General features: G+C 43.5%; 1 protein-coding gene across 1 annotated transcript; it reads right to left on the minus strand.

Moving 5' to 3' along the window:
• Positions 1-21,281: 21,281 nt before the first annotated feature.
• On the minus strand, positions 21,282-105,211 carry KCNJ1 (potassium inwardly rectifying channel subfamily J member 1). The gene is made up of 4 exons (XM_049856771.1): positions 105,142-105,211; positions 61,260-61,358; positions 56,107-56,275; positions 21,282-23,634 (listed from the first exon to the last, which is right to left on the minus strand). Exon 4 carries the CDS (start codon positions 23,615-23,617, stop codon positions 22,499-22,501), a length of 1,119 nt encoding a protein of 372 aa, XP_049712728.1. The 5' UTR covers positions 23,618-23,634; positions 56,107-56,275; positions 61,260-61,358; positions 105,142-105,211; the 3' UTR covers positions 21,282-22,498.
• Positions 105,212-119,255: the final 14,044 nt, after the last annotated feature.

Consider the following 119,255-nt stretch of genomic DNA (forward strand, 5'->3'; position numbering starts at 1 on the left):
CCTGTGATGATGAATGTAAGACATCCATGACAATGAATGTAAGATACCCATGACAAGGAGTGTAAGATGCCCATGACCATGAGTGTAAGATACCCATGACAAGGAATGTAAGATACCGATGACAGGGAATGTAAGATGCCCATGACAATGAGTGTAAGATGCCCACAACAAGGAGTGTAAGGTGCCTCTGACAATGAGTGTAAGATGCCCATGACAATGAGTGTAAGATGCCCATGACAAGGAATGTAAGATGCCCATGACAAGGAGTGTAAGATGCCCATGACCATGAGTGTAAGATGACCATGAGTGTAAGATGCCCATGACAAGGAGTGTAAGATGCCCACGACAATGAATGTAAGATGCTCATGACAAGGAATATAAGATACCCATGACCATGAGTGTAAGATGCCCATGACCATGAGTGTAAGATACCCATGACAAGGAAAGTAAGATGCCCATGACAATGAGTGTAAGATGCCCATGACAAGGAATGTAAGATGCCCATGACAATGAGTGTAAGATGCCCATGACAAGGAATGTAAGATACCCATGACAAGGAATGTAAGATGCCCATGACAATGAGTGTAAGATGCCCATGACAAGGAATGTAAGATACCCACGACCATGAGTGTAAGATGCCCACGATAAGGAATGTAAGATGCCCACGACAAGGAATGTAAGATACCCATGACCATGAGTGTAAGATGCCCACGATAATGAATGTAAGATGCCCATGACAAGGAATGTAAGATACCCATGACCATGAGTGTAAGATGCCCATGACCATGAGTGTAAGATGCCCATGACAATGAGTGTAAGATGTCCATGACAATGAATGTAAGATGCCCATGACAAGGAATGTAAGATACCCATGACAATGAGTGTAAGATGCCCATGACAAGGAATGTAAGATGCCCATGACAATGAGTGTAAGATGCCCATGATAATGAATGTAAGATGCCCATGACAAGGAATGTAAGATACCCATGACCATGAGTGTAAGATGCCCACGATAATGAATGTAACATGCCCATGACAAGGAATGTAAGATACCCATGGCCATGAGTGTAAGATGCCCATGACCATGAGTGTAAGATACCCATGACAAGGAATGTAAGATGCCCATGACAATGAGTGTAAGATGCCCATGACAAGGAATGTAAGATGCCCATGACAAGGAATGTAAGATACCCATGACAATGAGTGTAAGATGCCCATGACGAGGAATGTAAGATGCCCATGACCATGAGTGTAGGATGCCCACGATAATGAATGTAAGATGCCCATGACAAGGAATGTAAGATACCCATGACCATGAGTGTAAGATACCCATGACAAGGAATGTAAGATGCCCATGACAAGGAAAGTAAGATGCCCCTGACAAGGAATGTAAGATGCCCATGACAATGAGTGTAAGATGCCCACGACAATGAATGTAAGATGCCCATGACAAGGAAAGTAAGATGCCCCTGACAAGGAATGTAAGATGCCCATGACAATGAGTGTAAGATGCCCACGACAATGAATGTAAGATGCCCATGACAAGGAATGTAAGATACCTATGACCATGAGTGTAAGATGCCCAAGACCATGAGTGTAAGATACCCATGACAAGGAAAGTAAGATGCCCATGAAAATGAGTGTAAGATGCCCATGACAAGGAATGTAGGATGCTCATTACCATGAGTGTAAGATACCCTTGACAACAAATGTAAGATACCCATGACAATGAGTGTAAGCTACCCATGTACCCATGACCATGAGTGTAAGATGCCCATGACAATAAAGGAGACAGGGACCTTGACAGAATAGGAACACTTACAAGGACAGGCCTGGTGGGGTCTGGAACAAAGAAACTACCCAGGCTCTAAGGGAATTTGAGGGATGGTGCTTCTACATTCCTATGACTAAAATACTCTCTTCGTATTTTCTCACTTGTCCTCCCACTACCACCTACCTCAGTCAGTTCACATGTCCCAGTTAAAACTTTAGAGGTGGAAGGTGTGATCTGCCTAGCTAATTACTGTCACCCTTGTTTAAACAAAAAGCCTGACTCTGGGCACTTCATGCTTCACTTGAAATTTAAGGTTTGGCTGTTTGGGGGCCAGGGCCCATGGCGGAGTCCAGGAAGGTTACATGGTACAGAACAGCCTGGTTTCTCCCTTAGTGGGGCTGTGGGAGTGGCAGGCATCCTAACTGACCAGGCTAGGCCACCCCTAATGCCAGAGTCAGAACGCCATAAAGTGAGGACTGTCTTCAGTGTGTGAACCACCCAGTGCATCATCTCCTATGGAAGGAATCCCAAGCCCCAGCCTTGAGGACTTATTTGATCTTTATGCTTAACCTGGAGATCTTAAATTATGGTATGGAAAGACTACAGATGTTATAGTACAAAAGGAAATTATGTCACCACTAAACCTAGACTAAAATGTGGCATCTTGGGGAGGAAGGAACTAACATTGAGTGTGATGTGCTGTCATTTTTCATTTAAGTTTACAACACCTCAACAAGGTAGGCATTATCAATCCCAATTCATAGAGGAGAATTTCGAGGTTCTAAAACTACACCCATAGGTGAACTTGAACCCAGGCCAGCTGGTTCCACCACCTGGGGTGTTATAGGCCTGGCAGCACCTTCTGACTCTATTTGGGGTTTTGCACCTGTGTGAACACATCTCCTTGGCACCTGCTCCAGGGAAGACAAGAGAGGTTTCCATCTGGAGCTGAGACATGTAGCGCCCCAGTTTTCTAAGTGTCTTCACATGTGTGCTTTCTTCCTGTAACACATATCACCGTCTATTTACCTATTCATTTGCTTATTGTCTGTCTCCCCGTTCCCCCCTCCCCGTCCCCCCACCTCCAATATGAGTTCCAAGAGGACAGGGGCTTTTGTCTGTGTGGTTCTACATCCAGCCCCTGGAACAATGCCTGGACCACAGAGGTTCTCAATATTCCCTTCTTGAATGAATGGAGACCCTCTAAGATGGGCATTGTCTGATCCCCACTTCACAAATAAGGGATAGGCCAGGTCCTGGGAGCCACTGAGGAACTTCAGGGCTCAGTGCCCTAGGCCTCAGGTTCACCCCCAGTCCTGATTTGATGAGGCAGCTGCTCTTTGGGATGGAGGAGGAAACTGCTCTAAGGAGTTTCTGAAGTTAACTATTGCAGCAAAGAAAGGTTTTGTTTTTAACCTGTTTTGTTTTGAGGATGGATCCTGGAGCACCCCCGCTCCCATCAAGCACCCTCATCCAGGATGGAGAGAGCCAGGTCTGAATGAGACAGTCCATCCGGCAGCACCCTGGCCCAGCTCGGGTCTGACCACCCAGGTCTGCGGCTCCCCTTCCCTCCTCCTTCGACCCCCCAGAGGCGCCCCCTCCAGCGCTCTGTGAATCCAGCCCAGTAAAAGTCCCTTTGAAAAGGGTTCTGTTTGGGGGACTTCCGTGGGCTCGGTCTGGAGAGCAGCAGAATATCTGAAAATAGGTGTTATTGATTACAACCAGGTGGTCTTTATGGAAAGGGGTCCACTTGAACCAAAATAAATATTTGCCCGCCCAAAGAACAAGCCAGGCCCTTGTGGCGGGCCGATGCCGAGGCGCTCGCCTCCGCGGGGGCGGGCTTGCGGGCCAGGCGGGCCTCGGGGGCTCAGGGGCGTCGCCGCGCGAACCCCCGGGTTGAGTTTCTTCAATTAAAGCAGCGGGTGGGGACGGGGAGCACAAAGGCCCCGCGGGTTCACAGACCAGAGGGTGGCCGCCCGGGCCCGGCTGCAGGCTCGGAGCTGCTCCGGCCTCGGAATGGTATTTTCTTTGGCTTTCTGCGCGCTCCTTATTATTTATTTCTTTTCCCTCTGTTTTATTTGTATTTTCAAGTTGCCGGCCGAGCTGGAGGCCGTCCATTCCTCCCGCTGCCTTGGAGCCCCGCGCGCAGACAGCCGGAGCCGCCGGCTCGCCGCCCCCGCCGGGCCGCCCGCCGTCGTCCGGCTCCCGGGGAGGGCGCGGCGCGGCCCCCGGGCAGCGCGGAGGGCAGGGTGCCCGCTGCGTCCCCGTGGCCTGGACTCCAACCCGGCCGCCGCTGGGCCTCTCCCCCTCTCGTGGACCTGGCTGTCTTTAAAAAATAATAGCCCATATGTACACCAATGTTAGGAGTCCCTGGGTAGCACAAGCCGTTAAGCGAGCCAGCGACCAGTAGCTGAAAGACTGGCTGTTAGAATCCACCTAGAGGCACCGTGGAAGACAGGCCTGGCAACTGCTTTCTAAGGAGCAGTTCTGCTCTGCACATGTGGGGTCTCCATGAGTCGGGATGGCCTAGATGGCAACTAATAACACCACCAACGTTCACTGCAGTACAAGAGCCAAAATGTGGAAATAAATAAGACGTCCATCAAAGGATGAACGGATAAACAAAATATGGTACACACATATAATGGAATATTAAACAAACAAACAGAACTTTGCAGTGCAGTCGATTCAGACTCATAGTGGCTCTACAAGACAGAGTGGAGCTGCCCCCATAGGATTTCCAAGGAGCGGCTGGTGGATTTGAACTGCTGACCTTTTGGTTAGCCGCTGAGCTCTTAACCACTGTGCCACCAGGGCTCCAATGGAATATTACTCAGCCATAAGGAGAAATGAAGTCCTGATACATGCTACAACAAGGATGAATCTTAAAAATATTATTCTGAATGAATAAGTCAATCACAAAAGGATAAATACTGTATGCCCTCATTTATATGAAATACCTAGAAAAGGCAAAGGTATAGAGACTGCAGCTTATTAGGGGTTGCCAGGGGAGGGAGGAGGGACAGAGGGGGAGCCATGGTTTGGGACCAGTACATTTCCGTTTATGGTGATGGGAAATTTGGCAGTGATTAAGGGTAGTGGTTGTACGACGTGATTACTGTAATTGCTATCGCTAAGCTGTGCACCTGAAAGGGGTGAACTGGTAAATGTTGTGTTACAACATATAAAAAAATGGTAGCAATTTTGGGTGACATTTTAGGGTCAGTTCAGGAAGAAACTGCCACTAACTCTCACTTAAGTCTGTCCCTTTCTCATTCCATGTACAGACTCTCTCCCCGCCTCCCATGGGGGTGGTGGGCCCAGAATTCCCCTCATAGCAGACATGTATTTTCCTCTTTTCCTTTCCAGCCTCTCCGGGGCTTTCCCACTCCCTCCCCAGGCTCTGAAAAGAATTCCCCTATTGCCTCACCAGATCCCAGACCTCTTCTCTCAAGGGCCAGTAGTGAGTAGGTGGCCTGAGGGAGACCAGTGGAGAGAAAGGAGGATGGATGCCACTTCCCATTTAGTGTAGGGAGACCAGAGTATGGCACCATAGCTACCACCTTGAAAAGGCTTTGGGGAGGCACTCTGGCAGCCAGGGGGTTGCCCAACACCAAGGGAGGAGGGCTGAAGGGTGAAAAAGGCATTAGGACATACCCCTGATCCGTTGCCAGTGAGTTAATTCAGACTTATAGCTACCCTATAGGACAGAGTAGAACTGCCCCATAGGGTTTCCAAGGCTGTAATCTTTACAGAAGCAGACCACCACATCTTTCTCCTGAGGAGTGGCTGGTGGGTTCAAATTGCCAACCTTTTGCTTAGCAGCTGAGCGCTTAATCACTGTGCCACCAGGACTCCTTGCATGGGACATAGGGAGTAGGAAAGACCTAATTCAGAGTGATTCTGGAAGGTAGCTAGGAAACTACCTAAGAAGAGAGACAGAAAGATGGAGTAAAACTTTTCTGTGGAGGTCACATCATAGAAGAGCCTAGTAGCGGTGCTGATGGAGGCTGGAGAATGATCAAGAAAGAGTTCCACAGCTCTTACAGCCTGCATTATAGACCTGGTGATTTCTCCGGCTCATTCACAAATTACAGACTCCTCCTTGACCCAGGCATCCTCTTACGGGGTTGAACATTCCTGGTGTCTGCCATTGAGCTAGTGGGGTCTGCTTGCTGGCAGTACGTGAAGCATTGTAAAGTAAAATTCAGGACAATGATTTCTCCTTAAAAACATCTCTGCTCTGTCTCTCTTTGGCAGCTATTTCCTCTCCTCCCCAAATCACTGCAAGAGCTACCATTAGATCTGGCAAGGCAAGTAGGCCGTGTGTAGAGCTAGGAAGCTTTCCAAGATCCAGAGGGGAACCCAGGGAGTAGAAGGACACTGATGACTCTTCATTCTGTCTTGTGCTGTTCAACTTTCCCCTTTCTGTAAGGAACACCTTGCTGCCTTGTCTCTGTTCCCTCCAAGCCACAGCATCGCTAATGAGGAATGGCTGTTACAGAGGTCTCCCAGCCCAGGCTGAGGCTGACTCAAGATTCAGGGAAATAGGAAGTGCCTTGATTCAGGGGCCAGGTAGATTAGGGCCGGAAAGAGGGGGCAGTTAAGGTGGAAACGTGTCAGCAGGCTCAGCCATGAGCAAAGGAGGCACCAGGAGATGGCACAGTAGTAAGTGACTCCTGCTTCTAGCCCTTTGCAACCACGGTTATGGTAGTCATTAGCACCAACCTACGGACATATTTGGAGGTGACTAGAAGCAGGTATTTTTAGAGCTCGAGATGGCCTTCAAGGACATGTAGTCCATTGGTTCCCACCTCTTGTTAGAAAATCAGTGTCCAATGTACTGGAACTGCCTAGGGCACCTGAAGCTCCTGATTCCAGAGGTCTGTGGGGAGGCCCAGGGATGCTATACTTATGATGGGTGCTCTCAGGTAATGGTGGACACAGCTAGGACTGGGAGATGTCTGCAGTGCTGTGCTGCACATGTTAAACATGTGGCTCTTGAGGGGTTCTGCACTCCACCCTGGTTTGTAGCGTTTACTGCTTTTCGTGGTGTAAATGTTTCCAGGATGGCCAGTTTCAAGCTACCAACTTGATGACGTTGAACATGGACTTGGGAAGATATGCACACAGTCGGCCTTGTGCACCTTGTGCACTGCGAGATTCTCCTTCGAGGTGATACAGCTTCTTGGGGACAGACCCAGGGGAGGAGCCTGGATTCAGGGCTCTGCCCCCCACACCACACTGTTTCCTGTTAGTTCTTGTCCTCTTGTTTAGCAAGAATCATGATTACACAGTCCAGGGATGAATCCCACACACCGGTGCCTTTGACCAGCCCAAATGAAATCAGGAAGCAGAACAAGAAACAAAAACTTACTCTGTCTTTCCTTCATTTTGTGTGTCTGAGTCCTCAAGAATGTGTGTGGTGGCATGATGAGGGAAGAACCTCAGTGTCTATCTCCTGGTGCCTGTCTTCTTTAAGTGAAAAGTGGAAGAGCCAAGAGAGAGATTCTGAGAAATGTGAGTAGAGTCTTGGCAAATTTTAGAAGCCAGGCAGAAGGCATTCTTGCCGTCTGGCCTTGGCCAATTCTAATTAGGGTCTCAAAGATACCATACCAGAATTGTGATCAGAGGTGCATAACAGAGTGGGGTCAAGCTGAGAGAAATGGGATATTAGCATGAGTGTAAAAATGGCATGGAGGTGGTATCTGACTTCCTCTAACTTCACAAGAGGGACAGAGAATTAAGGTCAACAGCCCACCCAGACCTTCTGTTGGCCCAGGACAGGAGCCATTCCTAAAGCCAACTCTTCAGATTGGACTGGACAATGGGATGGAGAAGGATGCCGGTGAGGAGTGAGCTTCTTGGATCAGGTGGACACTTGAGACTATGTTGGCATCTCCTGCTTGGAGGGGAGATGAGAGGGTGGTGGTGGGGGGGTGGTTAGAAGCTGGCAAAATGGACACGAAAAGAGAGAGTGGGGGGAAGGAGCAGATTGTCTCATTAGGGGGAGAGCAATTGGGAGTATGTAGCAAAGTGTATATAAGTTTTTGTGTAAGAGACTAACTTGATTTGTAAACTTTTGCTTAAAGCGCAAAAAAAAAAAAAAGATCAACAGCCCAAGACTGATTCCTATGGGATGGAGGTCAGACATGCCTCCTTTCTCCACCATATTTACCAATACTGACACCAACCATCCTTCCCGTGGCACTCTCTACTTCTCTGCTGCGTTCGATAATTCATTGCGGTGGCCACGTGGAACTCACGGACAATACTCACAATTATGGCATTTATTATGGAAGCAACAGCTTACAATTCAGGTTTTGGAATGTTCAGGGTACAGTTCTTCCATCAGGTCAGCTTCTTTTCAGCCATACCATTAGGCATGCCTCTCTGACCTCTTGGCCTCTGCCCTGCTCTGGCAAATATTACAAAGCTTTTTTTAGCTCCTCTGATAAGTGCCCCAAGGCACCCCATTCTGCCAGCAAGCCTCAGCCCAAAGACGCTCAGCTCTAACTCCATGGTAAGGCAAACCTAGCTCCACCAAGTGCTGGAGGCACCTCACTCTGCTAGCAAGCTTCCTGCTCGAAGGTGCTCAGCTTTCTCGCTCCATGCCTGCTGGTCTCTCCTGCCAGCACTTCTCTACCACCTCTTCTCGCCGTCTTCAGTGTTACGGCTCTCTCTCTCAGTCCCCTGGTTCCAGGAGCTTCTCAGTGCAGGGATCCTGGGTCCAAAGGACATGCTCTGTTCTTGGCTCTTCCTCACTGGTAGTGGTGAGACGCTCTCTTTCCTGCCTCTGGGATGGTTCATTTTAAGCCAATCCCTTTGTTACGGCTCCATAGAACTTATTTATAAGTGATTGGGTGGGAGTTACAAGACCATGACAAGAAAAGTGACATACAGAATATTGCCTTATTCATAGCTCCAGTTAATGGAATCACAGGATTACGAGTTCATTTTAGAGATGAGAAAAACTTGAGGCCCAGAGAGGTAACTTAATTTGCCTGCGATCGCAGTGCTGATTCTTAGCTCAGCATTGCCCAGAATTCAAATTTTCTAGATCCAGTCAGGCCTAGATCTTAAACTGGATCCCTAAAGACTAAACATACTGTCTCTAAGTTATCTTGTGTTCAAAATTATTTGAAAGAAATGCATGGCCTCTGTAGAAAATATGGAATATTATAAAATGATAGTAAAAATGACCCTTATGCTGTCACCCAAAGATCACTGGATGATCACTATGAATCACAATTGCTTCTGCCTAGGGCAGTGGTTTTCAGCCTTGATTGTACATTAGGATGACCAGGAGAGCTTTAAAATATCCCTATGAAACTTCCAATGCTGGGAGTACCCCCAAAGTACTGTATTTTATGCAAATAACATGTGCCTTCTAAGTTTGTCTGCCAAGTGTGCCCTCTTCCTGCGATGTATTTTTGTAAACTATGACAATTTTTTTTAAGTTGCTGTAAAAAAAAAAAAACAGGCATAGTGGTGCTTACGAAAATACCTCATGGAGGGGCAGGGAGGGGGCAGTTGGCAAGCAAACGAAGAAAGGGCACGTTATTTGAGTTAAAATACGGTAATTTAGTCAGAAAGTGAGCAGGGAGAAACACATCAGTCTTTTTTAAAGCTTCCCAGATGTCACCAGTGCGCAGCTGGCCAAGTTTGAGAAGTCCTGGCCTCGCTTCTTACCCTCCCATATCTCTGCAGAGCAGCCTCTTCCTCTGGGTCATTCTTGGTGTCACCCCCTCTGAGAGCCTTCCCTCACTGCCAATTTTAAAGCAGCTCCCTCCCTTCAGCTTGTTCTCTATCTCCTTCTAATTTTTTATCCTCTAACCTGTTTCATTTTCTTTATGGCATATATCACTATTTGAAATTATCTTAAATGTGTGCAAGTGTTTGTTTATTTTCCGGTCTTCCCCACTAGAAAGAAAGTCCATGAAGGCAGGGGCCCTGACTGTCTTGTTCACAGCTTTATCCCCACTGCTTTTAGCAGTCCCTATTTTTTTTTAGAATACTCTCCACCACTGCCGTCGAGTTGATTCCGACTCATAGCGACCCTATAGGACAGAGTAGAAGCTCTCAAAAAGCATTTGATGAGAGAACAGTGTGGCACTCCCTCAAAAAGTTGAACATAGAGCTACCACATGACCCAGCAAACCAACTCCTAGCTTCATACCCAAGAGACTTGAAAGCAGACACTTGTACACCAGTGTTCCTTGCAGTACTATTCACAGTACCTCAAAGGTGGAAACAACCCAATTGTCCCTCAGATGAATGGATAAACAAAAGGTGGTATATTCATAACCAAAAAATCAAACCCGATGCCGTTGAGTCAATTCCAACTGGTGGCGATCCCATGTGCAAATAGACTAGAACTGCTCCATAGGGTTTTCTTGGCCATAACCTCTACTGAAGCAGATCTGGCTTTTCTTCTGAAGCCCTGCTGGGTGTGTTCCAACTGCCAACCTTTGGGTTAGTAGTCAAACTCAAGCCTTTTGCACCACCCAGGGACCTGGTATACAGTGGAATGTTCTTTAGCCTTTAATAGAAGCGAAGTTCTAGTTTACACTTCAAAACATTATGCCGAGTAAAATAAGACAGACACAAAAGGGCAAATAGTGAATAATCCCACCTAGGTGGACTATCTAGAGGAGGCAGATGCATAGAGAACATAATTTATTAGTGGTTACTAAGGGTAGGTGAAGGAGCCCTGGTGGCACAGTGCTTAAGTGCTCAGCTGCTAACCAATAGATCACCGACTTGAACTCACCAGCCACTCTGTGGGAGAAAGATGTGGCAGTCTGCTTGCATAAAGATTACAGCCTTGGAAACCCTATGGGACCATTCTACTCTGTCCTGTGGGGCCCCTAGGAATTGGAATTGACTCGACGGCGATGGGTTAGGGGTAGGTGAGGGGGGAAACAGGAAGATTTTGCTTAAGGATGATGAAAATATTTGGGAACAGTAGTGATGGTTACCCAATACGGCGATTGTAATGAATGTCGCTGATGTGTACCCACAAAAAGGGTTGACGTGACAAATGTTTTGTTTTGTTCTATATATATTTCACCACTATAAGATTTTTTTTAATTTGATGAATGAATGAATTTATTTGTAGTTATTTCTTCCCAGCTTTTGTGTGTGCATGTGTGTGTGTGTGTGTGTGTGTGTAACAAAATTGAAATAGTAGTGCCTGTAATTTTTGATTCACATTCTTCGCATTTGGCATTTTAAGAATGTTGTCTAAAATCATTGCCTGCTCTCTAAAATGTGATTGTTGTGTCCGTGCTCTCACGTCCTGGACGTTGAACATATGTTTCCTCTTCCTGAAACAGCCCCTCCCTCCATCCTTAGGCCTCCCCATTTGACTCACTCTTCTTAATATTTCTGGTTCACCTGGAGTCCTTTCTTTAGGGAGGCACTCCGTGACGCCCCAGACTAGGCTAGGACCCCATTGCACTCTGTGCTTCCCACTTTGATAGCTGTGTTTCCTGTCAGCAGCCCCTAGAATATAAGCTCTGTGACCTAGTCTATTTTTCTCTCCAGTGTGTCTCCAGGACTTCACTTAACGCCAAAACGTTTGTTAAAAGAGCATCACGTTTCACCTTATTGGGACCCACACTGCCTTAAACCATTTCCCTGTTGTGGTGCACGTGAGCCTTTCATCACTCCAAATAATCCTGTGGCAAACATCTACATCTTTAAGTAAATTAAGCTATTAGGCATCAACCAAAAAGTAACCTCTTAATATAGAATTTTGTTTTATATTTAACACTGCGTTTTCACATACGTTTTCCCAATTGATCTCTCAACAACCTTGTATGGCTGGTTTTATTATCCCCATCTTACAGATGAGAAAGCTGAGGCTCAGAGAGGTTAAGTGACTCGCCAAATTCATAGGAAAGCAACCGGCAGGGTTAGGACTTGAACCAAGGCGCTCTGAGTTGGAATTGACTCAATGGCAACAGGTTTTGTTTTTTTTTAAGGAGCAGGACTTAGCAGCAGCCTGACCTATGCTTCCATGGGTGTGTTGTTCTGACTCCCGATACGGTGGTTTTGGGAGTTAAATGAGTCGATATTTGTAAAGCACTTAAAATAGTGCCTTGCCACAGTAAACCCTAAACATGTTTAGTATACAGATGCATACCACTGCCCTCTCTAGCCATGTATGGACTTTGGGCAAGTACCTTATTTTCTCAGAGCCTCAGTCTTCTTATCTGTAAGATGGGGTAGTAATATGATTTCAGTTTTATTGTAAAGGAAAATGTAAAGCACTTTGAATCTAGTAGACACTTGACAAATGGTAATGACTTTCTTCTGCCTCTCCGATCTCTCTAGAGTTATAAACCTCTGCATTTGTAACACAATTTAGTTTTTCAAAGTCTTCCACAGTCATTTTATCAGCCCAGAAATGATTGGATTAGCCAGATATTTTATGTTTCTCTGTTAAATATCCTAAACGTTATAATGGCTGTTAAAGAACGTTCAGGGCATGGCAAAATCCTCTCCCCACCCACTCTTGCAGGCAGACAACTTTCAGGTCAGTTTCACTTTTGTGATCTGGTAGTGTATGGCGCCATCTCCTGGCCAGATGCACACCACACTACCAGGAAGCATGAGTTTGCTTGGTGTTTGGCCTTCCCCACTTTGTGTAGTGATGTTACCTGTCTCTACTCAACACGTCATCCAGAGGATGGTCTGACGCACAAGATGGGTCAGCAATCTGACGCTTTCCAAAGAGTTTGCCTTGAACAAGCCACCTTCCTTCTTGCAAAATAACAAGGTTGGATCAGTGGTCACCTGGGTCCCTTAGACCCCTAAGCTCCTAGCAGTCTGTGCACCCCAGTAGAAGCAGCAGCAGTGATGACAGGAAGGTGAGCTGTTCTGTCCCGGCTTAAAATCAAGGCTGGGGACAGAAAGCCAGGGGAGGAATCCAGGCAAGAGACATGGTGAGGCTCAGGGCAGGGGTAATAAGAGCACACGCGACAAACCTCATAGGTCAGGATCCCCTACCTTGTCCTTACCCGTCATTATCATCATCTCCGCTTCCTCTTTATCACTCAAGCTACCTGTACAGGTACTGTGCCAGGAATTCCCATATTAACCCATTATCCGTGGTCCTTACAGTAACTTTTAAACAAACACCTTAGTCACAACTGGAAATGAAAAGATCCAGAAAGGTTAGGTAGAGATAATACAGACAGTAAGTGAGAAAGCTGGGGTTTTCCCCAAGTCTGTCCGTCTGTCTTCAGAGCCCCTGAACCCCACACGGCACTTCCTGCCCTCGTCTCTCCTCTGTCATCCCCCACCTGTCTTCTGTCAGGCTTTCATTAGGATATGACCTTAGAAGTCCCAGGTTCAGATTGTGCCTGGCCATGGCTGGTGAGGTAGTGAACTGAGATGGCCGTCTGGATAATTATGGTCTCTAGACCCCATATTCAGTTCAACTAAAAGACAAACAAACAAAAAAAACCTTTGCCAGTGGCCTGAACAGCCCACTAACTAGTGAATCGCTGTCTTTTCACTTCATCTGTAGACGAATCGCCTCTCTGACCACTGAGGCAAACCTCTCACCTTCCTTGGAGAGGGTTCCCAGGCTCCCCTGATGCCAAGTGCAAAGGTAATGCACATGGCCGCTGTGTCCCCAAGAAATGGCTCAGGCATGGTTCTCCTCTATTCCGCAAACACTGGCCTCTGGTCCTGGTGAGCCCCTGACTTTGAAGCTGCTCATCATTGGTCCCACCTTCCAGGTGACCTTCCCTTCAGGCGCGAAGTTTGGAGGCACCCCGGGAAGGGGAAGGTAATAGCCTGGACTCTGACCCCCACTTTCCCACTCCACCACTATGTGACCTGAGCGAGCCATATGGTCTCTGAGCCTTGGTGTCCCCTTCTGAAGTACAGAAATGGTAATAGTGCTCCCTAAAGAGCTAGTTTCTGCCTCTAATTTCTTCTCCAATCCATCCTACATGCCAACACCAGAGATGTATTCCTAAAATGTACATTTAACCATGTCATTGCCCCTGCAAAGAATCTAGAGGTTGATAGATAGAGTCAGGATACGAACTCAGGTCTGCCTGGCACCAACACTCCCACTCTTACAACCGGTTAGTGCTGCTTCCCTCCACATGTCCATGCTCTGGCCGAGTAAACCAGCACCTCATTTCCCAGAAACCCCGTGCAAATCTGTGCTCCTTTTGTTCCACTTTTCTAGAACTAACAGGCATGCCCACCTGGTTGACCACCTCTACCCTTCCACCAGTAACCAGCTGCCATTGAGTCAACTCTGACCCCTGGAGACCCCATGTATGTTAGAGCAGAGCTATTCTCCATAGGGTTTTTAATGGCTGACTTTTTAGAAGTAGATCACCAAACCTTTCTTTTGAGGTGACTCGGGGTGAACTTGAACCTCCAACCTTGCAGTTAGCAATCAAGTGTGTTAACCCTCACCCTTTCCTATTTTGAATCTTAAACCTAGATCCGATGCCTTCACTTCCAAGAAGCCTTCCCCTACCTCTGTCTCCCTCAGCACTTTTTTCGTCTCTTGTTTGTAGCATTTTTAAAAATTAATTTAACTTATTTTCATTTATTTTATTTAATATAAGGCACTTAAAAAAAAAACCCACTGCGGTCGAATTGGTTCCAACTCATAGCAACCTATAGAACAGAGAAAGGTTTCCAAGGCTATAAATCTGCACAGAAGCAGACTGCCACGTCTTTCTCCCTTGGTGTGGCTGGTGGGTTCAAACCGCCAACCTTTTGGTGAGCAGCCAAGTGCTTTAACCACTGTGGCACCTGAGCTCCTTATAAAGCACTTAGTATGCCCTATGTTATAGTTTTTAATACTTTACTTTTCAGCTCTTAGATGTTAAGTTTTCTGTTTCAGAACGAATGAATGAGTTCCCATATATGAGAGTGATCTGTAAATTGTAATCTGACTCAAGAGCCAGACATTTTCTATTACTGCGTGTTTCCAGGGCAAATGGATGATGATGAGAAAACCTGATGTTTGAACCAGGGACTGTGATGTGATCGGACACACAAAATACGAAGTAAGCGTTAACTGTATGTCTTAGGCTCTGGAGGTGTACACGGCAGTAACTGCCATAGTTTCTGCCCACTTGGAGGGCAGAACGGGAAGTTTAGAAGGGACACATAAGCAAATGGCCCTAAGGACATTCCAGCAGGTCCTGGGCAGTGGGAGCTCACACATTAGAGAGGACACTGGAGGCTGGGTAGTCAGGGAAGTGTTCAGGAGGAGGAGGAACTAGACCTGAGTACAGGGGCAGGGAAGGAGGGTGGGCAGACTCCGTGGATAGGAACCATGGCTAGTGGCGAGAAGGCGCAGGACAAGTCTGGGGCCGGCGAGTTGGAAGGGCCTGGTTCTGATGGTGGGGCAGTGGACATGCAGGCTGGGAAACAGGAGAGCGACATCGTAATTCCAGTCGCTCACAGCAGCAGTAGTGCCTTACGTGTGCATAGCGCGGTGTACGTTCTGTTTGCGTTTGATGTAACCAGTTGCCATGGAGTTGATTTTGACTCACGGTGACCCGATGTGTGACAGAGCGGAACTGAGCCCCATAGGGTTTTCAATGGCTGATTTATTACATTGCCAGGCCTTTCTTCTGAGGTGCAACTAGGTGTATTCAAACCTCCAACCTTTCAGTTAGCAGTCAAGCACATCAACTATTTGCACCACCCAGGGCCTTTGGGTTTGATACAGTAAAGGCTAAAACTTAGGGTGATGAAGGCTTAGAGGGGATGTGCTGGGCAGCCTGGCAGGAGAGACACTGCAGGCAGAGGGCTCTATGGGCCTAAAGAAAGCCTATGTGAGAAGGAGATCTAGTGGCCCCTCCCAAGAAACCTCCAAGGGTGTCATCCACAGCGAGCGAGATGCCTGCGGCCCCCCCTGGGTTTCTGACTATAGTGGCCCACAGAGGAGCTTTTTCCAGTGGTCTCAGACCTCCTCGCCCGTCCCTTACAGAAGAACAAATAGAGGCCCAGAGAGACCCAGCAGCATACCAGAGCTGTGAAGCAAGGCTAGAATCGTGGCCCTCTGATCCTGGGTCTCTGCGTTTTCCTCTTTGAAATGTTTATGAATTCCTTGGACTCTTCGTCCAGAAAAAAAATGATATACGTAATATGTGCACAAAATTTTACATGCAGTGGTGGGCTTCATGACCCCCCAAACCACAAAGGGTCTGTGGACCTTAATCAAATCGTGGTTACCCGAATGCCAGGGAGGTGGAGTTTACCTCTCCCTAGCTGAGACTCCAGACCATGTTCTGAAGTAGGGACGTTTCACAAATGAACACACCTGCTCTGACTTTCTAACCAGCCAAAATTCCAGGGACGTTTGACCCTTAAGGAGCTGTTCTACTGCTGAGAGCCCTAGTCCTGAGAACCCCGCTCATTCCTAGGCCTTCCTAGACCGGGAGGCAGAGCAGGGGCCTGCAGACACCGTGAAGAGTGGCAGGCTTTCAGGAATGCAAAACAGACATATTCGAAATCTCTCAGGCTCAAACCAGCAGGATAGGGCCTCTGGAGCAAGGTTCCAACAGCTCCTGCCATAGCAGTGGTGAAGGAAGGGGGCAGGGGTGGGGTGGGGTGGGCAGGGCTGTTGGTTCTATCAGGAATTACCCCTACCTGGTGATCTGCAGGCTGTTCTGTTAAGAGAAGAAACACTGCAGGATGGTGTTTATAGAATGCCACCTCCTGTGTAGGAATGGAGGATGTAAATATATGTGTACCACTTCTATTTTTCAGAAACAAACAACGGAAGGATCAAAGTGATAAGAATGGTCACTTTTATACAGGAGGAGGGAGGGGCGGCGTGCAGGGCACAGGAACGGAAGTGAGGGCTCTGAACCCTGTTATATGGTTTTGAAACCATGTAAATTCTTTGCATAATTGATAAAAGGAAACAGTTAAATCCAAAAAAGGAGAAGATAAACCAGTTTTTTAACAATTGGAAATAAACTAAAGCACACAAACCTAATTCCATCAAGTTGGTACACAATCGCACAGAGGAAAGAACTCCCTCTTGTGACATTAGAAGTTTCTTGACTATACAGCCCTAGAAGGATAGATTACATATGTATTTTAAAACTTCAAATTATTTTAAAACTGTAATCAGTAGTCTTACTGTTATCAAAAATATTGATATTATTATTCTGAAGCTATTATAAGCATGCTGCATAAAGAAAAACAAAAACTACTTTCTTCATCATCAGTGTTCCCCAGTTTGGCTCTGGCTGAGCACACTGGTAGAATTCTTGCCTTCGATGTAGGAGACCTGGGTTTGATTCTCAGCCAAGGTATCTCAAGTGCAGCCACCGCCCATCTGTCAGCGGAGGCTTGTGTGTAGCTATGATGCAGAACAGGTTTCAGTGGAGCTTCCAGACTAAGACTAGGAAGAAAGGCCTGGCGATTTGCTTCTGAAAATTGGCCAGTGAAAACCCTATGGATCCCAATGGTCCGATCCCCTTGTGCATGGGGTCCTCAAGAGTTGGGGGCCGCCTTGACAGCAGTTAATAACAACAGCACCACCCACACCAGATTGGTCTAAGCCTCTCAATCCCTGACGGATGTGGGTAGGATCCTTGCTGCTAACACTCCCAGTGGCTGGCTCACAGCAGGCCCTCAATGAACACCTGTTTATTGAAATGAAATTCAAGGCACCAGGAGTGTAGTCAAATCCCCCCAACTCATAGTCTATCCTGTATCAGATAGGCGTCCAGAGACACTATCATTTGCTCTTGATGGCTCTTCTCATCTTTGTCATGGCTCTGCCCAGCACTCTGCATCTCTGTCATTGAAGCATCAGGCAGCAGAGCTGTCCTTTGGACAAGCGATCTCTTCGGGCGCTCTGCCTCAAGCCCACTGCCCTTGCCCTGTTTGCCATTCCACTGCCACTTACTTTTACAAAGGAATTCTTACTTCTGCTATTTCATTGAATCCTCCCCGACCTCTACTTCACAGCTCTACTTTACAGGTAAGGAAATTGAGGCTCAGTGAGGTTAAGTCTTTGCCAAGGACCCTCACTGGGCAGATAGTTGTTCAAATTCACTATTAGTCATGTTGACCTTGGGCAAATCATTCATTCCTTCATTTACTCATTCAAACCAACATTTATTGAAAGTAAGAGACACTGTGCTGGTGCTGGGAACATGAGGTGAGTAGAGAGCACAGACCTTCTTCTCCAGGGCTTGCTGAAGCTCCGTTTCCCGTTTGTCAAAATGGGGCTCATATCTGTCTCTACCTCAGAGAATTACTTGGAGATTGAAATAAAACATGTATTATATTATAAGTGTATGTGTGAGTGTGTGTGTGTATATATATATATATACATATACATATATACACACTATTAGTAATAGAGGGTTGCTATGAGTTGGAATTGACTCGATAGCAATGGGTTTAGTGTAATTTCCACCAAGAGCCTAGATGAATCTTCAGGACCCCCAGGGTACTTCTTGATATTGCCTGAGCAGTTTATCCAGAGCTCCTGGTAAGACATTGCTTCTTCCTCAAACAAGTGGGTCAAGAGGTGTTTATAAAGCACTGGCAAAGAGTCCCCTAAGTGTGAGACATTGCCAGGAATGTGTGCCAGTCATCCATGGGCTCCAGGGAAAAGTCCTGCAACCCCAGCGAGTCCTCTCAGAGAGTCATCCACCTTACGATGTATCTGAAACCACTGGTCTGGAGTGATTTCAAGTGCGTGGGCTTTCAAGACAGCTCTGACTAGCCAGAGACTCTGAGCAAGCTACTGAAGTAAAGAATAAGTATAATAACAGGACTGACTTCACAGGATTGGGAAAATTAAAAGAAGTGATGTATATAAAATGCTTAAAACAGAACCTAAGTCATAGCAAAGGGTTAGCAAGTGGACCCTATAATAACCAGAGGCTGTGAGGCTTCTCACTCTCCTGAGAGGTAAGTATGCCTTGTAGAACATCCTACACGGCCAACAGTGCAGGGGACGGAGACGCAGATGTGGGTTCACACCAGTTCTTAGCCCTCGAAGCTTTGGTGCAAATCTCCCTCTGCAGAGCTCGGCTCCAAGGAGTCCAGCTGGGTGCATCTGGCTGGGGAGATTAAATTATTTTTGAATTCCTAACTGAATGTTCTTTTAATGGAAACTTAATGACAGGCATTGAAATAGATTTCCTCTATAAGCCCTCCTCCCGCCTGCGTCCCCCCACAGGGCTCTTTGTTGCCGCGGTTCCTGATAACCTTTATTCCCGACCCCTGGACTTTTATCTCCCCAGTGACAAACAGCCCTGGCTGGACAGAAAGAGGAAATTCCAGTCATTGTTCTCAAACTTCTGGCTTCCAAAATAAAATGCTCTATCTCCCCTGTCAAGCTTTGATTGACAGGAACTTCCTGTAATGGCAGACAACAACGGCCAAGGGGTGGGGCCAGGGCCTCATTTGCATTCTTTCCATCAGACAGGCGGAGATGCCCCATGCTATTCACAAACACAGAGTTGAGGAACCATCTCCCGTTTTATGAAAGATCTCTAAGAAAAGTGCCTCCACCACAGACTCTTCAACCTTCCATAGACGCACTCAGACTTCCTCTTTACCGTGTGACACACCCGTTAGCGATGGATGGAAACAAACATCTCACTTGTTATGTCCGGCCACTTAGAAAAGATCTTTTCCTTCTAGGCTTCCTGTCTTTAGGAATAAATGATTTTTAGACGTTTAGCCCCGTTTCTTAAAGACAGTCTCCCAAATCTTAAATCTAAATATTGGAGCTTGAGCCAACCTGAGTTGTGGAATGTGAAACCAGGGCCAGACTCTCCAGGTCCAAACCCCCATCCAGAGAAGCAGAGATAAACGGGGCAACTCAAGGGGAGTCAGCAACAAAGACAGCATTGGATGCAGTAATGCCTCATGGGTTGTAGTTTTCCTTGAAAGGAATCAGAAATATTGAACTGCGTTTAAAATAGCAATAGCAATAATGAGGTGGTCAGATCCTGCTGGCAAAAGTGATAACTCCATTGGAATAAAAAAGCCCACCTTCAAAATAGTTTGAAAAGCCCCTGAAGCACCCAAAGTCTACTTAGTCCACACAATTAGCACTAGCATTAACCTATAGGTACGTTGGCCTTCTGGAACCTTCTATTTCCCATTTCTTCTCTTTATCCGCTGTGCTTCTATGCATTTCATGACCCCCTCTCTCCAAATGTCCGGGTTTCTTATGATGCTTCTGGATTCCAGCCACTTGTTCCCTACAAAAAAGCAAATTGCCCTGGAGTCGATTCTGACTCATGGTGACCCCACATGTGTCAGGGTAGAGCTGTGCTGCATAGGGTTTTCATCCTTGTGACCTTTCAGAAGCAGATCACCGGGCTTTTCTTCAGAGGTACTTCTGGATGGGTTCAAACCACTGACCTTTCAGTTAGTAGCCGATCACTTAGCCATTTGCACCACCCAGAGGCTAGCCACCCCTTAGGACTTTCAAGTTACCTGTCCTGGGTCTTGTTTCCTTGAGCTTTATTAATATGAGTTAGTTAATGGTTGCTAAAGGCTCAATGGGAATTTGCGTTGAAAAGGAGACTCCAAGTGTCAGAGTGCCTTGATCCTAATAAATGAATATATGGAAATAAATAGGCTTTCACTGAATAACCCAAAAGGAAATACCAGTCAGAACGGTTCTAGTTGTTCAGCTCTCTTAACAATCAAAAGGAATGGATTATTTATGATCATTTCAGTTCCAGCCACTACTAAGCATTCTGCCAATGAGCCGGAAAACAGACCAGAAGGAGTCTGTTCAGATGTGAATGACCTGAATCAATACATTTTCCCTCCAATTTTTAAAGAGGACCTCAGAGTAATAAAAAAGCTCATGTAAATGGTTCAGCAAAGAATTCCAGGCAGGCTTTTTATTCCAATGCAATATCATAACCACATATTTACTTAACATCTTAATCCCTCAAGCTTGCATACTGCCTGATTTCCTTTAGTGTTGTCAGGAGATTAAAGTGTGGTGCCACCATCCATAAGGGCACAGAGTGACCTCTGATGTGGACTGTTCTGGTTCCCTGATCCTGGACACTGACAAAGTACGTGTCCCCAAATCCCTCAGAATTCCCACAGGACTTGGTCAGGAGGACTGGAGTGTGTATGTATGGATCCCTACAAGTTCAATGCCAGGTCTAGGAAACAAAGCCATCCCTACCAACAGTTGTCCACAGCTGCTACCATAGTGTCAAGACTCACCCTGGAGTGATTTGACAGGGCTGTACAGGAAAGGGTGTGTCTGCAGTCAAGGTCATTTTCTCCTGGGGAAGCTGCACTAAAGATACCAAATGTGTCCCATCTGCCATCTTCTCACACCTCCACCCCCTTCCAGGACAAGGTCCACCCTCAGAGAGAGGATCTCCACCAGCCAGTCTGTCACAGCAAATGCACAATAACTGACACTTTTTAGAAAGAGCATGTACAGTTGCAGAGATTTAATATCTTAATCAACACACTGAAAACATTTGATTCCTAAGCAGCTTTGAGTACCATCCTCCCCAGGATACATTCAAAATAATGTAGGTGGGGAGTTGAACAAGACATTCACAGTAAAGCCTTCCCCTAAAAGAACACCCTCGTTTCACATGGGCCCCTTTTAGGAAGATGTGGTGCTGGCCTTCAAACAGAGAGAGGGAGAAAGTACGTTTCCTCAACTGTGGGGTCACATCCTGTTCTTTTTCCTTTCACACTTCGCCTTTAGGAAGAGCATTTCAATACACACCCTCGGCGGAGAAACACAAGAAACATTTTTTCTCAGACTTATTCACGGCACTTTCCTTTCTAGACTGACTTGGCACCTTCAGCCTCTTCATTGCTTTCTTGGAATAGCAGGAGACACTCTTTTAACAGATTTGTAGCTCCTAATCTCTTCTAGTACAGCACCATTTTTAATATCCACCACCTTTTTCAAGTCCAAGAGTCTGTCTTGCAGGGCTTCGTGCCTTGAGAGTCTGGAGCGCTGAGTTAGCTTCTGTCTAAACATACCACGTGAGACAATTTGGAACAAACATGAGTCTGAGTATCTGGATTTGCATAAAGCTGGTGTAGTCTTCAGTGCTTTCTACAAGGCTCATGGGCTTTGCCCCTCTTGCTCTTCCTAAAACCGTGACTAAGATAAAGGCTCCAACCACCAGAGCTTGAGAAGGTTAGAGCCACACAATTGTTCTTGGGGAGTTTATTCTTTTTTTCTTATTTTCTTCGATTGGTTAGTTCAGCACCCCCAAGTCAGGACACAACATTCCCCCTGACAAAAGTAATGTTAAAATGGAAGCAGCTTCTTTGTTATCAGTAGAATCAAGTGGAAAATTTTTTTTTTTCCTGTTCCTATCTGAAGTTCATAACTTCTTCAAGGAGATTTTAAAAGGTTTTGTTTGGCCTGTACATAAGACTTTTGATGATTTTGTCTGTTCCTGCCAACATTGCATGATCTCAAATAATCATATTCAAGATTTCAGGTGAGCTCCTGTGGCTTCCATATTCCAGCCTCACATAAATATCTAGCTTGTTCTAATATAAGTGCCTCATAGAGCAATGTCTCATAAGATCACAGTTATGAGGTTCAGAGGGTCATCGTACTGGTAGACTTTGAAGGCTTCTGTCCTACTTTCATACACCCAAATTGTTGATGGCTTTATGTTTCTAATTCACTAGGTCTCTTAGAGATTTTTCTTTATTCATGACGAAAAGTCACAGTTACATTTTGGTGTCATCTGTTTCATTGACTTCTGACAAGGTAAAGTTGGGGTTATCATAGCCTCTCTTCATCCTGGCTCTATCATCTTTCTCATTATAGAGGCACATGGCACAGTGAGGGGTCTCCACTTCTACTGTCTTGCTAAAATTATGGAAGTCTACTCGGTATTTCCCCTCCTTGGTCTTGGACACTATGGGAGCAAAACGGTAGCCCCAAAGCACCTCCTCTGGGACATAGGATGTCCGGACCTGGCAGGTAGCACTGGTTGATTCCACTGTTCCATCTAAAAACACCACTAATTCAAAGTCCTGCTGGGAAAGGTTTTCTGCTGCCATGTGGAAAAAAGGGCTGTTGTGATCAATGATATGGTAAATTGTCAGTGGGGAGATGAAGAATAAATTTTCATTACCAGCATCTACCACAAAATTGATATTGGTCTGGTCCAAAATAATAGTCTCTCCCTCAGGAGTGACTGTGGTCTTCAGAAGCTTTCCATATATGTGGCTGCCAATAAGGAGGCTCTTTCTAAGATTAGCCACTCGGATTAGGAGACAGAGCTTCCCACCCCGCTTGCTGATCACTGCATTCTTGCTGAAGGTAATGGTCTTTGCACGTTTCTTGGGTCTGGAGATCTTGGCTAAAATGGCACCACACATGAAAGAATTGATAATGACTCCAAGGATAGACTGGAAAATAAGTAGAAAAATGGCAGGACCACATTTTTCTGTCACACACCTGAATCCATATCCAATGGTCACTTGAGTTTCCAGAGAAAAGAGAAAAGCTGAAGTCAAGCCATTTATGTTCTCCACACATGGTGTATGATTGACAGAAGGATGAAACTCTGGGAGATCTTTGTGAATGTAGGCTACTGCATACCACAGAAGACCAAAGAGGAACCAGCTCCCCAAGAAGACAGAGATGAAAAAGGTCATCTTGTATCTCCATTTGAGGTCAAGCACAGTTGTCCATATATCCACAAAGAATATAAACCGCCATTGTGCCTCCACATTGCCAAACTCTATGTTGCACCTTCCATCTTTGGAGACCAGCCTTGCTCTCTGCCGGGTATGCCCGAAGAAGCGAGTGACAAACCATTTCCGAAGATATTTGAACATTCTGTCAACACTCTAATCTGAAAACACATCAAAAGACAAGAAACATGTTTATAAAGCAGCAGTGAACTAGGTGACTCACATAAATATCTAACTCCATATGAAAAGATAATTTTAAAACAGATGGATTGCTGATACTTTTGGCAAAATGACAAGTCTATCTGGATCCCCAAATGCTATTTCCAACAGAAACTTCCCACTGGAAGTTTATATCGTTTAAGTATAAAGAGGTAAAATAATTACAGAGATAGAAATGGAAGGAACCTGAAAAATCACATAGTCAAGTGTTTCTTGACCTCAGTCAGACTCACACAACCTTAAAAATGTTTGTGGTAACTGTTTACAGCATATACTATTATTTACTTGATATTATTCTTTAAATCACCTCCTCTTTTTTTTTTTTGTAAATAAATTTAGGTTTATGCTAAGCAATAATACCTGTGAGAGCACAAGCTTGATGCACTATTCACATTTTTGGTAATATATAATAAAATAAACAACTGTGGAAAAAAGAAATGCAAATCAATATACCACCTAAATCACTTGTGTACTCCTTTTGGTCCTCATGTACTAAGGGAAATTTCAATCTCATTCAATTCTTTCATTTACCAGGTGGGAAAAACAAGACTTGGAAAATACAAAAGCCTATCCAAAATCAGGTATCTAACCAGTGGCAGAGGAGCCCTGGCGGTGCAGTAGTTAAAGCGCTCAGTTGCGAACCAAAAAATCAGTATTTCAAACCCACCAGCAGCTCCCTGGGAGAAAGATGTGGCAGTCTGCTCCGGTAAACATCCCAGCCTTGGAAATCCTATGGGTCAGTTCTACTTTGTCTTGTAGGGTCGCTATTAGTCAGAATCAACTTGATGCCAACAGGTGCTGGTTTTGTGTAACCGCAGACTGGATGGCAATTAGAGCATAAGGCGCCCCGCTTCTAGTCCAGTGGAATCTCTGTCACGCTGCATCTTACCCATCAACTTTTATATCTTAAAGGTCCCATAGAGTTTCCACGGACTACCTGCTGGATTCGAAATGCCGACCTTTCTATTAGCAGCCTTAGTCCTTAACCACTATGCCACTGGGGTTTCCATTTTAAAGGTAGATTCACCTAAAACATTTTAAGACAATTATTGGCCAAATTTGTTTTTTTAATGCCTGATACTATTTAGAACAAAGTTCCTCAGTACTGTTTGGACAAGTCCTACCAGATGATCTCAGAGGCTTTCTCAATGGACCTACAAGCCTGTTCCTACTCTCTCTCCATGATTTGCCAACATTCCCAAAAAGAATAGTATGATGGTCACCATCAGTCTCTCACACTTGCTTCTCTGCTCCTGAGTGAAGGACTCGGGAAGCACTAATTCAAATAATAATCCCTAAGGGCAGGAACAATGTTTTATTCATTTGTACATTTCTAGCTGCTAACACAATCTAGAGGTGCTTGTTATACATTCAGCAAATATTAATAGAATAATTCAGTGAATGAATTAAGCATTTCAGAATCAATCTGATCAATAATTTCTTATTGATGACGTTACTGGGACTTCCATTTTACAAAAAAACAAACAAACAAAAAGTGCAGAGACTTTCCTCTAAACAGCCAACAACGATGAAACCAAGGGGTCATAAATATAGACTACCTTGTCCCCTATGCCGAAGAAAACTCAAGGTGTGCCCACCATGGTTAGCAATGTCTTTGTGATATTTTTAATTAAATGCAAATATGTTTTTAAAATAGATTTCAAAATTCCCCTTCAAAAATGTGTTCGTTTGCAAAAACTAGGAAGCGAAACTGACAGTGATAAATTTTCAACGAACATGATATTCAGCAGTGTCTTGTCCGTGGCTTGAACCAGGTAAATACACAAGATGCCAACACCAAATAGAAGACAGCTGTGGTGATTTGAAATTTTGAGAGTAGGTTCTAAAGATATATAGAAAAAAAGAAAGAAAGTGCTACCAGGAAAGCAAACTGCAGTGCATACACTCAGAGGGCCCTACCCTCAACCCACCCAGCCCACACTGACCTCAAGTCCCCCAAGGGGACTGAAGGGCTGGTCTCAAGTGAAGCACACAGAGGGGGAAATAGTATCTCCTTCCCCAATCTCTCCTCTTCCCTTGTATGCACATCCCTTAACCTTAGATACATCCACAAAGGATGGGTTGCCTTTCCCAGGTGTGTGGAAGCCTATTCTGTTTAAAAAGCTCTTCTCAGAGTGTCTCTTCTGTTAAATAATCAATTCTAAAACCAACATTTCTCAATGGAATCCCACATTCTCTTTGTCACCCATCATCATTTCAGAGATGGCTCCTAACATATCAACTTGTAAGATTTTCTTGCCCACCACTTTTCTCCTCCAGCCTCTCTTATATTCACTTCATTTTTAAGGATAAAGAATATTTTTCAGAGTGGATAATCACCCCCTGATTTATCTCTTGGATAAGTTTGGGTTTCCGTGACTGCCTTAATAGCAAAACAGTACTTGCTTGGCCTTGCAAAGAGGTAACAAAAGCAGTCTACCATACTTCCCCAGAATGTCTGCACTTACCAAAACATATTCCCCTTCCGACCTGAAGCATCCATGGCTGGGAAAAGCAAGGAAGTGGTGTTGGGGGTTAGTCTCTGGATGCGGGCTGATTACCTTTAGACCCAGTCTAATTTATTTTAGGCTTCAGTCAGAGGACTGATGCTATTTTGTATTAGCTTGAAAACTCTTAATTTGATAGTGGAGTTGTGTGGTTTAAATCAAGGCAATTGGTTGTTCTCAGACCAAGCCCCAAGCTGGGTTTTTTTTTTTTTTTTTTTTTCCAAACCTCACATGGCTTGAATACCGTCATGCTAAAACATGACAAACCACCAGTTAAGGTCCCCGAGCAGCAGGCGTGGACTGTGTTCCAGCACTTCACTCCTCTCCTTTGCCACGCTCTATAGCTCTCTTGCTCTTTCTCCTAAGTCAAGCCCAATAACTTTTGCCCAGAAACTATCTCCAAGTCTATTCTCTGAAACACACTGAGATATTAAGCTTATTAAGCTTTCCAAGTGCTCAAAAAGATACAGGTGAATATGTTGTGGTTAAGTTCCACTGAGTCGATTTTGCCACATAGGAACCCCAAGTGATGAAATAGAAGTGCCCCATAGGGTTTTCTAGGCTGTAATCTTTATATATATATATATATAGGCGTAGAATATTTACATATTTGCAAGAGGAAAGAAAGATCACACCAGGAAGAAACAAGATACCGTGTTAATCTCTCTATACAACAGTCACTGTTATGTGAGAAACTCAGATTTAAAAGAAGCCTTTATTGTTGAATTTATTCTGTAAAGTCTGGCATCTACTAAAGGTACTTTTTACACGTACCAGCTTAGCCAATGCTTTTTATTTATATATTCAAATGGTGAGAAGAATTATACCCAGAGAATGCAAGAATACAGGATAAATCCATCCTCTGACCAAACCCATCACTCACACAGCCGACTTATTATGCACAGATCCTACTTTGCCTGGACAGTGGCATTCAGTCTAACCACAAACAGAGCCAATACGTATTTTACGAACTCTTGGGCAGTTATGGACTGCTCCTGGGGTCTGGGTTACATGATATGCCATTTTTAGGTTCCTTTCTGATGAAATCAGTAAATCTTAATAGCAAGCAAAGGACTGTACATTAGCTAATATTTACCAAGGTATTCTTAGTGGCCTGGCAAGGCAAGTGGATCACATTAGTGCCATTTTTTTCTTCAGTGCTCCAGCATTCTTGTTCTATAAACAGTCCATTGCCAGGAAATAGACTTTTTGTTAGTTTTTCACACATACATTGTATGCTCGTTTTATGGAATCTCCAAGACAAATAAAACCTTGCTCCTGTTCTCAAGGGACTCACAGTCTAATAGGGAGAAGCGAGCAGAGTAAATCAGCAGTTACAATGTAGTATAGTTTGCATAATTCTAAAAAAAGCATCTTTTATAAAAGATCCTTGTTAGATAGAGGGCGTCCACCCTCTGCTAAAATTCTTTAAGTGACAAAGAACTCATTGCATTTGTGTATACACTAATTATTTATTTATCACTATTCAACACATATTTACTGAGTCACCAGACATCAAGCTGAGCATAGTCCTGGTCATCGTGAAACTCTCAGGTGAGGGTAGGGGTAGGGGATACCAGCAAAACAAAAAACAGTCAAGTGCAATGTGATAGGTGCCCTGAGAAGACAGTGAGAGCACTCAGGGAAGCACGTCATCTGAGGGGCAGAAGAAGTGGCATCAAAGCTAAGACCTGAAGATGGAGTTAGAGTCACACACATAGTAGGAACTCAGTGAACATTTTTAAATGGTGATAAATAATCAATGTATGCATAAAAGCAATGCGTTTAGCTGAAAGACGGTGGCTCCCCATCTCATAGAGATGTTTTAGAAGGGAAGTTGCTAACCACACCGCTTTGTAAGCTTATTTGTGATCCAGGCAGGGGCAACAGAAGAAAGAGAACACAAAGGAAAACAGTAGAGTGCTGGGAGGCCTTGGTAAGAAATTAGTCTGGGAAGGCAGCAAGGGCCAAATTGCTCAATGCATGGTATGCCATCTGAGATACTTTTGTCGTAAGCCTCTTTTATTCAGGCTTCCCTAGAGAAACAAAACCAGTGAGACTTCTTCAGGCTTTGTCCCAAGATCCATAGGTTAGGTCAGGTGATATACATTAGGTTAGGTGACAGAAACAGTTTAGAGTCAAGAAACAGAGAGTATGAGTTCTGCCAAAATACCTATTTATAGTCTGAAGGCAGACCACACCCTAAAGAACTCCTGTTTCAAATGATTGACTGATTATATTACGTTGGGTTACATTATAGAAAGTGATAGTATTACGTTGCATTAGATTACATTATGGAGCAGTAACTAGTGTTAGGCAAAATCACTAGGAACCATAGCTTAGCCAAGTTGACATATAAAATTAACCATCAGAGCCCACGCATTGTCAGTTTGGCACCTTAACCATACATGAGCTTCAAATAAAGACAACTACAAAGTCATATTTCTGCTTAACATGATGCAACCAACATGCATAAAACCAAAAACACACTAACCCATTTTACATCTTGTATTTTATGATAAGTAATGGGATAAGATGGGGGAGAAAACAAAGATATTTGCTATATATACATATGTTTTTATACACATACAAGCATATCCGTAGCAAAAGAAGAAATACTTGTAACAATTATAGTTCTCCTTTTTGCAACTGGGGAAACCCTGGTAGTGTAGTGGTTAAGTGCAAAAGCTGCTAAACAGAAGGTCAGCAGTTCGAATCTACCAGGTGCTCCTTGGAAACTCTATGGGGCAGTTCTATTCTGTCCTATAGGGTTGCTATGAGTCAGAATTGACTTGACAGCACTGGGTTTTTGGGTTTCTGCAACTGGTCACATAGTCATAGCTAGTATTTATAACTACCTGCTTCTACTACCCATTCCGTTTTCACTTTGCCCAGCAAGTACTTCAGCAGGTCGTGGTTCTTTGCCTGGTGGGGAGCCCCGAACCTTTATTCCTGAAGGATCTGGACCATTCATTAGTAGTCCTGCCTCAATTGGGTTCTTGTAGTTTTCCATTGACTTTAATCACAGGGCATGGTAGTACTGAGAGATGTCCTACAGGATCTCCTGTACTCCAGATACACTCTTCTTTACCTCCATTGTGTAATAATAGTCAAATTTCCCCTTGTAATCAGGATCACTTATACCAGCTAATATAGTAACTCTTTTGGCTCAGAGGCATGAATTGCTCGAAGGGACTCGATGGCATTCTTAACTTCCAATTCAATGGAATCAGTGTTGCACTTTCTAGTGGGAACACTCCTCCCTTTGAAACTAAGACTTCTAGACCAGCAGAGCATATGGTCTCAGGGACAGGAAGCAAAAATTTTGTTGATCACTAAGGGTAATAGTGAGTGATGCTACTCCCATTTCCACCCCTTGATTCCTGGACCCATGGAACCTGGCTATGAGAGAAACTGCACCTTATATTGGATGCTGATTTAGAGCACATACAGCCTTCTGGAGAACATTGTCCCAGCCCTGCAAGGTATTGTCACCAATCTGGTGTCATAATTGAGTCTTTAAAAGACCAGTCCACCATTCTATCAAGCCAGCTGCTTCAGGATAATGGGGAACAGAGTAAGACCAGTATGTTCCACAAGTATGGACCCACTGGCACACTCATTTGCTGTGAAGTGAGTTCCTTGATCCAAGGTAATGCTGTGTGGAATACCATAACAGTGGATAAGGCATACTGTAAGTCCGCAGATGGTAGTTTTGGCAGAATTAGAATTATTGTATAGGGGAAGGCAAATCCATATCCAGATTAAGTGTTTATTCCAGTAAGAACACAACGCTGCCCTTTCCATGACGGAAGCAGTCCAATGTAATCAGCCTAGCCACTAGGTTGCTGGCTGATTGTCCTGAGGAATGGTGCCATGTGAGGGACTCACTGTTGGTCTCTTCTGCTGGCAGATTGGACATTCAGCAGTGGCTGTAGCCAAGGCAGCCTTGGTGAGTAAAAGTCCTTGTTCCTGAGCCTTGGCATAACCTCTGTCCCCGCCACCATGACCACTTTGTTCATGAGCTAGCTGGGCAATGACAAGAGTGACTGGGGAAAGAGGCTGACAAGTACCCACAGAACACGTCATCCTATCTACTTGGCTGTTAAAATCGTCCTTTCTCAAGGTCGCCCTTTGGTGAGCATTCACATGAGATGTAAACATCTTCACATCTTTGTCCCATTGAGAGAGATCTGTCCACATACCTCTTCCCCATACCTACTTGTCAATAATTCTTCAATCATGTTCCTTCCAAGCCCCTGACCATTCAACCAAACCATTGGCCATAGCCTATGAATCAGTATACAATCATACGTGTGGCCTTTTCTCCTTCCAAGCAAAATGAACAATCAGGCGCAATGCTCAAAGTTCTGCTCACTGGGAGGATTTTCCTTTATCACTGCCCTTCAGGGAGGTACCAGAAATGGGCTGCAGTGCTGCTGCTGTCCACTTTTCAGTGTGCCTGCATATTGCAGAGAACCACCTGTAAACCAGACGCTAACTTTATCTGTGGTTAACTGATCGTAAAGAGCTCCTCATGAGGCTATAGGTGCAGACTGGAAGAAGGAAGGTAATGTGATGGGAATGAGGACGATGGAACTTGGGCCACTTCCCATGTAACTTACTTGTGTCTTTATGTATGGCTTGCTCGAGACAAACCTCATATATACCACTGCCATTTGATGATGAAGTGTTGCTGTGTACATCCAAATTTATGACTTTGTAGGTCAGACAACACCCAGTTTATGAAGGGCAGCTCAGGTTGCATGGTAACTTGGTGGCCCATGGTTAAGCATTCAGTCTCTGCTAATGCCCAGTTACAAGTGAAAAAGCCATTTCTCAAAAGGAAAATAGTTATCTGCAGAGGAAGTCGGGGCTTTCTTCCAAAATCCTAAGGGTGTGAACTGTGATTCACCAATAGGAGCCTGCCAAAGACTTCAAATAGCATCTCTATCTGCCACTGACACTTCAAGCACCATGGGATCTGCCATACCATATGGGCCAGGTGGCAGAGCAGATTGCACAGCATCCTGAACCTGTTGCAGAGCCTTCTGCTGTTCTGAGACCCACTCAAAACTAGCAACTTTTCCAGTCACTTGGTAATAGGCTGGGTAGCACACCCAAATGTACAATATGTTGCCTGAAAAATCCAGAGGTCTGCCAGATGTTGTGCCTCCTTTTTAGTTGTAGGAGGGGCCAAATGAAACAACTTATCTTTTACTTTAGAAGGAACATCTTGACTTGCCCCACACCACTGAACCCCTAGAAATTTCACTGAGGTGGAAGGCACCAGAATTTTTGTCAGGTTTATTTCCCACCCTCTGGCATGCAAATGTGCTACCAATAAGTCTAGAGTAGTTGAAACTTCTTGCTCAATAGGTCCAATCCACATAATGTCATCAATGTAACAGACCAGTATGAAGTCTTGTGGAAGGGAAAGGCAATTCAAGGTCTCTGTGGACTAAATTGTGACATAGGGCTGAAAAGTTGATACATCCTTGAGGTAGAACAGTAAAGATATATTGCTGGTCTTGCCAGCTGAAGGCAAACTGGTTCTGATGGTCTTTACACACAGAAATTGATAATAAGGCATTTGCCAGCTCAGTGGCTGCATAGCAGGCACCAGGTCATTGTTGTTAGGTGCTGTCGAGTCAGCTCCCATTCATAGTGACCCTGTGTACAACAGAATGAAACACTGCCCAGGTCTGCTTCCTCCTCATAAACATTGTTATGCTTAAGCCCATTGTTGCAGCCACCATGTCATCTTGTGGAAGGCCTTCCTCTTTTTCTCTCACCCTCTACTTTACCAAGCATGGTGTCCTTCTCCAGGGGCTGATCCTTTCTGATAACATGTCTAAAGTAAGTAAGACCTAGTCTCGCCATCTTTGCTTCTAAGGAGCATTCTGGTTGTACTTCCTCTAAGACAGATTTGTTCATTCTTTTGGCAGTCCATGGTATATTCAATATTCTTCTCCAACACCACAATTCGAGGGCATCAGTTCTTCTCTGGTCTTCCTTATTCATCACCCAGCTTTCACATGCATAGGAGGTGATTGAGAATACCATGGCTTGGGTCAGGCACACCTTAATCTTCAAGGTGATATCTTTGCTTTTCAACACTTTAAAGAGGTCTTTTGCAGTAGATTTAACCGATGCAATGCATAGATTAATTTCTTGACTGCTGCTTCCGTGAGTGTTGATTGTGGATCCAAGTAAGATGAAATCCTTGACAACTTCAAACTTATCTCCATTTATCATGATGTTGCTTATTCGTCCAATTGTGAGGATTTTTGTTTTCTTTATGTTAAGGTGTAATTTGTACTGAAGGCTGGGGTCGTCAATCTTCATCATTAAGTGCTTCAAGTCTTCTTCACTTTCAGCAAGTAAGGTTGTGCCACCTGCATAACACAGGTTGTTAATGAGTCTTCCTTCCATTCTGATGTCCCATTTTTGTTCATATAGTTGAGCTTCTTGGATGATTTGCTCAGCATACAGACTGAATAGGTATGGAGAAAGGATATAACCTTGAAGTGCACCTTCCCTGACTTTAAACCACGCAATATCCCCTTGTTCTGTTCCAACTATTGCCTCTTTATCTATGTACAAGTTTCTCATCAGCACAATTAAGTGTGCTGGAATTTCTGTTCTTTGCAATGTTATGCATAATCTGTTATGATCCACACAGTCAAATGCCTTTGTGTAGTCAATAAAACACAAGCAAACATCTTTCTGGTATTCTCTGCTTTCAGCCAAGATCCATCTGACATCAGCAACAATATCCCTGGCTCTATCTCCTCTTCTGAATCTGGCTTGAATTTCTGGCAGTTCCCTGTCAATGCACTGCTGCAGCCACTTTTGAATGATCTTCATCAAAATTTTACTTGCACGTGATATTAATGAAACTGTGGATAATTTCTGCATTCAGTTGAATCACCTTTCTTGGGAATAGGCATAAATATGGATCTCCTTTAGTTGGTTGGCCAGGTAACCAACTTCTTGGGATAGATGAATGAGCACTTCTACTGTATCCATTTGTTGAAACATCTTAATTGGCATTTCGTCAGTTCCTGGAGGCTTGTTTTTCGCCAATGCCTTCAGTGCAGTATAGACTGCTTCCTTCAGTACCATTGGCTCTTGAGCATGTGCCACATCCTGAAATGGTTGGGTCTCCTGGGATTAGTTTAGTTTAGAGCTAGTGTCCAGTAATTCCTAAAAAATCTGATTATTTTCTTTTCCCCAATAAACTGTCACACTGATAAAATGGAAAGGCTGGGAGAAAGGTTAACAATATAAACATTTGGCAATGTAGGGGGTTCTTCTTCATGGTAACCCAGCTCCCCTTCATTCAAAGGACTGTGGTTCTGAAAACTGGCTCAAGCCTGGGAACTGCTTGAGGAGCCATGACTCTATTTTGGTGATTCAGGTTAGACTTCTGTTCACTTGACATAAAATTCTTTAATTTACACAGATCAAGTAAATATTTAGTAGATTTCCATCTTATTTTACCCCTAGGGACACCATGAGTAAGTTCTCAACACCATAAGTCCATGTGAGTCAGACTATTCTGGTTACTGCTTTGACTCTGTTGTCCCTATGGTAACCAAGCCCACCTTGTCTTTGTTGATTAAGTGCTGCCACTAGGCTCCTGCAACCCCAGGATCTAATCACTCCTACTGTAGTTTGGTTCCCCAATGCAGTGAGGGCAGCTCCCACTGTAATCTGACCTACATAGAAGAGCAATCACAGCTCTTCAAGGATGCTGGGGCTCCCCTCACAAATTTATTCCTCCCAACTGTGGTGAAAGCGTGTTCTCTGGGCACTCCCAGGGTGAGTGTGTAGGTCCAAAATGATAAATCCACCCTAATGTTCAAATTTCACAAAACCTTTGGATATCTTTTTCTTCAGTAAACCAAAAAAAAACAAACCAAACCCACTGCTGTTAAGTCGATTCTGACTCATAGTGACCCTATAGCATAGAGTAGAACTGCCCCATAGAGTTTCCAAGGAGCACCTGGTAGATTCGAACTGCTCACCCTTTGGTTAGCAGCCGTAGCACTTAACCACTACGCCACCAGGGTTTCCTTTCTACAGTATACTGTTTGAAGATTCCAAAACCGAGGTGCCAGAATCGTATAGAATGATTGGCCCAGGTCTGAGCCCCAAGTCCATCTTAGCTTTTGCTTATTTTCCCTGAAACGTTCAAAACCTTAGACAAATTTACATACATGACAAAGGAAACTTTTTTCCTCTGTGATTAAACTAAAGCTATGGAAAGAATATTCCTAAGAGAGGGTCTTGACACAAGACCCTTATCAAAAATCCCCTTGGGAAATGTTTTAAGATAATTGCCTTGTGACCATCATGTAAAACCCACCCTTAGGAACATATTTAAACTAACCAATTCACGCTTGTTTTTCCAACTTATCACTGCTTCCCTGGTCTTGCAACTTCCAATCAGAATGTTATACCTTTAGTTCTTGATTTTACCTCACAAGTATGCCTCTGTAACGCCACCATTTTGGAGCCCTTGGTTTCATTTTGTGAGATCAGACATGTCCCCTGTTTGAACTGTTTTGAACCTTCAATAAATCTCTTTGCTTTTAATAGAGTATGCGTTCTTACTTATTGACATTTTCAGGTGACAGAAAAGTGGGGGTTGAAGTCGCATTTTCTCTGGTGGCCCCTGGGACATCAAGGACCCCAGAGCTTTGGAACCAAACATGAGCCCTTTGAAGCTCATCCCTCTCCACAGATTCCCAGGAGTTGCCCTAAGTAAAAAAGCCTCTTGAATCAGACTCCATTTCCTTGCATTGACACTCTTTGAGATTTATTGTTGGCTTTCTTTCCTGCTTTTGTTTTCAGTTCATGCTCTGAATATTTTGACAAGTTCTTCACCAAATTTAGTTTGGTGTGACTGTTACCACACTACTCCCAGGTCTAATAAGCCTCATTTTGGTGGATTTTGATTGAGTCAAAAGTTCATGCCCATTACATTGGAACTCACTTCTCTTCTTAGGTGCAAATTAAATTTTCAGCATGCATTCAGGTTCAGTGCACATTAAGGTTTTTAGTACACATTCAGGTTTAATAGCATGTGTAGTTCACTCTTCAGGTAAGATGATGGCATGCTCTTACTAGAGATACTTTAGAAAATCAATTCATTGTTCTGGTGAGATGTTGGCATGGTCTTACTAGAGACAGTTTAGAAAATCAGTGGCTACTGTAGGGCTCTTTTGAGCTGGGTAAGCTAGTTTTTCTGCACAGTAAATTAGAAAAGAAAGGCTTTCTACTTCAGCAACCACAATGGGATGCCTACTTTGATTAGTATCTGAAAGCTTCTAAGACCCATCAAGAAAGCAAAACAGCTTCCATGCAGGATGTCATTGTTGTTAGGTGCCTTTGAATTAGTTTCAACTCATAGCAGCCCTATGTTCAACAGAACGAAACATTGCCTGCCCCTGCACCATCCTCACAATCACTGCTATGCTTGAGCCCATTGTTGCAGCCACTGTGTCAATCCATCTCCTTGAGGGTCTTCCTCTTTCTCTCTGACCCTCTACTTTACCAAGCATGATGTCCTTCTCCAGGGACTGATTTTTCTGATAACACGTCCAAGGTATGTGAGACATAGTCTCACCATCTTTGGTTCTAAGGAACATTCTGATTATACTTTCTCCAAGACAGATTTGTTTGTTCTTTTGGAAGTCTATGGTACACTCAATATTCTTTGCCAACACCACAATTCAAAAGTGTCAATTTTTCTTCATTCTTCCTTATTCATCATCCAACTTCCACATGCATATGAGACAATCGAAACACCATGGCTTGGGTCAGGTGCACCTCAGTCTTCAAAGTGATATCTCTGCATGCAGGATAGCATTTCTAAATTGATCAAACAACTAAAGGAAATGCAATGTCAGGTGCCTGTCCCTATTTCTCCTACCTCCATTCCTTTTGCCCCTCTGCCAGTTGACTCTACTAATACCCTTTCTGAACTCTCTGCCACCTTACAGAACCTACTAAAGACCAGTTAGAGAAACCAGCTTCTGTTACAATCCCTGAGACGTCTTTTAAGATAAGGTATCCAGAAGAAACAAATAAACTTCCCCAGGTTACCTTTGCCCCTTTGTCTAAAGCAAAACTTCGTGCAATTGTAAAGGATTTTCCTAATCCTCACAAGATTCCCAAAAGTTCATCCAGGAATTTAGAGTGTTAATAGAAACTTATGAGCCTGGCCTATCAGATCTATATCAATTAATAGATATGTTGATAGAACCAGGGGAAGCTTAAAGGTGGATGGAGGAAGTCAACTGGAAAAATCCAGAAAGATCTTTTAACGGTAAGACCCAGGTTCCTTGTTTAGAATTACTAGATCAAACCAAAGCCATCATTAAATTACTCATAGCCTCTATTCCAAAAGTTTTCTCCACAAAAACAGCCTAGGCAAAGTGCAAGAGAAAATGATGAGAATATTTATAATTACAGGGACCACATGAGCCAACATTTTGCTAAACATTTAGGCTTAAATCTAAAAGAGCCTGGAACTGAAATAGTTTTCAACTCCATATTCCTAAAAGGACTTCACCCTGAATTATCTGAGCTAGTCAACCCATTTGTGTTGTCTTTTCTTTCCTCCCCATTGGGGAACTTTTGGTGTTCAGTGTTGTCAGAAGGCCTGAGACCTCTTCACCTGAGACTCTGACAAGTTAATAAGTTTTATCTAGAACCTGTTTTTCTGTTTCTGTTGGGTTGATATTACCAAAGAATTGCTGTATAAACTGAGTTGATTATGTTATATGGTGTTGAAAAGGCCTAGTCTTTGAGCTGGCCTCACGGACCGATGAGTTTATGTGGTTTTCAGTCTCATTCTGTTCTGAGAGTTTCCTTGTTTCTTGTCTAGAGAGTAGTATATGAATTTCTGCCTTGTATCAGGTTGAAAGACATGACTGCTGTTCTTCATAGAGATGTTTAAAGTCTCAATTCTTTCCTCTTTCCAAAAAAAACTGCTTCTTGCATCTGGGCTTTCAGTAAGTACTCTGAGAAACTTTTTTTTTTTAATTGTGCTTTAAGTGAAAGTTTACAGTTCCAGCCAGTGTCTCATACAAAAACTTATCAACACCTTGTTATATGACCCTAGTCGCTCTCCCTACAATGTAACAGCACACTCATTCTCTCCACCTTGTATTTCCCATGTCCATTCAACCCACTCCTGTCACCCTCTGCCTTCCTGTCTCACCTCCAGACAGGAGCTGCTCACATAGTCTCATGTGTCTACTTGAGCTAAGAAGCACACTCCTCACCAGTATCATTGTGTGTCTTATATTCCAGTCTGGTCTTTGTCCGAAGAGTTGGCTTTGGGAATTATTTTAGTTTTGGGCTAACAGAAAGTCCAGGGGCCATGACAGATGAGGTCCCTCCAATATCAGTCAGACCACTAAGTCTGGTCTTTTTACTAGAATCTGAGGTCTGCGTCCCACTTTTCTCCTGCACCATCAGGGATTCTCTGTTGTGTTCCCTAGCAAGGCAGTCATTGGTGGTAGCCGGGCACCATCTAGTTCTTTTGGTCTCAGGCTGATGGAATCTCTGGTTTATGTGGCCCTTTCTTTCTCTTGGGTTCATATTTTCCTTGTGTCTTTGGTGTTCTTTATTCTCCTTTGCTCCAGGTGGGTAGAGACTAATTGATGCACCTTGGATGACTGCTTGCTAGCTTTTAAGACCCCAGATGCCACTCACTAAAGTGGGATGCAGAATGTTTTCTTAATACACTTTGTTATGCCAATTGACCTAGATGTCCTCTGAAACCATGGTCCCCAGACCCCTGCCCCTGTTACTCTGTCCCTCAAAGTGTTTGGTTGTATTCAGGAAACTTCTTAGCTTTTGGCTTAGTCCAGTTGTGCTGACTTCCCTGTATTGTGTTTTTTCCTTCCCTTCGCCTAAAATAATTCTTGTCTACTATCTAATTGGAGAATACCCTCCTCCCTCCCTCCCCACCCTCGCAACTATCAAAGAATCTTTTCTTCTGTGTTTAAACCTTTTCTTGAGTTCTTATACTAGTGGGCTCATACAATATTTGTGCTTTTGCTACTGACTAATTTCATTCAGCATAATGCCTTCCAGATTCATCCATGTTATGAGATGTTTCACGGATTCATCGTTGTTCTTTATGGTTGTGGAGTGTTCCATTGTGTGAATATACCATAATTTGTTTACCCATTCATCCACTGATGGACTCCTTGGTTGCTTCCATCTTTTTGTTATTGTAAACAGTGCTGCAATGAACTTGGGTGCACGTATATCTATTCATGTGAAGGCTCTTATTTCTCTAGGATATATTCCAAGGAGTAGGATTGCTGGATGGTATGGCAGTTCTGTTTCCAGCTTTTTAAGGAAGCGCCAAATCAATTTCCAAAGTGGTTGTACCATTTTTCACTCCCACTAGCAGTGTATAAGTGTTCCAGTCTCTCCACAACCTCTCCAACATTTATTACTTTGTGTTTTTTGGATGAGTGCTAGCCTTGTTGGGGTAAGATGGTATCTCATTGCAGTTTTGATTTGCTTTTCTCTAATGGCTAATGATCGTGAGCATTTCCTCATGTATCAGTTAGCTGCCTGAATGTTTTCTTTGGTGAAGTGCTTGTTCATATCCTTTGTTCATTTTTTAATTGGGTTATTCATCTTTTTGTTGTTGAGGTTTTGCAGCATCTTGTAGATTTTAGAGATTAGACACTGATCAGATTTGTCAGAGCCAAAAGTTTTTTTCCCAGTCTGTAGGTTGTCTTTTTATTCTTTTGCTGAAGCCTTTGAATGAGCATAAGTGTTTCATTTTTAGGAGCTCCCAGTTATCTAGTTTCTCTTCTGGTGTTTGTGCATTGTTAGTAATGTTTTGTATACTGTTTATGGCATGGATAAGGGCTCTTAGCATTGTTCCTATTTTTTCTTCCATGATCTTTATCATTTTAGACTTTATATTTAGGTCTTTTATCCATTTTGAGTTAGTTTTGTGCATGGTGTGAGGTATGGGTCTTGTTTCATTTTTTTGTAGATGAATATGTAGGTATGCCAGCACCATCTGTTAAAGACTGTCTTTTCCCCAATTAATGAACTTTGGGCCTTTGTCAAATATCAGCTGTTCATAAGTGGATGAGTTTCTGCCTGGATTCTCAATTCTGTTCCCTTGGCCTATGTATCTGTTGTTGTAGCAGTACCAGGCTGTTTTGACTACCATGGCAGTAAAACAGGTTCTAAAATCAGGTAGCGTGAGGCCTCTCATTTTGCTCTTCTTTTTTAGTGATACTTACTTAACTGGGGCCTCTTCTATTTCCATATGAAGTTGGTGATTTTTTTCTCCATCTCATTAAAGAATGACTTTGGAATTTGGATCGGGATTGCATTTCATCTGTGGATCACTTTGGGTAGAATAGGCATTTTCACAATGTTGAGTCTTCCTATTGAGCAAGTATGTTTTTCCACTCATGTAGGTCTCTTTTGGTTTCTTGCAGTAGTGTCTTGTAGTTTTGTACCTCAAAGAGGATTAGAAGGTGTTATAACTCATGTCTCTTACATCTCTGGTTAGATTTATTCCTAAGTATTTTGTCTTCTTGGAGGCTATTGTAAATGTTATTGATTTGGTAATTTCCTCTTTGATGCTCTCTTTTTTTTGTTGGTGTAGAGGAACCCAACTGCTTTTTGTATGTTTATCTTGTATCTTGATACTTTGCTGAAATTTTCTATTAGTCCCGGTAGTTTTCTTTAGGGCTTTCCGTGTATAAGATCCTATCATCTGCAAGTAGAGATACTTTTACTTCTTCCTTACCAATTTGGATGGCCTTTTTTTCTTTATCTAGCCTTTGTAGCCTAACTGCTCTGGCTAGAACCTCCAGCACAATGTTGAATAAGAATGGTGATAAAGGGCATTCATAATCTGAGAAACTTTGATACAAATTAGTGCACTAGAAAAAAGGATGGATTGTTTATTTTGATTGGTATAATGAAGCCTCAAAAAGATAAAAGTTATTCTAAATTTCTTCTTTAAAGGATCCTATAAAGCATGCAAGAGACAGATTATGAAAAATGTAGTAATTTCCTACCTCTGGATGGTACTATTAAATTAGAATTGATTTAAATGATAAATAAGTGATTAAATAACTTTAAGAGTCCAAATATTTCCAGGAATTAATGAAAATGAATATGTTCTGGCAAAGATTTTTATGTTCCATAGTATGTCAGCCCTAAAAGCAAAATCTTTCTAAGTAATTTAAGCTGGATATTATATGAAATGCATTTTATTTAAGGAAAACGGATAGTTTCCAAGAATCAGTGGTTTCATTTTTTCCAAAGAGCTTTGGTATTTACTTGGTAAGGAAAAGGTTGTGATAAAGAGAAGGCAAAGGTCAGCTCAACTGGACTGGACCAAAAGCAAAGAAGTTTCCAGGATAAACTGAATGCTTCAATGGTCAGTGGAGCAAGGGTGGGGGTTTGGGGACTATGGCTTAAGGGGACTTCTAAGTCAATTGGCAAAATAATTCTATTATGAAAACATTCTGCATCCCACTTTGAAATGTGGCATCTGGGGTCTTAAATGCTAACAAGCGGCCATCTAAGATGCATCAGTTGGTCTCAACCCACCTGGATCAAAGGAGAATGAAGAACACCAAAATCACACGATAACTATGAGCCCAAGAGACAGAAAGGGCTCCATGAACCAGAGACCTACATCATCCTGAGACCAGAAGAACTAGATGGTGCCCGGCCACAACCAATGACTGCCCTGACAGGGAGCACAACAGAGAACCCCTGAAGGAGCAGGAGAACAGTGGGATACAGACCCCAACTTCTCATAAAAAGACCAGACTTAACAGTCTGACTGAGACGAGAGGAATCCCGGCAGTCATGGTCCCCAAACCTTCTGTTGGCCCAGGACAGGAACCATTCCCAAAGACAACTCATCAGACATGGAAGGGACTGGACAATGAGTTGGAGAGAGATGCTGATGAAGAGTGAGCTACTAGTATCAGGTGGACATTTGAGACTGTGTTGGTATCTCCTGTCTGGAGGGGAGATAGGAGGGTAGAGAGGGTTAGAAACTGGCAAAAATTGTCACGAAAGGAGAGACTGGAAGGAGGGAGCAGGCTGACTCATTAGGGGGTGAGTAAGTGGGAGTATGGAGTAAGGCGTATATAAGCTTATATGTGACAGACTGACTTGATTTGTAAACAGCACTTAAAAAAAAAAAGCACAATAAAAATTATTAAAAAAAAGAGAGAGAGAGAAGGCAAAACTGCTTACCAAGAGAATAATAAAAGGGAAAGAATTTGATCATCTCTTGTCTTTCAAAATACCTAGACCAAGTTAAACATATGTAAGCGAAATGGGATTACTAATTCTTGTCTTTCATTATGAGCCCAAAGATAGGGAGGTGGGTCAGGATCAGGCCACCTTGACCCCAGTCTCTAAGGCCATGTAGCTCTAGAGAAGGTTTTGAAGGACCCCTTTTCCCAACTAAGTGAAAACTTTCACTTAGTTGGGAAAAGGGGTCCTTCAAGACCTTCGTTACCAGAAATTTGGTGAATCCCCATCATAAAAGAACTGTAAACAAGTTCTTTGTTTTGTAGAGGAATTCTAGGAAGTCAAAAGATAAAAATCACAATGAGATGCACCTGAAATGGTCTGGGGACACTTTTGCACCCCTAGCCAGAGATTTAAGGTTATATCTATATCACTGAATTGGTCGGTTGAGCAGAGACTTTGTGATTTCCAAAGCCAGTTGATAAAACCTTAAAGGGATAAAGTTAGATTGGAAAAAATATGGGAAATGGTAAAAATTTGAATGAAAACAAACTTTATTTTGACAGTAATTGTGTTTTGTAGTATATAGTCTTAAAATAATCACTAAGATTTTTAGATAATTTACTAATATTAAATTGACTTAGTAGATAGTCATTATAATTTAAGTTTATATACTTTTGCTTTTTATGCCACAGAGAAGGAAAATATATATATTCTGGTCTGCTAATGAATGTGTTCATTTTTTGCCACTTAAAGAGCTATACTATAAGAGATATGCAACAAAGACAATGCTTAAAAGGTTTATTAAAGAGAATATATCTAATATGGTCAAAGTTTTTATCTGTCTGGCTAAAGTTTGATGGGCTAATTTATGAGAATTTTGAAAAGTTTTGGTGCCAAAAAAAATTCTTTGATTACTGGGTTGAAGAGTTAATTTATTCCTTGTGAAATCTTCCTTGAAGACAAGGATTATTATATTCTCGTTAGAATAAGATTCCTGAGTCAAAAACCAAGCTGCATGGCTTTAAAAGAAAACTGAAGTTAAGGTTCTTACCCTTAAGATCTTTGTTTAAATAACTTAAGTATCGTTTTAGTGGCCTGTGATAAACTCCTGACAACTTTGAAACTTTGTGGAAAGATTTATTCTGGCTTTATAAAAGGTGAACAAAGAGAAGTGCCTGATTTTCTTTGAGTTTAAAATTTATGTTAGTGCTTCCTTTTACATTTTTGCATATCAGACAATAAGCCTATACTATTATGTCATAACTTTATTTTTTCTAACTTGGTCGCAGCTTTGTTTTGAGTCTAGCATCATCAAAGCTGATGGTTTTAACTGGGTAATTCACATTGTTTACCCATGGAATTTTTTTCATTACTATTCAGATATTTAGTGACTTGATAATCTTGGTATATTCTCAGTATATCCTGACTATATGGTATTATGTCTCAAGATTATTATGTCTTATATCCAAATCTCTTTGAAAATAAGGTTAATCATTATGCTTAGAAATATTTTATCTCTCTCTCTTTTTTTTTAATTGACTTTGTTTGGGTTTGCATTACTTCTGTAATTAATTCCCATCAGGTCTTTTGCTTTTAAGAGGTATTATTATTATAAGTTAATCATAACTATATTCAATTTTGTCATGTGCAGATAAGTTTTTACTTTGCTGACTTACAGAAAATGCTTGATCAAAATATTTCAACAAAAACGAAACCAAAAAAATAAAAAACTCCATTGCTATCGAGTCAATTTTGACTCATAGCAACCCTGTAGGACAGAGTAGAACTGCTTCATAGGGTTTTCAAGGAGTGGCTGGTGGATTCAAACTGCGAACCTTTTGGTTAGTAGCCATAACTCTTAGTCACTGTGATTTCAACAAAAGATGGGCTATATAAGGCTTATGAAAAGGATTTTGATATTTTGGACATTGATACCACTAGACTGAATCAAGATTTCCAGAACTCTTATGTAGAAGCTGAATGGTTCACAGACTGTGGCTGATCCAGAATTGTGTGAAACAGAAATTAACTACACAAGGCTGAGTGAACTAAAGGATTACTATGGGTTTTTATGTGGGAATATTGCCAATGTTTTAATGTTCTATTTTCTAAATGTAAGGAATAGTTTATTTCTTTCCTTTTTTAAAATGTAAGAATCAGCTATTTTAGTAACTAACAACACACAGAATATCCTATGGTAAGGGCTGTCCTCATCTATTTGAATAGCTCAAATGGCACATCTTGGTTATATGGCTCTAAATTTTGGCCTTGGCCCCCATTGAATGAAGTACCAGATGTACTAGAGGATTAAGGTGGACCCAAGGTTGAACATCAACTGATTTACCTCTTTCAACTAATAGCTCTGTTTTTTAAAGACTTCATTAGTTCCGATCTGTATTTTAATGTTATTACAATTTGGCTTCTATTTTTGTACCTAAAACAGAATTAAAAGATGTTATAACTCATGTCAAGGTTCTGACTCAATATATTCAGAGTGTTTTAAATGACTGTACCCATGAACTCCAGAGAAGTAGTTTCTCAAAGCCAAATGGTTCTTGATATCCTTACTACTGCACCAATAAGTACTGTATTTTAAAGAATATTTTTCACAGGTTAAAGAAGGCTTTGAGTACTGAAAACTAAAATCACAAAACCTGCCTGACATTGTTTCAGGGGACTATGTATATTAAGAAGAGATATCAACTAAAAGATTCCCTGGAACCCGGTTGGAAAGGACTGTATGTAGTTCTCCTTACTAACCAACATACTGCCAAATTGTTGTCATTGTTAGGTGCCATCGAGTCAGTTCTGACTCATAGCAACCCCATGTACAACAGAATGAAACACTACCTGGTCCTGTGCCATCCTCACAACCATTGTTAGCTTAAGCCCATTCTTGCAGCCACTGTGTGAATCCATCTTATTGAGGGTCTCCCTCTTTTTTGCTGACCCTCCACTTTATCAAGGCATGATGTCCTTCTCCAGGGATTGATCCCTCCTGATAACATGTCCAAAGTATGTGAGATGCAGTCTCACCATCCTTGCTTCCAAGGAGCATTCTGGTTGTACCTCTCCCAAGACAGATTTGTTTGTTCTTTTGGCAGTCCTTAGCATATTCAATATTCTTTGCCAACAGCACAATTCAAAGATGTCAACTCTTCAGTCTTCCTTATTCATTGTCCAGCTTTCACATGTGTATGAGGCAATTGAAAACATCACGGCTTGGGTCAGGCACACCTTAGTCTTCAAGGTGACATCTTTGCTTTTCAACACTTTTAAAGAGGTATTTTTCAGCAGATTTGCCCAATGCAATGTGTCTGTCAAATTACAGAAAGTCAAAACCTAGATCCATTTGTCCCAGCAAAAGAAGCTAAAACATCCCCTGTGGACTTGTCAGCCCTCTGATGAAGTAAAGATCACTTTGAATTGCCCTAGTGGCCAAAAGCAAATGATACCAGATGTAGATAGCTGATCTCAAGACTTCAGGAGTCTGACTGAAGTTTTTGGACTTTGTCACATAATCATAGCTATTCTTATGTTATTAGCTTTACTTCATACTGGCGGTCTTATTCCTCAATAGTTTTATTCAAGATGGAGGTTTCTTTAAGCCTTATTTTTTTTGTCCCCTTCTCTGTAATTCTTGGAAAGAGAGTGCCTTTGTCAGGTTAGCCCAATCAGAAATTAATCACACAGCTAATATAACAAATTGCATGAGTAGATTCAGAAGAATCTCCTGTGCCAAGCTTTGGAATCCAGACAAATTAGGATAAAGTAGATTATATTGGGTAATAGAATAGCTTTTGATTTCCTTCTAGCTCAACCATGAGGTCTGTGCTATTGCTAACACCTCCTATCGTACTTGGATAAACACTACAGGAGAAGTAGAAGAGGATATTACAAAAGTTTGCCTGCCAAAAGTCTGTTTGGTTATATTTGATACCTCCTGTGTCTAGTTCTTCATTTTTGATATTTTCAGCTGGTTACCTAAAGGTATTGGATCCTGGATTAGATCTGTATTGCTAGCTGGACTGATGATATTAACTGTTGTAATAATAATTATTGGAACAATCAAATGTGACATGATATATACAACCAATGTTATGATGCAAAAGACCAATTTGATGCCTATGAAGAGAATTATGTACACAGATGAGACCCTTTCCCAAATGGACTCAAACTCACACCCCAAGTCAGTCTTTTGGACAGTCAAGCTGTTCCTCTAATGTGGCCTTACTCCATACAAACCTCCCTTACCCATTTAAGATCACAAAAGCTGAATGCTAAGCCAGGTCAGGGTGAAGAGGTCAGATGGCCCCTGACAGTAGTGTCAGGAGTCTTAAAGGCTTATTAAGGAAGCAGCCATCTAAGGAATCACCTGTCATCATCTCAAGCCACTGCAGAAGAAAACTTTCATATAATAGTCATCAAAGGTCGTTAATTCAATCGTTGGTCAAAAGGAGCGAATGTGTGAGAGCTCCAAAATTGAGGCGCTTGACTTGTATCAGAATGATTGGCCCAGGTCTGAGCCCCAATTCCATCTTAGCTTGTTCTTATTTCCCCTGAAACTGTTAAATCCTTAGACAGACTTAAGTACATAACAAAGGAAACTTTTTTTTTTTCCTGTGGTTAAACTAAAGATATGGAAAGGGCTTTCCTAAAGGAGGGTCTTGACACAAGGCCTTTATGAGAAATCACTTCATCAGCCCTCAGGAAATGTTTTAAGATAATTACCTTGTGACTACCCTGTAGACCACCCCTCCCCCAAAGTCACATATTTAAATTAACCAATCTAAATAACCTACATTCGTGTTTCCAACTAATCACTATAAAGCCCCTGCTTTGAACTGTCCTGCCTCCTGCTTCTCTGATGTTGCGACTTCCAATAAAAACGTTGTACCTGTAGTTCTTGATTTTACCTCATAAATACCCCTCTGTAACTTCACCGTTTGGGGGCATTTGTTTTCAATTTGTGAGATCAATGAGTCCCTGGTTTGAACTGTTTTGAAACTTCAATGAATCTCTTAGCTCCTATTTTAAAAGAGTATGCATTTTTACTTGTTGACAATACCAAGGCATTTCAACTTCATTTCTTGTAAGCCATATTTTGGTCCATGCTTCAGCCAACCAGCCAAAATCAACTGTAAGATCCTTTCTAACACTTTGAGCTGAAAACCCAAATTGCAGAATCTCTGTTTAGTGAGTCTATTTCAATAAATTCAGACTAATCCAACTTTACTTTTCTTGCACCTTTATCTCACACCTTTAATAGTTATTCTTACACATATTTCCAAGATTTCTGTCTGTATAAATTAAAAAATCAAGAGTTCTTTGGAGTGTAATGCACCTCTTCATGAGTCACACTTTGTACCTTACCTTTTGGGTCCTGCTGGAATTTGAGTCTAGTTATAGGTTTAGAAGCAAAATCTGGTGGGGGCAGGGGCAGGTGTTGAGGACATTCAGCAATGTCTTGCAAGGCTTGTACCTCAGCCAATGCCCCAGGCAAAGATTCTTCAGCTAAAGCTGAATTAATCTCATCATATGAGGGCAGAAGGGCTGATTCTACTGGCAAAGGTGTTTCAACAGAATTTAGGGGTTCAATGTCCCCATATTCATCAATATATGCTCATGTGTTACCATTCTAATTTTCAGGATCCCTTTTCTTCCCAATCAATGCCCTCACTTTAACCTGAGACACCCTGAGAGGTTGGGAATTCGTGTTGTAATCCTGCCACTTTTAAGATCAGACTCTGGGTTTGGTTTTCAGCAACCTGAGCTCTGTGGCTACAGGAGATAAGGCTTTCTTTCAGGGCACAGGTATCAACTTTCAGGTCGTTTATGGGGAACTTGAGCTGGGACTTTGAAACTCTGAGCTCATCCTTTTCTTTTCCCACTTTGTCCAGTGAAAGTAGGAGCAGCCAGTAAATATTATTTTACTCTTCAGTTTGACCAAAATGTTCTAAGGTAGCAAATGCACCACCACCCAGAACCTTGTCTTTCATTAGTATTTAATTAGGTGTGTCCAATGGCTATATTTTGCATATCTCTATTGCCACATCCCCTACGCATCTGTCAGTTTGTTGTACTGTAAGGACCCGTGTGTTGCTGTGATGCGGGAAGCTATGTCACCAGTATTCAAATACCAGCAGGGTTACCCTTGGTGGACAGGTTTTAGCTGAGCTTCTAGACTATGACAGACTAGGAAGAAGGACCTGGTTGTCTACTTCTGAAAAAAGTTATCCAGTGAAAACCTCATGAATAGCAGCAGAACATTGATATAGGGCAGGAAGATGAGACCTTCAGGATGGAAGGCACTCAAAAGAACAAATCTGACTTGGACGAAGTACAGCCAGAATGCTCTTTGGAAGTGAAGATGGTGTCTTAGTTATCTATTGGTGCTATAACAGAAATACCACAAGCCGAGGCCTTCAACAAACAGAAGTTTATTCTCTCACAGTCTAGTAGGCTAGAAGCCCAAGTTTAGGGCATCACCTCCAGGGGAAGGTTTTCTCTCTCTATTGGCTCTGGAGGAAGGTCTTTGTCCTCAATCTTCCCCTGGACTAGGAGCTTCTCAGAGCAGGGACCCCAAGTCCAAAGGACACATTACTCCCCTGGCCCTTGTTTCTTGGTGGTACGAGGTCCCCCTGTCCACTCGGTTTTCTATATTTCAAATGAAATTGATTTAAGACACAACCTAATCTCGTAGATTGAGTCCTGCCTCATTAACATAACTGCCTGTAATCCTGCCTCATTAACATCAAGAGGTAGGATTTACAACACATAGGAAAATCATATCAGATGACAAAATGGTGGACATACACAACACCAATCACACAATATGGAGAATCATGGCTTAGTCAAGTTGACACACATTTTAGGGGGACACAATTCAATCCGTAACAGATGGTGAGGCTTCATTTCACATACTTTGGACACAGTGGCTACAACAATGGGCTCAACCATAACAGCGATTGTGAGGATGGCACAGGATCAGGCATTGTTTCCTTCTGTTGTACATAGAGTCGCTATGAGTCAGAACCAATTGGATGGCAAGTAACAATTGCCACATGATGTCATGGACTAACAATGCCCTTTTTACCACTGGAAATGGAGCCATTAGTGCCTTTAAATCCTACCAGATTTGAGAACCAATCAAAAACCCCCAAAACTCAACCTTAAGATTCTACTCCTCTAGAACTGCTCTCAGTACCAAAACATCAGGGCTTTCTAGAGAAATAGAACCAATAAGACACAGAGAGAGAGAGAGAGACAGACAGATAGACAGAGACAAAGACAGAGAGACAGACAGATAGACAGAGACAAAGACAGAGAGACAGAGAAAGAAGTTTATTTCAAGGGATTGGTTTATGCAATTGTGAGGTTTGGCAAGTCCAAAATATGGAGGTTGGGTGACAGGCTGGAGACTTCTGCTGGCTCACAGGATTGTGGGGGTCTGGCAAGTCCACAACTTATAATTCAGGTGGCTCACAGGTTGTGGGGGGCTTGCAAGTTCAAAATCTGTAGGTCCGGCAATAGGCTGGAGACTTTTACAGTCTTGTGCCCCAAGATCCATAGGTCAGGCAATGGGAAGAGTACAGAGTGGAGCGAGAGCAAGTGCTGCCAAAATATCTATTTATAGTCTGAAAGCTGGCAACATCCTAAAGGACTCCCCATTCAATGGATTGATTGATTGATTACATGACATTATACTACATCATGAGAGGTGATTACATTACATTGCATTAGATTACATTATGGAAAGCAACCAGTCTAGTGTTTGGCAAAACCACTGAGAACCATTGCCTAGCAAGTTGACATTAACCATCAGAAGGCCTAAATAAGAAACTGAGAGAAAGAACATTGGTCTAGTTCTGCTACAGGGACAACTCATTACAATTCTAAATAACTCTGAAGTCTCTTCCACTTAAAAGCCCTTAAAATTATTAAAATCTCCTCTCTCCATAAAAATGCATGCTTCATTTGTTATGCAACACCCACTCCATCCAAAGCTTTTGCATTTTAAATGAGGTACCTACAGCTAATGATCATCGCTGATATTTCAACAACCAGTACAGGGACTAGTCTTTTGAAGATGTATAGGTGACAACAATCCATTAAGAATTTCTTAGAACACTTATCAGATTGCCTCCTTTCCACCCTCAGCATGCTCAGCAACCACTATATCAGAGAAAGGAGAGCAAACAAGTGTTGGTTCTACCACTTCTTTTTCAGAATTACACGCTAATATTTCTCCCTATAAACTTAAAAAACTCTGCAGTCTACCTTTTTGCCAAAACTCTCACAGCTCATACATAACCTCAGCTAACTTCAGGAAATTTCCGAGGTAACAAGATTTTATGTTGAAGGCAGGGGATACGAGGTATGGGGGCCCAAGAGCAGTAGTCGAATGATTTTCTCTAATTTTTTTTGCAACTGTGGTGGAGAAGAAATTCTTAATTTCCATAAAAATTTACCACTTCGTTTCATGCCAATAGTCAATTGAATCCATAAACATTTCTTGAGATCATAAGCAAGGCATGGAATGGAATTATGGGACTTGGTCTCTGTCTTCTTCCTCAATTTAATTGAGCAAACCCTCTATTTATTGAACGCATGCTATGTGCCAGGTGCTATGCTAGGAGATGAATGAGGTAATGGTGCCTGTTCTCAAAGAACTCACAGATAACTGACGCAATCATTTCAATGCAGCAGATCTGCTGCTCTGAGAGGGGTGAGGACAAGGTGCTAAGGCAGCCACCGAAGAGGAGACCAGTGGGCTGAGTGTTGGTTTATACTCTTTGCTAAGGAGCAAAAACGAATGCAACTAGATACAAATGCAGAGGACTTCCTGTTTTCCATAAAAAATAATCTCAAATTATTGCAAGATAACCACGAGCTGGATTTGCAAAGACTCAGAGCCCAGAGAAGCATAAAGTCACCTAGCTCCTCAGAACTACCCCTTTCATATCTAGGACCTGTTGTAGACAGAGGGCTATGTATCGTTTTAGTTTGCTAATTCATAGAGAAGTTATCTCTCTCATGTCTTTGGCACTATCAGGTAACTCACTTGAGGTGAGCATAGGCTCTTCTTAAAGAGAACTCAGCAAATCTGTTGGAAACAAATTTTCCTGGCTTTGTGGGCACATAACACAAAAGGAAATCTGAACCTAAGGATTCTTCCAGGCTCGATTTGGGAATGCACTTCAGGAATATTCTACCTTTCCCTTTGAGTGAGTGCCTTCCCATGCCCTCTCCACTGTGAAGTCAGAAGAATGCTTGTGTCTGATGGGAACGCAATACAGGCCATCCCTGGGTGTCTCCCTCCTTCCAGAGAAAAATTTCTGGGAATAAGAGCCAGGGAATTGCAAAGTCTGATTGTGTTGGGTCTCACAGAAGGCACACTGTGTTTTCTGTAAGCGTCTCAAAAACCAACTAGTCAGAGGAGCACAATCTGAATAACTAGTGAGGTGTATCATGCATGTGGAATCAAGACAGGATGGACACCTGGTCCAGGAATGTTGACCATACAGGTAACAACCAGAGGCAGTGTGGTAGAGGGGAAGAAACATCAGCTTGAGTCAGTACAGACATGGATTTGAATTCCAGCTCTGTCCTAAATGAAGCATGCCTTGAGCCAGCCACTTAGTCTTTCTGAACCTCAGTTTTCTCTCCTGTAACATGACTATATTCATATTACTTTGAAAGGTTTGTTGTTGGTTGCTGTCAAGTTGATTCTGACTCATGGAGACCCCATGTGTGCAGAGTAGAACTGCTCCATAGGGTTTTCAAGGCTGTGACCTTTCAGAAGCAGATCACCAGGCCTGTCTTCCGAGGCACCTCTAGGTAGGCTCAAACTGCCAACCTGTAAGTTTGTAGTTGACCACGTAATCATTTATGCCACCCAGGGACCCACTGAAAGGTTTGTAGTGTGACTTAAATGCAATAGTATAGGTAAAGTCCCTGTTTTTGTGTGCCATTGAGTTGAGTCCAACTCATAGCAGCCCTATATGACAGAGTAGAACTGCCCCATAGAGTTTCCCAGGCTGTAATCTTTACAGGAGCAGATGGCTAAGCACTTTCTCCCATGGAGTGGCTAGTGGGTTCAAACCATTGGCCTTTTGGTTAGCAGCCAAGGGCTTAACGATTGTGCCACTAGGGATCCTAACAAAGCCCCTAGAACATGACAATTGTGCGATAAACAGTAGAAAGTGTTATTATTGGCTCACAAATTTACACACATGCAACAGCTGAAGCAGGCACCACTGACACATGACTGTTGAAGGTCTGCTCTGCAAGGCAAATGAACCAGGCTGGGGATTACAACTAAATGCAGAGAAAAGGTTTCTAAGAAGGGGGATGACTGTCCTGACTGTACATCGTGTCCATGCACTGTCCTGCCTTCAGACCCATCCTCCCAATATGGAATAGAAGACCTGGAAAACAATGTGTTTTTATAAATTAATTGTCTATAGTCAGGGCAGAAGCCCTGGAGAGGTGGGGAGGGGAGAGAGGGAGAGGGTTACTATCCCTGGCAGGGTTGAACAGAGGCATGGTACCCGGTATGCCCATGGGTGATGCTGTTCTCTTACAATGGACATGAGTGAGGATTTAACTGTATCCCTGGCATTACACACATGTCCATTGAAGAGAAAACAGCAGCCCTAGCTTCCAGAATCTGGCCTGGCACTCACACCCAGGTCTTGGTGCTCTCCTATTGAACATACACAATTTCGCAGAACATCAACACCAGAGAAGGCCACTCCATGATTGTGGTGAATCAAGATAAAATCAAGGCCACTCCACAATCATGTCTGAGCACTGATGAAAACATGAACACCCTCCATACAACACAATGGCCAAATACGCTCCTATCCTGGCTATTGTGAGTGGTTGCTGCTTCTTTACCAATAACAACTTTGGCCTCACTCCAGCCTTCCCCCCAGATAATACAATTTATTAACACACCCAGTCACAGGATTATCCCCACTTCCAGATAGCATCGCATCCACAGCAAAATGTGTGGTTTTCTAAAAAAAAAAAAATTAAGCCTCTCCCAAATCACCCAAAGCAATTCCCACTCCCATGTACACCCTTTCTAGCACCCTCTTAGTGAGGCTGCCTGTGGTTCTCTATGGTGTGTGTCCTCCCTCGCTGGGATGAGCAGTAAGTACAGCGTTCAACCACAGGTGTGTTCCAGGAGGTCTTTGGCTGGAGGGCACTGACCCCACAAAAGGACATAAAAGTACACAAAATACTAAATATCACTAAGAAGTAATAAAAACTGTCTTACGAATCACAGGTAAGAACTAATTCTTCTGTGCTTCCATAAGTCGCATATGCATATGTACCCTTTGTCCATATGTTTGCTCTTGTATAAGGATGTGAAGAATCAGGGAAACAACCAGCTTAAATACAAAGATCCCTTAAAAGGAGTTACCATTTTCAAGTTCAGGTTTTAAATTCTATTTAGCTAACTTCTTTATCAGGGTCATGGGTCAAGCTAAGGGTATAATTATACTCTCACCACAAAGGCCTGCACCTCCTCATCGCACTTCAATTAGATTCCAGCAGGAAGCATCAGGAGATGTGATGTCCCCACCACTGTATGCAGCCTGGAAGCAAGGGAAGCAGAGACCAGGCAACGTGCTATGAGGTCTTACCAGACCTCAGTGTGTATTTGCTGTAGAGTCAGGTCCCAATGCTTTGGAAGCTGGGCCCTTAATCTGTGTGTTCTTTCAATGTTGCTTCTGTATTGTTCTTCATAAGTGTTTAAGTTATTTTGGAAATGCTGGTATGTCTTGGAGTTCCTGGGTGGTGCAAACAGTTAATGTGCTCAGCTACTAACCCATAGGTTGGGGGTTCCAGTCCACCCACAAGCACCTTGGCAATCTACTTCCACAAAATCAGCCACAGAAAACCCCATGTAGCAGTTCTACTCTGACACAGATAGGGTCACCACGAGTCAGAATCTGCTCAATGGCATCTGAGGAAAAAAGAGAAGCATGTCTCAGCTATTCAAAGAAGGACCAAAAGGAGGCACTTGATTCCTGTCTGCTTCAGAATTTTGAAGAGAGAGTAGCACCAGCCTGAGGGTTGTAGGGAATGGTGATGGGGATGAGAGAAGTCAAAGTTAGAGAGCCCCAGGGGACAGGAGAAACTCACAGCTACAGGCTTGGGTCTACTTGCATTCTACTTGGGATATTTTCTAAAAATTATCCTCTTAAACTTCAGAGAGTTCTGCACTTTAACAAGAGAGGTTGTTGCCTTATGGGGTGTGAGTGGATTGAGCTAGACTGATAGGGTAAAGGAAGGTAATAATGCAGGTGCACAGCCCCAAATCAGTAAAGAGCAAGAATAGGGCTGAGAAAGTCTCCAGTGGGTGTGAAATGGCAGATAAGGCTGCCAGTGAGGGCTTTAGTGACCTGACCACCCAGCTCCAGGAGGCATAATAATTCTGTGCAAACAGCGCCACCTGGAGCACAACGCAAATGGTACCCCCCCCCCCCGCTTAGAGACCCTAGAGGACAGAGTAGAACTACCCACAGGGTTTCCAAGGCTGTAAGCTTCGCGGAAGTAGGCTGCCACATCTTTCTCCCCCAGAGGGTTTGGGGGTTCTCCCACTTTCAGTTTGCAGCTAAGCACTTAACCACTGCACCACCATCACTCGTTAGTGCTCCCCTACCTGTTGCTATTGAGTCAATCTATAGGATAGAGTAGAACTGCCCCGTAGGGTTTCCAAGGAACAGCTGGTGGATTAGAACTGCCGAACTTTTGTTTAGCAGCCTGGCTCTTAACAAACTGTGCCACCAGGGCACCTAGTGTAGTGAAATACTGGGGTACAGATGCTCAGAGGTTGGACCAGGCACAGTGCGAAGTCTCTTACATACATTTTCATAGTTAAATCTCATGATAACACTGAGAGGTGGGGAACTGATAATCACAGACCTTAAGCAATTTGCCTAAGATCACAAAGTGGAAAGCAAAAGAGCAAAGATTAGAATCTAGATCTACCTGACTGAGAAGCCCTTGCTTATATGCCCTGTGGCATACACAAAATACTTATCAAACAATGTAGCAGGAGGGCAAACATTTACTCAGCACCTACTTACTATATGTCAGGAATGGAGATTTTCCAGACATTTCCTTGTTTAACGTAAGAGATCGGAGAACCACGTGCTATGGTATGTGTGGTTATAGCTTAGGGGGGTGGGGGCAAGAACCAAACCTTTCTAGGCAGTGAGCCTAGAAGGATGGGGAGGATTGGTGGAGGAGAGAGTAGAGGACAGGGGAGGAGAGCGAAGAGAAGGGAAGTGGGGAGGAGGGAGGTTTCCAGGCATAAGAAAGAACATAAACAAAAACAGAAAACAAGGAGAATGACAGCATGGTGTGTGGGAGGAAGGGGGCTCCATGGAGAGGCTGTAGAACCACCTGGACTGTATTCCAGGGTGTATTCAAGAGCAGAAGGCCACAGGCCTGTGTCACCAGAAGGGACTTGTGCCAGGTAGAGTTCAGAAATGGTCAAGACACCAAAGTAATTAAGGAGCAACTGTGGAAGCAGTTGAAGATCTTGAACTGTGAAGCATTGTGCTTACTTTGGAAGTGTCTACAGATTATCATGGCTTGAGCTTATCACAGGAGATGGTTTGAAGTTATGGGTGCAACAGCTTCCATTTGAAGACACCTGTGGACTGACCAGTGATCCTGTCTCTTACAGACAGTCTTGTGTGAGGATGATGGCTAATGGGGAAAGATGGGAGCTTCCTCTCGAATGGAGAAGACTGCTAGAGTGGGGAACTGAGCCATGCGGCGCTTACTGCTCTGCAGAGAGCTAGCCCTGGTCCTTGGATCCACCAGTCCAGCAAGCACTTGCTGAATGTCAAGATCGTGCCTAGGCACCAGGCTGAGAGCATATGGACAAGGAGACGCTCATTTGAGGCCCAGCCTCGTACCAACTATGGAAACTTGGGAACCTGGCTTAGCCTCTCTGAGCCTATCTCGTGTGCTATTTCCCCTGCTGGGAACACCTGGTGCTCCGCTTCCCCTCTCAGCTGAGTTGGTCTCAACTTAAATATCAGTTTCAAAGAAAGAAACTAAAATGCCAGTTCCTCAAAAGGAGAGAGTTTTCTGATTGCCCCCACCCATTTAAATCTGGTCCTCTGACCTTATAGTATTTATAGTTTTTTTTTTTTTTTTCATTTTTAGCACTTACGGTAATTTTAAATTATATTTAGTGTTAAGCTGACCTGAGGGCAGCAACCACTTCTGCCTGTTCCTCTGCTGGATCCTTGGTGCCCACTCAGCCCAGCGACAGACACAGCGTAGAGGCTCCATATATACTTGTCAAGCAAATCAATATACATAGTAAGGTGTGGATGGATACACATAGAAAGTGTGTGATTTTTTAAAGGGGACGTGGAGAGGGCAACATTCAGCCCAAACCACCTTCTAATGGTGGCAGTTCAGTTTTCAAAGGACCCGAATAGTGCAGATGATTTGGTTAAGGCAGCTTTGCCCAAGTCCCCTTGGCTTCCCATAACCAAACACTTATCCCCCCGTTCTTGTATCATGGCTCCTCCAATGGCTTCCTGACTTAGAAGTCAATGTGGAAGCTAAGCCACTTGCCTGTGCCGACAAGGTCCAGGAGACAATCTTCAAAGCTTCGTGTGTCAGTGAAACGTGTGGGGGCCAAGAAGAGCTGCTGGGTTTGGTGTTCCAGTTGTTAAGCCTGCAGTTTGCCAAGTTGTCTTTCTCAGGACACAGGATTGGGGTGAAGGCACAGCAGGGCAGAAACCTAGTAAAAACACAATAATCTTGACTACGGTATTCAAATGGTAACTGAAGTCTGGAGAGAGGTGACCGATCCCTATAGAATTCTGGGTGAAGTTTCAATCAGTCTGTACCATGATCAGGTGGGACCCCTCCTTGTAAGAAAGGAAAGGGTCAGTTCTGCCTGCAGTCAAAAACACACAAACAAAAATCCACTGCTGTAGAGTAGATTCCGACTCATAACAATCCTATGCGACAGAGTAGAACTGCCCCATAGAGTTTTTTTCTAGTGCTGCTGTAACAAAAATACCACAAGTGGGTGGCTTTAGGGAACAGAAATTTATTTCTCACAGTTAGGAGGCTAGAAGTCCAAATTCAGGGCCCTTGCTCTAGGGGAAGGCTCTCTCTCTCTCTGTCAGCTCTGGGGGAAGGTGCTTGTCTCTTTTCAGCTTCTGTTTCTGGGTTCCTTGTCAATTTTCATGTAGCTTGACATTTATCTTTCCCCCATTTGTGCTTGTTTGTCTTTGTGCCTAATTTGCTCTTTTTATATCTCAAAAGTGATTGGTTTAAGACACATCCTACATTGATAGGCCCCACGTGTCTGTCAGTTTGTCATATGGTGGGGGCTTGCATGTTGCTGTGATGCTGGAAGCTATCCACTGGTATATCCCACCTTGAGTATATCCCACCTGAACATAGACACCATCTCAAGAATAGATTGGATGCATTGAACACTACTGACTGAAGACCAGACAAGCTGTGGAATGACATCAAGGACATTATACCTGAAGAAAGCAAGAGGTCATTGAAAAGACAGGAAAGAAAAGACCAAGATGGATGTCAGAGGAGACTCTGAAACTTGCTGTCGAATGTCAAGCAGCTAAAGCAAAAGGAAGAAATGATGAAGTAAAAGAACTGAACAGAAGATTTCAAAGGACAGCTCGAGAAGACAAAGTACTATAATGACATGTGCAAAGAGCTGGAAATACAAAACCAAAAAGGAAGAACATGCTCAGCGTTTCTCAAGCTGAAAGAACTGAAGAAAAAATTCAAGATTGGAGCTGCAATAGTGAAGGATTCTATGGAGAAAATATTAAATAACGCAGGAAGCATCAAAAGAAGATGGAAGGAAACACAGAGTCATTATACCAAAAAGAATTAATTGACATTCAACCGTTTCAAGAGGTAGCAAATGATCAGGAACCAGTGGTACTGAAGGAAGAAGCCCAAGAGGCACTGAAGGCATTGGTGAAAAACGAGGCTCCAGGAATTGACAGAATACCAATTGTGATGTTTCAACAAACCGACACAGTGCTAGAAGTGCTCACTTGTCTATGCCAAGAAATATGGAAGACAGCTTCCTGGCCAATCAACTAGAAGAGATCCATATTTATGCCTATTCCCAAGAAAGGTGATCCAACCAAAGCAGAAATTATAGAACAATATCATTAATATCACACGCAAGCAAAATTTTGCTGAAGATCATTCAAAAGTGGCTGCAGCAGTTTATTGACAGGGAACTGCCAGAAATTCAGGCCAGATTCAGAAGAGGACACAGAACTGGGGATATCATTGCTGATATCAGATGGATCCTGGCTGAAAGCAGAGAACACCTGAAGGACGTTTACCTGTGTTTTATTGATTATGGAAAGGCATTCAACTGTGTGGATCATAACATATTATGGATAACATTGTGAAGAATGGGAATTCCAGAACACTTAATTGTGCTCATAAGGAATCTGTACATAGATTAAGAGACAGTTGTCCGGACAGAACAAGGGGATACTGAGTAGTTTAAAGTTAGGAAAGGTGTGCGTCAGGGTTGTATCTTTTCACTACACCTATTCAGTTTGTACGCTGAGCAAATAATCTGAGAAGCTGAACTATATGAAGAAGAATGGGGCATCAGGTTTAGAGGAAGACTCATTAACAACGTGCATTATGCAGATGACACAGCCTTGCTTGCTGAAAGTGAAGAGGACTTGAAACACTTACTGATGAAGATCAAAGACCACAGCCTACAGTATGGATTACACCTCAACATAAAGAAAACAAAAATCCTCACAACTGGACCAATAAGCAACATCATGACAAAGGGAGAAAAGACTGAAGTTATCAAGGATTTCATTTTACTTGGATCCACAATCAACACCCATGGAAGCAGAAGTCAAGAAATCAAAAGATGCATTGCGTTGGGCAAATCTGCTGCAAAGGACTTCTTGAAAGTGTTGAAAAGCAAAGATGTCACCTTGAAGACTAAGGTGCACTTGACCCAAGCCATGGTATTTTCAATTGCCTCATATGCATGTGAAAGCTGGACAGCGAATAAGGAAGACCGAAGAACTGATGACTTTGAATTGAGGTGTTGGTGAAGAATATTGAATATACCATGGATTGCCAAAAGAACAAACAAACCTGTCTTGGAAGAAGTATAACCAGAATAGTCCTTAGAAGCAAGGATGGCGAGACTGCATCTTACATACTTTGGACATGTTATCAGGAGGGATCAGTCCCTGGACAAGGACATCATGCTCGGTAAAGTACAGGGTGGGTGGAAAAGAGGAAGATGCTCAATGGGATGCATTGACACAGTGGCTACAACAATGGGCTCAAGCATTACAAGGCTTATAAGGATGGCGCAGGACCGGGCAGTGTTTGGTTCTGTTGTTCATAGGGTCCTTATGAGTTGGAACTAACTTGACATCACCTAACAATAACAATAACACAATGATAGGAGGCCTGGTGTTGAAGTGGTTAAGTGTTCCGCTGCTAACCAAAAGGTCAGCAGTTTGAATCCACCAGTTGCTGCTTGGAAACCCTATAGGGCAATTCTACTCTGTCCTTTAGGGTTGCTGTAAGTCAGAATCAATCTGACAGAAATGGATTTAGGTGGTTTTGCTATACTAATAGGCCTCATTAACATAACAAAAAATCTTATTCCCAAATAGGATGTCATCCATAGGTATATAGTTGCCTAGATGTTGCCTATGATGTTGATGAGATGGGATTAGCAGCAGTTATGTTAATGAGCCAGGACTCAATCTACAATATTAGATTGTGTTTTAAGCCAATCTCTTTTGAGATGTAAAAGAGAGAAGCTGGCAGAGAGACCTCATACCACCAAGAAAGTAGTGTGAGGAGAAGAGTGCATCCTTTGGACCCAGGGTCTCTGCGCTGAGAAGCTCCTAGTCCAGGGGAAGATTGATGACAAGGACCTTCCTCCAGATCTGATGGAGAGATAAAGACTTCCCCTGGAGCTGACTCCCTGAATTTGGACTTGTAGCCTTCTAGACTGTGAGAGAATAAACTTTTTGTTAAAGTCATCCACTTGTGATATTTCTGTTCTAGCAACACTAGATGACTAAGGCAGTGGTTTTCTCAAAAGAAGGTATGTGAACAGAAATTGTGTATAATAAGTCATATTACATATACACTAAAATAATTAGATATTTAAAGGAACCCTTTAGTGAATTATCTTATAAAGAATAACTTTTAAAAATTAAATAACCATCTTCTCACTTGTTAATCCTGTACAAGTCTGTGTGTTGAGGGGAGGGTTCTTGTTCTGAAAGTTGGACACATCTATGAAGACACTGTTCTCAAATCCCATCCAATGACGCACACACCTTAAGTGCTATTGGGGTTTAATGGAAGAATTTAAACTTTTACAAAAAGTTGTATTTATCATGTACACAGGAATCCTATTATTAGTTTGACCCTTCTAGATCTCTGTGGCTTGGGCTGGTATTACATCAACTTAATTTTTCCAGCCCAGAAACAAATGAATTCCATGTGGATAGAAGGCCCTGAACATACTTTCCTGAGTGCAAAAACAAAGTATATTCTGTTTTTAAGAAGCTTAACATATAAAATTTCAAAACTTGGCAATTATAAAATGGGAAAATAATTAATCTAATGCCTTGAGCACAAGGCACTGGGGACTCATACGTGTAATGCCACACCCACAGGCAAAGGGTTCCAGCATGGCCCAGCTCTGATGCAGATACAACTGAAGGCACAGAGCACCAGGTCCTTGGCCATGGAGGGGAATTGGGATGAGTCCACATTCTAGCTAAGTTTGAAGTTTCCCTGTCACAGCTTATCAAGTGGCCTATTTAAGACCTGGGTCTGTGGGATTTGAACCTGAATTCAGTCACTTACTAGCTCTGACATTGGTCCCTACTTAACCTCTCTGTGGTCGCCTTCCTCTTCTGAAGAATGGGGATGTTTGTGGCTATCTCAAGATGTGTAGGAAATGCTTATCACAGCACTTTGACATAGACAGTGTTCAGTAATACTACTTCCAGCTTGAATTTCTCTTTCAACCATGCAATGAAGAAAGGATCCAATCGTGTCATTATCTATGATGCCTTAATTCTGGGCTTCTCTACACCAGTATTCAGGTTGGAATAGCCACCATGCTTCCTGGAAAGGTGATGAGAAGGGCAAGGCTCTGGGGCAAACCATAGGGCCCTAGATTAACTGAAAGCCCGCATTCTTGTTGTTTCTACTGCTCTGCCCTGGGGAGCTTCTGAGGGTCAATGATTACCAGCTTTGGCTTGGGTTCTGCTGAGCCATCAGGGTTACATTAATGGGCCAGCACGTCATCCACCTTCCCACAGCCAAGTGCTTTCTGGGAAAGCCCCGGAGGCAGAGGGAAGCAGAGCCAGCCGTCTCCCTGACCCTGTTGTTCCATGCCATAGAGCCTTGGGGCCCAGGCTTGGGTCATCTCTTTGGGGATCCTCTTACCGGCAGTTAACAGGCCCCCCTCCATGTCTGTAACAGAGTCCACCACAGTGAGACCTTTCAGACTGGAAACTACACAGAGACTCCCCAGCTGACTCCTCACAAAGCTGGCTACTCAACCAATTTTTCTGGGCTGTTCTTGACCAATTTTCTTATCTGCCACTGACATAAGGGAAGCAAGCTGGAAAAGGGGGTACTGTTCACAAACCTTTGAGACAGAACAGGGAAAACGTGGAGTCCCCCACCCCCACCTTGGCACCTACCTCCCAAGACAAGGCCACAGGTGCCTACAGCAGCCCTGCTGTTGTACTTTCTCCCATTCCTTTCATTGTTATTTTTGCTCAATGGTGTGTATCATGACTCTGGAAAAGGTGAAGTGAAGTTTCATATTATTTACTCTTTTTTTTTTTTTTGTCATAATCAGACCAAATCAAAAGAAGCTTCTCAGTCTCAAAATTGTTACTTAACCTCTCTGAGCTGCAGTTTTTTCATTATAAACTGGTGATTATAATGCGTATTTGTTGTTACAGGAATTAATGAAAATTATACATTTTTACATACGTATATACAAATACTTGTATATGAAAGTTCACAGCTGCGCTATTCACAACAGCCAAAATGTAGAAACAACCCAAATGTCCATCAACGGGTGAACAGATGGATAAACATAGTACATACATAAGATGAAATATTATTCAGCTAGAGAAAGTAACAAAGGACTTTGGCTAGGCAAATTAGGTCAATCACATAGGACCACATATTGTATGATTCAATTTATCTGGTATGTCCAGAATAGGCAAATCTATAAAAAATCTATAGAGAGAAAAAATAGACTGATGATTGGACTGATAGCCCAGGGAATGAGGAGTGACTGCTAATGGGTATGGGGTTTCTTTCTGGGGTAATGAAAATGTCCTAAAATTGGTTATGGTGATGGTTGCACAGCTCTGTGGATATACTAAAATTTATTGAATTCTGTATTTTAAATGAATGAACTGTATAGTATGTAAATTATATCTCACTAAAGCTGTTACCAAAAATAGACATGTAAACTGCCTATGGCACAGCACAGTCAACAAACTTCCCTGCCCATCTTCATCCTGCTTCTCCATTCCTTGATCTTCATTTCTTACTCTTCCCTTCCTATCTCTTTCTTCCAGCACCAGCCGGAAGCTCTACCCTAGGCCCTTGTTGGGACCTTAGCCAAGCTCAGCCCCTCTCTCTCATAGCAACTGGCTACTGTGATGTTGGAGGCACCACCATTAAAATTATTTCCTTGGTCAAAAGAGTCTTGGGGGGGTACAGAAAACGTTTTTCTGCTTACCCTCACTCTTAAGTAGAAGGAAGACCCTTCTGGCTCTACCAGGATGTGGGAGACAACTCTTCTTCCAGGGTCTCTGGGAGGAGGTGTTCTTTCCCCATTGTGGTCCAGGAGGTGGTCTTGTGGAGCAGCTGAGGAATAGGCACCACCCACTCCCCAGAGGACTGAGACACGTGGAGGTTCTATTCCTGGGCTGGCAGCCCCAAGGTAGAGCCCAATCTAAGCTCTGCTTCGTCTATCACCTCACACCTCCCAGGGCTGGAGACCTGGCCAAAGTAACCTGCTTTGGAGCCAGGCCTGCAGTTCCCACCAGCATGACAGGCCCACAGACTCAACTGGTGTCTGACTGGATGCCCAGGGGTGAAGGCAGGGAGGGGTATCATAAATAAATGATGATGGTATTTTAGAAGAAACTATAGTCCCAGTCTAGTATGAGCACTAATTCCCATGGTTCCTGCAGAACATGGCAGCCTTTCCCCCTAGGCTTTGGCCTTGACACATGTGGTGTGGAGTCAGACTGCCTTTTTTTTACAAAACTAATTTTCCAGTAAAGTCAATTAAGCCTGGAAAACGAAAGGAAAAATAGTCATTAAGAAAGTAAGGAACAATAAAGACCCGGGAGCTCAGTGTGAGTGTTGTGTATTGTGTGTGTGTTTGCTTGCTTGCTTGTTTTTCTGATGTGCCTATTTTGCTGCATTGCTCAGGCCTAACATGTACGCCCTCTAGCCACAGCTACTGTTTCCTGACTCACTTTCCATGTCCTACCACTTCCCAATAATTGTACCCATTTTTAGGGGTAGGTTTTGCAACATCATTTTATTCCCAACATTCTTCATCTTGCCAAGGCTTCCCTGACCTGTCCTGGGGCAGATGGAGCAAAGAGAGAATGGAAGGAAGATCACTAGGAATTGTGAACACATTGACATCTGGGCTTCACACTGACCAAAATGCTGGCTCCTGGCAAATGGAAGGTGTTAGGCCTAAGATATGACTGGCACCAAGACCGATGACGTCGCTGCAAAAGACCAGCAATGAGGTTGATGAGCAAAGATGGGGTTGAACAGGTGTCATGAAGTTAGTGAAAAAGAAGGGCTTTAAAGTGGTATAGATCTCGGCTTAAACTCCACTCCTTCCACTTGTTAACAGGATCAATTACTTTGCTTCTGTAACTTGAGTTTTCTCCTCTATAAAAATAGAGATAGTAATACCTGTTTCACAACGGGAGTTCCTGCATTGTGCAAATGGTTAACATGTTTGGTCACTAACCAAAAGGATGGCTGTTCAAGTCCACCCAGAGGCACCTCAGAAGAAAGGTCTTGCAATCTGCTTCTGAAAAATCAGCCACTGAAAACCCTATGGAGCAGAGTTCTACTCTGATGCACACGGGGTTGCCATGAGTCAGAGTCGGCTCAAGGACAGCTGGTTTCACAATGCTTCCATAGCATTAAGTGTTAGAATGCCCAACAGAGTGTAGCACATGAAAAGCCTCAATGAATGTTAGCTTTCCTCCTTGCTTTGAAAGGCTGAAGAACCGTAATGAAGAGACCAGGACTGGGGACAGCCAAAGGTTAAGCTGGTGTTTAGGGACCAATTTTAACTCCCAGGTCTGGATTTGAGAAGATGGCTGACTCTTCTGCTAGACCAAAGTGATGTAGACACTAAGTGTCTACATGGGCTGTGGAGAAAATTCAGGAGAGGAGAGAGGCCAGGTTTGGGAAAGCACTCTTTTGCCTCCCTTGCCCTGTCCTCCCTAGCTCATCAAGAAGGCTCCCCTACCAGAACCTCCGAGAGGTGAAGGCAGTGGGTATTGGCTCTTTTCAGAAGGAGGCCTGCAACAGGTATCTTTGCATAAATGGAGCCTAGAGGGAGAAGACTGTGTATCTAGCTGTGGGGACGAATAAACAAAGTGGAAAAAAAGACTGAGGATCAGAAAGAAAAAGATTGCCCTTGGAACGTTGATTACATTAGACCATGAAGATCAAATTGTGCCAGGCCAATTGAATTTCCTCTGAGGTTAGCAAGACCAGCGTTCCAGACACAGAGGAAGCCAGGGCATGGGGCCTGGTGACTGACACCTTGCCGTCTCCCCCTCGGGTGCCCTGCAGAGGCATCTTGCACTAAAATTCTTTCTCTAAAATTTTTTCTTTTCCTTTTTAGCACCTAATATACTTTGTTATTTTATATTTATTTTGTTTAACTCACGTCTTCCTTGGCCACTTAAGTGGCACAACCATCCGCCTAGTTCAAGCCAAAGCCTTGGAGTCAATTTTGGTTCTTTGATTTCTCTCACCCTCACATCCAATCCATCAGCAAATTCTGTCTGCTCTTTCTACAACATAGATTCAGAACCCATCTGCCCACTTCTCCCCATTCCATTGGTAACACCTTCGTCCAAGCCATGGGGATTTCTTGCTTGAGCTATAGAATTACCTTCCCATTGTTCCTCTGCTTCCTCTTCTCTCCTCCCGTGACACATTCCCCACAGTCCAGGTTATTTAATCCTGTAAATCAGGTCACGTTGCTGCCATGCTTAAGCCTCTTTCGCCTTCCCCTTTCTCTGTGACCTCGAGGCCCTGTACAGCCTGAACACTCCCCCTCGCTCCATCATCTTCCCTTGCTTGCTGCCTTCCCACGGCTCTGTCCTGTGCACACCCAGCATGCTTCTGCCCCTGGTGCTCACACTGCTTCCTTGAGGTTGGGCTGCTCTGTCTTGCTTCTTCTTCCTACAGTAGCTCCTGCCCATCACTCAGGCCTCACTTGGCCACCACCTCCTCCAAGGGCTCGCTGGCACCCAAACTAAGGTAGCCCCACTGCTGCCTCAGCCAGCAACCTGGTTTCATTCTGCTCAATCTTCCTCCACCTCTTGTCACCATCAGGTGCCATCTTGCATGTCTGTTTGTTTACCTTATTGTCCATGCCTGCTCACTAGAAGGCACATTCCAAGAAAGCAGCCTGTCTGGTTTTCCCTGGACCCTCAGTACCCAGAGCAGTGACTAGCATGTAGGAGACACTCTACAAATACTTCTTGGATGATGAAAGTCAGTGTCTGCCTCTGGCCTAAAGTGCCACACCTGAGGGACCTCTGCTCTAGTCACCACCTTATATCCAACACCAGGCAGTCATTGGGCCTCAGCAGTCTCTCTACATAGAGACACAGAGATAGGCATAGCTAATTTTCTCCAAGCTGCAACTGAATGCATTGTTTTACTTGCTCACTGCAACTAATAGTCAAAAAACCTCCAGCAGTCATGTAAAAGGTACCTGTGGTGAATTTATAAACACGTAAAGGCCGGTGCCAACAGATGGCAAGGAGACAGTGCATGTTTACAGCACTGCAGGCATTTGTGGGCATGTTTTCCCTCATCTTTCTGAGTTGACTTTGGTTTTCCACAATGTGTCAAAAAAATCAAACCCACTGCCATCAGTCGATTCTGACTCCTAGTGACCCTATAGAACAGAGTAGAGCTGCCCCATAGGGTTTCCAAGGAGCACCTGGTGGATTCGAACTGCTGACCTTTTGTTTAACAGCTGTAGCTCTTAACCATCGCACCACCAGGGTTTCCTGCAACGTGTAGTGGTAAGTAAATCTCACGTATTTGGAACTTAATGTTGTGCTTGAAAACATATATAAGAAATGTATATGTTTCTGAGCATTCATTTTTCATTATCAAAAGACAACACCTTTCCAGCATTCATTTACTTGGTCAAGAGTCTAAAAGCTTTTCAAAGTGCGAAAGCAGCTGAACTACGTGCAAAAGCTCAGAGAAACTGAAGGAAGACAGATGAAGTGGAGCAGATGGAATGCAAGACTGAAACGAAGCCCTGATGACGGTGAGGCAGATGGAAAACACGGGCCAAAGAGAGCCCTGGGAAACAAGAAGATGAGTAAGTGCTTGTCCCTGCCCAGGCAGAAGTACCCAGAGAAAAGCCACCACTTTGAGGAGCCATGTGATACAATCGTGAGCCCTGCAGTGGAAGATATGGGGATCAGTAGTTAAATGAGTCAACTACAAAAAACAAAAACCAAACTAGTTGCCACCTGACTCATAGCGGCCCCGTGTGTGTCAGGGTAGAACTGTGCTCCAGAGGGTTTTCGAAGGCTGATTTTTCGGAAGTAGATCGACAGGACTTTCTTCCAAGGTTCCTCTGGGTGGATTCGAACTTCCAACCTTTTAGTTAGTAGCCAATCGCTTGTGCCACTCAGGGACTCTTAAGGCAACTGCACACCACCATATTTTATTATCGGCCGCTAAACTTTCTTAGAATGGCATATGTATCTATGGGCACAGCTAGAATTTGTTGAATGAATGAATTGATGAATTATGAAAAGTCAGAAAATGGTAATAACTTTGCAAGTTGCTTGAAGATGAAAAGAGACAAGATGTATACAAACCAAAAGCCAAGCTCCTTGCCATCGAGTCAAATCTGACTCACAGCCACCCTATAGGTCAGAACAGAACTGCCCCGTAGGGTTTCCAAGACTGTGATCTTTACAGAAGCAGACGGAAACTTCCTTCTCCCACAGAACAGTTGGTGGGATCAAACCACCAATCTTTCAGTTAGCAGCTGAGAGCTTAACCACTGCAGCACTAGGGCTCCTAGATGGATACAAGTGATTGACAAGCAATGAATGTTCCATAAAGTTTCCCTGGCTCTAGCTCCATCTGAGAGTAGTTTTTCTTCTAAACCCATGGATCAGCAATAACTAACATGTATGGATCTCCCTGTGTGCCAGGAACTCTTCAAGTGTAGCTTCAATAGTTACGCCTGCCTCCATCATCCCCAGTGTTTGGAGGAGGAAACCAAAGGCCAGAGAAGCTAAGCAATTTGTCCAGATTCACAGAGTTAGAAAGTTAGAACTCAACTGTAGTATTCAAGTAGTATGACAACGTCTACATTGGTTTAATTTTTGGAGGAAGCTCATTAAAATGCATCCCTATCAATGTGGCTTTCTTGGGCACAGATCTGGCGGCTGGCAGGACCTCAAAACTGTGTATTCTTTCTAAGGTCCCCATACAGGCAAGGCGGGTGGCCACCTCTTGCGTGCAATTGGAGGTAAACTATGTGGTTTAATTATATTTTACAGGACTGGGGTTAGAGGGTTGGCCCTTCCAAGACATGAAATCACTTCAGGGCCATAAGAATGGATGTTATTGAGTATCTGTTATGTGCTGGGAACTCTGGTTGGGACTCTTGGAAACATTTCATTTAATCCTCACAGTGGTCCCATGAAGTCACTATAATTCTCTCCATTTTACAAAGGAGGAAACTGAGGCTCCAGGTTATATGAGGTCACACAGCTTATAAGAGGCAAAGCTGGGATGAGAACTCATGTCCTTTATGATCTTTCCAACACAAGTCCCTAAAGATCTGACCTGTAAAATGGATAAATTCTGACATCTAAGACAGACAAGGCAGCTGAAGAGGAGGCCTAGGGAAAAGATGGATTCTTCAATTTTTTTTTTATTCTTTCTTTCCTTCCTTGCTTGCCCTTTCCTTCTGTCAGTAAATATTTATTGAGCAGCTATCACGTGCTAGGCACTGTGCTCAGAGCTGAGAACACAGCGTTAAAAAGATTAACATTCAGGGAGGTGGGGAGCTAGACAGATAATAAAAAAGAACCAAACAAACAGAGCAATTATAGACTGTGATAAAGACTAAGGACATAACAGTAACTAGGGGTGACCTTGGAAAGCACCAGTAAGTAGAAGGGCACTGGGAGCCAAGGACAGTGGGAGTAACAAAGGTTAACACTGCTCCTTACCAGCTGCCCAGGCTGTGCCTGCCTCCTGCCTTACCTGCTGCAGCTCCCATGGGCTCCTGCCAAGGGCACTGCTCGAGAGCTTTAGATTTCAGGCAGGTATGGAAAGCCTGGAGAAATCCTGGAAGGAGGCTTACATACCCTGAAATGGGCACAAATCCTCATTTTTCTCATCATCAAGTGACAATAATATCTACCTCTCAGGGCCATTGTACGGACTAATGACGTAGCATTTGGGAAAACTCAGGTGGATCTGTGACATGCTATATAAAAGCAAGTTGGAATTGTAGCAAGAGAATGTTCCTTTAGACTTAAGGGAGACCTTTTTGACTGAAAGGACGATATGACACCATAGCAGATTTCCAGAGAAAAGCTTTCACCTCTATTACAATTTAAAATAGAAACAATAGCTATCTGTCTGAAAAAAGTGCCTGATCCTTCATCGGATTTGCAGTGTGGAATGAGTAAATGCAGAAATGAATGAACTTTTTCAAGGTAGACAGAACTTAAGGAAATCGGGGAGTGTTTTTGCTGTTACTAAGCCCAGGATTTCAGAAGATTCTCTCTGAAGAAAAGTGAAGGCGTCGCCAAATGGATTATTGAAAATTAGTCCTCTGCACCGTGCTGCAAAGGGTGGGTCCTTGTGACCACACCAGCCCCCTGGGAGGCCTGGAGAGACACAATGGCCTGGCGATTCTCCCTGAAGAGCTGGGCCTAGAGGCTGGATGCAAGCAGGAAAAAGAGCAAGTACCAACCTTGTCTGGAAAGCTGAGAGAATTGAGGGGAAAGGGGGCTCCCAAACCAGGTGTGGTAAGAGGAAAGCTCCCAGACCAGGGCACCGAGCTCCCTGCTGGCCAATGCACGTGACCTGGGCACACCACAGCCCCTTCCCTGGCACCATATTGCTAGGGCCTGCATAGGACACTTTGAAAGGCAAAGCAAGCCAAGCTCAAGGTAAGACACTGTATTTATTAACTCCATCCAGGGCAGGTAGGGTCAATGGTGTTGTGAAAACCCAGGTCTTTCCATCAGACGGCGTGCCTTCTTTTCATCTCCAGGGGCAGGCAGGGCCTAGAGATGGCTCAGCATCTGGTCTCTAGTCACCAATGAAATATGCATTGAGTTGGCTGTGTCTGCATTTGAAAATTAATGTGCCTCTGGTCTGGCTGTCCAAGTCCCTGGGGCCCCCTCACCCATATGACTAAGCAGGCAAAAACAGAAAATACTGTGCTGCCAGCTTCCGCCCACGGCTCTTCCTGGAGCAGAATGGCTAGCTGAGGAGATTAAAGCTGTACTGCTTCCTGGAGCACTGCAGACTTGTAGCTAAGGATGGGTGATCAGGGGCTCTGACCTCTGACTGGGGGCAGGGGGCAGCTGGGAGGATGCCAGGTAGAGGAGAGAGGGCTGGTGCATTGAGAACAGAATGAGAGACATGTGGGTGGGAGGAGGCAAGTGCAGAGAGCAATGGGAAGAAGAGGTGGGCAGGGGACAGAGGAGAAGGGGAGACACCTTGACCTCTTGATTGCTAGGGCCTAATGGCACCTCTGGAATCTCTGGGGCATCAGGCAGAAAGGAAGCTGCAGAGGTGTTTGTACCCAGTGATTGGGAGCTCATAGACCAGGCAGCCTGAAGACAGGCAAAACAGGGCAAGAGAGTCATAAGTGACCGTCCCTGGTCCAAGCATAAACCACAGGGCATTAGAACCCTATCTCTGTTCTTGCGTTCCATGTGACAAGTAAACCAGTTGCCACTGAGTCGACTCTGACTCAGAGTGACCTCATTTGTGTCAGAGCAGAATATATTCCATGGGGTCTTCAAAGGCTGATTTTGGGAAAGTGGATCGCCAGGTGTTTCTTTTGAGGTGCCACCAGATGGACTTGAACCCCAGTCTTTTGGTTAACAGCCAAGTGTGTTAACCATTTATACCACCCAGGGACTTCATGCTCCACTTGAGAGAAGGGTAATTGGAAACTCAAAGTCATGGTGCAAGAAACTTGTGACCAAGAGTAAGGGGCTCAGGATGAGCCCTGCCAGGAGGCAAGCTGCCACCTAAACCACTTCCCAGAAGGACAGATGCAGGTTCTATGTCTGTATAGGGAACATGGCAGTGGCTCATTTCCATTTCCCTCTGAAAGGTACTCCCACCTCTCTACATCCTACAGACCCGGGCTTCTTCCTGACCTCTAACCCCGATCATCTGTGCTGAAATTTAAATCCAAGCTCCTTTTGTCTTTGTACGTATTAGAGAACCATTTCCTCATATGTTAGAAAGCAGTGTTAGTCCCTAGCTCCGGCCTGACCTTCTCAAATGATGACCTCTTTCTCTTTACCATCACTTTCGTCAAACTTGTGGGAAGGAATTCACCCATTTTGTAACCTGAGTGCTTGCCTCTCTCAGCTCACATTGCTCCAGCTGCCAGTCCATATGTGGCTCATTTTCCTCCCCTGTCCACACCGCATAAGATGTGTAAAGAAGCATCTTTCTCTGTAGAAACCCCAAATCTGCAAACACTACCTGTAGGCTGTAAACACACAGCCAAGGGAACACATACATTAATAAAAAGTAAATAAAATTCAAACCCTGTACATGATTTTCTCCACTTCCCAGCTAGCCTCTCGGCGCCCCCCCCCCCCCCCCCCGGCTGACTTCATTCTGCCCATCTCTAAACAGTGGTGAGCACCTGGAGGGGCTGGTAAAGAAGCCCTGAGCACGTATACACATGAATGTGGGCAAAGCAAGGCAAGGGGTGAAAAGCCTGACACTCCAAGGGGATTTTCGGGCCTGGCTCAGGGAAACATTCCCAATGGGGCTCTCATAATTTCCCTTCTGCTCTCTATCTACAGAGGTGAAGTGGTTGGGCAAGAGCACAAGAAATCTCTTCTCATCAGCCACCCCAACCCACTTGGGCTGCCCACCCAAACAGAGGGCCCCACCAGTGAGGACATGCAGGGTCTTCTGTGGTGCCTGCCATGGCTACTCCTGTGCGGGTTGGTCATGCTTGTCCTCCCCAGAGACACTAATACTTCTTCAGGATAGGGACTGTGTCTTCATACTTTGTAAATCCCAGCACCTTTGTGATCTTTGAAGTGATGCTATAACCATTTCTGTGACCTGTCTCTCTACTCTCTTCTAGTTCTCAATACTCTATATGAAATTCATCTGTGGTCCCACCCCCCTAACAGCACCAGCATTCCCTCCTGATCTCTGAAATGGCAGACTGTGCCTTCAAACACAAGGCTAGGGTTCTCTCTTGAACATCTTATCGTTGGACTTGTGCTCCAAGTGGCCAAATTTCATTGAGCCTTTTCCTGTGAGAGGCTAGCAGCAATAATTCATAGTTGCTGAATTCTGTCCAGCTCCTCAAGGACAAATAGGAAATCTAGATGGAGCCAGAAAGCTCCCAAGAATTTAATCAAGGGCAACGAACCATGGGTTTTCCCCTAGGCACAGTCACCTGAGAAAATGCTGGCTATTTTAACTCCGCAAAGACAATATTAACCTGCTGCTTTCCACTGTGCTCTGTTGCATAGTTAAATATGCTCCCTGAGGACACAGTGGCACATTGGTGTTCCTAACTCTGAGCCAAGAAACATTGGTGTTTGTGCTGTTAGAGGAGAAGAGGGGCACGGACATCGGGAAACTCTTAATAAATAGAAATTTCCGGCCTATATTTCACGAGCATTCAGAAAAAGAATCTTCTCTTAGAGGCATAGATGGATGACACGTACCTTCACAAGGCATGATAACCACAGAACATAGTACGGGACAGCGAACATGCTCACCAAGACAGATTCTGTTTCATACTGGGGAATGGATTTAGGAAAACAACAGCAGGCTTCTTTGAGTGGGAAATTAATAACCCAAAGGGGTTTTGGGAGAATTCAGACTTATGTTTTTCCTGGGGACTTTGAGCGAGAAATGCAATGACTTGCGTTTCTTTTGGCCTTAATCTCTTGGTTTATACAATGGCTGAGCTGGACTTGATGAGCCCTAAAAAATGATTGTTTAAAATTCATTTTCCAATGCTCATTTTTTAATGCAATGCTTTTGGGTTGGGTTTTATATTTAACAGCTAGAGCCCTTAATAAGCGTGTTTAAGAGTCAACTGCTTGGAACAAAGCATCTTTTGGATTCTCAGTAGTTTGAAGCTGCCAGCTCTCTGCATTATTCCTGGTTTCTTTCTGCTGTTCCTTAAGGAGTTTCATGTGTAAGGGTCTTGCTCCTTTTCCTGTTTGCTCACTTATCGGACAAGGCAAATGGCAAGGATGGTTGACTCTCTGTTTCTGAGTGTCCTTCATTATAAGCAAAGCAAGAATGGCTGTTGAGAGTCATTCTACCTGGAGTCAGTAGACTACTATGAGCCCTTTGACCTTAGGTTATTTTTTGTTTGTGGTTAACTTTTTGGCTGTTGTTGTTGTTGGGTGCTGTCAAGTCATAGTGACCCTAGGTACAACAGAATGAAACACTGACTGATCCTGGGCCATCCTCACAATCACTGCTATATTTGAGCCTATTGTGTCACTATGTCAATCCATCTCTTTGAGGGTCTCCCTCTTTTTCACTGACCCTCTACTTTACCAAGCATGATGTCCTTCTCCAGGGACTAGTCCCTCCTGATAACACGTGCAAAGGCCATGAGACAAAGTCTCACCCTGCCTTGCTTCCAAGGAGCATTCTGCCTGTAGTTCTTCCAAGACAGATTCGTTTGTTCTGGCAGTTCTGGGTATATTTGGTACTCTTTGCCAAAACCATAAATCAAATGCATCAGTTCTTCTTCAGTCTTCCTCATTCATTGTCCAGTTTCACATGCACATGAGGCGATTGAAAACACTGTGGCTTAGGTCAGGCACACCTTCGTCTTCAAAGTGACATCTTTGCTTTTTAACACTTTAAAAAGGTCTTTTGAGGCAGATTTGCCCAATGCAATGCTTTGTTTGATTTCCTGACTGCTGCTTCCATGGGCGTTGATGGTGGATTCAAGTAAAACGAAATCCTTGACAACTTCATTATTTTCTCGGTTTATCATGATGTTGCTCATTGGTCCAGTTGTAAGGGTTTTTGTTTTCTTTATGTTGAGGTGTAATCCATGCTGAAGGCTGTAGTCTTTGACCTTCATCAGTGAGTGCTTCAAGTCCTCTTCACTTTCAGCAATCACGGTCACGTCATCTTCATATCGCGGGTTTTTTAATGAATCTTTCTCTAATCCTGATGCCCCGTTCTTCTTCATATAGTCCAGTTTCTTGAATTATTTGCTCAGCATACAGATTGAATAAGTATGGTGAAAGGATACAACCCTGACCCATTAGTTTTTTTGGGGTCTTTATTCTACATACATATAAAGCTCTGGTGAGACGGTTGTTAAGAGCTTGGCTGCTAACTAAATGGGTCAGCAGTTCGAATCCATCAGCCGCTCCTTGGATACCCTATGGGGCAGTTCTACTCTGTTCTATACGGGCGCTGTAAGTCAGAATCAACTTGACAGCAATGTGTTTGGTTTTGCTTTGATATTCTACATGACTTTTTTAGGATGTCCCTTACGTTAATTTGTCCCTCATTCTTCTTGAAAGATTTTTTGTTTTGCTGTGCTTCTAATTTCCACACACCCTGCTTGTTCATGAAGATTTATGAACCACATAATCAAGCTAATCACATATGATCTATCTCAGACCAGTGCTAATACTATTCATGAAGTATATATATTCCAGGACAAAGAGCAGACTGGGGAGGTCTAGATCCTTTTCTCTTTAGTTCTAACTTCAACCTAAGTCATAATAGTATTATACTTTTTTTCCTGACCTGTAAAATGGGGATGATCTTACTTGCAAAGTCAGATCAGGGTCTTGAGATGAAGGTAGAATGGTCCCTTTCTGCCTTCTCTCAGCTCCCTTATCAACCCTTCACCTCCATCTCTGAAAATGCTCACCTGAGGATGGAGAAAAGAGAAGGTGGTAAGTGTCCAAAGCAGAAGTCCTTAAAACTAACAACCTCTTCCAATTATCCTCAATTCATTCTTGGGCAAAATCTAGACTCCTGTACTAATGAATTCATTCAGTGGTGGCTTGAGCTAGCACCATAAAATGTGTCCATGCATATTCTTTTTGGGCCTTATAAACACTCATTTGAAGTTGCTCTGGGTCCCTGTCAGGACTGCTGGGAGGCACTTCAGCTCTAGGGGGAAAGTTTTCCTAGGGCTATAAAAAAAAAAAAAAATTAAGCCCAAGAGTGCAACTTTCTCCAGTTACTCCAAACTATGGCCTTCGGCAGGTCATTTACTATTTCAAAGCCTGTTACACCACCTGTAAAGTGAGGGCAGGAGGGATGATGCACACAGGGGTGGGACAGAACTGGGTTTGAATGCCATCCCTGCCCCTAACTACCGGTATGACTTGGCACAGGCTACTTAACCCAGACTTTGTCAAACAGTGTGCTATGAAGGGGTGTCACATAAGACATTGATCCCTCAGTCCTCAAGGTCAGGTAGGGCCCAGGGTAACTGCGGCCTAGAGGTAGTCACCTCCAGTAGTAAGCAGCCTCATCTATTTACCCCAGCATGCCTTACAAACACTATTTTCCATATGGCCATGTTTTGAACAAACTCAGCACACACTGCCTGTCTTAGTGTCCTAGCACAGCCGGAACAGAAATACCACGTGTGGGTGGCTTTAAGGAGAAAATTTTAGTTTTCTCCCAGTTCAGGAGCCTAGACATCTGAATTCAGGGCACGGCTCTAGAGGAGGTCTTTCCTTGTCCATTTCAGCTTCTAGTAGCTGCAGGCGATTCTTGGCATTCTTGGGCTTGTAGATGCCTCTGCCATGTCTGTCTGTCTCTGTATGGCATCTTCCCCCTGTGTGTCTCTGTGTCTATTCTGCTCTTTTTATAACTCAGAAGTGATTAGGTTTAGGACCCGGCCTACTCTGGTATAACCTCTTTAACATAACAAAAGAAACCCCCCTATTTCCAAACAGGGTCCCTTTTACAGGTACGGGGGTTAGGATTTCAACACATATTTTGGGGGATACAGTTCAATCCGTAATGCTGACTTAAGTCTTTCACATCTCCGTTACCTTTAGCTCACCTATATAATGAGACTGAAAACAGCACCACTTCGTGGGAATGGCTCAAAGGAAAGATTCAGCATAATATCTGACCGAGTGTAAGCAGGGGGTACATTCGGGCAATTATGGGGAATTCTAACTTTCAGCAATACCACTATAATTCCTAACATTGTCTGAACAACTTCTCCATAAAGGAGTGACATGTTGTCTGCCCTGTCTAAGGGACAACAGTGGGGTTTAGCAGATAAGCTGACTATAGATTCAGGCAACGCTTCATTTAAGACCTAGACACTCAGGGGAAAAGGGACCCCGGATACTACCTCTTATTCTGCTGAGACCTCCCCTTCTCCCAAATGTGCACATGCCTCAATGGCGCAGAAAAGCCAATCACTGTAGCCCTTATTTCTGAGGAGGAGGCATCTGAAAAGCCACTTCCCTACCCTACACAGTCTCTGACACCCCATAACTTCTGGGACCATTAACTCCCCTCTCTGAGGCCAAGAAACCCCATGGGTATATGAGGATGCATGTAAAGAAAATACCTTTTTTTAAATTAAAGGTCTGTTTTCATCATTTGGACTTTGGGGAAGTTTCCTGAATAAAATCAGCAAATTCTCAGATTCCTAAGTCAGAGGCACACTTACCCCTAGCCTGTCCCCTCCTCACTCTCCACAGCCCATTCGCCACTAGGTCTTGTGCATTCTGCCTCTTATTTCCTTGGCCATGGTCTCACCACTCCAATTCACCTTGCACTTTGTAGCAAAGCAACCTTACTAGAACGTGATCATGGTCTTTCCATGGTTTCCCACACCCCTCAGCACCACACATGAGCCCTTCAGCATGCAGGCTGAAGCAGCTGTCCATACCACCCAACCCAGACACACCAGCTCAGTATTCCCTGTGTACACTGCAGTCATTCAGGCTTCTATGTTTTCATAAATGCTATTTCCTTATTCCTGAATGTCCTTCCTCCTGCCCCCACCAGACCCCTTCCGGTCTATCTGGAGGATTCAATAGCGTGCTTCTCTGAGGTCGTCCTCCCCTGGGCATGCTAAGATTATACCATGACTACCTTGTCATGTAATAATCCATTACATCACGGCATTTATTCACTAGAGCATAACATCCTGTTTCCGTGTACATATGCCCCTAAACTGGAAGTGCTGGAGAACAGGAGCCATTCAGAAATGCCCCCAGGAACTTGCACCACGGGTGCTCGTTATAAGCTATTGAAAGCTGAATGAAAAAAACACATGTATGTATAATAATAATATCAATGGGATTACAATGGGAAGAAAGATAATAGTTGTCATTAGCATCTTCAGTTGCAGAGTTATGGGGAGTGAAATTTGCATCAAGCCCAGGATAAAAATTGCTGAGACGTTTAAGCAACCCTAGTGGCAGATTTCTTGCTTTCCATGCAAGAAACCTCGGTTCCATTCCCAGCCAATGCACACCTCATGTGCAGCCACCACTCATCGTTCAGGGGAGGCTTGCGTGTTGCGAAGATACTGAACAGCTTTCAGTGAAGCTTCCAGACTAAGGTGAACTAGGAAGAAAGGTCTGGTGATCTAATTCCAAAAATTAGCCAGTGAAAACCCTATAGATCACAACAGTCCAATCCCCAACTGATCCTGGGGATGGCACAGGACCAGGAAGCATTTTGTTCCACTGTATACGGGGTCACCATGAGTTGAGGCTGACTTGACGGTAGCTAATAACAGCAACGAGAACTCTATGAGAAGGAATTAGGAAGCCTCTGATCCACGGAACAGGTAAAAGCCAAAACATGTGAGCCAAAGCTGAATCTTTATTAAAAAATCACTGAGCTGTGAAGAGGCCCCGGGAAGATTTGTGACCTAGCACAGAAAAATGCTTTGCTGGGAAGAGGAAGGAGACGTGTGCATGTGTGGGAAATTCTGAGTCTCAGCTCTCCAGAACAAAGCACGCTTGGCGATGATAAGCATCTTATACAAAAAAAAAAAAAGAAGAAAGAGAGTGAGAGAGGGAAAACCAAAAACCACCCAGCAATAGATCTCCAAGGACCACTCACTAAGAATCTCCTCCTTCGGCTTCTTTGAAAGTTCAGCCCTGTGTCCAAATGGACTTGGTGGGCTTCCTTACACAGGAGAAAATAGACCTTCATGGCTTGGGTATCAAAAGGAAAGCTTCCTGATGGCCCATGCCTTCCTGGATGTCCCTACCCCATCATCCTTTTAAAAACTGAAATTGACTTAATTAGAGTACATTTACACAAAATGGGTTAAGACAAAGCAAACCCAGCCCTTGGCTGAAAGAGAATCCACCGAGGCTCCCAACATAAGGGTGTCTGATAATTACTTGTCTACCAGAGTCTCCTTACCAAAATCACTATGTGTTTCGCTCCATTTGTATGCCTAACTAAAGAAAAAAAAATTATCCATTTTGCAAAGATTGCCAATTTCAAATGACAAACTTTTTTTGGAGCAATTATGCACAGAATCTATAAGATTTAGATATTTGGAAAGGGGGCTGCATGCCTTTTCATTCTTGGGCTTCCCTAAAACAGAGCAAAGGGAAATACTTGGCATTCATTGTTCCAAGGGCTGAAGGAATGTTGGGAAATCCAACTCGATTCACTCAGAATGGTGCAAAATTCCACAAAGTTCTATGTGAGGAAATGACGTGAAATCACTTTGGTAAGGGCAAGTGAAGTGTCATACACTAATCTTTCACCCATATAAGCTTTTCCTACAAGAGATTTCACTAACACCTGTACCCTCTACTTTAAAGATGCAAAAGGCCTGAGAGGTTCAGCTATTGTTCTTTCAGCAATTTAAAGTGTGCCACCAGAGATAGAAACCCCACACACCTCTTTGTCACCAAGACCAGAAAACTCTGGAAACAAGTATCATGCAGCCTCAGAGGCTCTGAGTGCCATCAACTCAAAGGCTGTGAGATGGCAGAAAGAAGGCCGGATGCAGCTCCTAGCTAGTTATCAAAGCGTAACCTACAGCTCAAGAGCATCAAGAGAATGAATGAAAACCACACTTTATCCCTGGAGTAGATGAACAAGTCTGCCTAGATTTGAGGTGGGTAAAAGACAGCTAAATTCCAACAAGCTCTAACTCCTTTTTTCTACAGAGATCGTGTGGAGTTTCTCCCCTTACCTCGTGGATGGCCAGAGTGAATATGGAGACAAAGTCTCAACTTCTTGTTCCCCAAGGAAGCAGCTGGACCCTTGATGTGAGCAAGTCCTTGGCATCTATGGTCCAAGCGTTTGGATGTCCAGTGTGAGGGTACCTAAGACTCTGTTGCTTTTTATGAGTCTGTGGGTCAGCCAGAACTGGCTGTCAACTCATTTGTATGCAACAGCTCTCAAAGAACATGGTTTACTTTATAACCGGATACAGCAAGAGTAGGCGTGGCGGTTTCAATGGGCTACATACACCAAAGGTGTTGAGCTGTCAAGGCTCATTAAGGAAGATTGTTAATCCTCGGCTTGGAACCAGGGGCCCATGTGCTCTCCCTGTCAGGGTCCGAGTCACATGTGTGGGGATGAGAATGTGCATGCAGGGCTCAGTGTTCCCAGATGGGGACATGGGAGTTACAGGGAGCCCCTCCAATGCTACTCCTACTCCATCGGTGCTCAGTGGCCCTGGAAATTCAGGTTGCCCTGACCTAAACTCCAGTCTTTCATCTATTTCCCTGGTTCCAGGACAAAGCAGAGGCTTAGAATATGGACTTTATGGTTGGGGAGACCAAGATTTGAGACTCTGCTCCACCAATTGCTACCGGGAAAAGTCACCTAGCTTCTCACCCTCGGAGGAGGAGTAAGTGAAATACTGAAGGTCGTGCACTTGGCTTGAGTAGACACTCATAAAGTTAATGTACCCCAAGCACCAGCTTTCTCTCCTCCTCCCCATCCCAACCCCTAAGGGTCCTCTCCTTCTGCTTTATTCTGAGGAAGGGGAGGGAGGTCTTACCTTGCATCCTTCCTGACTGGCTCTCAGGGTCATGCTGTTCTCTGTGGATCCCCACTCATTTTGTGACTGGTCACCACCTTGGAACATCTGAAAACAGTCTCCTTAATAAGTGGTTAAGGTCCCTGGGTGGTGCAGACCTTGACTGCTAACTGAAGGGTTGGTGGTTTGAACCCAGCTGTGCCATGGAAGAAAGGCCTGGTGATCTGCTTTCATAAAGATTACAACTAAGAAAACCCTAGGGAGCACAGTTCTACTCTGTAACACCTGGAGTTGCCATAAGCAGAGGCATATCTGCAGAAAATAATGCCTATGGCAAGCACTGAAATGCTGCCCCTGCAGGGCCATAGGGAAGGCAACGCCTTCCCCTCTCTTGTCCGATTGCCTCAGTCTGGTGCCTTTTATATTTGTGACACCTCTGAAGGTCATGCCCTACCTCATCTGGCCAGAGGCGTATGTAAGGTAAGTGGCCCTGGGAGCCACTTGAAAGGGGGGTGGGGTGCTTGCCACTAAGTAGTTTCTGTCATCCGGACACAGCTCAACATCCTTCCTCAAGCACAGTAGATGCAGGCATGGTGGGGGAGGAGGGTAGGGGTGGGGAGAGGGAAGCCCCTGCCTCTGGCACAAGTCTAAGGGGACACCAGAGCAGGTGTGAAATGACATTCCACGGTTCCACAAATATGAAAGACACCTGACAGAGGCAGTGGGACAAGAGGGGGGCAGGCATTTCTGCTGAGGTTTGCCACTATCAAGGCTTATTCATCTTGAAATGGAGGGGGTGCAACTTAGAGATGGCCCCGGGCACTCACTGCCCTCTGCCTGCAGGGGTGCAATTTTAGCGCCTGCCATAGGTGCTATTTTCTGTAGATACACCTCTGAATCTGGGGCTCCCTGGAGCTTGTACGCAGGGCCAGGTGCCCCACTCTGCCCACCCCCCATGCCTCTGTGTTTACCGTGCTTGAGGAAAGACATTGAGCCCAACTGTGTTAATTGAAACTGCTTAGTGGTGCCCCCTCCAAATGGTGCCAAGGCCACGTGCCATGCCTGACATATCTTAAATACTTCTCTGGCCATGAGTTGGAATCAATTCAGCAGCAACTGGTCTGGAATCAGCTGTTGCTTAGTTTTCATGGAGCAACAGGGGGTGGATATGTGCAGGCCTCACATCCTTCTACTGTCTTGTACCCTTATTCACTATGCAAGACGATACAGACTATATGATGCATCAGACTTCACTGGAGTTGAAGTAATTAAAAGGATGGGGGGGAGGGAGGGGAGTCAAAGCTCACATTGGGCATGAGTTTTCCTCCACAGCAGGTCTTTAGCATGTAAACCAGCTCCCAACATTCCTTCCCTGTCCCTAGGTTCACCCCTTTCTCCAAAGTATCTACTTTCTTATACCTCCACTGTGTGGCCCTCTACCCCACCCAGGGGGACTGATCCACCTACCCAGGCCCACCCCCTCCCCACCTCCAAGCAGCACGTATTCCCACGTCTGGTGTGTGATGGCCACAAGAAGGCACCTCGAAGACCTCCAAGTGCGTGTCCACAGGCTGCCTCAGTCAATGACAAGTGCACCAAGGACCCCAAAGAAGGCTCTTCCTGGGTGAGACAGGACTCCTCTGACCGCTGACTGACTTGAAGACTACCCTATGGCCATACGGAACTTTCTTAGACTCCGTGGCAGTCTAGGACACTTCCACCCAACCTTCCCTCCCTCTTGTCTTCACTCAGGGCCAGACTTGTATCATGGCCTGACATCTCCACCAGGTTCCCTTCCTGCTTCCTTTCTCATAGCAGTTTCCTAATAAAACTTTGCGTTTTTAATCCCCTCTCAGTGTCTTCCTCTCAGAAGACCTGGACTAGCCCAGAGGGTGATTCAGACAAGATTAGAAGTGTCAGAGCTTTGGCAGGAAGTCACAGCAGAAGGATACATGGAAGAGGTTCAGCGATCCACCTCCCAGCACAGAGTCCCAGGGCAACCCTTGGAGGGAATCCCTCCACCAGAGGGAGTGGCTGACCTTCCTTTTACTCGCCAGTTACCCAGCAAATTATTGAGGAAATACAAACACACATACAGACTCCTACCTCTCAAAGCAAACATCAGCCCTCAGACGCAGTACAGAATAAACCCAGAAAAAGGGGAAAACAAGTGTTTTCTTTTGTGTTCATGAGTTTGTAAGGCAGGCAGCTACCTCCTGCACCCAGAACCAGAATGTCTTATTATTATGCAGACCAGGTAATTATCTTCGTTATCCCCCACCCCTCGCCCCCTAAATCCAAACTTGAGCCCCTTTGGACCTTCAGGGAGTGAGAAAGAGGCCCATTGCTAGGCAATGGGGAGGGCAGGGCTAATGGCAGTCTTTCTGCTCCACAAATCTCTGTTAAAATGTGCAACTGAAGACGTTGACCTGACAGATCCTAAAGCCGGAGTGGTTAGCTTTCTCATTATTTCCTTCTACCCATTGTCTTCGCGGAGGGGTTCTGCTCTTGCTCTAGGCCATCTCTGCTGATTGCCCCTCCTCTGTGTGGCACAGTGAGGGGAATTCACTCCCCTCCTTCAGGGATCAGAGCTCTGGTGGCGCAGCGCTAAAGAGCTCGGCTGCTAAACAAAAAGTTTGGCAGTTAAATCCACCAGTTGCTCCTTGGAAACCTTATGGGGCAGTTCTACTCTGCCCTATAAGGTCACTGTGTGTCCGAATCAACTCACAGCAATGGGTTGGGTTTGGTTTTCTCCGTGGATCAGTCCTAGTCCCAGGTGCTGCCTAACTTGGCTGGTCTTCCTGGCTCCGAGGGAGCTCAGATGCACTGACATTTACCCCTCAGACTCTGTGCCCAGAGCCTTGCTCCACTCCTTCACCTGGGGCAGGAAGACCAAAGTCAGTGATTTCCTTCCCTCCTTCTTCTTCCTTTCTCTCTCTCTTTTTTTTTTTTTAAGAAATTGAGAACATCTCAAGAGTTTGTTCCATTCATGACTACTAGTCCCACAGGAGAAATCTGGATCAACAAAGGGCCTTTAGAGGTGCCTGCCTGGCAAGACAGGATGTTCTTTTTACATAACAAAGGGTAATACTAGGCTGAGTGTCAACATGTTCTCAGAGGCAAGCCCCCAGAACGGGTGGGGGAGTAGACCATAGGGAAGCTACTAAGTGGGAACCAAGGCCTGAGTTCTTGGGGGCGGCCAGTATGTGATGGACAACCCAGGTGAGGGCAGCAGGTCACGGCAAACAGACAAAGAAAGTCCTTCCCCACCACACAGAGGGGGTCAGCTCACACGCAGTGACAGCTGGTCTGTGCCTGTGCCTCACACACATGGTCTCAGCCAATTCTAACAACTTCTTGGGGTAGACATTATTTTAATCAATTCATATGTAAGAGAAGTCAACTGCTAGCCTGTGTTTACACATTTAGTGTTCAGCCAAGCTTGTGTTCAAAATTAGGCCTGTCTGCATAGGCTCTTTCCAACTATTATCACTTAGGAGGTAGGCAGAATTTCCCTGAGTGAGAAAACTGGGGCTTGGGCCTTTGTCCTGCCTCCCCTGCTGTTAGTTAAAAGGCCGTTTTACCTGCACACTTTCTGGTACAGTGTATTTTCTGTGTGAAGCACTGAACGTGTCATTTCTGGGATCGAGGAAAGGAAATTAAAAAGAACCTTAGGATGAAAAGATGGTGGGCTAAACAAAAGTTTATTTTGCTCCCCCTGAGCTCAACAAAAATGAGAATAAAAGAATTTTAAAAAAAGGTAAGATCTACAAAGACAAAGTGAACTGAAAGGAGACAACAGAAGTGAAGAGATTTTACAAAGTTTAGGAAGCAGGAAAGCAAATGATCAGAGTAGAGCAGCAAGCACTGGCACATGAGATCCCAACAAGTGAGAAGCCCCAAGATGGAGCTGGTGGAAGTGGCAGGGCCTGAGGAAGTTCAGGCATCTCTGCCGGCCTGGTGGCGAGAGAGGCTAGAAACAGGGAAATAGGTGGAAAGACCTTACAAGAAGCAGTCAGAGTCCCAGCACAGGGTTTGAGGTTTACTCTCTGGAGAAATGGAACTAGAGAGGTTTGATTTCCTCACACATAGCTAAAGGCAGGGTCAGGCACTGTACTAGAAGCAGATGGGGTTGTGCGAAATCTATGTGCTGAATGGGAGGCTCGCCATCCTTCCTCCACTCAGCACCCAGGTGCCTGATAGCCCCCACACAGGAGAAGGGAGGACTCCTGACTTCTGAGGGTTACTGAGGAGAAGTCCAGTCCTGCCCACCTGGAGGATGCAAACCCAGCACTCCCACTCTCATCTGCCAGTGGGCTTGGTAGCACCTCTCTCTTAAATATGAACAGGCAGCCAAGGACATCAAACGTTTGAGAACATGAAAGATAAAGATCTAGACAAGTACGTAAAAGGAACCTGAAATACAGAGACAATGCAGGAAGCAAAATAAAAAATTTAAACCCATATTATCTTCAGAGAGATAAAGTGATATTGCAGACATGAAACAAGAACAAGAAGTTATAAAACAGGAACTAGTCCAAGAACAAGAAAGGGTACTTGGAAATTAAAAATAATAGAGAGAGAAAATAATTGGAAAATAAAGCTGAGAAAATCTCCCAGGATTTTTTTGTTTTAAAAAAATAGGAGAGAATCAACAATAGGCGAGAAAAAATAAGAAAATTATAGGATTAACGCAGGAGATTTAACATCCAGGTCACAGACTGTGGCATCCACGAGAAGAGTAATTGACTAAAGGCCCCAGTTACTGCGCTTTCTGAAACCCATGGCAGCCTCTGCACCAGGCTGTGCTTCCTTGGGCTGCTCCCAGCCCATGGCAAGGACTCCATAGGATACTCTGTAGGATATTTCTCAGAATTAAAGGCCATGAGTTTCCAAACTGGAATGGCCCACAAAGAACCCAGAGCAACAACAATTACAAAAAATTAAAAGCACTCACACTAAAATAATTTTATGAAATTTCAAAACATCAGCAATAAAGAAAGGATCCTAAAACCTTACAGAGAGAAAGTATATTGTAAGTAAATGGTGGTGAAAATTTGTGAGCCAGAATGACACCTGAATTCCCAGTAGCAGCACAGGATGGAGCAACTCCACTTCAAACTTTTGATGGAAAATGGCTCTAGTCTTAGTCTAGATCTCAGATAATGTGCTGGCGGAATAAAGACCCTTCCGATATACAAGGTTCCAAATGTTACTTCTCATGGACCCTTCTCTAGGAAGTTACTAGAAGATGGCCTCACCGAAAAAAAAAAAAAAGGAAGAAACCCAGAAAAAGACATACAAGGAATCAAAGACACAGGACATCCAGCCCAGGTGAGAAGTGAGGAGACTGGCAGGGTGATGGTGAAGAGCCACTCTGAGAACAGACAGCAGGCTCCAAGAACAGCCAGTCCAGATTGGAGCAGGCAGAGAAGGCTCAGAGGATGGCTGCCTTGAAGGGAAATGGAACAGAGTTGCCTGATGTATATTGAGAGAAGGTACACGGTTCTGAAGCAAATTGTTATGGGTTGAATTGTGTCCTCTGCCAAAAAATATATTGAAATTCTGAAGCCTGTGCCTACAAATGGACACCCTGGTGGAGTAGTGGTTAAGCGCTATGGCTGCTAACCAGAGGGTTGGCAGTTCGAATCCGCCAGGCGCTCCTTGGAAACTCTATGGGGTAGTTCTACTCTGTCCTACAGGGTTGCTATGAGTCAGAATTGACTCGACAGCACTGGATTTGGCTTTGGTTTTTGGTTATGCCTATAAATAAGGATCCCTAGTGGCACAGTTGTTAAGGTTGGTGGTTTGAATCCACCAGCCACCCCATGGGAGAAAGACATGGTAATCTGCTTCTATAAAGATTGTAGTTGTCAGGTGCCATCAAGTCAGTTCCAACCCATAGAGACATGTACAGCAGAACAAAACACTGCCAGTCATGTGTCATCCTCACATTGTTGCAGCCACTGTGTCAATACATCTAGTTGAGGATTTTCCACTTTTTTGCTGACCCTCTACTTTACCAAGCATGGTGTCCTTTTCCAGGGACTAATCATTCTTGATAACATGTTCAAAGTACATGAGACGAAGTCTTGCCATCTTCCCTTCTGGCTATACTTCTTCCAAGACATACTTGTTCATTTTCCTGGCAGTCCATGGTATATTCGATATTCTTTGCCAACACCATAATTCAAATGGGTCAATTCTTCTTCTGTCTTCCTTGTTCATTGACAAGCTTTCACACGCATGTGAGGTGATTGAAAATACCATGGGTTGGGTCAGGCGCATCTTAGTCTTCAAAGTGACCTCTTTGCTTTTTAACACTTTAAAGTTGTCTTTTGCAGCAGTTTGCTAAATGCAACACGTCCTTTGATTTTCTTGATTACTGCTTTCATGGGTGTTATTTAGATCCAAGTAAAATAAAATCCTTGACAACTTCAATATTTCCTCAGTTTATCATGATGTTGTTTATTGGTCCTGTTGTGAGGGTTTTTGTTTTCTTTAGGTTGAGGTGTAATTCATACTGAAGGCTGTAGTTTTTGATATTTGTCAGTAAGTGTTTCAAACCCTTTTCACTTTCAGCAAGCAAGGTTGTGTCATCTGCAAATCACAGGTTGTTAATAAGTCTTCTTCCAATCCTGATGCTGCATTTTTCTTCCATATAGTCCAGCTGCTTGGATTAGTTGCTCAACATACAGATTGAATAAGTATGGTGAAAGGATACAACCCTGATGCACGCCTTTCCTGACTTAAAACCACGCAGTATCCTCTTGTCCTGTTTGAAAGAATGCCTCTTGGTATCTATGTACAGTTTCCACATGAGCACAATTAAGTGTTCTGGAATTTCCATTCTTCACAATGTTATCCATACTTTGTTATGATCCACATAGTCCAATGCCTTTGCATAGTCAATGAAACACAGGTAAACATCTTTCTGGTATTCTCTGCTTTCAGCCAAGATCCACCTGACATCAGCAATATTATCCCTCATTCCATGCCCTCTTCTGAATCCGGCTTGAATTTCTGGCAGTACCCTGTCAATGTACTGATGCAACTAATTTTGAATGATCTTCAGGAAAATTTTACTTGCATGTGATATTACTGATATTGTTCAATAATTTCCACATTCTGTTGAATCACCTTTCTTTGGAATGGGCACAAATATGGATCTCTTTCAGTCAGTTGGAGAGGTAGCTGTCTTTCAGTGTCTCCAGCGCTGCATCCATATGTTGAACCATCTCAATTTCTATTCCATCTATTCCTGGAGCCTGTTTTTCACCAGTGCAGCTTGGACTTATTTCAATATCATCAGCTCTTGATCACATGCTACCTCCTGAAATGGTTGAACTTTGACCAATTCTTTTTGGTACTCTATGTATTCCTTCCATCTTCTTTTGATGCTTCCTGGGTCATTTAATATTTTACCCATAGAGTCCTTCAATGTTGTAACTCATGGCTTGAATTTTTTTTCTTCAGTTCTTTCAGCTTGAGAGATGCCCAGTATGTCCTTCCCTTTTGGTTTTCTAATTCCAGCTCTTTGCACATTTTATTATAATACTTTACTTTGTCTTCCTGAGGCACCCTTTGAAATCTTCTGTTCACTTATTTTACATCAACATTTCTTCCATTTTCTTTAGCTACTCTAAGTTCAAGAAAAAGTTTCAGAATCTTTTCAGACATCTGTTTTGGTCTTTTCTTTCTGTCTGTCTTTTAAATGATCTTTTGCTTTCTTCATGTATGATGTCCTTGAGGTCATTCCACAACTTGACTGGTCTCTGGTCATTAATGTTCAGTGCATCAAATTTATTCTTGAGATGGTCTCCAAATTAAGGTGGTATATACTCAAGGTCATATTTTGGTTCTCATAGACTTATTTTAACTTTCTTCAGCTTCAGCTTAAACTAACATACATGCAGTTGATGGTCTGTTCCACAGTTGGCCCCTGGCCTTGTTGTGACTGATATTGAGATTTTACATCATCTCTTTCCACAGATGTAGTGGATGTGACTTCTGTGTATTCCATCCAGTGAGGTCGATGAGTACAGCTGACATTTATGTTGTTGAAAAAAGGTATTTGTGATGAAGAAATCATTGACCTTGCAAAATTCTATTAAGAGATCTTGCTGTCATTGCTACCACAAAGGCTGTGTTTTCCAACTCCAGATCCTTCTTCGTTTCCAACTTTCACATTCCAATCACTTGCAATTATCAATACATCTTGATTGTGTGTTTGATCAATTTTAGATTGCAGAAGTTGGTTAAAAAAATTCAATTTTCTCATCTTTGGCATGAGTGGTAAAGATTACAGCCTTGGAAATTTTATGGGGCAGTTCTACTTTGTCCTATAGTGTCACTATGAGTCAGAATTGACTCAATGTCACACCACAACATGCCTATAAATATGATTCTGCTTGGAAATAGGGTTTCCTTTGTTACGCTAATTAAGTCATACCTAGTAGAGTGCTTTCTAAATCTAATCATTTCTGAGTTATAAAAAAAGCAAATTAGACACAGACACACAACAAGGGGGTGGGGGAGACAGATGCCATGTGAAGATCATCTACAAGTCAAGGAATCAAGGAATGCCTGTGGGTGCTGACAAGGAAGGAATCAACACAGCCAAGATACTGATTTGGCCTTTAACCTTCAGAACTGTGAGAAAATAAATTTCTGTTCTTTAAAACCACCCATTTGTGTTATTTGGGTTACAGTAGCACTAGGTAACTAAAATGCAGATTTTCAGGATGAAAAGAAAATGAAAGCCCTTACAGCTGAACTGATAAACAGCATCTGATAAATGGAGAAAAGTTGAAGTTGTCAATAATTTCATTCTACTTCAATCAACAACTAATGTCCATGGAAGTGGCAGTCAAGAAATTAAATGGAGAAGGCAGGGCCAAGATGGCAGAGTCATCAGACTTTCTTGTGGTCCCTCTTACAATAAAGACCCCTCCAAAAAAGTGAATCAATTATATAGGACAATCTAGGAGCCCTAAACATCAAAGGCAAAGTTGAGGAATCGGGCTGAGCAGCAGGGGGAGGGAGAGATGGTCCAGAAGCAGCGAGGAGTTGCCAGACCTGACTCTGCAGGAGCCAGCACTCTGCAGGCTGGGATTGGCTGGCCCAATCGGTGAGGCAAGCAGTGCCATTGTGGGACACATTTTCCGCATCAGGAGAGACTGAGCGACGGAGACTCCACTCATGCCTCCAGAATCAGTGAAAAGCGGCACTCAATTGAAAAAGATAAATATATGTGTTTAACCTATCACATGGATAAAAAACACCCCTTTGGGAAAAAAGCCTCTCTCCCACTTACCTGCCTCCTTCCCACTCTGCACTGGGTCTGAGCCAGCTTCAAAAATTGCCGCATCCCCTCGGCCAGAAGTAGAAACCATCACATGCCCGAAGCCATTCTCCTGGCCTTGGAGAGGGAAAAATTAACAAACAGGGAAAAATAATCTGCCAGCCCCGGTAAGCCAGGAGCTCAGGCCAGAAAGACCTCCTTTGTCTAGGCACAGGCATAAGGGGTCCACGGACTTCGAATGCCTTTTACCCCTGCATAGACCTGTGTGGGCCCATTTCAACAGTAGGCTCTCATCAGCACAGTATGACAGGGTATATACCTGAAGTCTAACTTCAACTGTTTCAGCTATGCAGTGGAGAGGTAGGTTCATGAGACTTGACACCACTCTGCCTATTCAACAGGGGCCATAGGACTGGTAGCTCCATCCACTCCACTGACCCACTTGCAACAGAGGTCCAAGAATAAATGGTGCCTCCCAGTCCTTACAGCCAACAGCATTTGGTGCCCATGGTCTGGCTGCAAAACCCACTCACCTACATGCTGTAGGGAACAGCGACATGCTCTCCTCACAAACACTCAGGAGTGGTTGTGAGCCCTGTGCCTTGCTCAGCATGTAACCCCCTACTGCAGCCAAATACCTGTGCCTACACCAAACACCCCTGCTCCTGTAGGACTGTAGGTAAGAGGCTGCACCACACACTTGTTGACCAACTACCTGGACACCTGAGCTGAATCCATACAAGAAATATAAACAGACTCCTGGGCTCACACACCTAGTAACATCTCTAACCACCTGGTGACAGGATGGTAGAGATTCAAAGGCACCAATAATCAAACTAGCTCACTCAAGCACCCTATTTGGGCATATGAAAACAAAACAAAACAAAAAGTTAGGACACTGTAAACAAACAATAACTTACTAATGGCTTGGAGACAACAGTCAATATCAAACCATGTAAAAAGGCAGACCACGATGGTGTCTGCAAGGTCCCAAAACAAAGAATCAAGAAATCAGAGGTAGATTTTTACCAGAGGTAGAATACAAAAAAATTAATATACAAAACTCTTCAAGAGATCAGGAAGGAGATCAGGCAAAACACAGAACAAGCCAAGGAATGCACAGACAAAGCATTAGAGGAACTAAAGCAGATTAGACAAGAGCATAATGACAAATTTAACAGGCCACAAGAATCCATAGAGAGACAGCAAACAGAAATCCAGAATGTTAACAAAAAATTTCAGAATTAAACAATTCAATAGAGTCATAGCAGCATAATTGAGGAAATGCAAGTCAGAACTAGTAAGACTGAAGATGAAGCACTTGACACCAACATATCTGAGGGAAAATCAGATAAAATTGTTTGTTTGTTTGTTTGTTTTTTTAATGAAGAAACCCTAAGAATTATGCGGGACTCTATCAAGAGCAATAACCTATCAGTGTTTGGAGTACCAGAACGGGGCGGGGGGTTGGGGGGGAGAACAGAAAATACAGAGAGAATTGTTGAAGATTTGTTGGCAGAAAACTTTCCCGATATCATGAAAGATGAGAAGATATCTATCCAAGATGTTCATTGAACCCCACACAAGGTAGATCCCAAAAGAAAGTCACCAAGACATATTATAATCAAACTTGCCAAAACCAAAGATAAAGACAGAATTTTAAGAGGTACTAAGGATGAACAGGAAACCCTGGTGGCGTAGTGGTTAAGTGCTACAGCTGCTAACCAAATGGTCAGCAGTTCGAAACCTCCAGACGCTCTTTGGAAACTCCATGGGGCCAGTTCTACTCTGTCCTACATGGTCGCTATGAGTCGGAATTGACTCAACGGCACTCAGTTTTTTTTTTTTTTTGGAAGGATGAACAAAACATCACCTACAAAGGAGATTCAGTAAGACTAAGCTCCGACTGCTCAGCAGAAACCATGCAGGCAAGAAGGCAATGGGATGACATATATAAAGCCTTGAAGGAAAAATAAAAAATTGCCAGCCAGGAATTATATATCCAGCAAAATTCTCTCTCAAATATGATGGCAAAATTGGGATATTTCCAGCTAAACAGAAGTTTAGGGAATTTGGAAAACCCAAACCAAATTTACAAGAAATACTAAAGGGAGTCCTTCAGTTAGAAAATCACTAACGTCAGATAACAACCCAAGACTAGAACACAGGACAGAACAAGCAGACATCAACCCAGATAGGGAAATCACAAAAACAAATCAAAGCTAAAACACTCAAAACAGGGAAACAGAGACATCAGTATGTAAAAGATGACAACATCAAAATAAAAAGAGGTACAAAAAATGTAGTCATAGATCTTTCACAGGGAGAGGAATTCGGGGTGATATAAAGATGTAAAAGATCGGTTTAAACTTAGCAAAATAGGGGTAAATATTAAGGTAACCACAAAGGAAACTAACAATCCTGCACACCAAAATAAAAAACAAGAAAAACATAAAGACTCAGCAAACACAAAATGAACAATGAAAAAAAGAAAATACATAAAGAAAAACGACTCAGCACAGAAAATTAAGTGGAAAAAAGATACTGTCAACAACACACACACAAAAAAGACATCAAAATGACAGCACAAAACTCATACCTATCCATAATTATGCTGAATGTAAATGGACTAAATACACCAACGAAGAGAGAGTGGCAGAATGGATAAAAAACCATGATCTGCCTGTATGTCACCTACAAGAGACACACCTTAGACTTAAAGACACAAACAAGCTAAAACTCAAAGGATGGAAAAAAAAATACCAAGCAAAAAAACAATCCAAAAAGAGCAGGAGTGGCAATACTAATTTCTGACAAAATAGATGTTAAAGTAAATCTACCACAAAGGATAAGGGAGGACAGTATATAATGATTAAAGGGCCAATACACCAGAAGGACATAACCATAATAAATACTTACACACCCAATGACAGGGCTCCAAAATACATAAAGCAAACCCTGACATCATTGAAAACAGAGATAGACAACTCCACAATAATAATAGGACACTTCAACACACCACTTTCGGTGAAGGACAGAACATCCAGAAAGAAGCTCAATAAAGATATGGAAGACCTAAATGTCACAATCAGCCTTCTTGACCTGGTAGACATATACAGAACACTCCACCCAACAGCAGCCAAGTAGACTTTCTTTTTCCAATGCACATGTAACATTCTCCAGAAAAGACCACATATTAGGCCATAAAGCAAGCATTAATAGAATCAAAAACATAGAAATATTACAAAACATCGTCTCTGACCATGAAGTCATAAAAGTAGAAATCCATAACAGAAAAAGCAAGGAAAAAAAATCAAGCACACGGGAACTGAACAGCACATTACTCAAAAACTATTGGGTTATAGAAGAAATTAAGGACAGAAGAAAGAAATTCATAGAATGAAATGAGAATGAAAACACGTCATGCCAGAACGTTCGAGACACAGCAAAAGCAGTGTTCAGAGGTCAATTTATAGCAATAAATACACACATCCAAAAAGAAGAAAGGGCCAAAGTCAAAGCATTAACCCTACAACTCAAACAAATAGAAACAAAGCAGCAAATAAAGCCTCTAAGCACCAGAAGAAAGCAAATAATAAAAATTAGAGCAGAATTAAATGAAATAGACAATAGAAAAACAATTGAAGGAGTTAACAAGACCAAAAGCTGGTTCTTTGAAAAGATTAACACAATCAATAAACCATTGCCAAGATGACAAAAGAAAAACAGGAGAGAAAGCAAATAACCCAAATAAGAAATGAGATGGGCAATATCCAACTGAAATTAAAAGAATACAACAAAATGCTATGAAAAATTGTACTCTAACAAATTTGAAAACCTAGAAGAAATGGACAAATTTCTAGAAACACACTACCTACCTAAACTAACACAAACAGAGGTAGAAAAACTAAATAAATGAAAACCAAAACAAGAGAGTGAAGAGGCCCTAAAAAAACTCCTAACAAAAAAAAGCTCTGTCCCTGATTGCTTCACTGGAGAATTCTACCAAACATTCGGAAAAGAGTTAACATAGAAAAAAAACTACTAAAGATATTTCAGAGCATAGAAAAAGACGGAATACTCGCAAACTGATTTTATGAAGCCAGCATATCCCTGATACCAAAACCAGGTAAAGGCACTACAAAAAAAAAAAAAAAGAAAACTACAGACAAATATCCCTCATGAACTTAGATGCAAAAATCCTCGCCAAATTCTAGACAATGGAATTCAACAACATGTCCAAAAGATAATTCACCATGAGCAGCTGAAATTCATATCAGGTATGCAGGGATGGTTGAACATTAGAAAAACAATCAGTGTAATCCATCACATAAAGAAAACAAAAGACAAGAGTCACATGATCTTATCAATTGATGCAAAAAAGGCATTTGACAAAGCTCAACATCCATTCATGATAAAAGCTCTCAGCAAGATAAGAATAGAAGGCAAATTCCTCAACAAAATAAAGGTCATTTATTCAAAGCCAACAGCCAGCATCATCCTAAATGGAGAGAGTCTGAAAGCATTACCCTTGAGAACAGGAACCAGACAAGGATATCCTTTATCACCACTCTTATTCAACATTGTGCTGGAGGTGGTAGCCAGAGCAATTAGGCTAGAAAAAGAAATAAAGGGCATCCAAATTGGTAAGGAAGAAGTAAAATAATCTCTATTTGCAGACCATATGATCTTATACACAGAAAACCCTAAAGAATCCACAAGAAAACTACTGGAATTAATAGAAGAGTTCAGCAAAGTATCAGGATACCATGTAAACATACAAAAATCAGCTGGATTCCTCTACACCAACAAAGAGAACGCCGGAGAGGAAATCACCAAATCGATACCATTTACAATAGCCTCCAAGCAGATAAAATACTAATAAATCTAATCAGAGATGAAAAAGAAACATAGAAAGCTACAAGACACTCCTGCAAGAAACCAAAAGATACCTACATAAGTGGAAAAACATACCTTTCTCATGGATAGGAAGACTCAACATTGTGAAAATATTCTACCCAAAGTGGTCTACAGACACAATGCAATTCCGATCCAATTTCCAACGACATTTTTTAATGAGATGGAGAAACAATCACCAACTTCATTTGGAAAGGGAAGAGGCCCTAAATAAGTAAGCATTACTGAAGAAGAACAAAATGGGGGGCCTCACACTACCTGATTTTAGAACCTAGTATACTAAAAAGAACTTTTCTTTTTATACTACCACAGTAGTCAAAACAGCCTGGTACTGGTGTAACAACAGATACATATACCAATGGAACAGAATTGAGAATCCAGACAAACTCGTCCACTTTTGAGCAGCTGATATTTGACAAAGGCCCAAAGTCCCCTAAATGGGAAAAGACAGTTTCTTTAACAAATGGTGCTGTCATAACTGCATATCCATCTGAAAAAAAATGAAACAAGACCCATAGCTCACCCCATGCACAAAAACTAACTCAAAATGGATTAAAGACCTAAGTATAAAATCTAAAATGATAAAGATCATAGAAGAAAAAATAGGGACAAGGCTAGGGGCCCTAATATATGGCATAAACAGTATACAAAACATTATTAACAATGCACAGACACCAAAAGAGAAACTAGATAACTGGGAGCTCCTAAAAATCAAACACTTATGCTCATCCAAAGACTTCACCAAAAGAGTAAAAAGATAACCTACAGACTGGGAAAAAGGTTTTGGCTACAACAAATCCAATCAGTATCTAATCTCTAAAATCTACAAGATACTGCAAAACCTCAACAACAAAAAGACAAACAACCCAATTAAAAATCGGCAAAGGATATGAACAGGCACTTCACCAAAGAAGACATTCAGGTGGCTAACAGATACATGAGGAAATGTTCGCGGTCATTAGCCATTAGAGAAATGCAAATCAAAAGTACAATGAGATACCACTTCACCCCAACAAGACTAGCGTTAATCCAAATATCACAAAATAATAAATGTTGGAGACGTTGTGGAGATACTGGAACACTTATACACTGCTGGTGGGAATGTAAAACTCTGCAACCACTTTGGAAATAGATTTGGTCCTTCCTTAAAAGCTGGGAATAGAACTACCATACGATCCAGCAATACCATTCCTTGAAGTATATCTTAGAGAAATAAGAGCCGTCACACCAATAGATATATGCACACCCATGTTCATTGCAGCACTGTTCACAACAACAAAAAGATGGAAACAACCAAAGTGCCCATCAATGGATGAATGGATAAACAAATTATGGTATGTTCACACAATGGAATACTACACAAAGATAAAGAACTACAATGAATCCGTAAAACATCTCATAACATGGATGAATCAGAAGGCACTATCCTGAGTGAAACTAGTTAGTTTCAAAAGGACAAATATTGGATGAGACCACTATTATAAGAACTCAAGAAAAGGTTTAAACACAGAAGAAAACATTCTTTGATGTTTAGGAGGGTGGAGAGGAAGGGAGGGGGTATTCAGTAACTAGACTGTACGTAAGAATTATTTTAGGTGAAGGGAATGACAACACAAAATACTGGGGAGGTCAGCACAACTGGACTAAATAAACAAAAAGCTAAGAAGTTTCGAGAACACAACCAAACACTTCAAGGGACAGAGTAGCAGGGACAGAGGTCTAAGGACCATGGTTTCAGGGGACATCTAGGTCAAGTGGCATAACAAAGTTTATTAAGAAAATGTTCTTCATCCCACTTTGGTGAATGGCGTCTGAGGTCTTAAATGCTAGCAAGCAGCCATCTAAGATGCATCAATTGGTCCCAACCCACCGGGAGCAAGGAGAATGACGAACACTAAAGACACAAGGAAAATATGTGCCCAAGAGACAGAAAGGGCCACATACACCAGAGACTACAACAGCCTGAGACCAGAAGAACTAGCTGGTGCTGGCTACCACCAATGACTGCCCTGACAGGGAACAAAACAGAGAGTCCCTGATGAGGCAGGAGAAAAGTGGGGTATAGAACTCAAATTCTAGTGAAAAAGAGCAGACTTAATTGTCTGGCTGAGACTGGAGGGACCTCAGAGATCATAGCTCCCAGGCTGCCTGTTAGCCCAAAACTAAAACCATTCCTGAAGTCAGCTCTTCAGACAAAGATTAGACTGGAGTATAAGACATGAAATGATACTGGTAAGGAGTGAGCTTCTTACTTCAAGTAGACACATGAGGCTATGTAGGCACCTCCTGTTTGTAAGTGAGACGAGAAGGCAGAGGAGGACAGGAGCTGGTAGAATGGACACGGGAAATACAGGGTAGAGAGGAGAAGTGTGCTGTCACATTATAGGGAGAGCAACTAGGGCCACATAACAATGTGTGTATAAGTTTTAGTATGAGAAACTGACTTGAACTGTAAACTTTCAGGTAAAGCACAAAAAAAGAAAGAAATTAGATGATGTATTACATTGGGCATATCGGCTGCAAAAGACCTGTTTAAAGTGTTAAAAAGCAAAGATGTCACTTTGATGACTAAGGTGCTCCTAAACCCAAGCCATGGTCTTTTCAATTGACTCATGCATGCGAAAGCTGAACAACGAAAAAGGAAGACAGAAGAATTGATGCATTGGAATTGTGCTGTTGGCGAAGGATATTAAATATACCAGGGACTGTCAAAGAACAAAAAAATGCGTCATAGAAGAAATACAAACAGAATGCTCCTTAGAAGTGAGGATGGCTCACTTACTTTGGCAGTGACATCAGGAGAGATCAGTCCCTGGAGAAGGACATCATGGTTAGTAGACAGTAATGAAAATGAGGGAAACTCTTAATGAGATGGGTTGATATAATAACCACAACAGTGGATTCAAACATACCAACAATTATGAAGTTGGAGCAGGACTGGGCAACGTTTTGTTCTGTTATATATAAGGTTGCCAGGGGTAAGAGCTGGCTCTACAGCAACGAAAAACAGCAACAACATATGGAGAACCAGGTAAATAAGAAAAGGAGAAAATTGTTAATACCACTAAATGTGAACATTATAAAGGAAAGAAAATGTATTTATGATACAATCCTCAGCTTAGCTGCAAATAATATTTAGAGAGTCAGAATAATGTAAATACTGAATATTGCCCTAAATAAAATACTTAGTATAACCATATGGGGAGGATGGAGAGAAGGGCCATGTAGGGTGAATAAGAGCTAAGTATTCACCTTCCAAATCAGGAAGTTAATAGACAGTGTCTCACAACACAGAGAAATCAACAATATAAATGCATTGTTTAGAAATGCAGAGATAATATTAAAAGGATACCTTTTACCAAAGATGCAGGATCTGAGGATGGGTTCTCTGAGGAGCAGGGCCAGGTGCTGGGGAGGAAAGCAGCAGCAGATGGCTGCTTTTTGTAGAATTTTTATGTGATTTTTTTTTTTTTTTTTTTTTAGAGCAGTTTTGTTGTTGTTGTTTGCCCTTGAGTCAATTTCAAGGCTGCTCCCTAAGGTTTTCAAGACTGTGATCTTTCAGAAGGAGATTGCTAGGCTTGTCATCTGAGGCATCTATGCGTGGGTTTGAACCAACAATCTTTTGCCTAATAATCAAAGGCTTAATCATTTGTGCCACCTAGGGGTTTACAGAAAAATTACACAGAATGTACAGAGAAACCCAGTGCCGTCGAGTCGATTCCGACTCATAGCGACCCTGTAGGACAGAGTAGAACTGCCCCATAGAGTTTCCAAGGAGTGCCTGACAGATTTGAACTGCCGACCCTTTGGTTAGCAGCCGTAACACTTAACCACTACGCCACCAGGGTTACAGAGAGTTCCCCCTAAGCCCTGCACACCGTTTCTCCTATTATTAACATCCTACATTTGTGTGGCACACTTGTTACAACTGATGAACCAACACTGATACATTATTATTAATTGAAGTCCAGAGTTTACATCAGAGTTCAGTCTTTGTGTTGCACAATCCTATGGGTTTTGACAAATGCATAATGTTGTGTGTCCACCATGACGGCATCCTGCAGAATAGTTTCACTGCCCTAAAAATGCCCTGTGCTCCATCTGTAGGCGTACTTCATTTTCTTAGGCTTCACAGATATTGAAGGTTGGTGGCAACCTGCATCAAGCAAGTCTGTTGGCGCCATTTTTCCAACAGTGCATGCATCATTCATTTGTGTCTCTATGTCACATTTTGGTGATTCTCAGAATATTTCGAGCTTTTTCACTATTATGATATCTGTATGGCCACCTGTGATCAGTGATCTTTGATGTCTTAGCCTGGAAGCTCCACCGAAATCTGTCCACCGTGGGTGAACCTGTTGATATTTGAAATACCAGTGGTATAGCGTCTAGCATCACAGCAACATGCAAGCCACCACAGTACGACGACCTGACAGACGGGTGGTAGATTTGGACCATGCAGCTGTGACTTTTTTCTGTGTGGAACACCTTCCTGACTCTTGACTTTAGCATGAAGAAAAGGCATCCATTTTAGAGATATGGGGAGCATCCTTGGTAGCCTTGTGTGACTGACAATCAGACCAGAGCCAAGCAGTATCCAGGTGTGTAATCTATTGATACATGAGTTCATAGTCTCTTGTGTTTTCCAGAATAAGCTCACTGACATGTTATCCAAATCTAATGAAATGGAGTTGAACCTTTGCTTCATCTAGCCACAGCCTCCCAATCTCTCCCACCTGCACACAGGGAAAGAGGCTCCTATGTCACAGGCCATGGTCCTCCCTCGGGTGGCAGCGGTCCTCCATGGCACCACTTTGATTTAGGACAGGCAGCAATGGCGATTCAGCCACAAGAGAATAGCATCATCCTGCAGCACTCCCAGCTCTTAGATGGAACAGGACCGAGACCCTCTGCTAGAATGCACTCTTTCACCTGAGGGCGTGATTTTCTTGAGAATCAGTGGCCAGTGCGAGAGTGGTAGTGAAATCAGAATGTGTCTGCTACAGAAGAGAACCAGGTAATCCCATGAGATGACCAGGAGGATAGAGAATTGTTGTACACAATTCTCAGCTGAAAAGTTGTGAGAAAGCCATATTATAAGAGATGAAACTCATGCCCTCTAAAACATTTACTGCCACTGAAGAGTAAAGCGTATCGCTCAATGAAAAATTCTAGTTTAAGGGTTTTTTTAAGAAGGAATAAAACTGAAGGGAAGATTTTTAAGATTCCATTTAAATAACCCAAATCTTGTTAAACCCAAACCAAACCAAACCCACTGCTGTCGGGTCAATTCTGACTCAGAGCTACCCTATGGGACAAAGTAGAACTGCCTCATAGGATTTCCAAGGAATGGTTGGTGGATTTGAACCACCAACCTTTTGATTAACAGCCAAGCTCTTTACCACTGTCCCACCAGGGCTCCAAAAGCTTGTCAAGGGTTTAGTAAATAAAAGGCCCCGTGCTAGACACCTAGGTCCCTGGGTAGCAAAAATGGTTAAGTGCTCGACTACTGAAGGTTGATTGTTCAAACTCACCCAGCAGTGCCATGGAAGAAAGGCCTGGTGATCTGCTTCCATAAAGATTACAGCCAAGAAAATCTTATGGAGCTGTCCTACTCTGTAGCACTTGGGGTCACCATGAGTTGGAATCAACTCAATGCAATGAGTTTAGTTTTGTTTTAGCTTTTTTTTTAGGGCACTCGGGGAGTTACATGGTGCTTTCCCTTCAAGAGTTCAAAGTTTAATCAAGAAGAAGACAGTCACAAATACAATGAGACAGAAATGCATATGAAGCGTTATGAATAAACAGAAGAAGAGCCTATTTCTGGCTAGAAAAACTGGGGAGGCTGCATAGATGTGATGATGTTCAGGTGGGCCTGGTAGGAAGGGTGGACCCACAACAGGTGGTGAAAGGCAGGGGAGGGGATGAAGGGAGGAAGAGCTTGGAGACTGGAGAGCAGAGGTGACTTTGAGACACCTGGAGTGTAACCTACAGGTACTGGCTTGAGAGAAGACATGTCTGTAGGTAAGGCAGAAGAAGGGTAGTTTGGGACGAGGTGGCAGAAAGACATGTAGTGCTGGGGATTTTGACATTTTATCCACGTCTAATGAGGGCAGTGGTTGTTCAGTGGTAGGATTTTCACCTTCCATGCAGGAGATCCAGGTTCAGTTCCCAGCCAATGTACCTCATGTACAGTCTACCCCCATCTGTCAGTGGAGGCTTGCATGTTGCTGTGATGCTGAGCAGGTTTCAGCGGAGCCTCCAAACTAAGATGGACTAGAAAGAAAGGCTTGGAGATCTACTTCTAAAAATTAGCCAGTGAAAACCGTATGGATCACAGTGGTCTGATCCACAACTGATCGTGAGGATGGCCCAGGGTTGGGCAGCATTTAGTTTCATTTTATATGGGGTCACCCTGAGTCAGGGGCTGACCCGACAGCAGCTAACAACACCACCCATGTCTAACCATTGAGATCCCTCGACATAGGCACTGTGTGAGGAAATAGCTCTGAAGGAGGGTACAGATACTTGAATGCGAGAGTAGTGATCTCTACATAAGATGATGCTTACAGTTTTTCTATGCTTTGTATTCTCTACTTTGAGGAAAGTTTTGTCATATTTTACCCAGAACAGTTCTACTCTGTCCTATAGGTCACTATGAGTCAGAATCGACTCAACGTCAACGGGTTTGGTTTTTTGCTTTTTAGTACATTTCTGACAGATGTAAAACATTTCCTTCTCTGGGGCATTGCAGGGCAGTGTCCTGTAGCCCCAAATCTCACATGCATACCTTATTATTGATGGAGCCCTGTCACTCACACCGGTTAAGTGAGGAAGAGACGGTGCCAGGAGGCTGGCAGCCTTGGCCTCATTCCCTTCATTGTCAGTGTTTCTAGAAAAAGATGCCATCTCTCAGCGCTGCCTGAGGCCTTCTTGCCTCTTCGTAATTCTCCAGAGATTAAACAGATTTTAATCAGTTCCTTGGAAGCAAGTGCTACGTCTATTCTAGGCAGTAACGGTGTTTTTCCATCTCCCAGCCCTTTGACGATAAATGGAACATCACTGCAGGCTGTTTCCATCCAGTCCACGATGTGTAAGAACTGGCTGTGATATCCCACCCCCGAAAATGGAAACATCCCTGGGGAGGCGTACTTTTGACCCCCGGGGTTCTCAAATGTCTGTTGTCAGAAGCAACATGCTCAGGGTAGAGGCTGGAGAGCCTGGAGTCAGGACTCCTGGGTTCTCTGCCTCTTCCGCCACTGATCCCCAGGCTGAGGCTGCTTGGGTCATGTCTTCCTCCTGAGTAGCACAGGAATAAGATATGGCTGTGAGATTCTTCGATAAAAACAATAGCCTCGTCCACTCTGCAGTCCGCAGGCCCTTTGAGGTTCCTCCCTTGTGTGTACTCTTCTGTCTGTGAAAGAAGTCAAACAGATGTTGTTTTAATCCTCCTTCTAAGATGAAGAAACAGAGGCTTACTTAGCAGGATCAGCTGCCGGAGGGCCCTGTGTGCCTTTCCAAGAGGAGACTGATGTTGGCAGTTAGACCTGGGCTTGGGGCAGGGTTCAGTCACCAATGGTGTGAACTTGGCCGTCACCAGGATTTTTGATAGCGAGATACCAGATCAGCAATTTGAGAGTCTTCATACTGCTGTCTCCCCCGAGAGCTGCCTTCTCGGAAAGAAAACAGAGCTTCATAGATTCACAAATCCTTTGCAGTAAAAGGGAATTCAGTGGTCACCTCTGGTCTCCGGCATATTTTCTGTAATTTCCTCCCTCAATAACACCCACCCAGACTCACTAACCCATCTACAGTCTTGGGCCCTTGGAGGCCAGCACTTCTTCATTCTAGACATAGTACTCCATTAATACCGCCTAGGCTAGGAACTCATGGCGTCACCCATCTGTCAGCTTGTCTTACTGTGGTGAATCGTGTATTACTACAATCCTGGAAGTCACACCACCAGTATCTCAATTACCAGCAGGTCACCCATCATGGACAGATTTCAGCAGAGCTTCTAGACTAAGTCAGAAAGAAAGGCCTGGTGATCTACTTCTGAAAATTGTTGTTATTGTCAGGTGTCATCAAGACAATTTTTGTCTCATGGTGACCTCATGTGACAGATTAGAACTACTCCATAAGGTTTTCTAGGTTGTAATCTTTATGGGGGCAGATTGCCAGGTTTTTTTTTTTTTTTCCTGTGGAGCCACTGGGCGGGTTTGAGCCACCAGCCTTTCAGTTAGCAGCCAAGTGCATAACCATTGTGCCACCAGCGCTCCTTCTTCCAAAAACTAGTCAGTGAAGATGCTATGGATCACAGAAAATTGTCAGACTTCAATTCGCTTACTTTGGACATCATGGAGCAACCCATAGCTGAAGAAGGACATCATGATTGGCAAACAGGAGGGCCAGCAAAGGTGAAGAGGACTCTTGATGAGATGGATTGAAAGGTGGCCACAATGGATTCAAATATAGTAACGGCCATGAAGATGAAGATGGCTCAGGACCAGGCAACATTTCATTCTGTAGTACATGGGTCACCATGAGTCAGAGCTGACTCAACTGTACCTGACAACAACGACAACTCATAAGGTGATTCATATTGACCTAGATATGTCTTTATTCTGTTTTTAATGCTAAATAATCCATATCCCTCCCAGCCTGCACCTGTGGGACTTTTTTCATACTGACTTGGCCCAAACCACAGCACCCAGATGCAAGACTCTAACTCTTTTGTGCTATGTAAGGATACTCATAGCAACCCCACAGGACAGAGTAGAACTGCCCCAGACAGTTTCCAAGAAGTGCCTGATGAATTTGAACTGTCATCCTTTTGGTTAGCCGCTGATCTCTTAACCACTTTGCCACCAGGGCTCCATGGTAAGTTTAAAAATATAACTATATTAAAAAGTTCTTTGGGAAAGGTTGAATTATATATAGGGCACCTTAGGGCTTCAGGCAGATAGTTGTCTGGTAGACTGATGTAATGAGTACAAATAGGCAAGAAAACAGCCCACAAACCCCAGAAGAGTCAGCTTCACCACTTCCCTGGCCCCTAATCTTTCCACAGACACTGGAGGGGAGGCCAGGAGCTCTCTCCCTATGGCTGTCTCCCCTGGCTTCCCTAAGTCAGCAGCCATGGCTTCTCCCCACGACTCCCGCAGCACCTTCTGGGCCCTTCTGTTATCTGTGAGCACAGCTCATAAGTTCCCAGAAGACAGGCACATTGTCCAGTCACCTCTGTGTCCACCAAAGCTCTAAAGTCACAAAGGGTGATGCCTTGTCCACACGAACGAACAGATGACTGAAATTGTTTCTTCTTTCCTTGGCCTTGTATAATCTGCTAATGTAGGATGTCTGTTGCCCTGAGAAGTGCCCCCCCACAAAAAAACAGCTTTTTGCAGGAGTCCTGGGAGGTGACTCACACGTGCTCAAGATCAAGGCTCGAGTTGCCATGGGGCACCTTACAGTTGATTCCTTTTTCCTGGCCCGGCACCCCCATGGTGATGGCACAGCCACAGAGCACCCCTACATGTTCCCCTGGGGCTACCAAGAACCACAGAAGTCCCTTGCTGTGCCGGGGTGTGGCCAAGTGAGCAAAGGAGACACTTCTCATTTTTGGAGTGTTGATACACAGGAGAATGACCAGGACTACAGCGCCAGGACTAAGACTCCTCCCACCTCCATGGGGGCTGTGTTCAGGGCAAAGCTGAGTGGCCCCCTCCACCCTGTGCTCAGAATCCCCTTCCATTCTAAAGACCAAAGGTCGCTACCTGATGAAGCTGGTCTGGCTGATTCTCTTCCCTCAGGTAGCCCTCCCCACCAGAGGGCTAAAATCTCCCTGGCAGCCAATAGACCTCCAAGGACCACCCACAGGGCCTCAGTTAGCCCAACCTTCCTAAACTCCACGGAGAACAAAGTTTCAGCTGGAACCCCCTCTTCCCACCTCCCCTCCCCCAAAAGAAGGAAGGGATGAGTGAGCAGCCTGCTCATCCCTGCTTTTCTGGTTTGGGGAGGAGGTCTGGAATGGGGTTGGCAGTGTGTTGGGCCCAAGAGTCATGCTGGTGACTTTTGGAAAGCTGGAATGAAGGGCTCAAGAGGGACTCCTAGTTCCACATTGCAGCAGTATTGGCCTGCAGTTTTCTAGGGTTTTCCTTTCAGTGTCTCTGACACTTCGTTCCAGATCCCTGGTTACCTCATATTTGTTCCCATGAAATCAGAAGTTGAGACACATAATACATACATTCACAGGTAGCCAACTGGTCCCTCTGTGCTTACCAAGTGCTGGGGGGAAGGGCGGGAGGGGTGGGCAGGCAGCAAATCCCCCCTGCACGGATGCTGGGCAGGTCCCTTTGCCCAAGCTCACATATTCATGAGATCAGCTTCTTGACTCCAGCACACAAACCCCGGCCCTGGAAATTGCCAGCTTCCTCAATTGTAGAGTACAAGTGCCATGGGCCAGGCCACGACCTTGAGGGTTGTGCCTTCAGCCACATTAGCTAATGTGAGCAGGTTTTTCTGCCTTGGTGACCCGCCTCCCTCCCCAGCCCCTTTTCTCACCGAGTCCCTGGGAGATCCATCCACAGCAAGGACATGGGACAGTTCTTGGTACCTACAGTGCCTGCAGGACACACCACCAGCCCCAGGCATCCCCAGACTGCTCAAGAACTCACACTCTGTAGAGCAAACCTTATGGTCCTGGGTAATGAACATTTCATTCAGGGGAGGGAGCGTGCTGTAGAATAATGGCCCTGGATTTCAGGGTGATAGCCTCAGGGAGCTTGGGAAGTAGGAAAAACACTGAACTTGGAGTCAGAAAATCCAGGTTTGAGGCCTGTCCCTGGCACTTCCTAGCAATATGACCTTGGGTTAGTTGCATAACCTCTCCAAGTCTCAGCGTCCTAGATTAAAACAGGGACAGACTACCTTTGCCTTGCACAACAGTGTGTGAAAGTGCCTTGCAACTGCCAAATGCTAAATAAACATTGCTTGCGATTATAATTTTTATGCATAATACTAAAATCAAATATTACCAGGTACTAGGAAATCCTTGTTTTAATTCTAAGCCTATCACCCATGCACAGTGGTGACAACATCATGCTTCCCCCTAGCTGTAACAGGGAGGTAACGAAACTTGTCTACGGTGGCTCCTGCCATCATGAGGGCTACAGGGTGGCGAAGCTGGGTGGCTGGGATGCTCTTTGAGGGTTGGAGAGCACTCACATGGTCTGACCTGGGCTTGGGCTGAGATGCATCCACCCTTAGGCAAAAGAATCCCAACACTGAGCTAAGTAAACTCTATGAGGCGCTTTGTTACAGCTTCCTCCTGGCCCTTTGCGAGGCACTTTCATGAACATTTGGTCTTACCTGATCAGTGAAACAAAGGAAAGTACCCTAGAGAAGGGAGGGGAATGACCCCAGGCCCCAGCTTCCAGTCAGGTGAATAATCCAGTCTTCTTGGCCCTGGTGTCCAGAACCAGAAGGCGTATGGGTGAAGTCCCCTCGGAGACGTCCTCCCCCACCCCCACCCCCACAGAGGTTCCCCCATCCCCTCACTGCCCGCAAAGCCGAAGCTTCTAACTTCTGTTTGGCCCGATCAGGCTGCAGCCCTAACAGCAGTTTGAATCTGGTGCCAGAATTCCGCGCATGTGCAAACTAGGATTTTGGTGCATGCACAGGACCTGAAGAGCTGTGTCCTCAAGCTGTCCTTGGGCCTGAACATCACCAACATGATTCAACATCCAGACGTCCAAATGTGGACATGGGAGGGCTAAGGGCGGAGAGTTCCGGGCACCAAACCCAACCCCCAGACACCATTAGAAATGAAATCTCCCCAACTCACCAAGACAGGGAACATGGGGTCTTTTGGCTGCTAGGCCCCATGTTGCGCCTTGTTTGCACAAACAATAAATTTCCACTTTCTGTTTCTCTTGCAACTGGTGGCGTGGCATCTCTCTTATTTCAGTCGACTAACAGGACAGGCCAAGAGCCCGTCAGGCTACACTGGCAACATGCAAGTCACAACCCCACCCCACCCCCCTTGTGCAACAGACCCCCACCTTGCCTCATCCTCCCGGGCCCGCTGAGCAGAAGCCACTAAAGGCCACCCCACCCCTCTGAGCTTTGACCACAAGTCGTGCCCTGTGAACTCTCTCAAGAGGGAGGTCCCATCTGGGCCCTTCTCACACTGGCAGCTTTGGGGCTTGGTTTTTCCCTCTGAAGAAGGGCCCTGATGCTAACAACTGCCAGGGTCTCTGGAGATGAGGAGAAAGTCATTCTCTGGTAACAGTTGCCCAAAGTGTATTTTCTGATGTTATTTAAAAGGAGGTAGGCTGGTCTTTTCCTGTGACCCTCTAGAGCTCAACCGACATCTCATGCGATTCCTCAACTCCAGCAGGTGTGTCCACCAGCAGAGGGACTTAGGACCTCTCGCTCAGAAGCTCCCATCCAGGAAGTGACAATATCCCCTGAAAGCAACTCATGCCTCTCTGACACTATAAAGTCACACTGCCAGGGTGTCAAGAAAGGGCTGGAGCAGCTGAGAAGGCATCAGCCCCTTCTAGAAAAAGCCCAAACCCTCTGTGCCTTCACTCAAGGGTGAGCTGATGTGTGTGGAGAAAAAATTTGCCCCAGGAATCTGGCACTTTGCAGGTAAAAACAAGGCTCATTCAGTCAACTTAAATAGTCTAATCCCATTGAACATGACCTTCATTATCATTCAATAGCTAAGACCAAAACCCTTCCAGTCCTCCTGTAATCCACACCTCTTGTTGGATTCGGGGATCATTGGACAATGCTCCATCATCGTTTGACTCCCTGACTTCCCATCTGGGACTCTCGCTCTAAGAGAGATAGTTATGCTGATCATGATTGCATGCCTCTTCTAGTTCCCAGCCCAGTGCTGGCTCTCACTATAAATTAATGAATTAGCATTCTCATCTAGACATAGGAAGCTAGACTCTAATCATGAGAGATGGATATTTGAGGAGATGGGCATACTGAAGATCAGATTTCTGAACTTGCAAGGCTTGGCAGAGGAAATAAGTAATGTCATCTTCTGGGATCTCAGAAGATAGCCAACTTGACCTCCATAGAGACACCCAACCATCACCACTGGCTATGTCACCTTTTTATATAAGTTGATATAAGTGTTCATTTACCTGTTACTACACTAGGTTAGAGGTCCTTGACGCAGTGAACATGCCTTTACTCATCACTGCATGCCTAGAACCTAGCACGGAGCCTATTGCATAGTAAAGGGTCAACCAATGTTTGTAAATGAGTGATTTAAAAAGGAATGAATGACTTGAGTGTAACAATAGTGAGTTAAATGGCTGCTTATGTTTGCTCTCCTCTAAATCTCAATAAAACCACCATTTTAAGGAACACATAAACCCTCAAGGATAAAAAGAACTGGAGAGGAAATAACAGCAATATTTGACAAACCAGAAAGCAGGTATACTCTACGCTTGCACAGGATAAAGCAAGGAGCCAGCACAGTGTACACCTCAGAATCCCAAAAGGGAGACATGTTGGTAGCACTGTCTGCCTCTGGCTGTGGGGGTGAAAGAGGAAGCTGAGAAAAGGAGAATTGGCTGAGAGTCTGCTTAGGAAGTACGGTAGTTAGGTCTGCAGATCCATTCCCTGTCTCAGCTTAAGCAAGAAACTTCTCCTGTCTCTTTCTGACAGTCAGCTAGAGACTTCTTCTCTGGAGGAGGTAAAACATAAGTCCTCTGGACTAAGGGACACAGGCACCATTAAGGATGAAGTTATCGTATTTCTAAAACAAGGAGGAATATGCAAGCATATCCATACTGGATGTCAAGATCCACGGCTGTCTTCTCTCACTTGATTCTGGAACGCTGGCAGCCAGACCTTGACTCCCCAAGAGGGAGGTTGAAAGAGCTGTTCCTGGGAAATTTGACTAGCCCAAAAGGAAGAACCTAAAGTTATTGATATCAGGGGTGCCTGCAGTTAAATAGCGCAGCCAGAGCTTTCTACAGAGAGCCTGATAGTTGTCAAGCCCCATCCACCTGCCCAGAGAGTCCTCTTACCAGATTACCAATATCTGAGGAAACCCATAAACCCATTGCCCTCAAGTGGATTGTGACTCACAGCGACCCTCTAGGAGAGTAGAACTGCCACATAGGGTTTCTAAGGAGCAGCTGATGGATTCGAACTGCCATCCTTTTGGTTAGCAGCTGAGCTCTTAACCACCATGCTACCAGAGCTCCATCTGAGGAAAGCCAGAGCTAAAAAACCATAAAACCAAACCCAGTGCCGTGGAGCCGATTCCAACTCATAGCAACCCTATACAACAGAGTAGAACTACCCCACAGAGTTTCCAAGGAGAACCTGGCAGATTCGAATTGCCGACCCTTTGGTTAGCAGCCGTAGCACTTAACCACTACGCCACCAGGGTTTCCCCAGAGATAAAACAAACATAAAAAAGCAACTTGGCTTTGGGAATGGTTCCTGTCCTGAGCCAGCAGAAGGTCTGGGGGCCATGACCACTGAGGTCCTTCTAGTCTCAGACCATTAAGTCTGGTCTTTTCAAGAGAATTTGGGGTCTGCATCCCACTGCTCTCCTGCTCCCTGAGGAGTTCTCTGTTGTATTCCCTGTTGGGGCAGTCATCGGTTGTAGCCAGGTACCATCTAGTTCAGATCAGGTGGACATTTGAGACTATGTTGGCATCTCCTGCCTGGAGAGGAGATGAGAGGGTAGAGGGGGTTAGAAGCTGGCAAAATGGACATGAAAAGAGAGAGTGGAGGGAGGGAGTGGGCTGCCTCATTAGGGCGAGAGCAATTGGGAGTATGTAGCAAGGTGCATACAGATTTTTGTGTGAGAGACTGACTTGATTTGTAAACTTTCACTTAAAGCACAATAAAAATTATATATATAAAAAAAGCAACTTGGTGGAATAGACAGATGCTACGCAGGAATAAAACTACAAATAGAAAGGATGTTATAAAAAAAAAAAATGACCTTTCACAGAATAAAAAAGGGGGAGGGCCCTTGGCAACTAAAATATGATAGCAGAAACAAGAAACTCCACAGAAGGGCTGAGAGAAAACGTTGAGGAAATCTACCAGAACATAGAGCAAAAATACAAAGAAGTGGAAATTAGGAGAGAAAAGATAATAAAATGAGAAATTTCTGAGGCCTAACATCCTAAGTGATCAGAATTATGGACCAAGACAATGGAGAAAGTAAGAAGGAAATCATCCAAGAAACATTGCAAAAAAAAAAGAAAAAAAAAAGATTCCCAGAAAGGCTACCTAATTCCCAACACAACAGATGAGAATCGTCCCACACCAGGTCACATCACTGCGAAGTTTCAGAACAGTAGGAACAGAGAGAAGACCCTGCTAGTTTTCAGGAAGACGAGGACACATAAGACGATCAGGAATGTAACTACCTTTGACTTCTCACCAGCATCATTGAAATGTGGAGGAAAATGAGGAAATCCCTTCAGCATTCTGAAGGAAACTGGTTTCCAATTTAAAATTCTATACCTGGCCAAGGTGTCAATCATGTAGAATAGAGATCTTTTCAGATATTCAATCTCGAAAAAATTTTAACCTCAAACGCTCTTTCTCAGGAAGTTAACTGAAGAATGTGCTCCTCCAAAATGAGAGAGTAAACCAAGGGGGAAAAAAAAAAGACATAGGATACAGGAAATCGGGAATGCAATGTGGGAGGAGCCAAGGACCCCCGCCCCCCCGCCCCCCGCAAGGCCCACTGCACCAGGCAAAGGGGCAACCAACCCAGATCAGGGGAGGGCAGAGGCGAGGGGAGCTCGCTCCAAGAAGATGACGTGAACATCTGGACATCGTGAGACGAGATTTACACTGCGGTGGAAATTCTCATTTATCTCCGTGATGAGAGCAAAGAAAACCAAGCCAACACAAAACCAAGACAGTTCCCTACTCCAGGGAAAACAAAAAGTTGTGCAGGAAAGAAAAAGTAATCTGATTTGCTACATGGATCAGCTATGAATAGAAGTTTATAGACACAATAATATTAACACTGAATATTTTTCCAACCAAAATCATGACATAACTAGTGGGAGAACAGGACACGGGAAGGGCACTCGCATGTGGGGCGGCCAGGGGTTGTGAAGGTGGGGGTGGGAGGAGAACTGAGTTCCCATATTCACTAAAAAAAAAAAAAAAATTTTTTTTTTTTTAATGGGAAGTTAATAGCTGGTGTCTAAAGCTGACTATTAGCCAAAAGGTTAGCGGTTCGATCCCACCCAGAGGCATCTTGGATCTTCCAAAAGGTCACAGCCGTGAAAACCGTATGGGGCAGTTCTACTATGCACACATAGTGTCGTCATGAGCTGGAATCGGTTCAATGACAACTAATAACAACAACAACAAAGCTGAAACATCTGAATATGAGGTCAACTCAAGAAAAATAAAAAGGCAAAAGAGACGGAAGGCGGTGTTTGAAGGTTCAGAGAAGGGACCTGACCGTTTTTATACCAAACAATTTAGAACAATGGAATGTTTCAAATATATGTATATATAACTTTAATAAAGTGGAAAAACTGAAGCTAAAAATGAACAACCGAGTAGGTAAATTAATGTATTCTAAAAAAAAAAAAAAAAAATGTATTCTAGCGAGGGAGAAATCTCTTTCAACCACTAGATGGTGCTATTGGCACCTTGTGGAAACTGCGCCAGGGAAGGGCCAGTGTTCGCTGGTTTTCGCGTGAAGTTATTCACAAAACAGAATAAAGTGAGATTTTGTTAATAAAGTCAGGAAGGAATCAAAGCTGTTTATTTTCTTGCATCGCTAAACATTACCTTCTTTACGAAATATAGGGAAATGGAAACCTTCAAGAAGGTTTGGGCCCTAGTGGTGTAATAATTTAAAGCTCAGCGCTGGCGAGAGGGGATGGGCGGAGAGATCCAGAGTCTTGCAGCTGCAGAGTGCTCCACCCTGTAGGGCACGGACGTGAATTTCATCAAACAGCAGCGCAACCCTGGTAAATGTCTCCTTCAGGCACCAGGGACTGGACTCATGAACGAGATGAAATTCAGGAATGGAATCTCGTTTTAGGGAAACAGAGACTACCGCTGGTGCTACAGTCAGAGATGTACCTTCTAATTCAATAATTCAGGTGTTTTCCTTTGACAAATACTTACAGAGCACCTACTGTGTACCAGACACTGTTCTTAGCACTGGGGAGTCGAAGGTATTCAGAAGTGAACAATTCAAATACGGTCCCTGCAATTGCAAGGGTCACATGTGATCAGTAATTATTTGTTGACATGAAGAGATGAATGAATAACACACATATCACCCCCAGGTAAATCTTGACAACAATTACTTTCATAATTCAACTTAGAAATCTTCAGTAGTTACTTCCAATCTGCAGAATACAGTCCAAATTCCAAAGCTGGGAACACAAGGCACTTCCAAGAGGCAGAGTTGTATCACAGTTAGGAATATGGGTTTGGAATCTAACAGAACTGGGTTCTGATACCACGTTGGAAATTCACTGTTAACAACGGTGCCAGTGAGAGGATACCTAACTGGTTTCCTCATTCAGAAAGTGGTGATGACGCTTCCTCCTTTACAAGCTTGTTAAGATTAAAAGCAACAATTGTGAGAGGCACCCAGGAGAGCTGAGCACATAGTAGGCACTCAGTAACGGATAGCCACTTGTCAGCATCACTTCCTTTCCACTTGAGCATCACTTATCCCACAGCAGCAATCTCGCCCCTACTTCTGGTCCCTGAAAGCTCTGTGAGCCTTGCTTCCTCAAGCCTTTGTTCAGAATAATTCAGACATCTGAAGGAGAGAGACAAAGAAGCAGTCAGAGCTAGAGGCCATGATCACAACTGGAGTCAGGGAGGAAGAGGAGGATCCAGGATGGGAGACAGAGGAGTGGTTAGAATGGCAGAGGATAACCTGGTCCCCGGCCCCCCAAAATTCAAGCCTCGCATTGCAGTATTGAAGGATTCCATGGGCTAAATATTGAACAACTCAGGAAGCATTAAAAGAAGATGGGAGGAATACACAGAGTCACCGTACCAAAAAGAATTGGTCTACGCTCAACCGTTTCAGGAGGCAGCATATGATCAAGAACCGATGGTACTGAAGAAAGGAGTACGAGCTGCACTGAAGGCACTGCTGAAAAACAAACCAAAAAAACCAAACTCGTTGCTGTCAAATTGATTCCGACTCATAGCGACTCTGTAAGACAGAGTAGAACTGCTCCATAGAGTTTCCAAGGAGCAGGTGGTAGATTTGAACTGTGGACCTTTTGGTTAGCAGTGAAGTTCTTAACGGCTTCAGGAATTGATGGAATACCAATTGAGATGTTCCAACAAACAGATACAATGCTGGAAGCACTTACTCATCTATGCCAAGAAATGTGGAAGACAGCCACCTGACCAACTGAATGGAAGAGATCCACATTTGTGCCCATTCCAAAGAAAGGTGATCCAACAGAATGCAGAAATTATCAGACGATATCATTAATATCACACACAAGTAAAATTTTGCTGAAGATCATTCAAAAACCATTGCAGCAGTACAACAACAGGGAACTGTCAGAAATTCAGGCCAGATTCAGAAGTGGATGTAGAACAAGAGATATCGTTGCTGATGTCAGATGGATCCTGGCTGAAAACAGAGAATACCAGAAGGATGCTTACCTGTGTTTTATTGACTATGCAAAGGCATTTGACTGTGTGGATCATAACAAATTATGGATAACATTGCAAAGAACGGGAATTCCAGAACACTTAATTATGTTCATGTGGAACCTGTTCTTAGACCAATAGGCATTCCATTCATTCAAACAGAACAAGGATATGATCCATGGGTTAAAATCAGGAAAGGTATACATCAGGGTTGTATACTTTCACTATACTTATTCAATCTATATGCCGAGCAAATAACCTGAGAATCCAGACTATATGAAGAAGAACGCAGCCTGAGGATTTGAGAAAGTCTCATTAACAACCTGCGTTATGCAGATGACACAATCTTGCTTGCTGAAAATGAAGAGGACTTGATGTACTTACTGATGAAAATCAAAGATCACAGCCTTCAGTATGGATTACATCTCAACATAAAGAAAACAAAAATCCTCACAACTGGGCCAATAAGCAACCTCATGATAAATGGAGAAAAGACTGAAGTTGTCAAGGATTTCATTTTACTTGGATCCACAATCAACACTCATGGAAGTGGCAGTCAAGAAATAAAATGATTTATTGCATTGGGCAAATCTTCTGCAAAAGACCTCTTTAAAGTGTTAAAAAGCAAAAATATCACCTTGAGGACTAAGATGCCCCTGACCCAAGCCATGGCATTTTCAATTGCCTCATATACATGCGAAAGCTGGACAATGAATAGAGAAGACCAAAGAAAAATTGATGCCTTTGAATTATGGCGTTAGCGAAGAACATTGGATATTGAATATAGAAAAACAAAAAAGTTTATCTTGGAGGAAGTACGGCCAGGGTGCTCCTTGGAAGTGAAGAAGGCAAGACTTCATCTCATGGTCTTTGGATATGTTTTCAGGAGGGACCACTCCCTGGAGAAGCATAGAGTCATCAAAAAAGAGGAAGGCCCTGGACGAGACGGACTGACACAGTGGCTGCAACAATGGACCCAAGCATAACAATGATCATGAGGATGGTGCATGACTGGGCAGCATTTCGTTCTATTGTGCGTAGGATCGCTATGATGGCATCTAATAACAACAATAACAACCAGGCCCATGTGGTAGCATCATGTTTAAAGGATAATAGCTACAAAAAAACAGAGATGTCAGTAGTACCCATTTCACTCATTAATAAAATATTATTCCTGATAAATAAGTGTTTCATGAGTATTCATCTCATGAGTACTCTTGCTCAGCACAACAGAGAATATAGAAATATGTAAGCCACAGTCCCTGCTGACACGAGATCCAGGGCGGTCAAGGAAAATAGGGCTGGAACAGAAACATGGGACCAGATCCTGGCCTTACTGCCTGGCTCAGTTCAGAAGCCCCTTCTAAGATTTCAACCCTCACTCCTATTCTCCAAGCCTTTTTAGCATTACTGTCAATTCCACATCACCACCCAATTAACACGTACCAATTAAAATTCCAAATTGTTAATTTGTCTGCTAACTTTTCCTGCAGGTATGCTGAGCTTCCCAACTATTGTAAGACATTTTAGGTTAGGGCCCACCATTACACTTCTTAGTTTTGCTCATTTGTTGTTGGTGTTAATTAGAATCGAATCAGCTCCAATTCATGATGACCCCCCACTTACCACAGGATGAAATATTGCAGGTCCTGTACCATCTTCAAGATTGATGGTATGCACAAGCCCATGGTTGCAGCCACTGCCTGTATTCTGAGTGCCTTCCAACTTAAGGGGCTCATCTTCCAACACAGTATCAGACAATATTCTGTTGTGATCCATAGGGTTTTCGTTGTCTAAATTTTGGAAGGAAATTGTCAGGCTTTCTCCCTAGTCTGTCTAGGTCCGAAAGCTCTGCTGAAACCTGTCAACCATGAGTGACTCTGCTGGTATTTGAAATACCGGTGGCTAGCTTCCAGCATCATAGCAACAGGCAAGGCACCACAGTACAACAAACTTACAGACTCATGGTGGAGTATTTCTCATAGCATCTACCAAAGTGTCTCAGACATAGCTGTTGTGTGCTGTTGAGTCAATTCTGACTCAGAGCGACTCTGTATGACAGAGTAGAACAACCTCATAGGGTTTCCAAGGCTGTAACCAAACATAAAACCTGTTGCCATGGAGTCGATTCCGACTCATAGCGACCCTATAGGACAGAGTAGAACTGCCTCATAGGGTTTCCAAGGACTGCCTGGTGAATTTGAACTGCCGAACTTTTATCAGCCGCCAAATTCTTAACCACTAGGCCACCAGGGCTTCCATAATCAAACATAGTAGGTCTTAACAAATCAATCAAAAGAACGTGTGAATTTAGAAATATTTTAAATATGGTGAATATTCATTAATTGACTACATGCATGTATGTGTATATATGTATGTATAAGTGTGTGTGTAGCTTTAGCATAAAGAAACCATGGGAAAGACAGACACCAAATTCCAGCTACTGTGGCAGTGATCCAGAGCAGATTCAACGGTCTTACCGATATTTTTTGGTTTGGTTTGGTTAACTGGCTGGTGGCTCCAGGATTATTTGTTATAGTATACTTATACCTTTTAATACTCTTAAATATTGTGAAGTGATACTTCATTCATTCATAGATAGCTGCTGTTTAGACAGCTTATCGACATACACACTCAGATACGGAGAATGCTGCTGACATGGGAAAATAAACTTAAAATGTGTGTCTCAGACAGGAGAGATTTAGTTAGGACTTCAGTGTATAACTCAATAAACTCTTTTAATTAATATTTTAACTGGCAGGAAATATTTATGAGACATTATCAGCCTCATAAATGCAAATGAGTTTCAGTATACGGTGAGAAAATAATTTCCTGCGAGTGTCATATTCTAAAGAGAAGATCTTAATAGTGAATGCATCTCCTGTCAGATGGAGGAAGGTAAGAGAAGAGATAAAGGAGGACAGAGGAGGTGGGTCAAGGCTCTAATTAACAGCGATAACACACACAAATTCTCTTTTGCTTTCAAGCATTACCTCATCAATTTTCAGACTATGAAAGAAGCACTTAGCACCTTCCCAAGCACCTGAATAGTCCTTCAATCCTGTCTCCCATTCTCACATATTATCTGCTGTCTTGTAGGAAAGGTTAAGGTGCCTAAGTTCACCACAACAGTCAGTACTTTGCTGTTAAAATAAAAAAAAAAAAAATAGTTGCCCTTAATTTGGCTGTGACTCATGATGACCTTAAGTATTACAGAAGGAAACCTTGCCCAGTCCTGTGCCATCCTTGTGATCATTGGCATGTTTGAGCCCATGGTTGTGGCTCTTGTGCCAATCCACCTCATTGAGGGTCTCCCTCATTTTTGCTGATCTACTTTACCAAACACGATGTCCTTTTCTATTGATTGATCCCTCCTGATGATGTCTCCAAAATAAGTGAGCTGAAGTCTCGCCATCCTCGCGTCTAAGGAGCATGCTGATTGTATTTCTTCTACGACTGATTTGTTCATCCTTCAGGCAGCTCCTGGGCTATTTAAACTTTTTTGCCCATCCCGCAGTTTGAAAGCATCTATTCTTTTTCTGTCTTCCTTTTTCACTATTCAACCTTAGCATGCATATGAGGCGATTGAGAAGAAACTGAAAAAAATCAGGACTAGAATCTAAGTATTTCTCATTTTTCAGTTCTAGGCTGAGAACTGGATCCAAGTTTTCCATCTCCTCCTCCAAGGCCCCATCACTGAGAGCAGCTTGCAAAACAGTATTTCCCGGCTACCCCATGTATCGCTTTAAAGTCAGCTAGGCTTCTCTTGTCGGGGCAGAAGGAATACTGTGGTCTTTATAATTAATCCAAAGGCAAGTGTTACTCTGAACAGAAAGCCTGGTTGAGGCTCAGTAAGTGCTCATAGACTGTGTCTTCTGGACCTCAGAGCTCCACAGCCGAGGCCTCACCCAAAACCAAGGGAATTAAAGAATTAAGAAATTTCTTCTCAGAGTGGGGAACCACAGAATCAATATACAATAGATGAGCAGGAAGACAGGCTAAATCCTCTCAAGGGGATGAGGGATTTCCTGGATAGCTAGGGCCAAAGACCCTACGTTCGAACCAATTGGGCAGCACTTCGGAAGGAAGGCCTGGAAATCTGCTTCCTTTAAGATTACAGCAAAAAAAAAAAAAAAAAAAAAATCCCATGGAGCGCCATGACTTGGAATTGACTTGACTACAACAGATTTGGTTTGGTTTGGTTTGGTTTGTTGCTGTTGTTAGGTGCTGTCCAGTCAGTTCCGACCAATAGCGACTCTATGTACCATAGAAAGAAACACTGCCTGGTCCTGCACCATGCTCACAATTGTTGTTATGCTTGAGCTCATTGTTACAGCCATTGTGTCAGTCCATCTCGTTGAGGGTCTTCCTCTTTTCTGCTGACCCTGTACTTTACCAAGCATGATGGCCTTCTCCAGGGATTGATCCCTCCTGACAACATGTCCAAAGTATGTAAGAAGCAGTCTCACCATCCTTGCCCTAAGGAGCATTCTGGTTGTATTTCTTCCAAGACAGATTTGTTGTTTCTTTTGGTAGTCCATGGTATATTCAGTATTCTTTGTCAACATCACAATTCAAAGGTGTCAATTCTTCTTCAGTCTTCTTTATTCATTGTCCAGGTTTCATATGCATATGATATGACTGCAAATACCATGGCTTGGGTCAGACGCACCTTAGTATTCAAGGTGACATCTGTGCTTTGTAACACTTTCAGAAGGTCTTTTGCAGCAGATTTGCCCAATGCAATGAGTCTTTTGATTTCTTGACTGCTGCTTCCATGGGTGTTGATTGTGGATCCAAGTAAAATGAAATCCTTGACAGCCTCAGTCTTTTCTTCATTTTCCATGATGTTGCTTATTGGTCCAGTTGTGAGGATTTTTGTTTTCTTTATGTTGAGGTGTAATCCATACTGAAGGCTGTGGTCTTTGATCTTCATTAGTAAGTACATCAAGTCCTCTTCACTTTCAGCAAGCAAGATTGTGTCATCTGCATAACGCAGGCTGTTAATGAGTCTTCCTCCAATCCTGATGCCCCGTTCTTCTTCACATACTTTAGCTTCTCGGGTCATTTGCTCAGCATACAGATTGAATAGGTATTGCGAAAGGACAGAACCCTGACTCACACCTTTCCTGACTTTAAACCATGCAGTATCTCCTTGTCCTGTTGGAACAACTGCCTCTTGGTCTGTGTACAGGTTCCACATGAGCACAATTAAGTGTTCTGGAATTCCCGTTCTTTGCAATGTTATCCATAATTTGTTATGATGTACACAGTTAAATGCCTCTGCATAGTCAATAAAACACACGTAAACATCCTTCTGGTATTCTCTGCTTTCAGCTAGGATCCATCTGACATCACCAGTGACATTCCTGGTTCCATGTCCTCCTCTGAATCTGGCCTGAATTTCTGGCGGTTCCCTCTTGATATACTGCTGCAGCCAGTTTTGAATGATCTTCAGCACAATTTTGTTTACATGTGATATTAATGATTTTGTGTGATAATTTCAGCATTTGGTTGGATCACCTTTCTTGGGAAAAGGCATAAATATGGGTCTCTTCCAGTCAGTTGGCCCAGTAGCTGTTTTCCAAATTTCCTGACATAGACAAGTGAGTACTTCCAGCGCTGTCTCGGTTTGTTGAAACATCTCAATTGATATTCCATCAATTCCTGGAGCCTTGTTTTTCACCAATGCCTTCAGTGCAGCTTGGACTTCTTCCTTCAGTACCATTGGTTCCTGATCATTTGCTACCTCTTGAGATGGTTGAATGTCGACCAATTCTTTTTGGTGTAATGACTCTGTATTCCTTCCATCTTCTTTAGGTGCTTCCTGCATCTTTTAATATTTTCCCCATGGAATCCTTCACTATTGCAACTCGAGGTTTGAAGTTTCTCTTCAATTCTTTCAGCTTGAGAAATGCAGAGCGTTCTTCTCTTTTGGTTTTCTATCTCCAGGTCTTTGCACATGTCATTGTAATACTTTACTTTGTCTTCTTGAGCCTCCCTTTGAAACCTTCTACTCAGTCCTTTTACTTCATCATTTCTTCTTTTTGCTTTACCTACTCTATGTTCAAGAGCAAGTTTCAGAGTCTCTTCTGACATTCATTTTGGTCTTTTCTTTCTATCCTGTCTTTTTAATGACCTCTTGCTTTCTTTATGGATGATGCTGTTGATGTCATTCCACAGCTTGCCTGGTCTTCAATCATTAGTGTTCAACACATCAAATCTATTCTTGAGATGGTCTCTAAATTAGGGTGAAATGTACTCAAGGTTGTACTTTGGCTCTCATGGACTTGTTCTAATTTTCTTCAGTTTCAACTTGAACTTGGGTATGAGCAATTGATGGTCTGTTCCACAGTCGGCCCCTGCCCTTGTTCTGACTGATGATATTGAGCTTTTCCATCATCTCTTTCCACAGACGTAGTGATTTGATTCTATGTATTACATCTGGTGAGGTCCGCATGTATAGTTGCTGTTTATGTTGGTGAAAAAAGGTATTTAAAATGGAGATGTCATTGGTTTTGCAAAATTCTATCATAGAATCTCCACCATCATTTCTATCACCAAGGACATATTTTCTAAGTAGTGATCCTTCTTCTTTGTTTCCAACTTTCACATTCCAATCACCAGTAATTATCAATGCATCCTGATTGCATGTTCGATCACTTTCAGACTGCAGAAGCTGGTAAAAAACTTCATTTCATCATCTTCGGCCTTAGTGGTTGGTGTTTAAATTTGAATAATAGTCATATTAACTGATCTTCCTTGTAGGCATATGGATATTATCCTATCACTGACAGCGTTGTATTTCAGGATAGATCTTGAAATGTTCTTTTTGACGATGAAGGCAACGCCATTCCTCTTCAAATTGTCATTCCTGGCATAATAGACTGACTCAAAATGGCCAATACCTGTCCATTTCAGCTCACTAATGCCTATATCGGTGTCTATGAGTTCCATTTCATTTATGACGATTTCCAATATTCCTAGATTCACACTTCATGGAACATTCTAGGTTCCGATTACTAATGGATGTTTGCAGCTGTTTCTTCTCATTTTGAGTCACACCACATCAGCAAATGAAGGTCCCAAAAGCTTGACTCCATGCACATCATTAAGGTTGACTCTGCTTTGAGGAGGCAGCACTTTCCAAGTCATATTTTGAGTGACTTCCAACCTGGGGGGCTCATCTTCCAGTGCTATATCAGACAATTTTCTGCTGCTATCTTTTATTCACAAAGTTTTCACTGGCTAATTCTTTTCACAGGTAGACTGCTGGGTCCTTCTTTCTAGTCTGTC

This window comes from Elephas maximus, chromosome 17, assembly GCF_024166365.1.
Source record: "Elephas maximus indicus isolate mEleMax1 chromosome 17, mEleMax1 primary haplotype, whole genome shotgun sequence".
NCBI classification, from domain to species: Eukaryota; Metazoa; Chordata; class Mammalia; order Proboscidea; family Elephantidae; genus Elephas; species Elephas maximus.

Bases quoted from the DNA above. Each gene is read 5' to 3' on its own strand.
- KCNJ1 (XM_049856771.1), bottom strand. From the start codon at position 23,617: ATGTTCAAATATCTTCGGAAATGGTTTGTCACTCGCTTCTTCGGGCAT.